The sequence below is a fragment of the Gopherus flavomarginatus genome, chromosome 3 (genome assembly GCF_025201925.1).
Source record: "Gopherus flavomarginatus isolate rGopFla2 chromosome 3, rGopFla2.mat.asm, whole genome shotgun sequence".
NCBI lineage: Eukaryota > Metazoa > Chordata > Testudines > Testudinidae > Gopherus > Gopherus flavomarginatus.
Genome location: NC_066619.1, coordinates 5,454,044 through 5,597,097, shown reverse-complemented (window position 1 = coordinate 5,597,097; position 143,054 = coordinate 5,454,044). Strand labels below are relative to the sequence as shown.

The 143,054-nt window shown below is 46.2% G+C and overlaps 4 protein-coding genes and 1 long non-coding RNA gene across 9 annotated transcripts in view; 3 read left to right on the top strand and 2 right to left on the bottom strand.

Annotated features, from left to right (window-relative positions):
* The window catches only part of UBAP1 (ubiquitin associated protein 1), a 65,826-nt gene extending 24,021 nt beyond the window's left edge, over positions 1-41,805 (top strand). For 2 of the 4 annotated variants that reach the window (XM_050943617.1, XM_050943618.1), the window contains 7 exons: positions 9,753-9,793; positions 24,582-24,706; positions 28,443-29,345; positions 34,645-34,680; positions 35,254-35,454; positions 38,432-38,533; positions 40,532-41,805. In XM_050943617.1, the coding sequence (XP_050799574.1) occupies positions 9,760-9,793; positions 24,582-24,706; positions 28,443-29,345; positions 34,645-34,680; positions 35,254-35,454; positions 38,432-38,533; positions 40,532-40,672 (1,542 nt within the window). In that variant the 5' untranslated portion in view covers positions 9,753-9,759 and the 3' untranslated portion in view covers positions 40,673-41,805. Of the gene's footprint in view, positions 1-9,752; positions 9,794-24,581; positions 24,707-28,442; positions 29,346-34,644; positions 34,681-35,253; positions 35,455-38,431; positions 38,534-38,909 lie in introns of all 4 variants that reach the window. The other 2 variants (XR_007773109.1, XM_050943619.1) reach the window with 2 other exon arrangements.
* A 12,667-nt stretch (positions 41,806-54,472) lies between these two features.
* KIF24 (kinesin family member 24) lies at positions 54,473-84,400 on the bottom strand. Its single transcript, XM_050943540.1, has 12 exons — positions 83,693-84,400; positions 76,869-77,058; positions 74,990-75,087; positions 73,315-73,530; positions 71,056-71,143; positions 68,467-68,588; positions 67,177-67,282; positions 64,488-64,559; positions 63,709-63,818; positions 60,383-62,866; positions 59,255-59,348; positions 54,473-55,708 (listed from the first exon to the last, which is right to left on the bottom strand). The coding sequence occupies exons 1-12, from the start codon at positions 84,316-84,318 to the stop codon at positions 55,568-55,570; spliced, it is 4,347 nt and encodes a 1,448-aa protein (XP_050799497.1). The 5' UTR covers positions 84,319-84,400; the 3' UTR covers positions 54,473-55,567.
* Positions 68,493-90,212, top strand: LOC127046560 (uncharacterized). The gene is made up of 3 exons (XR_007773116.1): positions 68,493-68,619; positions 70,281-70,357; positions 89,972-90,212. It is a non-coding gene; the product is annotated as an uncharacterized LOC127046560 (long non-coding RNA).
* Positions 90,213-92,447: 2,235 nt separating this feature from the next.
* On the top strand, positions 92,448-104,090 carry NUDT2 (nudix hydrolase 2). The gene is made up of 3 exons (XM_050943736.1): positions 92,448-92,506; positions 97,088-97,234; positions 102,469-104,090. Exons 2-3 carry the CDS (start codon positions 97,102-97,104, stop codon positions 102,780-102,782), a joined length of 447 nt encoding a protein of 148 aa, XP_050799693.1. The 5' UTR covers positions 92,448-92,506; positions 97,088-97,101; the 3' UTR covers positions 102,783-104,090.
* A 1,377-nt stretch (positions 104,091-105,467) lies between these two features.
* Positions 105,468-131,518, bottom strand: LOC127046515 (uncharacterized). Of its 2 annotated transcripts, XM_050943655.1 has the most exons (6): positions 131,099-131,518; positions 112,212-112,679; positions 107,719-107,859; positions 107,302-107,367; positions 106,569-106,659; positions 105,468-105,673 (listed from the first exon to the last, which is right to left on the bottom strand). In XM_050943655.1, exons 1-6 carry the CDS (start codon positions 131,247-131,249, stop codon positions 105,469-105,471), a joined length of 1,122 nt encoding a protein of 373 aa, XP_050799612.1. In that variant the 5' UTR covers positions 131,250-131,518; the 3' UTR covers position 105,468. The 2 variants fall into 2 exon arrangements, with proteins under 2 accessions (XP_050799612.1, XP_050799614.1); XM_050943657.1 differs by lacking the exon at positions 107,302-107,367.
* Positions 131,519-143,054: the final 11,536 nt, after the last annotated feature.

The window sequence follows — 143,054 nt, the reverse complement described above, 5'->3', positions numbered from 1 at the left end:
CAGGGCTGGAGGGACCTTGATAGCACAAGGGGCTCTATTTGATGACCTGAGGCAGGGCCAAGTAGTTAATTGATGCAATATAAATGACAAACAAATGACCCCTTATATAATTGAGGCCTCGACTGGCCACTTCCAGTGTTTGGGAAGGCTACTGAATCTGTTGACTTTAGTGGGACCTGCACCTATGTGTGTGTGTAGTAGGCCTAGCACACACTGTAAATTGCAGGATCAAGGACTTTATTTTAAGTGTCCTTATTGTTTGGAAATCAAAGAGGAGCTGGCTCTGAACTGGGTGTGGTGGATACCCATCACGCCTGAAAGTTTGTTGATTGCAACAGAAGAAATGAGGCAAGAAATATTTTCTTAGCAGGAGAGTCGCTTCAAAGGGCTCCTGTGGTCTGGAATCTAGACATCTGTAGCCCTTCTGCCAGGTGGTGAGTGGCAGCAAACATAGATCCAGGCTCCCTCTTGACATATAACTAAACTGGCTAAAGCCCACTCTGATACCCGAGAAAAGTAAATACTCCCTCCCTGGTGCCCTTAATGGGTAGAACTCCTGCACTCCCAAACACTCAGACTGTGTTCAAATAAGAGAGCTTTTGTTAGGGGACAGGGAACACAGTCATAAACTTGGGAAAATACAGTCACAGAATATGTATACAAATGAAGAGTAAACTCCCCCCATAACGTTAGCAGTAGTCTAATGCCCTTCTAACCCACTGGTGAGAATGTCTTAGTGTCCCTTGGCTGCACCTTCACACGCATCTACCTGGCCCCTTCTGTGCCATCTGACCCTCTGTCTGAGAGGGAGTGGGCCTAATGAAGCCTAAAGTTAGCAGAAGAGGCTGCTAATGTCTTTGCCTCTGTGGCTGTGCAGCGCTCTCCTTTCCAACCTTGATGGACCCTGGAGGAAGCAGCTTGAAAGCAGACTTCCTAGTTCTTATTTCAGAAGGCCTTTGGCTTGGCGTATTTACTTGCTTGCAGAGGGAACTTGGTGAATGAGCTACTAGTGATAGCTAAGCTGAAAGTAGGATAGAGAGGAACCGTACTTACCTAATGAGGAAAAGCTTGTAAGGGCTCAGCTCTTGCAGTGAGCTCCGGGCAGGTGGACAATAATGAGGGACTAACTTTTATTAGTTATTGAGACTGCTCCTGTGGTTGCAGGGTCTGCTTTTGTGAAGCTCATTGCAGGGTTGGGAACAGTGTTAATGTCAACAGCTATAAAGATGGCAGAGTATGGAGAGCTTCTCTGACTTAAAAAAAAGGCGTGACAAACTAGCTGCAGCCACCCAAAGCCTACCCTGGTAGAGGAGAACCAGCACACATGGAAATAGTCTGTGTACATACTGTCAGAGGATCACAGTTCAGGGCAAGCGCACACATATTTCCCCGTTGTGATCCGGCAAGGGCACCCACTCTAGACTTCTGGCTCCTTTAGCCGTCTCCTCACTTCTGACCGGGGTTTCTCAAGGCTGAGCAGTTCTCTGCCCTCTCTGTTATCCGCAGCAAAAGACAGACTGCCTAGACCAATGGTTCGCAAACTGGGGTTCATGAAATGTTAAAGGGGGTTCTTGGGGGGGGGGGGGAATTCCATAATGGTGGACAGAGCTCTCCCTAGGGACCCCGGGCAGCATGGGGCCAGTAGCCCAGAGCCCTTGGACTTCCAAGGGCTTAGCAGATCAAAGTGAGCCTCTCTATCACAGTGAGGAGATTTAAACTTCAAGACTCCTTATAAGAAATAGGAAGAGGTGGATATTTTTTGCTGTTTTTAAAATTAAATAGGCAGCTAGTAAAAGTACGAAGAACAAGTTTAAGCTTTGTTGTAACGTGTATTGTTTGCCTGACTGCTCAAGACCTGAATGCTGGCGTAGAAGGAACTCTTTGAGTTGGCTTCTTAAATACCTTAATGCTGTTTCATATCTGATACTCCTTGATGAAACATAGAAGCTTTGTCTTATAACAGACTTATTCAAAGTGATACAAGCTAGGACAGTGAGATCTTGGAAGAATGTTGCCATTTTCATAGTGCAATAAAAATACTGTAATGATGAATAATAGTGTGTAATAACAGCAAAGAATCCTGTGGCACCTTATAGACTAACAGACAGACTAACAGTCTGTTAGTCTATAAGGTGCCACAGGATTCTTTGCTGCTTTTACAGATCCAGACTAACACGGCTACCCCTCTGATAGTGTGTAATAAGCATGTCATAAAAACAAATTTTATATTTCCAAGATCACTGCTTTTATGATTTATCCTCTGGTAAAGGAGATAATCCCTGAAAATACTAATTTTTTAGGACAGAGTTTGTGAAACTTGATATTTTAGTGAAAGGGGTTCACAGGTGGTTGAAGTTTGGGAACCACTGGCCTAAACAGACCTGCTTGCTTTCTGTTCAGAGACTAAGGGCTTGGCTACACTGGAGAGTTGCAGCGCTGGTGGTGGGTTTACAGCGCTGCAACTTACTCACTGTCCACACTTGCAAGGCACATACAGCGCTGCATCTCCTTGGCTGCAGCGCTGGCTGTACTCCTGCTCTGCCTGGGGTATAACGATTGCAGCGCTGGTAATGCAGCACTGCTCCGCCAGTGTGGCCACCAAAAGCACTGTAATTGGCCTTCAGAGGTATTCGGAGGTATCCCAGAATGCCTGTTCAGCCACTCCCAACAGTGCTGCAAATGTGGCCACACTGCAGCGCTGGTAGCTGTCAGTGTGGCCACACTGCAGCGCTTTCCCTACACAGTTGTACGAAGACACCTGTAACTCCCAGCGCTGTACAGCTGCAAGTGTAGCCATACCCTAACAGTGTAACTGCCCACAGTTAAGCTACCACTCAGCTGTTTCTCTGCAAGTTTGTTTATTTTTAGGGTAAAAACATTATAGAGAAAACATATTAAAATACAGTGAAAGAACCTGCTAATAAACTTGCCAGAGGTCACCCTAACTCCAGCAAGGGCTCTGACTGGTGATCAGTCCTTCAGACCCCACAAAAGGGTCTCTTCTGTGGTCAAAAGTTCACAACAATCTCTGCTCAGAACTAGCACACTCATGGAAAGTTCAGTCCCTCCTTTTATATAGTTCAGAGGTCTTTGAACTTGAGTTTTCAGGAGCAGGTAGTCAGTAGATAATGAGTTTTTTTTCTTTCCAGGGCTTAGCTTCAAAAGGCCTCCCAAGTACCTCCTAGGAAACCCACTAAACACGTATTGTCCCAAACCGTTCTTTGAAGTTTCTAACATTTCTCCAAGGTTCACGTTAGTCAGTTTCCTGGAAAAGTTACATATAATTGTATTTTGAATATAATGGAACCAAAGATACTACATTTAGTTTGATAAAGTTTAATATAACTCAATAAGGTTTGTCCAGGACATTGTAGGAAATTGCCCTCTGCCACCATCTGATTGCAGAACGGTGGAAGAGGAGGTTTTCAAAATGAAACCTCTTTCGAAAAGGAGCCTGTAATATGCATGCTAATCCACAAACAGCCAAGCCCTCCTATGCAATAAGTTCCCTGTCCTGCATTCTCCTGCTATTCCAGTGTTTGCTGTATGCACTGCTAAGGGCTTGCAAATTCAGATTCACACCCTACCTTAATCTGAATGATCTTTTAAATGTAGACAAGCCCCAAAAGCAAACCAAGTGTGTGTTTACTGTGGGGTAACTATACTGCTGTAAAATCCCAATGGAGGCAAGGCATTGTAGTATTTACTGTGAGATTGCTAGAGGAGCTTGGGGTGGGGGCGAGTATAGTATTAACCTCCCTGAGAGCATGCAGCACACTGCAGCGCCCTGTGACTACTACGATTTTTCAGTGAGATGGGTAACATGCATTAATTATCCCATGGGAAGAACATACCTTTTTGGGCAGTGAAGACAGCCTAAATTGTATTCTTCTGGCATGACTGTGATTCCTGGTTGATACTTATTAGTATCATGGAAGTCTTTTGGTGTTGGGCTTTCACATCTTTATTTTGTAAGATATATCCAACTAACCTTTGGTGTTCCTGGACCAAGTTCAAGAGTCCTATTCACTGGCAGTGCTTAGCTAGTGCAGATTCCTGTGTATAACACTAACGCATAGCCTGTTCTTTGCACAGTCTGATCGGGTTCATAAGGATTATAGTGATATAATAATCTACAATCTCTTCCGTTTCAGGGCCAAACCTTTGCAATCTGTCTTTCTGCTGCAGCAGGAAAGATTAAGCTGCTTCTGGTACTCTGATATGCAGCCAATAGCGTAGGGTGCGAGTTTACTCTAGATAATTCCTGTTGGAGTCGCAGAGCAATCCCTCCCCTTTGCTCACTGAAGTTTGAAAATGGTTTTTTTCTCCTCCCATTTAAGGTATCTTTTTAAAACTTTATTTCTGACAGATCTCCAGTGTTAGCTGGTAAATAGAGACATGATCATAGTAAGGAATGTAGGATTTGTAATAACCCATGGTAGTGTCCAAAGGTTCTTGTTTTGAGTTGGACCTCATTGGGCTGGGTGCCGAAATTAGAGGTACACACAGTGCTTGTCCCAGAGATCTTACAATCAAGGCTAGTGACATATGAAGGGTGAGGACAATGGAATCAGATATGGTCTCTACCTACATGTGAACTCATGTTGGCTTTTTCTTGTAATAAATATCAAGTTGACTTTCCCCAAATCTTCCTTTGCTTAGTCATTGCATGTTAATTATATCTTCAGTTATTGCCCAGCCCTATGATTGAGGGCTGGTCTACACTCCAGGGGATGATTGATCTAAGTTGCACAACTTCAGCTACATGAAAAACGTAGCTGAAGTCGACGTACTTAGATCTGCCTACCACGGTGTCTTCATTGCGGTGTGTTGACTGGAGATGCTCTCCCATCGATTCCCCTTGTGCTTCTCATTGAGGTGGAGTAATGGAGTCAACGCTAGGGCAATCAGTGATCGATTTATCGTGTCTATACTAGATGCGATAAATTGACCCCCATTGGATCGATTACTGCCCATCGATCTGGCCAGTAGTGTAGACAAGCCCTTAGTGTCTAAAAGGCATAGTCTCTTTAATAGAGTGTGTGATCTACTATCTAATTCCTTTCTTTGTTGAATTGGGGCCGGTTTAAGTCCCTTTTACGCTGGCAGTTAAACAGTGCAATGGTGCCAGGTAATCCATAGGTTGCTTGGTCCTTGACTCCCTTTCTTTGCATTATTTGGGCTGCAGACTTAGTGCCTGTGATCGTGTACTCTTTTCTCTGCATCCCTTGAGAAGCTAAAGTACTTTCTTTGTTCCCTCTTCAGGGGTATCCCCTATCCCAAAGCCAGTAGTGTTTAGTTTAGTGTTTTTTGGAAATCATACAGAAATTGTGAACTAAACAAGCCTAGAGGTGTATTACAGAAAGCATCAGCAGAATGACACCTGGTTGAGTTAAAAATAGATTCTGAGTTACCTCACATGACTCATTGCTCACGGCCTACATTCAGCCCATAGTGCTCTGGGAAGGCTTGCTAGACTCTGGACAGTTGTTTTGTTATGCTTATAAGAAGCACATGGGATTTTTTTCAGGGGAAAAGGCAATACACTGCGTTTATTGAAGATACAACAATTAGCATATGCCTTCAGTCACACCACACCCACGCTGTCCTGCCAGTTGATGTTAGAGTTACCAGTCCAGAGTCCGGATCAATCTAGTGGGCTGCTAGAATGATCACCAGTGGGGAGGAGCCGGGTTCCGTCAGTCATGACGCAATGCTCTGGAGAAGTCTTGGCAGGACGAACCCGAAGTTTCATAGCAAGGCAGCGTGTTTATATAGTGATTTTTCCTTCATTGGGACCAATGAGTTTTGCACCCGTCATGCTGTTATCAATTGTGGTTTGACTAAGTGCTTGTTTTCTTAAATTGTCTTTCTCCTTCTTTATTACAGCTATCTTGTCCCTATTGATAGGTGCCTGTCTCATCTTTAGTCGTCAGTCTGCCCTCCTCTTACATTTCAATAGGGGCGTGTTGCAGTCTCCTGGCGCCCTTGTGTCTGTCTCCAGTTCCTCCCTTGTACATCTGGCTCAGCAAATGGCCTTCACAGTTTTCTTTACACGTACATTTCTCATTCATGCACACAACAGAATTAACTTACACAGAACATTTTAAACAGAAACATCAAATTGCAATGCACAAGAAAACAATCATGGCATTCTTTTACTTATTTTAAAATGCTTAACGTACCACAAAGTAATGATCTTAATGTCTGTTACTGCCTTGAAATTAGCTCAGACACAGATTCCGGCTGATGCATCTTTACCAAATGGCCCATTAGGCCATTCTGCTATTCAAAAAGGGTAGCTGGCAGGATACGGTCAAATCATACACCAGTACATTCAATACATGCTACGTTATCTCCTTATTCTTTATCCTTCATTCTAAATCATACAAAATACAAACATAAAATCCTGCTACTACAGTTTCATGTTGGGACATGATGCACAGACAGATCTGGGGGTGGTGATGGGGGACCTTAAGAGCACAGAATAAAGTCTCACATTCATTCAGTCGCTACTGGATCTCTCTGCCTTTATCATTGTCAATGATTGTATACTGGCGACCTGCATACAAGACCTGGCAGGTGAGGCTGCTAAAATCATCCCAGTCCTTTCCCCTTGGACAGATTCCAGAGAGTCATAAAGGGCACTGCTCCTTCCCAAAAACTCTTGCATATGGAATCAGGAAGGAATGGGGGATAGAGGACTGTCAAGCAGTGCTAAAGACAGATCTTGAAGAATCCTTTGCCCATGGTAAGTAGGAAACTTGCCCAGCGTGTGCATTACATTTCTAGCCCTTATAACTGCAAAGGAAACATTCCAAATGAGAATTGAATGTAAACTGAGGCACTGCTCCCTTCCTGAGTCTGCAGATGGCTCAAACGCAGTACTTTGCAGGCCGGAGCATGCTCAAAACTGCTGTTCAAAGCCCTCTGGCTTGCAATGAAATAGACTGTAGTTCAGCTGCTGACTGTCAGAGCTCGTAGTAGTAGTAGCAGAGGACATCCCTGGAGCTATTCACAGAGGAGGAACACCCAAAAAGGAGGTTGGGGGTGGAGGGGGAGGGGAAGAGTAGCAGCCGGTGGAAGGTAAAGTTGTAGAAACTCCTAACTTGCTTGTGGGCAGTTGATGTGTCTGTAGGCTGGGGTGCAGAGGGACTAGCATGTTCTTTCTTCCATTCAGCAAAGAGAGGAGTTTGTGGGCGATCAGACTCATCTAAGCTGGATGTGGCTATGAAAGCTGGTAATCCTGAACCTGGTCCAGGGGCAGTAGGTTGGGGTAGATTGGTTTCTTACCTGGGTATGTCCCCTGGACAGTGCCAGGAGTGGGGTGGGGGTGGTACCTATATTTCATCCCTTCGGCTACTAGGTTTAGTCCTGTGTTCTGGGTGTGAGGGGATGGTATGGGAGGAGGGGAAGGAGAAGGAAATGCAGGAAGAGCTGCACCAGGACTTAGTAGAGAAATGAAAAGCAAGAGAAAGTGGAGTAAAGTTTGGAGGGAAAGTGTAATAGCAGAAAGAGAGGTGCTAAAGTTACACTTAGAACATTCACTACATTGAATTCGCAGTAAACAGTGCTCAGCTGTCTTGTTACTTTCAATGGCAAGGAACACTGCAGCGCAATTGTAGCTTTTTTAGGGGGAGGGTGCAAGCTCGGAGACTTACTCCATGGACTAGTAGGCAATGCTTTCTGTTCCCCTCCCTCAACCCCCAAAACCCCACCAGAAACCTGTAGTTGTTTTCATGTGCATTACTTGTGGATCAGGGTAGGTGGCTGTTTTCCTTTCTCTGGTTCAGGTGATGTTACACCTAAAATGCTCTGTTCAAATGTAGTCCTCTCATTGATAGGAGATAGACATATTGGAGGGAATCCGAGGAGATTGGTTTGAAGAAGGACCGAATAAGAGTGAGCTTGGTCAATCAATGCCATTATGGGGTGATTGGGGGGTGGGAGAGGCAGCGGGAGAATGTTACTATGCATAGATAAGAAGGGTGTAGGCATTAAGGAAGGAGAAGAATCCTTGGGTGCCATAAATGTGGTCTGACCAGGAATAGTAGGATTAAATTAAGAAAAGGAACATTTTTAGGGGGGAACTTCCTAATGATGTAGTCTGTTAGGCTCGTTCTCCTAGGAAGATGGCCTGTGTGAAGTGGGTGTCAACAATAGGTCTGCCCTAGTGAGGGTGAGATTTCTTCGCTACTAATGTAGGTGGGGCCAGACTATGTTAAGAAGAATGCATGCTGACCTTGATTCATGCATAATCTGAGACTCTAGGATCTAAATCCTGTCTGCATTAGGTGTTTAGTGCTGTTTAAAATCATATTAATTAAAATATGAGCGCGATTATATTGTTTGAAACCATCATCTACTTTTCCTACACCGGGCTAGCTGGGCACTCATTCAGGCTTTTTAATGCTGAGAGTTATCAGGGCAGGAAGTGTTCTAGGTAAACTGCGAGCTGCATTTGAGAAACAAAGCTTTAATTAGGATGGGTAGTGCTGAGCTGCCTGCTGCTTTGCTGAAAGTGGCCTTTCTTGGCCACCAGTGTTAAGATACAAATCTAGTCAGAGAGCAAGTCATTGGCAAAGCTAATAAAATCTGGGAGTTCTGAATCCATCCTCTTCCTCTGGTCACCAGAGCAGACTCCTTCCCTTCCCTCTGTAATCATCAAAATAAAGACCTTCCTGATGAAACCACAGCCAAAGGCCTCTAGGTCTAATAACCTTGACGCTGTAAACTTAATAATTAGAGAAAACAGAGGCATATTGTGCTTGTTTAGTCAGTTACAGACTCTGTTGTGCTTGTCCACAGGTGATATGGTCCAGGGACTGCTAGTAGATCTGTGCATATCTTAGGCACATTGTATTCACTTTGACTTGTGTCCCAACTTCTGCAGAGGTTTTCTTAACATTTACTAAAGAGAGTTGGTCTGTTAAAATGTTCTGAGTTACCAGATAATACATGATGTTTATGGAATCTACACTATGTTGTTTTCTGCCTGCTGGGTAGTGAGAAGTACACATGGACAAATGTCAGTTTCACTGCTGGCTTCTGCATAATTCTCTGCATCTCTTGACTCGGTTCCTACAAGGGGCTCTTACTTTCTGAGTGTATCAGTGAAAATAGGGTTTTGGACACAAATGAGCTAAAACCGCTTCGAGGTCCCCCCCCCCGCCCCCCCCATAGGCTAAACATGTTTAATATCAGCTGGAGAGGAAGGATGCTCTTGTGCTTCAAACACAGAGTCAGGGTACCTAGATTCTTTCTGATTGTGTGACTTTGGGCAGGTTTTACTTAACAGTTTGCCAGCCTGCTTTTGACCTGCCCCATCGCCAGTGGTCCCTGTTGAACATGTTCCGGACTGGGTGAGGTCTCTGTGCAGCCAACCAGTACCGCTGGGGCCTTTGTGACAGCCCTTTGTGCAGCTGCAGCACAACACAGATGACACACATTGTCGATGAATGCCTGCCGACTAGGTTCAGCGATGGCCTAGAAGAACTGCATCATGCCACTGAAGATGCCATCGGTTGGCTAGACGACTGTGCACACGCTAAATAAATACTTAACAATCCGGATCTGTTTCCCAGACTATAAAATGGGTTTGCTTACTCACATCTCGGGGGCATTAGGCTAAATTTGAACAAATGTTTGCAAAGTGTCCTGAGATCCTTGGGTGGGAGGCAAAATAGAAGCTCATAGTATTATACAATTTAACATACGTGAAAGATTATTAATGCTTCTAAACTGTCTTTCAGATTCTAAATGGCTTCTAAGAAGTCGGGATCCGACTTTCACGGTAAGTGAAGTGCAGTATTTTTGTATTGGGAAGATATTAATATGAGGAAACTCCCCGTAAAACATTGTGTTGCCTCTGATACAGATTTTTATTTCATCTAATAAAATGGGATTGGGTGGCTCTTGGTATTAATAGGAGACTCTAGAGCCTTTCACCGTCCTGCTACTGACCAAAAGTAGCCATTTTCTGTTGGCTGTTCATTGACCTATGTGAAGTGAGCCTGGTCTCAATCCAGGTTTTCAGTGGCCGTGTGCACTTCAGAAACCTCCACTCTTGGCATTGACTGGCAGTCAGCACAAAGGCTGTGGCTTGAGTGCTCAATGGAGATTAGTCTACTGTGTCTCTGCTGGAGCTGGTCCTTCCGTGTCAGGCCTGGACAGAGCGTTGGTGGGGCAGTGATGAGGAAACTTACACTGCTCTTGCTTATGCCTGTGCCTGTTCTCTCTCTAAACAGAGGACTTCAGTCTGGTATCTTTCACTCATGGCATTAAGAACACTTCAAACATGCAACGAGAAAATCCCTAGCTTGGTGTATTCATGTGCATATGAAATTAAACCAGTAGTAGGCCAGCGGAATAACGTTTGCACAAGCGAACTCTATATAGTGAAGGTTGCAACTTCACTTTAATTTTAAACTGTTTTTCCTCATTTATAACTTCATAAAGTCTCCTTATGACTGAAACTGCTCATGCTTGGTGTCTGCCCTGTGATTAATTAATTTCAAATAATGTTTGAACTAAATCCATTTAAGTAACTTACATTCAGGTAAGTGGAGGAGGAGAAGAAACACATTTTCTGTAAGGTCCTGATCATGCACACATTTAAGTATGTGCTTAATTTTATACACGAGTAATTTCACTGAAGTCCATTTGTGTAAAGCTAAGTTTGCTGGAGTTGGGCCTAAAGTTGTGGAACGGGAGGGTGAGAAACTCAAATATTGCAATTATATGTGTAGTCAAGAATGTGAAATTACCAGTACCAGCCTGAGCTAAAGCGAGTGTCCATGCAGACTTCTTCCTTTTCATAGAGTGCAGAGTCCCTTCTCTTTCCAGATAGTGCATCAGGTGAGCAAGATGACACTAGAGCACTCCACCGTGGGGGAGATGAAGGCTTGGAAACATCTGTACCATTAATTTGACCTTTACGCTTTCTCATTGTCTTAGTATAAAGAAACCAGAAGGTGACATTAGCAGGGAAAGGACTATAAAGTCAGACTGACTAGCCTAGGAACTGGAAAATGAAAACATAATAAATACTGAAACTAGACTGTAAAATGACAAGTTTTGGAGTAGAAGCCGTGTTAGTCTGTATCCGCAAAAAGAACAGGAGTACTTGTGGCACCTTAGCCCTCGTCCAGACTAACCCGCGGCATCGGCGGGTTAAAATCGATTGCTCGGGGATCGATATATCGCGTCTAGTCTGGACGCGGTGTATCGATCCCCGAGCGCGCTTACATCGATTCCGGAACTCCATCAATCCGAACGGAGTTCCGGAATCGACGCGGAGAGCCGCGGACATCGATGCCGCGCCGTCCAGACTGGTGAGTACCTCGATTTTAGAAATTCGACTTCAGCTACGTTATTCACGTAGCTGAAGTTGCGTATCTAAAATCGATTTTAATTCCTAGTCTGGACGTGGCCTTAGAGACTAACAAATTTGAGCATAAGCTTTCGTGGGCTACGGCCCACTTCTTCGGATGCATTTAAAAGCTTATGCTCAAATAAATGTATTAGTCTCTAAGCCCTCGTCCAGACTAACCCGCGGCATCGGCGGGTTAAAATCGATTGCTCGGGGATCGATATATCGCGTCTAGTCTGGACGCGGTGTATCGATCCCCGAGCGCGCTTACATCGATTCCGGAACTCCATCAATCCGAACGGAGTTCCGGAATCGACGCGGAGAGCCGCGGACATCGATGCCGCGCCGTCCAGACTGGTGAGTACCTCGATTTTAGAAATTCGACTTCAGCTACGTTATTCCCGTAGCTGAAGTTGCGTATCTAAAATCGATTTTAATTCCTAGTCTGGACGTGGCCTAAGGTGCCACAAGTACTCCTGTTCTTTTAAACTGTAAAATTGTCTTTAATCGAAAGTGTGAAAATAGGTAAGAAATGGTATTTAATTTTTAATATGTCTTGTCCGAGTTCCAGGAGCAAAGTTAGCTGGACCATGTTCTGTTTAATTGCTGTTACTGTTGAATGTGAGCTAAGATGTGAAAAAATTATCTAAGTGTGTGTGCAGCGCAGAATTAATATTGCATTTGGAGTCATAGGTCTTAAAGTTCTGGGCTCTAATTGTTACAGTCTGGGGCGGGACACCCCATGTATTCAAAATAACAAGAACAAAAGAAATGGCTCTGCAACATCGGTAGTGAATTGAAATATCCTGTTCTGAGGCCCTCTGTGTTTCTGCTGATATTGGCCATTCTAACACTAAGTTTATTGCTGTGCCAACTTAAACTCCCTGGGGAGGGATGGGCACAACTTTTCTTTTGTCATCTCTTGGGGAATTAGTGGGGAAAATTCTTTTCAGTCACCTCCCAGCGTCCAAGAGAACAAATAGGTGACACTGGCCCTATAATTGCCGCTTACTACAAAACATCTACCCAGCAAGTAGTTGCAGCTTAGCATGTACAGCAGGCTTCTGGAACTGTACAGAGTTGACACTTCAAGTGAACACACTCCCCATGCTCACTGTTTCTGGGAATTTACATGAGGCTATTACGAAAGGTGTATGGCAATGGGGCCTGGGTTATAACTGGAGCTTGGAGGAAGCCGCCGTCTGAATTCATCCTTCAGAAAGAGAATGCTCCAGCAGGTTTCTCTGAGCACATAACTCGGTGCACTATGGTGGTTGAAGAGCTAGAGGCTAGAGACTTGCAAGCTGAGTGGATGGCAGTGCTGGAAATGTAGCGTTCTGCAGGTGTGTTGAAAGGGTGAAGTGAAGTTTCCCAAGGGCAGTGTGTGATGTTCTGCTAATGCCGTGCTAATCGTTGCCACCAGGTTGAAAGTTGCTGCTGCCACTTCCTCAGGTGATGTCTGAAAACTACTCTAATTATTTCTCGTGTTTATAAGGGTAGTGCAAAGGGCCAGCCAAGAATGGGGCCCCATCATGCCAGGTGCTGTGTAGAGTACCAGGCAGTCCCTTCTCAGAAGACCTAACAATCTAAATAGACCGACACTTGATCGGGGAAAGGGTGTCACATGCAAACAGGGTGAACAGTGTGGTGGCAGCAAGGAGGGGATCAGCTAAGAAAAGGGAAGGGGGTGAGGGGGGATGGACAGGAGTGAAGCTAGGGTGAAGACACTGATAGAGAGAAAGGGTTGGAGAAAACAGTCAATCAGCCAGTGACAGTCAGAGAACATTCTGCAGTTTTGACTAGACTATTCATAGGTCCCTGCCGGTTCCTACCAGCTGGAGTCTCTGGCTGGCTGTTCTCTGCACGTTTTCCCCCAAGGCTACATGAGGGGGAGAGGAGACACCACCTAGATCCTAGTGCCCAGAGAGAGAGAGAGTGAGCGAGTGTGTGTGTGTGTGTATGGGGGTCTTCACTGCACAGTTCTGGTTCCAGGGAGTGCTGGGTGAGGGGTAGTTCTGGTCAGACCCCATTTTACCCCCTCCACCCAGTGTGACTGCTAAAGTTACCTTCCTTACTGTTTTGAACTGATTCCAGACATCAGTGGTGACCTCTTTACACCTTCACTAATCAAGCTGCCAGACTGTGGAGGCCAGTGTCTCCTGGCGATGTGCCTGAGGCATATGGGTATCAGGCCAGATCATAAACAGCAATAGTCAGTGATAGTGGCTCTTTCATTGGTCTTGGCCGAGGCAGAAAGGATGGTTTGAATAAAGCAGGTGGGTGCATGTTTTTCTGCACTTCCTGGGTCTGCTATAATAATTGCTTAAAGACAGTCCAAATTCCAAGTATCCACGTATTAAATCTCATCTTGTTACTTAGTGTGAGTTGTAACAAACTCATGTGTGCATGCTGCTGTGGGTGAACGCTGAGCAACAGCCACGCCTACGTCTGTATCAAAATCCAATTTCTTTTTGCTCTCTGCTTTGAAGAATCTGCTTTTTAAAATCGTTTCCGGGGAATGGGCATGTTCAGCCCTCTGGAAAAAAAAGCCATTTTCTTAAATCACATTCTGGGCAGGACTCTAACCATATTCTGATACAAAGGAAAATCCTTGACCCAGGTAAAACAAATCAAATGTACCTTTGGGGTTTTTCTCTTCTTTGTCCCTCACAAAAAGAAATCTATAAACCCATCATGAACTGTCCTGGAAAGGCTACCCCGAGAGAGAGAATACATTTCCCATGTCTGTGGCAGACTCTCGGTAAATGCAAGGTTACAGTGGTCGTCACAGAGTCAAAAAATCGGTATACTGGGAAGAAACTAAAAATCATTTCCCAGTAATATTTGTAACATATCACACGCTGACTGCTAAGGTGAAACTAGCAGTGAGCAAGTTCCTGAGTTGAACAGCCAGTCTTTGACTGTACCATCCCTTTGCCTTAGTGCTGTATGTGATGTCTTTAGCTCAAGATTATTTTTAATGCCATGTAACTCGTACTCTCTCCCTAGCTGGTGTTGAGATAAGACAAGGCAGAGAGGACTAATCACACTCCTGCTCATGCCTGTCACCACATGTGGTGTAGCACAGGCTATAGCCACTGGCTTTTTTCTTTTGCCTGGGGGTGCTCAATACCTGCTCAGGCCTCGCCCCCACTCCACCTCTTCCGCCAAGCCTGCACCTCATCCTGTCTGTTCCTGCCCCCACTCCGCCCAGGCCCCACCCCACTCCACTGCATCCCGCCTCTGCCCATCCCCGCTCTGTCCCCTCCCTTGAGTGCACCTCGTCCCTGCTCTTTCCACCTCCCCCGAGAAGCTCCTGCACTCTATGTAACAGCTGATCCATGGTGGACAGGAGGCGCTGGGAGGGAGGAGGAGGAGTTGATTGGCAGGGCCACCGGCGGACAGGAAATGCTGGGGAAGAGGGGGGAGCTGGCTGTCAGTGGATGCTAAGCACCTGTTAATTTTTTTCCGTGGGTGCTCGAGCCTTGGAACACCCAGAGTCAGTGCCTATGGCACAGACAGTGCACTAAATGCTCCAATTGCAACTATGCGGGTGAAACCAGACAATTGCTCTGCTCGCGAATGAACTCTCACAGGAAAATAAGACAAAAACAGCCTGTCGCCTGTAGGTGACCACTTTTCACAATGAGATCAGGTATAGTGATCCATCAGTCATCAGCCTCAAAGGAAACCCGCACAACGCTTTCAAAAAATGACCCTGGGAACTTAAATTTATAACTTTGCTAGATACTAAAACTCATGGACTGAACAGAGATTCTGGATTTATGGCTTATTAGAGCAATTGATAACCCACTAAAAACAACCTCCCTCTCTCATCCTGTCCCACCCCCACCTGCTGCCTCTGCTCCCCGTCCCTTTTTCCCCCCTGTGATTGGAGTCCACTTCACCTTGACTGGTCCCTTGAAATATGTTAACTACTTATACTAAACAATCTGTTCCACCTTGTATTTAGCTGTGATGCTGAGTACAGGCAAGTCTACACTACAAAATTAAGTTGACCTGAGTTTCATCGACATACAGCCAGCACAGTGATTAAATTGTCCACACTATGCTCCTTGTGTTGGCAGTGCACGTCCTCACCAGGAGCGCTTGCACCAACTGCACTGTCAGTGTGGGGCACAGTGGGATGGTTTCTGAAAGGCAGCAGCAGTCGATATCAGCAGTGCAGTGACTACACTGACACTGCATTGACCTAACTACATCAGCCTAAGCACTCCACTTCCACGAGAGGCGTAGCGATTATCGGGGTAGTGGATGACTTACATCAGTGGGAGCTGATGTAAGTGTAGACACTTAGAGTTAGGTCGCTGTAAGCTGCCTTACGTCAATGTAGACCAGGTTTATGTTTCCCAGACCCCAAGAAGTGCTCTGCGAAAGCTTGTCTCTCTCACCAACAGAAGTTGGTCCAATAAAAGATACCACCTCACCCACTGTGTCTCTCCCATACAATCAAAGGGAGTCTAGTCTAGTTCAGATGGGTTGTGATTCCCGTTCCCATTAGTGGGCACTCTATGGTCACTATCTCTGCATAAACTTAACACTTTGGAGTTGTTAGTTTCCCAGTTCAAATACACAAATCCTGAAGCTAGATGCCTTGTTGCAGAAATGGCCACAGTCCCCTCCACTGAAATTGCAGTGCTGTTCAACAGTCACGGAATATGTTGCTATCTCTGCTGGGGGCTCAACGAATAAAAATACTGTTAAATTCTCTGAGAGACTTCTTCAGTTCATGGTCATGGTGAGAAACAAGATCAGCTCTAGAATAGTCAGTGCCAGGGATTCAAAGCTGAAAGGACACACTCTTTCTAGCACGAGTCTGAGAGCAGGCTGATGTACCACATACTGCACTGCTGTCATCACTTGGGCTGGCGGAAAGTCTTCGGCCCCCAGGTGATAGGGTGTTTCCTGTTTTTGAAAATCTGCCCTTCATTAAAGTGCCTGGCTGCATTCTTGTAGATGATTCAGTAATAGAGGGGCACAAGAGGTATTTATGAATAGCCATTTAAGTTTGAAATTTGGTCAGAGGGAGATTGCTCAGGCTGTGAAAAGAGGTTAATTACTGAACTCGACCTCTCCTGGAAGGTGATGGCGTGCTCTGTAGCTGCATTTTCTATAATATTCCAACCTCAACAGTGAACGTGCAGATGAACTGATCATTGAACACTGGTATAGGAGTGAGGTTAATATCACTTTCAAACAAAGTGCCACTTAGGTAGCTTTTGGCCCTCCCAGCTGGGGGTGCTGTCAGAAAACTGCGGATGGTTGTTGGTGTTTATTACTTGTATTCTGGTAGCCCAGCTCCGCCGAGCACTGTACAGACATAGAACACGTAGATGGGCCCTGCCCCAAATAGTCTAGAATCCAAGTATAAGACTAGATCACAGATGGATAAAACAGACAGATTGTGGGGGGACGAGGGGGACACGGTAACACTGAGATGTGCGTGATGAGCGTGATAAGCAGAGGTCACAGTATACCAGCTGATTGACCCAGGAAGTGAAATTAGATTGGTACAGAAGCTGGGCTCCCTAAACTAAAGTTGAGTCACTGTAGACTCTCACTAAGGAAAAGTGACGTGTATAAGAGGTTCAGTGTAGTTCTTCTGGGCTATTGTACTTTTTGTTTTAAGGGCATCACACTACAAACCTAACGCTGGACATGTTTTTAGACAAGATTTGCTCCCGCCCCTTCCTTCAGCCACAGATTGAGTTTTATTTAACTACAGCCACCCTCACCCTGAGGCTGTTCGTTAAATCTTTCTTGAATAATGACTTGCAATTAAGGTTCTTCTTCGAGTGATTGCTCACATCCATTCCAGGTAGGTGTGCGCGCTGCGCGTGCACGTTCGTCGGAAACTTTTTACCCTAGCAACTCCAGTGGGCCGGCAGGTCGCCCCATGGAGTGGCGCCGCCATGGCGCTCGATATATACCCCTGCCGGCCCACCCGCTCCTCAGTTCCTTCTTACCGCCGTGTCGGTCGTTGGAACTGTGGAGCGCGGCATAGCTGTCCTCCACGTCCCTAGCTCTCCTTGTTAACTACCGTTATTATTACAGTTGTTAGTTAGATCGTTAAGTATAGTTAGTTAATTAGTTGTAGTGTAAATAGTATTGTATATAGTTGTTCGCCGGTCTGGGCTGTAGCCCTTCCCGGCACCCGGCACCGGGCTCATGCCTGGTTCGCCGGGCTTTAAGCAGTGTGCGGCCTGTAAAAAGCCTATGCCAACCAGCGACCCCCACGACGCATGTCTGAAGTGCCTGGGGGAATCGCACAGATCGGACAAGTGTCGCATTTGCAAGGCTTTTAAGCCCAGGACAAAGAAGGAGAGAGACCAGAGACTCAGGACTCTCCTAATGGAGGCGGCACTTGACCCAGCAGCTTCGCAGGCCGTGATCTCGGCGCCGGCACCGGATCGCACCGGCACCGGGAAGACTCCCCGGCACCGACCTTCCCCGGCACCGGGTGCAGAGGCGAGACCGTCAACGTCTGCTACTCCAGCCAGGCAGACCCGAATGGAGCGCCCGGCATCGACATCGGCCGCGGCACTACCGGCACCGTCGACTCCGGGCCCGGTGGGTCCGTCGAGTCCGGTGCCGCCAAGCTCCCCCATAAGATCTGGGGTTGAGCTGTTGGTCCCATCCACTCCGGAGACCTTTGCCTCGGCACGGGACCTTATCGCCCTAACTGAGTCTACTCAGCCGCCACCCCCGGTACCTCCGGTGCGGGTAGCATCTAGGGGCAAGCCCATGATGACGGCACCGTCTCGGGACTCGCGCTCGCGATCCAGGTCCCGACACCACGGTCGCTCGAGATCCCGCCGCCGCTCGCAGTCCCGGCACCGCTCCCCTCGGCGGTACCGGTCGCACTCGCGGCACCGATCGACCTCCAGACGGTCGCGGTCTGACTCCAGCCGTCGATACCGGCACCGTGACTCTAGGAGCCAGTCTCGCCATCACTCACCGCGCCGGTCGACCTCCCGGCACCGAGCTGGTGGCAGGTCCCGGTCCCGGTCGACCTCCCGGCACCGCGTCGGTGGCAGGTCCCGGTCCCGATCCCGGCACCGAAGCAGCGGCCGTTACCGTTCCAGATCCCGGCACCGAGACAGAACCCGGTCCCGATCCCGGCGCCGCTATGACTCCCGGTATCGATCCCCGGCACCGAGAAGATCTTCGGTGCCGACCCGCGCAGACCCTTATCAGCCGGGGTCGGCCCCGCCATGGCCTTCTAGGCAGCCGTCGGTGTCGTCTCAAGCAGACAGCGTGTATGCGCTGGGCACCGACAGGCAGGCAGCATTGTTTCAGGACCCTCCGCAACAGGACCAGGGTCCGCAGCAGTGGGGGTTTTGGACCCCCTGGGCATACCATCAAGCCCAGGGCCCCCAACAGCTTCCGGCTAGGCCTGCAATGGCGGAGCACAGGGTGCCGGAGGCTTCGTTGTCTCGCCCCCCCTCCCTCCCCGGATGGAGAGGAAGGATCAAAGCAGCAAGACCCTGCTCTTGCTCCTGAGACATAGGCGAAGGCTGAGGGGGACCCCCCACTGGACACTTTCTTGCCGGGAGTCTCCTCATCCTCCTCCCCCAACGAAGCGGTGGCTGGCACCTCCTCCAGTAGCCCTCCTCCGCTGGATCTCAGGGCACACCAAGACCTCCTTAGGCGAGTAGCTCAGAATCTGAGCCTGCAAGCCGAGGAGGTCTCTGAGATCGAGGACCTTATCGTCACCATCCTCTCATCTGATGCTCCCACCAGGGTCGCCCTACCCTTCATTAGGACGATCCAGGCCAATGCCAATACAATCTGGCAGTCACCGGCCTCCATCCCCCCTACGGCGAGGGGCGTCGAGAGGAAGTACATGGCCCCCTCCAAGGGCTACGAGTACCTCCACGTCCACCCGACACCGTGTTCCCTGGTGGTGCAGTCGGTGAACGAGAGGGAGCGCCACGGACAGGAAGCTCCAGCCCCCAAATCCAAGGAGGCCAGGCGTATGGACCTCCTCGGCCGCAAGGTCTATTCGGCTGGGGCCCTTCAGCTCAGGGTTTCAAATCAACAAGCCCTGCTCAGCAGATATGCTTTTAACTCGTGGGTGGCAGCGGACAAATTCAAAGAGCTGCTGCCACAGGAGGCCCGCCAAGAATTTGCGGCCATTCTGGACGAGGGCAAGAAGGTTGCACGAACCTCGTTGCAAGCTTCTTTGGACGCTGCAGACTCGGCTGCCCGCACCCTCGCCTCGGGGGTAATGATGCGCCGTATCTCCTGGCTTCAGGTCTCTGGCCTTCCACCGGAGCTCCAATACACCATCCAGGACCTCCCGTTCGAAGGCCAGGGCCTGTTTTCAGAAAAGACAGACCCCAGACTTAAAAGTCTCAAAGACAATCGGGTCATTATGCGCTCCCTTGGGATGCACACGCCAGGAACGCAGCGCAGACCCTTCCGGCCACAGCAGCAACAGCAGCGCAGGCCATACCCCCAGTTCCGCCAACGGCAGGACCTCAATAGGCGCCGTGGCAGGAACGGAAGGCGTAGACATTCGGGGAACCGGGGGGGCAGAATCAAAGCTCCTCTAAGCCCCCGCCTGGGCCCAAGCCTTCGTTTTGAAGGTGCGCCCGAGGGCGCAGTAACAGTTTTCCCCACGGATCCTTCCCCCCTGTTTTCCAACCGCCTTTCATTTTTCCTCCCGGCGTGGACCCAAGTAACATCGGACCGCTGAGTCTTACGCACGGTGCAGACGGGATACCGCCTGCAGTTTATATCATTTCCTCCTTCCCGCCCCCCTTCCTCGTCCCTCTTCAGGGACCCCTCTCACGAGCAATTCCTTTGACAGGAGGTACAGACGCTCCTCAACAAAGGAGCTATAGAGGCGGTTCCGGAAAACGAGAAAGGCAAGGGGTTTTATTCCCGCTACTTTCTGATCCCCAAGGCCAAGGGAGGCCTCAGGCCTATCCTCGACCTGCGAGAGCTCAACAAATACCTAGTGAAGTTGAAGTTCCGCATGGTATCCCTGGGGACCATTATCCCATCCCTGGATCCGGGAGACTGGTACGCCGCCCTCAACATGCAGGACGCTTATTTTCACATTGCCATTTGGCCACACCACAGACGTTTCCTTCGATTCGTGGTGGGCCGCCTTCACTACCAATTTGCAGTCCTCCCGTTTGGCCTTTCTACGGCCCCGAGGGTATTCACAAAATGCATGGCAGTCGTTGTGGCACATCTTCGGCACAGTCGTGTCCACGTGTTCCCTTACCTAGACGATTGGTTAATTCGGGGCACGTCGGAACTACAGGTTTGCAGCCACGTCCGCAGGATCACCGGCCTGTTTGCCACCTTGGGCCTCATGATCAACATAGACAAGTCCACCCTGCTCCCCACGCAGAGGGTGGAGTTCATCGGGGCCGTCCTGGACTCCACCGTAGCCAGGGCTCTTCTGCCGTTACCGAGGTTCCAGGCGTTGTCGGTGATCGTTCAGCGATTGCGGGCAGCCCCCTTGACATCAATATGGACATGCCTAACCCTGTTAGGCCACATGGCAGCATGCACATTTGTGACCGGTTACGCTCGGCTCCGCATGAGGCCCCTCCAGTTGTGGCTCATCGCACATTACCGGCCGGCAAGGCAACCGCTAGACATGCTGATCACAATCCCCCAGGGGGTGTTAGATTCTCTCGGCTGGTGGCTAGACCAGTCCGTAGTGTGTGCGGGGCTCCCTTTCCACCCACCTCAGCCTTCGGTGTCCTTAACAACGGATGCCTCAGATCTCGGCTGGGGGGCCCACTTGGGAACCCTGAGAACACAGGGCCTGTGGTCCCCGCAGGAGGTGAAGCTGCACATCAACATGCGGGAGTTGAGAGCGGTCCGCCTTGCTTGTCAAACGTTCTGTCACCAGCTTCGAGGTCGTTGTGTCGCGGTGTTTACCGACAACACGACGACCATGTACTATATCAACAAGCAGGGCGGCACCAGATCCTCTCCCCTATGTCACGAGGCGATGCGACTCTGGGACTTTTGTGTAGCCCACTCCATTCACCTCACGGCTTCCTTCCTCCCCGGAGTACGGAACACGCTAGCGGATCGCCTGAGCAGATCCTTCCTATCACACGAGTGGTCCCTTCGCCCGGACGTCGCCCTCTCAATCTTCCAGAGGTGGGGTTATCCCCGTGTGGACCTCTTCGCGTCCGGGGGGAACAAGAAATGCCAGGCGTTCTGCTCCTTTCAGGGCAGGGAGCCCGGGTCTATAGCAGATGCCTTCCTTATTCCGTGGTCGACCCATTTGTACTACGCGTTTCCCCCGTTCCCACTGGTCCACAGGGTCCTTCTGAAGGTGCGCAGGGACAGGGCTCGCGTGATCATGGTAGCCCCGGCGTGGCCCAGGCAACATTGGTACTCCATGCTGCTGGACCTGGCCATAGCCGATCCAGTTCCCCTGCCCCTTCACCCGGACCTGATCACCCAGGAACACGGGACTCTCTGTCACCCGGACCTGCAGTCGCTGCACCTAGCGGCGTGGTTCCTGCGTGGTTGACCGGTTCTGAACTGCGCTGCTCCACCCCGGTACGGGAGGTACTTTTGGGCAGCAGGAAGCCTTCCACTAGAGCGACATACTCGGCCAAGTGGAAGCGTTTCTCCTGTTGGTGCGTGGAGAAAGGTCTCCGCCCTATGGAAGTTTCGGTGGCCAATATCTTAGACTATATTTGGTCCCTCAAACAACAGGGCCTGGCGATATCGTCTTTGCGGGTTCACCTGGCAGCTATCTCCACCTTTCACCCGGGTGGGGATGGCCGCTCCGTTTTTTCTCACCCTACGGTGACTAGATTCCTGAAGGGGCTGGAACGTTTATCCCTAACGTCCGACTCCCTGCTCCAACCTGGGATCTTAACCTGGTGTTGTCTCGGCTCATGGGGCCCCCCTTTGAGCCGTTAGCTACTTGCTCCCTACTCTATCTCTCTTGGAAGACTGCCTTTCTAGTAGCTATCACCTCAGCTAGACGGGTGTCGGAACTCCGGGCTCTCGTGGTAGACCCCCCGTATACAGTCTTCCACAAAGATAAGGTGCAGCTGAGGCCACACCCTGCCTTTCTCCCCAAGGTGGTCTCGACCTTCCACATCAACCAAGAGATATTCCTCCCGGTTTTTTTCCCGAAACCTCACTCTTCAGGCAGGGAGCAACAGCTCCACTCGCTTGATGTCCGTAGGGCTCTCGCGTTCTATGTGGAGAGGACCAAACCGTTCCGCAAATCCCCCCAGCTTTTCGTGGCAGTAGCGGACCGCATGAAGGGGCTTCCTATCTCCTCGCAGAGGTTATCCTCATGGGTAACGTCCTGTATCAGGACCTGCTATGACTTGGCCCACGTCCCTACGGGCCGTGTGACTGCGCATTGTACCAGGGCGCAGGCGTCGTCGCTGGCTTTCCTCGCCCATGTGCCCATCCAGGAAATCTGTCGGGCAGCGACCTGGTCATCGGTCCACACCTTTGCTTCCCACTACGCCCTGGTCCAGCAGTCAAGAGAGGATGCGGCCTTCGGATCTGCAGTGCTCCATGCCGCTACTTCTCACTCCGACCCCTCCGCCTAGGTATGGCTTGGGATTCACCTACCTGGAATGGATGTGAGCAATCACTCGAAGAAGAAAAGACAGTTACTCACCTTTGTAACTGTTGTTCTTCGAGATGTGTTGCTCACATCCATTCCACACCCGCCCTCCTTCCCCACTGTCGGAGTAGCCGGCAAGAAGGAACTGAGGAGCGGGTGGGCCGGCAAGGGTATATATCGAGCGCCATGGCGGCGCCACTCCAGGGGGCGACCTGCCGGCCCACTGGAGTTGCTAGGGTAAAAAGTTTCCGACGAACGTGCACGCGCGGCGCGCACACCTACCTGGAATGGATGTGAGCAACACATCTCGAAGAACAACAGTTACAAAGGTGAGTAACCGTCTTTTTTTATTTTATCAAAATATCACACATGTTCAACTGGAAATAAGGATTTGTGTGTAGACACATCTTTAAAGGTATGTCTGCCCTGCGGAGGCTATGCCAGCATCGTCCCCGAGTATAGACACAACTAACACCAACAGAAGTTTTTCTGTTAGTATAGGAACACCCCTTGCACAAATGTTAGCTGTGTCAACATAGCAGTATCTACACTGGGGTTTTGTTGGTATAGCTGTATTGGTCAGGAGTGTGATTGTTTCACACCACCGGCTGACATAACTATGTCATCGTAACTTTTAAGTGTACTGTAAACGTGCGAGACTCACCCCTGCGGCGCCTTCTGCTGGTCGTCTCAGGGAATTAGCTCTTTTCCAGCCTGGGTGCCCTCTGCAGGCCGGTGTCCTGCTTGTAGCTGGCCCCTATGTCCCTCCCAGACCCCAGGAGTTGCCCCTTTACCCAGGAGCTGCCCCCGGCAATACCCCCACCAGTCTCTATGAGTCTCCCCTCTCTGGGATACCCCCAACCCTCTAATCCCCACCTTGCCTCAGTCTGGGCTACTGCCAGTCATCACCAAGCCCTTGCTCCCTGGGGCAGACTGCAGTGTAAAAGCCATTCATCATAGGCAAGGGAGTTCAGACTTGCTGCCATTCTCTGCCTATCCAGTACCTCTGTGGGCCTTGGACCAGGCCCTGCAGCTTGTGGAGTTGCCAGTCTGGAGCTCCCTTGGACCCCCCCCAGCCCCGCTCCGCTCCCCTCCCCGTACCCTTTTTGCAGGCAGCCAGGACCTGCTCTCTCCCAGCCTGCAGAGAGACTTCTTCAGCCCCTGGCTCACAGCCCTTTTATAAGGGCCAGCTGTGCTCTGTTTGGGGCATGGCCCCAGCTGCGGCTGCTCTGCCAGTCAGCCCAGTTTTTCCTCTTCCTCAGGCCTGTTTTAAGCCCTTCCAGGTAGGAGTGGGTGATCACCCCATTATATGTACACATGGCTAAAGGCAAAAGAAACTAGTGCAGGGAAACTTACTTGATGATCTGACCAGAAATCTGATACCAAATCCACGCAATTTTCAAATGGCTAAAAGGTTGAACAAAATATTTTGGATAAAAGTGGGGCAGCAAACTCAAGCATGCTGTGTGTGTGTGTGCTTTTTCTGGCTATTTTCATTTTTGTGCAGGCAGGTTAGCAAAGATCAAATAGCTTTCAAATATGGAAATGTAAATCTAACAGGAATGCATAATACAGTCAAGTCTCTGGTGTAACTTCTCCTTTTGATCTTAGGGCCTTTCAGTTACCTTGATGACATCCCATTTAAGATTGGAGACAAATTCAAAACACCAGCCAAGGTTGGCTTACCCATTGGTTTCTGCTTGCCTGACTCTCCCCAGCTTGTCAGAGAAGTCCAGGTGAGTGGGTGGTTTGTTTGTTCTCTTTGTTGTTAATTTTTGTCATACATTTAAAATATCCAGATTTAGGTCTTACATAAATGTTTGCTAGAGCTATCCTAGTTGTTCTACAATGGCCCATTTTCCTGCACCCTGTTCCGAAAGATCTGGTTCCAGTCACTGTCCTACACAGGATTCTAGGCTGTACAGACACATATGCCAATTTTTATGTTCCTGCTGTAATTGCAAGTTTTACAGTGCTGATCACGAATGCTTTACATGTCATCATTTATCAAAAAGGACTAAAAGTCCAGGAAATTCTGAAGGAGCGCTTTGATACAGTTCAAGTTGTAAACATATACTTAAATAGAACTCTTTAGTGGGAAAGTCGGGAAATCCAGAGTCCAGATTTCAATGACAACCTCAGCTCTGCTCCTTTTATCCCTGACTATCCTACGCTTCGGCAGTTTTCACTTACAGGTCTGGATTTTTTTGTTTTAACAAGAGTGGAAAATTCAAATATAGGCGCTATAGCACTCTAACAAAATCCTTGTTGTTTGGACTTAGTGGATTTATTTTTTTGCTGCCAAATGCATTTAATTTTTTTTTATAATTGTGTCTAAAAAGTAGCACAAAATCATTGGTGCATATTTATCATGTTATATGGCTTCTGACTTTCCCTGTCCTGCTTTTTATTGGGTGGAGAGTTACACTTCTAGCTCTTGTCACTGAGAAGTACAAAGGAAAACAATTTATTTACCCAGCCATATGGCCAGGTTATGTAACTTGGCAAATAAATATCTCCACACTTTTCCAGGCACGTGGTCTTAAGTTGCCTTAATTTTTTGATTAGTTTGAAATCGATGGATTAAACGGACTAACTTTTAAAAAATCCTTGCATGCTTATCATTTGAAAATTGGTACTAGGAATCCAACCATGCTAACTTAATAGAAGTTTAAATTAGGAGCCAAGGTCCTGTTTACTGCCAATCCTTATGCAGAGAGAATGGCAGGTCTCAATAAAGTGGCTTGGTGTTCTTTATGCCATGTGATGTTTCCACAGAGTTCCCTGGAATATGGATTTTGGGTCATGGCCACAGAGCCAATCAAATCAATAGTTAAGTCTTTTGATTTCATAGTTTACTTTCTATAAGGAATTGATCTGATGTGTTCGAGGTCTATTTTAACACTAAATGGCTAACGTGGGACATAGCGTAACTCTCCTTTTCCTTCCCCTCCAAGCCAGTGACACACACAGTGAAGTCAAGGAGCTGCTCGTGTATCATGGCACACTGCCTCCTTTGAGATCTGCAGCAGAAGACAGTCCAGCTTGCTGGTGCCAGGCTTGTCTGCTTTCAGCATGTCAAATGTTGTAGCGCGGTGTAAGGGCCAAGGCCGCTTTGTGAAGTGTCTGCCCTTTGCCTGCGTTCTCAGAACATACCGCTGTCTGCTCTTATAAAGCGTTAGCATGTTAATTTGGCTGTGGTCTGTTCTGTCACTTGTGCAACGGTAAATTCTCTTGTCCTGCAAACTGGCTATAGGCAGGTCTTGTATTCTGGGATGCAGTCCAGACCGGTGAGGGGTTTTGTTACAACCCATCCTGCAGCCTTGGGTGCTGCTGTAACTCCCAAGCTGGGCCTCTGACAAACAGCATGCAGGTCACATGCTGAGTGTCTGCATATAGCCACAGCCCTGGTCCACCAACTCTGACCCCAGCAGCCTGTCAGGTACACACCAGCCCCGCTCTGGCTTCCAGACCTGCAGGGTGACCCCAACACACTCGCAGTCCTGGATTTTCCCCAGAAAGGTGTGTTCCGCACTGCCCAGCACTCTCTTGCAGAGTTGGGATATTAGAGGTCCACTGACACTGCAAGGGGTCAGTGTACAACAGTTTGCGACTTTTAATTGGAGTTACCCAACAGTTCAGTTGAAACACAACACTGGATTGGTTTTGACTGAGTAAAACAAGTTTATTTAATTACAAAGAGATTTTAAGTGAGTACAATTATAAGGCATTAAAGTCAGAAATGGGTACACGAGAAGCAGAGAAAAATGCTTTTTAGTAAGTAAACTTAACAAACTAGACTTGGTTCAAGGTAAAATCCTTACCACAGGTTCACAGCAATATTACTGATCAAATTTTCAAGTCAAGATCTCACACGAAGTCCAAAAGCTGGTTCCTTTATCTTCCTGGTTGGAATGGGGCAAGGAGGGGAAAGAGTCTGGGGTGTTTTTTGTCCCTCAATTTATAGTCCAGCCACCCTTTGAAATGCATTTTCCTGAGGGTTATCCCAGTTAAAGTTCCTTTCAGGTATGAGGTTGGAGGCATGGAGTTTCAATCTGTTCCAGCCCCCCTTCACTGCCAAAGAATGGCTGCTTGACCGGTGATTGCCAGTCAACTTTGACACTTGGCTAGAGGTGCCAGCTTGTCTTTTGTCTTTGAGAAACAGGTTTGCCCTCTCCTCAGACTTGCCTGGTAAACACATTTCAGTCATCATTTCAGCTTGTGTTCATAACTTTACAGATCACGTTGCTACGTACATTTCAGCATGACATTGACCAGCAAGCTTATTAGTTTTCAAATGATACCTCACAAGGTATCCCTTGCAGAAAAATTATTACAGTGCTATGTGGTGTGTGAATATGAGGAGGGACATTCGGCCACAGTGGGTTATGTAAGAGTTGATCCTTATGCTTGCACTTCCTTGGAAGAGCTCATATTAAAATGTGAAAAAGCTCAGGGGCCCCTGTCGTGCTGGTAATAGCGACACAGATCTGCTTCTAAGCTAGAGGCTAATATCTCAGTTTTATGACTCCTTTGCTAGGTTCTTGCATGGGCAGTACTTAAGTTAGTGCCTCTTCTTTCTATTGGGTACTAAACTCTGGTTGGGCTTTAACCTCTTCTGAAGAGAGGTAAAAAATTTCATCATCTTTCCAGTGCTGCAGTAACCCAGAATCTACTCTATTCTTGTGTGACTTGTGACCAGTTCATCAATAGGGAAAATTACAGCCTAGCAGCAAATCCTGAAGCTAGATCATAGCAGAGGTCTACCATTGAGTAGTGTGCTTGATTTCTATGCTACGCACGCTCTCTTCTGTGGGAGATGGATGCTGTGGTATGTTGTTAATCTTCATAACAGTTTTTTAAGCAAAATCATGTGGAAAGGAGGAATACAATAGATCCCTTGGCATATAGCCAAGGTTCGCTTCTAGAACAGCGGTTCTCAAACTGTGGATGGGAACCCCAAAGTGGATCAAGACCCCTTTTTAACGGAGTCACCAGGGCTGGTGTTAGACTTGCTAGGGCCCGAGCCCCAGGGCCAGGGCCAAAGCCCCACTGCCCAGCGCCAAAGCCTAAGCCTGAGAACTTCAGCCCTTGTGGTGGGGCTCAGGGTTACAGACCCCCCACTTGGGTCTGAAGCCCTTGTGCTAAGGCTTTGGCCCACCCACCTGGCGTGGTGGGGTCTGGGCTTTGGCGCTGGACCCCTTCCCAGGGCGGGCTCAGGCTCTGGTCCCCCTTCCTGGGGTCATGTAGTAATTTTTTTTGTCAGAAAGAAGTCATTTCTAGAGGCACAAAGAACATCATCATCTTGTCAGTAGGTGAGCAACAGAGATATTAATTAAGAGAAATCATCCCCACCCCGTGGGCAATATATATAAGTTGTTACTCCACGTTCCTTGCTACGTATAGGATGATGTTGCCGTCACAAAGTAGTGGACTATGCTCCTTACCCTTGAATCTCATTTCTTCTTACAGTATGACTTCTCCCTGGAAAAAAGAACTATCGAGTGGGCGGAAGACATCAAAAAAATCCAAGCAGCTCAGAGAGAATCAGAGCGAAAGGCTGCACAAGCAATAGCTAATTCCAGGGCTGCTTCAGATGACAACAGCAAAATGGGCTTCTCGGAGGCTGTGCCACTTCCCATTAACCCTATTCTCGCTAGTCTACAGCACAATAACATTCTTACTCCCACCCCTGCCAACAGCAGTGCCATAAAGCAAAAGGTCCTTAGTCCACCTTACCCGAAGGCAGACTTCAACCCAGCAGATTTTGAATGTGAAGAAGACCCATTTGACAATCTGGAGTTAAAAACTATTGATGAAAAAGAAGAACTGAAAAATATTCTTGGTACGACTGGGCCAATTGTCACCCAACTGTTGGAGAATAACTTGCCCAAAGTAGGGCCGGAGTCTGTGTTACAAGATCAGGAAGTTCTGGCATCCATAGAAAGGGCTACCTTGGACTTCAAGCCCCTTCACAAACCCAATGGCTTTATCACTTTACCACAGTTGGAAAACTGTGAAAAGATGTCCCTGTCTTCCAGAGTGTCCCTCTCCCCCATCACGTCAGTGAGCAATATCAAATCTCTCTCCTTTCCCAAACTTGACTCGGATGAGAGCGATCAGAAAATGTCAAAGCTCACAAGCACTTTTCATAGCGCTACCTGTCTCCACAACGGCACTTTCCTCAGCTCTTCACAGGTCTGCTCTCTGAGTAAGGCTAGCGAACTCAACGGACACCATGTTGTTGGACTTTCTGCTTTACATGTGGACAGTGGAATGGAGACGTCGACATTATCCTCTTCATCCAGGCTGCCTTCCCTATCTGTGTCAACACCTTGTACAGAAGAACAATCATCTCAAAACACAGCAACGAAGGTAAGGATTCAACAGGTTAAAATAGGTTTGAGGTGTTCAAGGAGAAGGTGAATGTGACTCTTATTTCTAAAATGTATCCTGTAGCTTCCTTTGATTTACTACTCGGATGTGGGCTGCTGACAATACGTGTCCCCTCGTGCATTGCTCCATCTTGATCTAAATGGAAAACTGATCAGCTAAAGATGAAACATTGGATGCTGGGAGTTAGTCTCAGAGGATCACATATCGCTGGGTTGGATGTAGACAGCTGTAGTCTAATTCACTTTAGACCATGAGGTGTTCTCTGGCTCCTGGCAAGTTGCTAGAGGTATTTGTGGTAAGAGATCTTGGACACGTTGGGTTTCAGGCTCTGGTAAGATTTTTTTCGCTGCTATACTCTCATACATTCTGGCTGTTCACCCCAAACTGAGACATTCATTTCTAAACTACCCTGATGGATTTAATCAAATGCTTTATGCAAACATTCCATTGAAATGCTTGTGTTAGGAATGTCCGAGGATGGTCAGTAGTGAGACATGGCATCTGCACGCAGGACACTTTGAGATGACTTTATTAAGCCGCAAAAAGTGATACGGCTTATAACTCAAGAGACTGATGCAGACCGTAGTAGTGCAAATATCCCCACTTCCCTTGTAGAGCTGTGTGCTTCAGTTCTGACCTGTACAATAAACTGTGCACTGGCAGCTACTCCTTTTAATTCTCTTCCCTCCAGCATCCCCGCCAAACGCATAAGGGGGCTTTTATTTGAGTGAAAATGACCCTTGTCTGAAATCTGGTACCTGCTTTTCTCAGGCCTGAACCTGGGCCGAAAGTGCCTTGCTGCTCTGAGGTCCTTTTGACAGTTCTACAGATCAGTCTCAAACCACCAGGACTGTAAAATCGGCTGCTGTACAGTTTATAAAAATGGTCTGAAAAGGTGCTTGGAATAAGTTAGATGTTTTCTGTGCTCTGAGTTCTAGATCAACTTTGTCATGACTAGTAAATGCTTCTAAACATGTGGCTCTGGCCTAGAGATCAGAGACCATTTCAGTCCAGCATAGCTTGAAGGGAAGAAGCAAACTTTGCTTATCCATCTGTTCCTTTTCCCTTCAAAACATAGGCTGAACTTCTCTCAAAGAACCGACGGGATTTGAACATCCCGTTCCCATTGAAACGAATGGAAATTGGACATTCAGACCCCATACTTGGCTCTGAAAATCTCAACCCTAGCTATTGCAGGGAAGGGTTTGAAGGTAGGGTGCGGGGAGACCCCTCGTGTTCCATATAAAACGTTACATCTTGGTGCTGTGGTAACACTGGAATACATTCTCCACTCAAAGGCTTTGTAGATTGCTACGTGACACTGGAGTTCAGAAAGCAAATGACCTAGCACACGTCCAAACAAAGGGGTAGAGAGCCCTTGAGGAATACCTGCCTTTTGGTGATCATTCTACCACAGTCAGTTCATACAGCCTAGAAACCAAAGTCCATCAATAAGTTAGCAGGCATAGGCACACATAGTGCTAATACGGAAACCCAGCATTTTGGAAAATTCGCTAGTCATTGGAGCAGAGCAAAAGTGATGAGTTTTATCTTTAGCAATAAAAATAGCATTGTGCAGAGGATTAGCACTGTTAATCCAGAACGCAGCAGGAAAAGAAAATATGTCCAACCCATCAGTGAGCAGTCATTGCTCTGAAAATTGTTTCTTATTAGAGAGCATCATTCATCAAATCGGGTGGCTGTGATAGCTTTATCTTCACACATGTCTCAGGCAGAATATCCTGTGGCTCTAAAGAGCTTGAGAAGAGAGAGATGAAAATCTAAATAGCTCTGCTGAGCAACTAGAGTTGGTGAGATGTGACCGTCGCTGGGCCCATCTACACTAGAGAAACCCTTGCAAGCCCCAAGGAGGCAGGCATTCTTTGGGATGCTTCAGGGAGGATAAGGACTTGTGGACGCACATGAAGGAAATTGCTCAACAATTAGATTGAATTGCAAGAAAGCTTCCTGCACTTGAGATGTGTTTCCCGAGGAAGGGGATGGACGTCTCCTTAGTTGAGACACTTAATGCTAGACTGGACAAAGTTGTAGGGAAAAATGCTGTTGGAACAATATTTTAGAGCTAAGAAATAGGTACACTGACATAACTGGGCTCTCCTGTCTCGAATTTCTAGGAGTCTTAACAATAAGCTTGAGGGTTTTTTGGATTCCCATGTTATAGTCTTAAGGACTTGGGAAATATACTCTTGTTCAGAAGATCATGGTTGTACAGATGAAAGCCGGGATCATCTGAGGTAGTTTTGAAGGTTTAGTCTATTAAGAGCAGCTCTTGACATCTGGGGTAAAATGTCCATACAGAGCCTCTTCCTGTCCGTCCTCAGATGGGCTGTCTGCCCCATTTGGGAAGTGTCATGATCATCCACGTGTGTCTTGGTGTCCCATTACAACTTCTTTTCCTGTAGTTGAGAGAGGCTTTGGTGATTTGGTTTTTGAGTTACTTGTTAATGTGTTAATAACTGCCGATACAGACTAGATTTTTGTGGTGGTTGCGTAAGAATACTGGTCATTTTAAACTGGGACTTACCTGAAACTACACAAGTTGCCTTTTGTTGTAAAAGTGGCTTCCTCTTCCTCTTCTGAGTTTAGATCTTTAGGTGCTGAACTTCTTGGCCTCTGCCATGCTGTATGTCATACACAGTGTCTGGCAACTGGTGATCTTCACAATTCAGTTTACACAAAGTAGGCAAGAAGACAAATAAAAAAACTGCCTCTGAGAACTAATGGATTGAAATTAAATGGATCTGGGTGTAGTGTTGACAAATGAACTGCAGGCGTCATTTTGCGGTGGGTGCTGTTTCTACCTGGTGCTGCTTAGGATGAGTATTGACAGTTGGGCTATTGTTACAATTATATACTGAATTTTTGATGTCACTCGACACTTTCAGTGGACTTTCTATCTGATCTTTGTTGTGGTTTCTGGCCTGTCCGGTATAAGGCAACAGTATTGTCAAAGCATGCACAAGGCAGGTGCTGAGCCACAATCTTATATGTACATTCAACAGAGGCTTGTGGTTTATAGAAGTGCAGGTTGGTGAGCGTGGTGAATGGTTTTCGCTTTGCGAAGAAACGAGTTCACTTGTTCCTTTCTCACTAGTTTCCTCTGGAGTTTTAATTTCCTCCTTTGGTTGGGAATATTTTTGGGGAGGCGGATGATGAGGAGCAACTGGCCTCTTATGTCTCCTGCCTCCCCCAAAGATTAAGCAGCTCTGGGATGTACCATTTAATTAACTTAACCTACTGTTGCCCCACAGAAATCAGACATCCTGGGACAAATCAGTATCCGAATACGTGAGCCTTCTGTAACAAGTGTCTGCTCCCAGAAGAGAATCCACTTACTGTCCCGCCAGCACTGAATTGATATCAACTATGAATAACTGTAAAGTCACATTTGCTTGGGGCGAGGCTGGAATAGCTGATATGGAACAAGTGAAGTGAAATGAAACAGAACTATCTCAATGAGTTAGGTGCTGCTCATTGGCTTTCTTATCTAAATGCTTTTAGGTAAGCCAGATCTGGCTGGCGTGTGGACCATATGCAGTCCAGGACCATCAGTGGTTTCAGCACAGTAGTAAGGGCTATGGAGAATGCGGTATGCTAGTATACAACACTTTCCCTAGCCAAGCAAATCTCTATACTTACATTTCTCCAGATGGCTCTTAGCCATCTGTTCAGGAGAAGCTGTGGGGAGAAAGGTTTCTGAAGAAGGAACTCAGATGATGACTTCCTCTTAGCTCCAGTTATAACCCATGTCCTGCTCTCACACCCACAAAAAAACCCCACGTAAATAGGCAACTTATGTTTTTGTAAGATTCAAAATGGTGCTGGTGAGTTTTGAGAGCGTGCTTACTTCATACATCAAGCCTGTAAAGTTCTGGCAACCAACTTTTGAGCTATTGTATTGCGATGAAGCATTGCATGCTGGGATGTGTAGTCTGAAGGCTTCTCTCCATGGATAAGTGCAGCCTGCACCTTTCTGTTCAAATAGATGGGGCCCTCAGGCTCCTGGCAAGTTTCCATGGTTGGGCAAAGTTGGTCCAGCCTGGAATAAATCTGAGTGGGCCCGAATTCCAGTTAGCTGGATGGTGGCCTGTGCTGATTTAGTAGTGGGTAAGCAACACCTTTCTGCTGCACATGTGAAGGGGAGCAAATCTTTAACTGGGCTAGAGATACGCAGCTGATCAGCTTCCAGTATTTGATACACGTATGCGCCTGAACTTAGAATTTTAATCTAGATAACAGGTAAAATCAAGATCCAGTGGGCATTTTAAACAGTCACGGGAGAACCCAAAGCTGCTTTCTGGAGCCTGGGATGGGAGGATTAGAAACTGCTCAGAGACAAAACAGAGTAGGAATAAATGGCCAATTTTCAATATGGTAAAAGGTTAACAGTGAGCCCTTCCCACCTCCCAGCTTCTAGACAAAGTGTATGTCGATCAGTGAAAGGGTAGTGAAAAAAGCAGGCCTTGTTTGGATGTATCAAGAATGCGATAGGTAGAAAATACTGAAATTCTGTCATGTAAATATCAATGTTATGCTCGCACCTGGAATACTGTAGTCAGTTGTAGACACCTCAGAAAAGAATATAGCAGAAGGGATACTAAAATGGGCCACGGAAGTAGCTAGAGGCCTAGAGAGTAGAAATAATGGGCTAGTTTAGTTTGAGAAGACCAGTAAGTGGGGGGATGAAAGAGACACAGAGTGCTGAATGGGTGAGAGGAGGTAAATTGCTGGGTGTCCATTTTACTTTGTTCATAGTACAAACTCAAAGGGACATTCAGTGAAATCTTTTGGCCTAAAACTGATAAAGGGAAATACTTTTACCTAGCACAAAATCAGCTTGTGGAACTCTGTTGCACGCCATCACTCAGGTCAAGAGTTTAGTAGGCTTCAGCAATCTATTGGACATTTACATGGATAATTAGCATCCACAATTACATTAGATTAAAATGTTTTAGAATTATTCCTAGAAGGGCTATAAATCCTTCCTCTTTGGGCCATCTGCTGACTGACAGGTTGGGAAGAAACCTCTTTTATAGGCAGGCTGTTCTGTAATTCTCTACTACAGGATGTCTTCATTTTGTTGTCAGTGGCAGGTGTGTACTAGATGGACCATTGGTCCGACCCAGTATGGCAATTGTTGCTCCTCTACCCATCTTTCCTGATTCTGTCTTTCCAGGCCCCCTCTCTCACTAGAAACTTTGTTTGCCAGTATAGTAGACATCTCTTCAATCTTCTCATTAATCTACTGTTTTTACAGGTACAGCCAGACTACAAGGAATCAGAGTTCCCTATGGTAAGTCCCCAAATACCTACGTAAAATAGCATGTTGCATAGTCCATTCTTAAATTACCCATACATTGGTAATGTTCTTTTGTGTGAAGGAAGCAATGAATGGCTCCTATGAGTGTACTGACAGTTAAAGTCGTCAGCACCTGGGTGTGGTCATCTGTACCTTCTGAGGGCCTGGAGTTGCGTCTGCTGCTTCCATAAATGCTCTTTTTGTTACCTAATCTCTCTAGCTGGCTGTCATCTCATGATGACAGAGCTCGGCTAAATTAGCGAACGTAGTTCTAGTACCTTTCAAAGTAGAAGGGGCTATCAAGTGAGGAACTGCCTAGGGTGATCCTTGAAGAGATCATTGGGAGTGGAGGGAATGTTTTTGTACGCCACTGCTCAGTTTCATCCCAACAGTGATTGGTCTCCCAAAGGAAGTGTGGGAAGCCCTGCTTCATGAATTTCAAACGAGATCAGATAACTCCTTCAGAGTCCTGTAAGGAGTAGTCCCACACTAGCCACGGAGGGGAAAGACCTGGTGCTGGGATAGAGATGTATCACCACTCATTTCTGCTTGGCTTCCCATTCCTAGGTAATGCACCAAAACTTCGCAGTGTCTAAAGTGCCCAGTAATACCAGCTGCACTAAATGGTCAAGCGGCCCCACGTACTCAGACGTGCTGCAGGCCCTGTCTGCCAGTGAGAGGCAGTGTGTGGAAACAGTCGTCAACATGGGATACTCTTACGAAGACGTCATGACAGCCATGAAGAAGAAAGGACAGAATATAGAACAGGTAAAAGCTCTTGCAAAGGAGTGGGAGCTCCAAAGGTGCAGCCATCTCTGTCAGTAGTGTGAAACCATGGCCTTACAAAAACCAAAACACTTAGGACCTAATGGAGGTCTGGAGTTTTCCGTAATTTGCAGACTAACAGGGAATGAATTTTGGAGGTGAAGTGTGGGTGTCACTAGTACCAGGTGAACTGGTTACAAGGAAAGTGCGTCCATTGGCTGCGGCCAGTGGCAGCTTCAGGTGTGAAACATTCCTTTGGTCAGCACCAGCCTAGAAATGCTTCCTGCCCACTGTTACGAGATTGGAGAACCTCAGCCACTCGTGGCCTTTCCTCCTTTGGGGGGAGAGATGCTGGGCTTGGAGATCTAGACTTCAGGTGAGGAACTTCAGCATGGACCTTCGTCTTGCTCAGATACAACGGTGGTGAAAGCCACACAACTGGGCCAACTGCAGTTACAGGTGCTTGAGGGCTTTTTTGCAGGCTCACTATTTGGGAGATCTGGGCCCAATATTCCCTCTAATTTTTCCCACGCATGTGCGGAATGAATTTTGTTACGTGCCCCAATATGGAGGTGTGTGACAGCCTGTGTGTGCGACCCTGTGTGACACATCATCTCCATATTGGTGCACATAACAAAATTCATGTGGCAGGGTTGGGGCGGAAGTTTGGGGTACAGGGGGGTGCAGGCTCAAGGGTGGGGCTGGGGATGAGGGGTTTGGGGCGCAGGCTGCCCTTGGGCTATGGTGGAGAGAGAGTGCTTCTCTTCTTTCCCCCCCCGGCTCCTCCCCCGCAGCCGCACCTGGGATGTGGGGGGTAGGTGCCTCTCCCCACCTCAGGAACTCTGGAGCTGGGGTCACGGGATAAGCACCTCTTTCCCAGGTGTGGCAGGTCCAGGCTGGGGCTGGGGCCGCATTATAGGCACCTCTTCCCCTGCCGCAGCAGGTCCAGGTCTGGGTTGGAGCTGATGGGGAGAGGCAAATCTCCCTGCTGCAGCCCTGAGCACCTGCACGGCGCTTAGTAGGCTGCTATGCGGCTGTGTGGCCGTGCAGCTTAGAGGGAACTTAGCCTTGGCCCCAAAGGGTTTGATAGGGTGCAGATGACACATGCTAGCTTTAGCAGCGATGCAGCAGCTGGCTCTTTTGAGAGTGTGGCATTCTTCAGTCACTGCCGCATATGGCCTCAGAAAGGTCAGGTCACAGAGCTCACTTTATTGCATAGTGAAGTGGCAGTTATGAGTCTGTTGGATCAGCTTCAGACCCAGAAAATGTTTCTGCCCAAACAAATAGGGGAAGAATGTTGCTAAATTTTCCTTATTCTTACAGTTACTCTGTGCCCTCTTCAGAGCATCCCCTGGCCACCAGGAGCACAGAGGGGGATGGGTTTAGTGCCCCATCAGTTAGTAGAAAGGATACTTTGTCTTGGCTGCTTGAGTGATTCCTCATCTTTCCAGCCAATAGCAAATGTAAAGCCTCTTTGTACTCTAGAGCCGTGATTCTCAACCAGGGGCAGGCATTCCCCTAGGGGTACGCATGAATTTTCCAGGGGGTGCAGCAACTCGTACAGGTATTCGCCTAGTTTTACAACAGGCTACATAAAAAGCACCAGCGAAGTCAGGACCAATTAAAATTTCATACAGTGCCTGGTTTCTACTGCTCCGTATACTGAAGTAGAGAAGTACAGCATTTATATTCCAAATGGCTTGTTTTATAATTATATGGTAAAAATGAGAGTCAGCAATTTCCCAGAATAACGTGCTGTGACACGTCTGTGTTTTTATGGCTGATTTTTGTATGCAAGTGGTTTCTAAATGAGGTGGAACTTGGGGGTGTGCAGGACAGAGCAGACTCCTGAATCGGGTGCAGGCATCTGGAAACGTTGAGAGCCGCTAGTCTGGAGGAGCAGCACAGAGCTGGCAGTCGTGGTGTGTGTGACTTCTGGAGACTCTGCATAAGGTGCCAAGTTATGAAAAGTCCAACTTCAGAGCTGGGCGGCTGGAGAGTGGCGGTGGCTGGCCGAGGGCCCAGCTGTGCAGGCAGCAGCACAGAAGGAAGGGTGGCAATACCATAAAACGGCCACACTGGGTCAGACCAATGGTCCATCCAGCCCAGTATCCTGTCCTCTGACAGTGGCCAATGGCAGGTGCCCCGAAGGGAATGAGCAGACAGGTTATCATCAAGTGATCCATCCCCTGTCATCCTTCCTTCTGTGCTGCTGCTGGCAGCGGCTCTGCCTTAGAACTGGGCCCCTGGCCAGCAGTCGCTGCCCTCTGGCTGCCCAGCTCTGAAGGCAGCGCCACCACCAGCAGCAGCATAGAAGTAAGGGTAGCAGTACCATGATCCCCTCCTCTCTACAATTACCTCCCCCACAACTCCCTATTGGGTCAGGACCCCTACAGTTAACAATGTCCTGAAATTTCAGATTTAAAGAGCTGAAATAATGAAATTTACTATTTTTAAAATCCTATGCTCGTGAAATTGACCAAAATGGGCCGTGAATTTGGCTCTATCTCAGCAGAGCATCCAGTAAGCTGAACTGATCTCAAAAGGTGCGACAGCTTTCAGACTGGATCAGCTCCCTGAAATCTGTGGGGAAGCCAGGGTTCAAGAGACTTTTCATCTTGATCATTGAACCCTCAGCAGGGTGTTAAAAATGGTTGCTGTGTAGGAGTACTAGCCACTTCTGAAAAAATGCCTTGATGGCAGAGCTTTCATCAGTATTGAAGAGCAAAAGAATGGCCTGCCTTCATTGATAGACTGCTTCTGGCTGAAAGTGAAAACCAAAGCTCATGGAGGGAGAGAAGGAAAGGCCAAAAGAGTTTAGTTCAACTTCTCTGAGCGAGTTCCCGTGCTGAGAACCTGTTAGTCGCGACAAGAAGGACTTTCTCTAAGCAATTAGTGAAGCCTTGTCAATGGGCTGTGGGGCAAGTGGGGTGAGTAGCCGAGTGGTGAGTTACTTTCCTATCTAATTTTCCCCCCACAGGTTCTTGATTATCTGTTTGCACACAGCCAGCTTTGTGAGAAGGGCTTCGATCCTCTCCTTGTCGAAGCAGCTCTGGAAATGTACCAGTGTTCAGAGGAGAAGGTGAGGCTGTCCTGGTTACATGCCAAGGGGAGGTGCTTTGCTGTGTTGTTTCACTGACTTTCAGAGAGCATCTCTCGCGGTGGAAGTCGAGCAAATGCCTGTTCGGCCATTGAGAAACCACTTACTTGGGAGCGGTTCTGCTCCGATTACAGAATTGTTTCCTCCACTTCCAAATATCAGCCACTTTCAGTAGTTTTGCCACTACAACATTTGCATGAAAACGGGAGACCTGCCTTGAGGTCTCATCTGCTCCAGCTGCCTTGCTTGAAGTCCTGCATCCATTTGCGGCACCAACTGCTTGCTGCAGCCGATGTCACAAAGGACTGATTTCAGCAGCAGTAAATTATTTTAAACTCTGATTTTGTTTTAATGCCAGAGCCTTGGCTCCTGTGAGGCTGGGAAGCTGACTGTAAGAAGGGTTGGTGTTTAATCTCCCGGACACTAAGGATCATTGCATTCACTCTCCAAACACTGCACTGAGGTCCTGGGGCTCGTGTCCTGAACACTTCAAGGGTGAGGCTGTGCCCTCAGCTTGTGCCCTGTGCCTCCTTTACTCTACCATTCCCTCTTTAAAATGAGCCATCTCCTGACTTACGGCTTTGACAGCAAGACTAGATAGCCAGCCTCACCCCACCCATCTGTTCCACATAGTCGCTGCTCCTTCAGCTTTAGCTTGTGCTGCTGGTACATGCCAACTCCCCTGCTCTTTCCTGGGCTCAGGATGGGAATGGGACTTGGCAGAGGGAGGGTCAGGTAAGCACAAGGGGCAGCTCCTGGCATGACAGAGGTGGAGTGACGTGGGCTTGGCTGCAGGAAGGAATCTGCACCCAGCCCCTCCTGTAAACCTGGCAACAGAACCAGCCTCACCCAAACCCAGGAAATAGCCTGTCCTTAGGTGACACCCACTTTGGGAAAAGCTACACAAGTTTAATGGGAGAGGGGGAAGCCAGGGGACTTGTTAGGGACGTGAGTTGCAAATGAAATAGCTTTCTGTGAATTCACAATTCCGATGTCTCCTCCTTCTGTCAGCCCTGAGGGTGTCTCCTGAGACTCAGGGCTCCCAGTTCTCGTGCTGTTGGTGGACACCTGTCTTCTGGAAACTGGGTTGATCCCACCAAGAACCATGTGATAGCAAGGGCACTTGTACAGTTCCCAGACTCAGCCTCGGGAGCCTTTAGCTTCTAACAAGCATGGTCACGACTTCAAATTGATACAACTTTGAGATGCAGCAGAAACTGAAAGGGCAGGTTTTGGCCTACATGGCCAGTGCAGAGTTCAGACTGGTTCTGTCCCATCCTTGGGAAAGGCCCACGAAACCATCAGGCTCTGGGTGGCCTCAGTGAAGAGCATGTTGGGGACTGATCCCTAACTCTCAATGGAGACTGTGTAGGCCCCAGTGATGGTCTTTAGCCTAGAATGGTTAATTCACGCAACAGAAGCTAATGATGCATAAGAGACACACTGCAGCCCAAGCTTCATTGCCTGCCGGTTTTCTTAGTAGTAATAGGACCACCACAGTGCCTAGGAGCCCTCATCCTAGATTGCCCCCCCCCCCCCCTTTGTGTTAGATGTTGTATGAACACAGGCCTGGCTGAAAGAGCTAGCAGTCTGAGTGTGAGTCGAGACTGATGCAGGAGTACAAGGAAACAATGAGCAGCGTAGGTCAACATGCGGGCAGTGGTCTCTGACACCAGCCGTCTAACCATGGTGCAGCTTCTTGTAGGGATTGCAAAGGAGGGTTTTGAAGGTGAATAATGAGCACAGCCAAATGGCGGCCATGCCGCTAAGTGTGCGTCCGTTAAACAAGTGCGGTTGAACTGGTTTGTCTCCGGCATCTGGGAGTTTTGGCCATTAACTGAGCAGCCCCCATTCTGGCCAGTGGCAAGAGACTAGCCCTGCATTGCCTTCCCAGCCCCCTGTCAGCATCCCCTGAATCAAAGCTGAGCCTTCCCTGGAACCTTCCCCTTCTCAAACCCTGAATGTGTCTCTCTCTTCTAGACAACAGAACTTCTCCAGCTCATGAGTAAATTTAAGGAAATGGGCTTTGAACTGAAAGACATTAAGGAGGTCTTATTATTACATAACAATGACCAGGACAATGCTTTGGAAGATCTAATGGCCCGTGCTGGAGCCAGCTGAAGATGCAGGGGTTCTTGGAGTATAATGGAGAGTGCCTCCAGGGGAAGGCAGCCTGCCTGTGTGACCAGACCTCTGCCACCTTCACAGCCGAAGAGTGTGACGTGCTCTCTCTTTGGGAAGAAGCCCTGCGTTTTGTGTACATTGGAGAAGGCGACTGAGTGAGCCCATCTGCGTGCGTCACTCCAGCACGCTCTTCCCATTGAGAGGAGGTAACTTCCTTCCTTAAATTAAATTTTGAAAGTGCCCTTTCCTAGGTTCCCTTTTCTGGTTTGGCCACGAAGAATTTAGACTGCCCGACCTCTACTGGAATTGTACATAAACAAAGCTGGAAGTATTTTTTTTTTTTTTTCCTCACTGTTGCACTGGACTTGGACAGAGGAATGCAAAGTTGGTTTTGAAACAAGAATGCTCTGGTCCTTTGAAGCTGCTTTCATGGTGTCAGCTTCTACTGAAACACTGGCTGTATCACAGTTCAGAGTAACTGAAGTTGACGTTTAGTGCAATGGATTTTAATTTTTATTGGGTTGAGAATTAGTCTGTAACTTAGTGGAACACTGGTTTCTAACCTGTCGCTATGCATAAAGAGAGAAGCCGTTCCTTTCCCTCTTGTTTTTGGCCCTTCTGCCACACACTTCTGCCGGGCATAGGTGTCCAGTGCTTGAGTGGTGTGTAAACAGAGTCTTTTCACAACAGGTAAGCTCTGAACTCTAGCTGGACTCACAGCCAGTGGCTGGTCCTTGAACCGAAGAGGTCAGAGCTGGGCCTCTGCAATCTCACCCCTCCAGGTTTACAGGTTATTTAAACAAATGCCCTCTTAGGAAATCAGTTGATGGTCTGTTTTAAATGATATTCAGTGTGAAGCAGGGGGGTTCTCTTTCAAGCACTTTCTTTAAATGCAAACAATATACTCACTGCATTAGTTCCATTTCCCCCCACACTGCTTTAGTTACATATTCAATAACATCTAGTAATGGACATCAGTTTTTTTGTTTGGTTTTGATAATTCAAGGTGTATTATGTTGTACATTGTTAAAGATCTAAATGCATAAAATACAAGCAGTTTCTTGATGAATCTTTAATTTGCTAAATATTTTGATTCTGTAGAAAACAACTAATAAAACTCTAAAATGGAATTCCCAGTGTCCCGTTTCTCTCTTGCGCTCTGGTTTCAGTAGAGAAGGAGAACTCCTGTTTCAATTGGGAGGAGAGGTTTAATCATAATCAGGCCCATCTAGTAGGTCCTCCAAACCCAGGCAGTTCCTGCCATGCTGATGCTCCATGCTTGTATTGTGTCTATTTGACAGAGCTGGACACAACTTGCAAGGAACTATCAGAACAGTTTTTAAAATGTCACTGTTACAGAGACTCTCACTTGTGTGTGTTATTTGCTCCTTCCTTCTGAAAGTTGAATTTTTCCCCATGAAAAATCTCTGTCTAGGAAGGAACCCCCCTCAGAAAGGGCATGAAATGCATTGCCAGAGATGCATAGCCTACTTTAATCACACCTCCTTTTATGCAAATTCACCTCCTTATGGTTCTGTCTGAGCACATTTTTTTTTTTTAAGTCTTCTTGGAGAGCAAATATGTCAGCACTTGTTTGAGTATCCAAGCACAAACTAACCTGCTGTGGCTCCGATTTATCCTGGAGCTGATAGCTGCTTCATGCTAACTCACACAGCCGTTTCAATATCACTTTCCAGCTGGTGAGACAAGCTATGGAGACACTTACCAGTGGGCATATACAGAGCCAGCCTGCTTCAGGTTGTTAAACAAAAATTGTCACGGAAGACCCCAACCAATGTCTTCCCCAGCCAGCTGGTCCTAAATTACGTAGCAGGGTCTCTGAATTCTGTAGTACTTGGTGCAGCAGGGTGGAAATTCTCTGGCATCTTCACTTTTACCTTAAGGGTGGACTGTATTTATACAAGTTAATACAGTCAGTGCAATAGGCCAGTACTTATTGCTCATCTCAGGAAGTTTGGGACTGGCATAAGCACATCTGGGGGATTTTTTTTCTAAAACAATCAGCAGCAAAATGATCAATGTGACACACTTCAGTTGACATCTTTAGATTTCAGAATTAACCCGTTTAAATTAATGGGGCAGTTTGCAGCCTACAGAGATATTGTCTGAGGCAGAGAACAATGAAAACATGGAAGCAACCCAACTGCGAGGGCTAGAAACAGTAACTTTAAAAAACAAAAAAAACATTCAGGTTTTGAAGCACAACTCTGAGGCAAGAAACAGAGTCCACAGCCCAGAAATTCACAGGGCCCTGGCTGTCTCCCCCTGCTGGTAGAGAATGAGAAACCAATGGTAGGTGAACAACATGCCACACTTACATCTACACACCTTTTCCCTGGGTTGTATTTTTCTCAACTAATATTGGTATGAAAGGTCCCCGAGGAATATTTGCCCATTGTCGTGTCCAGGTGAATATCCTCCGAAAGCAGATCTGTTTCAGAGAGGCCAGTGTAGGACAGTTCAAAGCAGCAGTTTGGCCCTAAGAGGGGTCTGTTGCCTGTTCTCTGTGTAGTAGGGACCAATCTCCTTGGGAATAGGTTGGCTACAGTATTCAGCAGGGGGTTAAACTAATAACTGAAGAGGAGGATAAAAAGAGGGAAGATATGAGCACTCATTTAGCACAAAATGGAGATGCTGAGAACAAAATTAGTCAAGAAACCAAAGGCCCTGAAGAGATGAAATTCCTGAATTGCCTGCACACGAATGCTAGGAGCCTGGGTAACAGGAATAGGAAGTGCTTGTTTATGAGCATAAATGAGATTAGACATAAAGCTACTGGGATGATTTACACAACTGGAATATTAGTGGTTAACCTATTTAGGAAGGACCAAATGGGCAAAAGGGAAGGGATCACTTTGTCCAAAAGGGATGTACCTGTTTCCGAGTCACTGATAACTCAAGAAAATGATCTTGAATGTCTATGGATCAATGTGCTAACAGCTAAAGCACAAGCTGGGGTAGTAGTTGTTTCCTACAGACTACAACTCACACTAGGGAATAAGATGGCTGCTTCCTTAGCCAATGTGTAGGGGAAAAAAAAACCTGTGAGTTCTTCGAGTACTTGCTCATATCGATTCCAATTAGGTGTGCGCACGCTGCGTGCACGTTCGTCGGAAGATTTTTACCCTAGCAACACTCAGTGGGTCGGCTTGGTCGCCCCCTGGAGTGGCACCATTATGGCGCCTGATATATACCCCTGCCGACCCAACGGCCCTTCAGTTCCTTCTTACCGCCCGTGACGGTCGTTGGAACTGTGGAGCGCGGCTTTGCTGATCTCCACGTCCCTAGCGACTCGTAGTTCTTTGCTGTTTATTGTGTGTATAGTTCGAGTTCTTGTAGTTATAGTTAGTATTAGTTAGTTAGTGTATATAGTTTAAGGGGGAATCGGGGATTAGCCCCTTTCCTCCACCTCGGTATGGGCCCATGGCCAAGGCACCAGGATTCAAACCATGCTCAGCGTGCCAAAAGCCGATGCCAATAGGGGATCCCCACGACTCCTGCCTCAAGTGCCTAGGGGAATCCCACCTTACCGATAAGTGCCGCATCTGCAAGTCGTTTAAACCAAGGAGCGGGACGTGCAATTGAAACAGCTCCTCATGGAGTCGGCACTTAGTCCTGCAGTGTCGGTACCGAGCGCCCAACAGACTGCTTCTGTAAGGAGCGCCCCCTTGGCCCCGGACCGCTCCAGTACCGAGGAGCCCCGGCACCGACCCTTACCAGCACCGACATCTGCTCGGCACCGCTCCCTGTCCCCAAGACCCAGGAAGCAACATGGCGCTCCAGCTGCGTCAGCCCCACAGAAGGAGTGCTCTTCGAAGACGGTTTATCCGGCACCATCATCTGCCGTAGCACCATCGACTGTGGCACCGCCGACTGCGGCTCCACCGAGCGCGGCACCGTCGATTCCGGTCCCATAAGGGCCATTGAGTCCGGTGCCTGACAGCTCCCTGGCTCATGCTGTGGTTGAGCTTGCCCTCCCTTCTACACCAGAGACCTTCTCCACGGCAAGGGAGCTCATCGCCATGACGGAGTCGACACAGCCTCAACCCCCGGCACTGCCGGTGTGAGTCATACAATCCATCGGGAAACTGGCCCTAGTAAGGCCACCTTCCGTTGGTCCAGTGGACGTTGTTCAAGATCACGGTCTCACAGATGCTCTCGATCACGCCGTTCCAGCTCCTGGCGCTGCTCGCAGTCCCGGCACCGCTCTCCATCGTGGTAATGATCGCACTCGCGGCACCGTTTGACATCTCATTCACCGGCCAGATACTCCCAGTACCGATCTGACTCACGGCACCGCTCTCGGCATCGTGTATCCCGCTGTCGCTCCAGACGAAGGGACTCGAGATCCCGGTCGACCTCTCGGCACCGCTGCGGTAGAAAGTCCCGGTCTCACTCACGGTACCGTTCTAGCTCCTGGTACCACTCCCCGGTACCGCCCCGGGATCGAGCATCCAGAACAGTGGCGCCCTCCCAGGGTCTATCGGCATCGCCGTGGCCATCGAGACACACATCAGTGTCATCGCAGGCTGGTAGCGCTTCCTATCCTCAGGAGCTTGACTCTGACGTCCCCAGCCATATATTTCCAGAGAGCCAGAGCCACGAGCAAGGGCCTCATCACTGGTCCTTTTGGACACTGTGGGCATACCACCAAGCCCAAGGTGCTCCATCAGTGGCTCCACGGTCAGCCCCATCAGAACACCAGGTACCAGAGGCGACAGTAAGCCACCCCCGCCCCTATGGGCACGGATGAGGCTCCGATACCATCTGCAGACACCTAGGTTCCACCTGACGCAGATGACACTCCTCAAGTACAGGAGCCCCCACAGGACCCCCTGGTCCCGGGCCTCTCCTCCTCGCCTGACGAGGCTGTGGCGGGAACATCCTCCTCAGGCCCTCCACCAATTGATCTCAGGGCCCATCAAGACCTTTTGAGACAAGTGGCTCAGAATATGAACTTACGGGTGGAGGAGGTCCCTGAAATAGAGGACCCTGTCGTGGACATCCTATCGGCTGATGCACCTGCTAGAGTGGCTCTTCCGTTTATCTGCACTATACAGGCTAATGCAGACACCATTTGGCAATCCCCAGCCTCGATTCCACCTACAGCAAGGAGAGTAGAGAGAAAATATATGTCCCCTCAAAGGGGTATGAATATCTCTACATTCACCCACCTCCTTGCTCTTTAGTGGTGCCATCGGTGAACGAAAGGGAGCGTCATGGCCAGCAAGCCCCGGCTCCTAAGTCAAAGGAGGCTAGGCGCACGGACCTCCTAGGCCGCAAAATATACTCGGCCGGGGGCCTCCAACTTAGGGTGGCAAACCAACAAGCCCTCCTAAGTAGATATAACTTTAACACGTGGGTGTCCTTGGGGAAGTTTACAGAGCCTCTTCCCCAGGAGTCCCGTCAAGAATTTACCCTCCTACCTGAGCAGGGTAGAAAGGTAGCAAGAACCTCCCTGCAAGCCTCTCTGGATGCAGCACACTCTGCAGCCAGAACTCTGACGTCAGGAGTGACGATGAGGCGTGTCTCCTGGCTCCAGATATCAGGCCTTCCCCCGAATTACAACAAACTATTCAGGATTTGCCCTTCGAAGGCCAGGGCCTCTTCTCAAATAAGACTGATCCCAGATTGCAAAGTCTGAAGGACAATCGCGTTATGCGCTCGCTGGGTATGCACAAGCCAGTGACCCAATGCAGGACCTTTCGGCCCCAGCCACACCGTCCTTATGCCCCGCCTAGGCCGCGACAGGACTTTAGCAGAAGACGTGGTAGAGGGAATTGTTGGAGGCAGTCTAGCCCTCAAGGAGGCCAAAATCAGGTGCCCCCTAAACCACCAGCGGGGCCCAAGCAGAACTTTTGATGGGACGCCCGAAGGCGGCCTACCAGTTGCTCTACCAGATCCTTCTCCTCCCTTTTTCAACTGCTTCTCCCAATTCCTCCCTGCCTGGTCCCAGCTAACTTCAGATCGTTGGGTCCTGCGCACGGTGGAAGTGAGAAACCACCTCTAGTTCGTTTCAACCCCGCCTTCCCGCCTTCCCACCTTCCCTCTCCGTTCCTCTTCAGGGACCCCTCTCACAAGCAATTCCTCTTACAAGAGGTCCAGTCACTCCTAGCCATGGGAGCCATAGAGGAGGTGCCAAAAGACATGAGGGGCAAGGGGTTTTATTCTCGCTACTTCCTAATCCCCAAGGCAAAGGGAGGTCTACAACCGATCCTAGACCTGCGAGAACTCAACAAATTCATGATAAAGCTGAAGTTCCGCATGGTAACTCTGGGGACCATTATCCCGTCCCTGGATCCGGGAGACTGGTATGCCGCCCTCGATGTGAAGGACGCATATTTCCACATCGCAATTTACCCACCACAGAGATGGTACCTCCGTTTTGTGGTCAACCATCAACACTTTCAGTTCACTGTACTTCCGTCTGGCCTTTCTATGGCGCTGCGTGTGTTCACAAAATGCGTGGCTGTAGTCGCCGCCTTCCTCCGGCGTCGTCGGGTACACGTCTTCCCGTATCTCGACGATTGGCTCATTCGAGGGACTTCCCAGTTACAAGTGTCGCAGCACCTGCGCATCATCAAAGACCTCTGCGGGAGCCTAGGCCTGATGATCAACACAGAGAAGTCTACTCTGACACCTACGCAGAGAATAGACTTCATCGGAGTGGTTCTGGACTCCAATCTGGCCAGAGCCTGCCTCCCGCAGTCGCGTTTTCAAGCAATGGCTTCAATTATTCGAGGCCTTCAAACCTTCCCGACGACGTCGGTGCGCACCTGCCTCAGCCTAGTAGGTCACATGGCCTCCTGCACCTTCATGACCAAGCACGCGAGGCCACGCCTCCATCCCTTCCAAGCCTGTCGTGCTTCAATATACCAACCCTGCAGAGACAGCCTGGACTTGGTGCTCACTATTCCCTGGAAGGTTCTGGGCTCCCTAACCTGGTGGCTAAACCCCACTCTAGTCTGTGCAGGGATGCCATTCCACCCACTGCAACCCTCGATGGCCCTAACCACGGACGTGTCATCTCTGGGTTGGGGTGCCCACCTCGAGGGCCTTCGCACTCAAGGCCTCTGGTCGCCCCAAGAACTGGCCTTACACATCAATGTGCAGGAGCTGAGAGCAGTCCGTCTAGCGTGCCAGGTGTTTCGAGACTATCTCCAAGGCCGTTGTGTATCAGTGTTCGTGGACAACATAATGGCCATGTTTTACATAAACAAGCAGGGCGGAGCACGCTCCTCCCTCCTTTGTCAAGAAGCTGTCCACCTCTGGGACTTTTGCATAGCCCACTCCATCGATTTGGTAGCGTCTTTTCTCCCAGGAGTCCAGAACACTCTGGCGGATCACCTCAGCAGATCCTTCTTGTCTCGCGAGTGGTCAATTCATCCAGACAGCATCCATTCTGTTTTCCAGAAGTGGGGGTTTCCCCACATAGACCTTTTTGCCTCCCGAGAGAATAGGAAATGCCATGTGTTCTGCTCCTTCCAGGGATGCTCCACAGGCTCCCTCTCAGACGCATTCCTGATCCCGTGGAAGAGGCACCTACTATATGCCTTCCCACCGTTTCCGCTCATTCACAGAGTCCTACTCAAGCTCCGCAGAGACAGCGCCCACCTGATCCTGATTGCTCCAGCGTGGCCGAGGCAGCCCTGGTACACCATGTTGTTCAACCTCTCAGTGGCAGACCTGATTCCCCTGCCACTCTGGCCAGATCTCATAACACAAGACTTCAGCAGGCTTCACCATCCGGACCTGCAGTCTCTTCATCTTGCAGCATGGTTGCTGCATGGTTGAGCCAGTCTGAGTTGCGTTGCTCTGCCTTGGTCCAACAGGTGCTCTTGGGCAGTAGGAAGCCTTCCACTAGGATGACATGTCTGGCCAAATGGAAGCGTTTCTGCTGCTGGTGCACTCAGCGTAACTCAGTCCCCGGGCAGGTGTCCGATCCTACTGTCCTAGACTACCTCTGGTCCCTGAAAGAACAGGGCCTAGCGGTCTCTTCCATAAAGGTGCATCTGGCAGCCATCTCTGCCTTCCACCCAGGAGGAAATGGCCGATCAATCTTCTCTCACTCCATAGTTTCAAGGTTCCTCAAGGGATTGGAACGTTTGTACTCTCAAGTCAGACGCCCAACCCCTACCTGGGATCTCAACCTGGTGCTAGCCAAGCTTATCTGTGCTCCTTTCGAACCACTGGCCATCTGCTCGCTGCTGTACCTTTCCTGGAAGACAGCCTTCCTCGTCGCTGTTACTTTGGCAAGACAAGTATCTGAGCTTTGGGCCTTGACAGCGGACCCCCCGTATACGGTATTTCATAAGGACAAGATACAGCTGCGACCACACCCCTCCTTCCTCCCTAAGGTGGTGTCCGCCTTTCATGTCAAGCAAGACATCTTCCTCCCAGTCTTTTTCCCAAAGCCGCACTCATCGCGTCGGGAACAACAGCTGCACACCCTAGACGTTCGCAGGGCTCTCGCCTTTTGTATCGAGAGAACAAAACCCTTCCGAAGGTCACCTCAGCTCTTCATAGCTGTGGCAGACCGGATGAAAGGCCTACCGGTTTCATCCCAACAAATTTCATCTTGGGTAACATCCTGCATCCATACATGCTATGATTTGGCTCACGTTCTGGCTAGCCACCTCACTGCCCATTCTACTCGAGCTCAAGCTTCATTTGCCGCCTTCCTGGCCCATGTTCCCATCCAGGAAATATGTCAGGCAGCTACCTGGTCATCGATTCCCACCTTTGCCTCACATTACGCATTGGTTCAAGAGTCCAGAGATGATGTAGCCTTTGGCTCAGCAGTTTTGCATTCTGCACCATCTCACTCCGACCCCACCGCCTAGGTAAGGCTTGGGAATCACCTAACTGGAATGGATATGAGCAAGCATTTGAAGAAGAAAAGATGGTTACTCACCTTTGTAACTGTTGTTCTTCGAGATGTGTTGCTCATATCTATTCCAAACCCGCCCTCCTTCCCCTCTGTCGGAGTAGCCAGCAGGAAGGAACTGAAGGGCTGTTGGGTCGGCAGGGGTATATATCCGGCGCCATAACGGCGCCACTCCAGGGGGCGACCCAGATGACCCACTGAGTGTTGCTAGGGTAAAAATCTTCCGACGAACGTGCACGCGCGACGCGCACCCCTAATTGGAATGGATATGAGCAACACATCTCAAAGAACAACAGTTACAAAGGTGAGTAACCATCTTATCATGAGGGGCTTCAGAGTGACATGCTGGAGTTCTCATACTGCCAGGCCTAAAGCAGCCTTGGAATTTCTAAACATTATATCAGTTTCCTAACTCAAAAAGTGTTACAGGCAACGCAGGGGAGTTATAGATTAGAGCTTGTCTAAACAGAGGCATAATCTCAGAAGTAAAGGTTAATGGTAGCTTAGGTACAAGTAATCATGATTTGATCACATTTATAATATTCAAGCAGAATAAAGTCCAGACTAGTAATTATACATACTTGATGCTTTAATCAGGCTAATTTCACAAAGATGAAAACAATTAGGAGCCAAATCAGCTGCCGGGAATAATTTAATCAGAAAAATGCAAATGATCATTGGGAATCATTTATTTATGAATGAGATGCCCCAAAAGCCATAATCTAGGGAAAAGGCAGTGGTGGTTAAATTATGTTATGTAAAACAAATGGTAGAAAGGGGAAGTGGAGAGCAATGAATATAAATCAGAAGTTAGGAACTGTAGCAAATTGATAAAGGAAGCTAAGGGACACAAGGAGAAATGTATGGCCAGCAGCGGTAAGAACAATGAGCTTTTAAAATACATTAGGAACAAAAAATACTGAGTGGTATTTAGTCAATTACTAGATGGAAATGGTAGAATTATCAATAATAAGGCAGAGGTGTTCAATAAATATTTCTGTTCTGTATTTGGGGAAAAAGACGATTCAGTCTCATATGGCGATAACTCTTTCCATTCCACTAGTATGTTAAACGGAAGCTATTAAAGTTAGATATTTTTCAATCAGCAGGTCCAGATAATTTACATCCAAGCGTGTTAAAAGAGGATGCTGGCTGGGGAGCTTGCTGAACAATTAATGTTGATTTTTCTGAGGAAGAACTGGGGAAGTTCCAGAAGACTAGAAGAAAACTAATGTTGTGCCAATTTTTAAAAAGGGAAAATGGGATGATGCAGGAATTATAGATCTGTCATGGATCCCTGGCAAGATAATGGAGTGGCTGATCTGGGATTTAATAATGAACTAAAGGAGGATATTGTAATTCATACAAATCAAGATGGGTTTATGGAAAACAGAGCCTGTCAAACTATCTTTTTTTGGTGAGCGTATACATTTGATTGACAAAAAGATCATGTTGATGTAATATACTTAGACTTCTGTAGGGCATTTGACATATTGCTCCAAGATATATACCTATCTCATAGAGCTGGAAGGGAACTTTCAAGATCATCAAGTCCAGCCCCCTGCCTTCATTAGCAGGACCAAGTACTGACTTTTGCCCCAGATCCCTAAGTGGCCCCCTCAAGGATTGAACTCACAACCCTGGGTTTAGCAGGCCAATGTTCAAACCACTGAGCTATCCCTCCTCCCAAGGATGTTTAGTGATATGTTTGCCATGGTACTAAGCAGGGGTGAGTTCTCTGTATACAAAACCCTGAACCATGTTTTTGAAGTTGTTTAATGTTGGACACTATGACAGAATACACTCCTGTATTTACACCTTACTCACTATTATTTTGATTAAAAACCAAAAATGATATAAAATGAACAGGGCACATATTAAACTGATAGCTCTCAACGTGCAGCTGTAAATGGGGAATTCTCTAGCGGATCTGCTCCAATGGGGTTCCACAGGGATTGGTTCTGGCGCCCACAATTCAAGAAGGGTGTTGATAAATTGCAGAGGGTTCAGAGAAGAGCCATGAGAATGATTAAAGGATTAGAAAACCTGCCTTACAGTGATTGAGATCTTTGGGTCTATCAGTTTAGCTTAACAAAGAGAAGGTTAAAGCGTGACTTGTTTATAGTCTAGAAGTATCTGCCTGGGGAACAAATATTTAATAACGAGCTCTTCAGTCTGGCAGAGAAAGGTCTAACACCAACCAATGGCTGGAAGTTGAAGCTAGACAAATTCAGATGGGAAATAAGGTGAACATTTTTAATAATTAACTAACTGACACTCACTCTGCCTCAGCGTCCTCCGTTTGTCCCCGGAGCGCACAGGCACCAGGCTGCCAGTGCCAGCCTATCCTGGCACTTGTTACACCAGGGTCCATTTTTAAACTTCAAAACCTGCTTCTATTCTTTTTTCTGCCACAGGTTTCTGGTGTGGTCAGTCATCTCTCCCTGTCACTGTGCTCATTGTAACAGTGCAAGACCCTCTGATGGGAGGTGCTGCAGGCTGCAACTTATTTTTAAAAAAATTAAAATGATCAGTCATGGCCAAGTTACTGGCATGATGCTTCTGAACCAAGATGTCAATGGAAGTGCTGGGCTTGTGTGTGGGGACGTGGTGTTTATACTTCTGCCCCGTTGAGTGGTATCTTTTACAATCTAACTTGGATTAGAGCTCAAAAATACATTTAATTGTGGACAAAGTGTACAAGAGCCTTTTGTGGTCAATAGAATTTTAATTTAAATACAGTAAGTTTAAGCAACACAAGAGTCGGCCATGCACACTAGCATCCACTCACTGCACTCAAATTCAAAAGTGAATTCATGTTAGTTCTTAGTTTACGTGATTTTACATGGTCAGGCTCTTCATACAACCAGGTTGGTTTATAAACAGTACACACCCCATTTATCAACCTGAAATGAAAACCATCTCGCTCAGACTTCACTGTAACAGATAGCAAGCGCATACCTGTAAAGGACGCCAACTTGCACACGAATTAAAGTAACAGACCTGAAAGACTGGAGGGGAGAAATATTGTTAGTGCATTCGACAGCAGCTTGTTTAGTCAATATTACTGTTTCCTCTCTATACTCAGAATCAAATTCTCCAAACAAGTGGGCCTGTAATACATGATTGCTGTGCTTAACGTTAATGCGTGCAAGTGTTTCCAGGCTTGGTGCCTTCGTTTCTTCTCCTGTATATGAGAGTCTCTTACACAGTAACAAGCGAGAAAACCATTAAGTAGAAAATTGGACTGTGCCACCACATCTCAAGGACACATGTAGTACCTGATAGGAGTTAACTCCTTTTTAAAAAGTGGCTAGATTTCAAGTTTTTGGGTGCCCTTTTAACTTAAAATGTACAGGGAGACTCACGCTCTGCTCAGTGAACTCTCCTTGTGAAATGGGTTTGCTAGGCTGAACTGTGTCAGTTCTAATCCCTTTCATACAGCACTGAAGATTGAGACAGAACATTTAAGGCTTCCATGGTGGTTCAGCTGAGGTGCAGCAACCCTGTATCCAAACTGACTCCCACCTCCTGGACGGATGGCTGGGTCGCTCATCCATATTGTCACTGGTACAGTCTGGAAAACTGGTGAGATAAGATCAATGGATTTGTCATGCAACCGGTGTCACAAATGGGTCTTCTCCAGCCACCCGCTTAGAAATGGCCATTTAAAATAACCCCGTAGGAATGTGTTTAACCCTTCTCCTGGTGAACTTTCAGGCTTTTGCTTTGCTGAACCTTTCTTTAAAATTCTTCTCCCTGGTATGTGGAGGCTTTATTACTCAACTGTGCCTGCCTGCGTGCCTTTGGGGCCCCGCTGCTACCCAAATTTAAAGACACCAAGTCCTGCCACTTGCTTCTAGTCTTCACCTTGGCAGGTGCTCATTTCCTGTTCCGTATATAAGCATCTGCCCAGAGGAACCCTCTCCTCTTCCTGTGACCGCTGCACACACTCCCCTCCCACTTCCTTTCCCCAGCTCCTGCCTAACCTCCGTGCTATCCACAGCACTCCACCACCAAGCTTTGTCTTCCGCAAACATGCTAAGAAATTGCTATGGACATTATTGTAAAATGTCAGTATCTACCTGCTTGCAGGCCTGGAACATTCCATGATTGACTGTCTGGTGTATCTTGGCCCCTCTCTGAGCACTCCGGACCCACAAGGGATGGAGGGGAGGGGAAGGGGCTTTCCAACAATCATGTATTTGAAAGGAAAATTCCCAAAGAAACTCAGTGTCACTTCTCCTCTTACCATTCAGTAATTAGAACCACCCACCCCGCCTAGGGACTAGTGTAACGACATCCATGTTCCTCCATGTTTTTCTTCTTGACTACTGACTATCAAACATGTCTGCCTTGGTACATTCCAAGGTGTCATGCTTAAAGGATATAAGACAGGTACTTTTTCTCTCCATGTCTGAATGCTTCATTTCCCTGAGGAGTGAAAGCTGCTTTCTAAGAAGCAAAGGCAACCTGGCTGGCTTCCTGGAGCTGCTGGTTTCAACTGTGACTTGATGCTGGCTTGTCATCTGAATACATGAAAAACCTTAACTCCTCACATCTTGGAATAAATCCTCTCTGTTTCCCAGAGATAAGCCAGTTGGTTGCAAGAGGCAGACCTGACAACAAAGGAAGTCAGAGAACTTTGAAAGATCACTTCTGAATGTAAGGTTGCTTTGCATATTTCTTGCCTTAGAAATCTGTTCCTGAGCATTTGTTTTATATGTAAAGTTTCTAGGAGCATTGGCACAGGGATGTTACCTTTGCAAGACCCCAAGCCACTGGCTAACACTGTAGGTCTGTCTAGCTGAAAGGTTACTTACTGCTGCCTGTCACAAGCCCAGGCTACAGTGCAGTTATGGTTGCAGACTGGAAATTCAGATTCTCAGAACAGATTTTAAAATGTGTTCAGTTTCTGGAGTACATGATCTGAGCTGCACATTCTTCAAGGTCACTTATGGCTTAAGCTGGTATACTCCTTTGTGGAGCAAACATGGGACATAAGAGACATGTCCAATGCATCTGTGGAGGGATCCAGTTGATGGCTCTGAGGTGTGAGATTCAGCAGCCAACTTCAGGAACTAGTGAGGCTAATGAGTGTCTAAACCCAAACACAACAAGCTGGTGATATTTTGCAGCTGGCTCTGAGGGGGAAAATCAGTTCTGCAGTTTGATCTGACTGGGAGAACTGTACTATTGCATACGCTGCAGCACTAGACAGACCCACAGCCATCCCACCTGCCACTAGGCCAAGATTCTCTGATTAACTGTCACCAATGTAAAATCAATACAGGCAGCAGCATATGAATTTTCAGTGCAAGTTCTCTTGCACATGAGCCTTCTAATAAGTCATTTATTGTCCACTTAAAGCATTCTATACTGGGTCTGCAATGTTAGTATAAGGCACAGAATGACTGTAGCTACCTCCTTGGTTCTTCTGAAAGTATACACCAGTCTGGCTCTAACTAGACTTGCATTAAACACCTGCCTGGTTATTTTATTCCAGCAAACAGCTGTTCCCCTCCATTTCCTCACTCGCTTTTTAAAACAGTTCTTGTAAGTCTGGAATATTTCTTTTCACAGACTTCTCTGGTTTCAGAGTGTTTTCTTGGCTGCGTCAGTTTCTCAGCAGCACACAAGTGCCTTTAACGAGAGGAGCGAGTACGAAAACCACAGCCGGGGACTCCTGCTGTTTGCATGGTGCATTTAAAGGCTACAGAATTATTGCTTCAGAGCATATGATTTCCTATTATAAAGGTGGACCTGGGACTAGAGCGCCCCTGGCTTCAAACCAGATCTATAAAGATTTCTCATTTACTTAAATTTCTCTCAGCCATTATCTAAAATATATGTTAATCGTAAACACCAAACTTTACACTAACCACCTCCCTTGCTGCAGGGGAACCTAACCCCCATAGGTGGGGAAATAGTGAGCATTTGTTGCCGTAACTAGTCTGTGAGGGATGAATGCAATCTGAAGCGGACTAAGGTGTTGTAGTTCTTTGCAGGGTAGCGTCAGTCTCGGGACAGGCTAAATAGAGCTGCAGTTGGGCTCGCATGCTTTGGATACACTTTGATTTCAGCATCAGGATTTCGTCCAGTCTGGTCACATAATTTTCAAAATCCTAGAGTGGAAGACAAATCAGTAAAATTAATGCTGGACGGTGGAGGATGGGGCGAAGGGGGAATAACTAGCACGCACAGCCTGAGGCATGAGGAAAAGAGCTGCTCTTCTGAAGCAGTAAATACAAGTACGTATTGCATTCTACTTCCATTGTCATCAGAGCACTCAATGTTCTCTTGTTAAAGGCCTGACCTTGAAAAACAGCACAGCTCTTTTTGCAAGAGTCTCGGGACCCCGGCTACTGGGGCTAACTGGTTTATTTACACTCTGCCTCCCTACCGATCCCCCTGTACTCTTGTCTTCCAGTGATGTTAGTGCTGGCAACGGGGGCTGGACCATACGTCAGGATGGTAACAGGCCTACATAACGATGGTATTTATTGGGTGCCAGATACAGTAGTAAGAAAAGCACGTTTGAAATGGGCTCTGCTCTTGCCATTCTCCAGTTCAGCTGTCCCACCCTCTTCTCTCCAATCTACAGGAAAGCTGCAGTGCAAGCCCCTTCCTGTCCATGCACCTCAGGCCTGACCTGGTGGGAATCAGCACTGGGACAGCCTCCACTTCCCATTCAAGTCCTAGGCCCCCCTCACTTGGGCCGGTCCATGTGATTTTTTGGGAGGGCAGGGAAGGTGGTGGGGATAGGCTGGTGCTATTGATACCTGTATACTAAGAACTGAACGGAGTCCGTTAGCTCTCACGGTAGGAATTTGTGGTTTTGGTAAGGAAGCTCTGATTCAATCCCAACATACATTTAAATGTAGGAACTGCCGTCAGCAATTGGTTACAGAGCACAATCACTAGAATCAGTCGAACTGTGTGTTATGCAGTTTGGATGCTCTGCAACGTGTTAGAAGGGGATTTGTGTTTCTAGATGATTATTGTATTAGGGATTATTAGTTGGTGTTTTATTATGGACAGAACACTGCCTGTGTCAATCTCTGTATTGGAAGGCTGTATCTGTGTCTTCCATGTACTTCCTAAGCTACCTTCAGGACCCAAGCCCAAGGGAAGAGAGATTAAGGGGGCAATAGGTGGGCTATTCTAGGAGCACCCCAAAGCCTGTTTTTCAGGGTAACATACCAATGCCACAGAAAGACTCTTTCCTGCCCATAGGGAGCAGGTGAATATATTTTCCAAGTCCTTTCCAGTGAATGATAGAAATTCAGGAGGAAAAACTGAACTATTCAAAAAAGGAGAGCAGCCTCTGGCTAAACAAATGGAGTACTGGGATGGCACTTGTCGAGCCCCTTACTGAACATCCCTGGTAGGTTATTCAGTAAAGAAGCACCAGTGCTGGCAGCTGGAAAGCTTGGTAGACTTGCCACATGGTGGTTCCCCTTCTGAATTTTCTGAGGCAAGAGTCCCTACAGCCACACTTGGAGTTTGAAGCTGTTCGGAATGAAAATGCCTTTGACCATAGATGATGCAGAAGGGGAGCTTAGCGTCAGTGATACAGACACTCAGCTGAAAAGGCAGCAAGACTGCGATCTGGGAAATGTGAAGTAAAACAATTCTGGGTTGAGAGGAGCAGAGGGCCTTGTTACAAAACCAGCTGAGAACCGTGTGCTTTTACAAGCAATAGAAGAGGATAACCCGAGAGCACTGGCTGGTAATGGTGCACATGGGGCTGTGCAGATGCCTGCACAAGGTAATGGGACTAAAACCCAAGGTGCGGATTGTGACAGTTATTCAATTTCCTGTGATACCCTGGACAAAACTGACTGAATTAAGTTAAACCGTATTGAAGTAAGTCTAAGTATTGTCGGAGTTCATTGTATTACAAATGCAAAGGAGTATGGATTATTGTGGGAGTGTATGGAACTTCTTCAGGAGGAAGACAAGATTCATGCAATCTCTGGGAAGTGCTGTGAGCTTCAAAAGACTATGATGAACAATGCAGCAGACAGGACTGATCTTTTGGGACAATCTTTGAGAAGTGGAATTCCTAGGAAGTACTAAGGAGAAGGGGATTGCAGACTTCCCCCTATGGACTCAAGCTTCGCAGGGATGGAGGGGGTGGGGGTTGCTGCTGCTCACCTGTTACATTAGGGAAGTTCAAAGACAAACTGTATAACTAATAAGTGTGCTTGTTCTGAGCGAAAGCTGTGATGAACCTGTGACCACAGAAAACCCCCTGGGTGGAGCTTGGAGGACTGATCACTACCTTGAATCCTGGTTGCAGGCGGGGTGATCTCTGGTAAGCTTATTAGCATACATGCAGGTTCTTTTATTGTTTTAATATCTTTTCTCTGTAATGCTTTTACCCTAAGGATCAATGTGTTTTTGTAGAATGAGCTGGGTGGTAACTTACCTGTGGTCAATTACACTGTTTACTCTCTCTGAGGAGAGAAGTGAAGCAGGCCTGCTTTGGGAGTCTGTCTTTTGCTGGGGATATCACACCATACTCTGGGAACTGTGCTGCCTGGAAATACCCTTATCTGGAGGAAGAGACACATGGGTCTCCACCCCAGAGAGGGGATAGGAGAGGAGCCCGGAGTGGGAACCCTGCCTGGACCCTAAAGGGGGATACAGGGGCAGTTGCCCTGAACTGTGACAAGGATATTCTAAGGCAGTGGCTCTCAGCCTTTCCAGACTACTGTATCCCTTTCAGGAGTCTGATCTGTCTTGCATTACCTCCAAGTTTCACCTCACTTAAAAGCTACCTGCTTACAAAATCAGACAAACATACCAAAGTGCCACAGCACAATATTACTGGAAAATTGCTGACTTCCTCATTTTTGCCACATAATTATAAATCAGTTGGAATATAAATATTGTATTTACATTTCAGTCTATAGTGCAGTATAAACAAATCATTGCCTGTATGAAATATTAGTTGGTACTGACTTCACTAATGCTTTTTATGTAGCCTGTTGTAAAACCAGGCAAATCTCTAGATGAGTTGCTGTGGCCCCTGGAAGACCTCTGCGTACCCCCAGGAGCACATGTGCTCTGGTTGAGAGCCACTGTCCTAAGAAATCCGCAGTGTGACTGAGGGAAGCAAGCCAGAGCTGCGGTGATGTAGCAGGGCACAGTAGAAAGAACTGAGAGAGCGAGGCCTTGCTGACTAGGAATCAGCAGATCTGTGGTGGGACAGGTAAGGGAATCCCAGGTGAGAGATTGATGTGTGAGGACATTTTATTAACGTCTATGTACAGGGAGACATCATGTTTCTGTACTACTGACTGTCATTTAACCCACACTGCAGTGACAAAAGCTTCCTGCGGGACGTGAATGCTGTGATATCCCTGGAGACTGGTGTGAGATAAGAAAAAGATGTTTTAAATTAAAGTGTTTGTAGTCAGCATGTCATTCTCAAATCTCTAGCCAAGTAACTGGCAGAGTGGAGGTCAGCCAAAGCACAAGAAGTCTTGGAACTGAGCAGTCTCCTATTAATCTAACTCGGGGCTCAGATAAAGGTAGGCTCCAAAAAAGGGGAGAGACTGAGAACAGGACTTGATGGTAGGATGTCACTAATTCAGATTAATGCTCTTTAGGATTCTTACAGAAGTTCAGTGAGCACTGAAGTCATCATTTGAAACACTTACTGCTGCCGACATCTGATTTATCAAGGTCTCTTCCTTAAAACACAGGGATGCCATTTCATCCAGCTGCTCTCGATGGGCTTGGATCACAACCTGCCTAATTAACATAACAAAAAAATAATGATGGTTACATAGCCCTCCGTTCCACCTGTAACGATTATTAGTGGGCTCTGACAAACTTCTAAGGAGAGGAAATTCCACAGATGGAGGGCTTCAGGTGGGAAGGCCCTGCCACTGAACATATTCCAGACAAGATCTTCATGTCGTGTACACTGATGTCACTCCACTGACTTCAGTGGCCTATGCCAATTTACATCAGCTGAAGAGCTGGCCTGGGGTATTTAAACGGGCTTTAACTGCAAGCACTTCTCAGCTGGTCTTTGCTGTGATGATGGGGTACAAGAAAAGAAAAGTCTTCAACACCTTGAACTGAGTCTAGAAGTAAACACGAAGCCAGTGCAGAGACCTTAGCACAGAAGCTATGTATTTATGCTGGACCACACCACACAGAAGGTTGACCAGCTACCTTCTGCACCCCAGCTACCACCTGAGCCCCAAGGACAATGGTCTAGCCATGGATGACTAAGTGGGGAATGGCCCACAGCTTCTTGGCTAGTCAGTGATGGCACAGTGGCCCATAATGCCTCTTACCAGCTGGAATCCCAGGTGCAAAAATGCTGCCCAATAGGACCTTGAGACTGTGAACCATGTTGGTGAAAGTCAGGCACACGACCTTCAATAGACAGTGCAGACACCTCTATTAATTCCTCTAGGTGCTTCTCTCTGCCAGCCAGCACTGCTTCTGTCTGAAATGGGTTGAGTCACAGCCAGGTCATCTGGATCCATGTCTGTTAGTAAAAGCTAGACATTGCCCTCCCATTATCTATCTTGAATGTAGGTGTCTGATTTCACTATCTGGTTAGCTGGACTGGCTGTTTCATATTTGTTTCTGAATGGATGCAGTAGTTATCTAACTACTTCTCTATATATTTGACTACAAAAAAGTGTGCTTGTGTGTGTGTTTGTATAGTACATATAGCACTACATAAAACATTGAAGCAAACGTACAATGTGTTTGTTCAGTGTTTCTAGTTCACACAACAGAAGATAGTGTAGTAGATACAAACTTACTGTGCCTTTCCCAGGGCTTCTCTGTGCCGGTTTGATGTTTCTGACGTATCAATCTGGGTGCTAATGATGGATGGATTTGGGTGAGTGTTTTGATTTGCTAATGATCTGATCTCTTTGGTAACGGATCTTGAATCCTGTTGTGCAGCATCAAAACAGTCTTGTGTAAAAATACTTTGTATCAGTTTATTCTTAAGCAGCCCTATTTCCTCACCACTGAATGACAACTTGAATGTATCTTCAGAATGGTTCAAGTCCTTGCTCCTGAATTCTGACCTGGGCTGCAGTGGGCTGCTTTCTCTAGAGGGGGATGAAGTTGTACCCTCCACTCTTCCTGCATTCAGAATGGATGGTGCACATGAAAAATAACCCTTTTCAGGCAAATCAACATGTACAGTCTGAGATGCGGGCCCCACATTGGGTCCTTTACCCAGGCTAGATTTTTCTGGGCCGCTCAGCAGGCTACCAGTGGTATTCTCAGTATCAGCATCATACTGCCTGCTGTTATCCAGGTATTCTCTGCACTTTAAGTTATGAAGAAACAATTCATCTTCATTCTCTCCACAAGGGTTTTTGACTCTGACAGATGCTGATGCTTTTGTCAAGTCTTCATCTCGGACAAATAAACCATTAATAGAACTTGGATGTGTGTTCCATGGAGATGAACCTCCAGAGCTACAAGAAGGCTTTGCATCACAAGAGGACTGTGAGAGCCACTTGTTCTCAGTTTGTGGGGAGTGCTGCAGAGTGGACTTCCTTTCACTGTGGTCCATTTGTTCACCCAGCTCTGGCATGCTGCCTGTTGGTGAGGCTTTATTTCTAAGAAACTGCCTGGCCTCTCCCTCTAACCTTTTGCTGGGGCTAGTGTTTTTTCTTTCCAACATCTGTTTCACTTGGAGAGCCTTTTCCTGATCAGAAAGGATGTTCTCTGGATCAGCTGCCTCCTCACTGTCAAGGAGAGACATTGTCAGAGGGGCCATCAGCTCAGAAGTGAATTCTGATGAAGTATTAAAAGCTCCACAGGGGCTAGTTCCATTTTTTAGTTTCTTCCCTTCTAAGTTTCCTGCAACTGGAGCTTGTCCGTCTTTGATGGATTCTTCCCTTTGTGCATGTGGAAGGCTGATCTTGTTGCATTTTGTAGTCCCTGAATCCAATGCGTGGGGAACATGTGGACTTTGTGTCCCCTTTTCTGGGAACGTGGAGCTTTCACCGGGATAAACTAGAGGTCTGTATTCAGATTTGTATTGTTTATGATCAGCTGGTAAATCCTTGCTGTTTTTCCAGTTACTGACAAGTTCTTCCCGCAAGCAATAAGGTTTTTCTGCAGTATTATTGTTCACAGAAGAATCAATAGTGAAGTCATCCTCTGTGCTCCAGTCAGACTGAGTCTTGCTGCTTTCTCCATCTCTAATGGGCTCCCCCGGTTCTGGAAATGCAAAGCCCTTCCCATAATCCCAGCTGTCAGTAAGTTCATGCTCGTGTGTGTGTGTTGCATGTTCAAAAAATAAACCCTGTCTCTCTTGGCCTTTCTCCTCCTCACTTTCTTGTTCTCTCCGATGAAGGAAAAATGAAAGTTGGCTGCTCTCACTGGTGTTTCTTTTAACTTTCCTTTGGTTGGATATAGGTGAGAAAGAGTCTTCACTAAAATCACTGTCGTCCAGGTCTTCCAGCAGCACCCCCTCTTTGCATTGTGAGTCCGTGGGAGGAAGGGTCCGGTCTTGTTTAACTCCAGTTTCCTGGGGCTTGTATTGGGCTAAAAACCTCTCAAGTGGTTGATAGTTCAACTTCTGCTGTAGAATAGGTGGCTGCTGAAACTGCTGGTGGTAAAGGCGCAAATGTTGTTCTCTTTCTTTCTGATGTGGAGGGAGATTTGCCCAGGTTTCAATGCACTGTTTGGTAAAAACATTTGCAGAGCACTGACTGCTGTCTGATGGGTGATTTCCATCTCCAAAGGAAAAGCCATTTCTGGAAATGAGCTGCTTTTGTACAGGTTGCACAGTCTGTACTTTCAGGCATCTGACAGGTTGTTTATCTTGAATACAATTATCTCCTTGCCCACTCTCTCTTGTCTCTGGGACTGCAGTTGTAGCGACAACAAAATCTTTTGCAGTATGATGCTTCTCAGACGGCAGTGTCAGATCATCAGTCTTTTTCTTCATGGGATGCCCTATCTTTAGCATTCCTTTAATGGGACTGGTGTGATTGAGCCATGGTGAGCTTGGATTTCCTTTGTGGGCATGACCCTTGGCTCCTTTTGGGGTAGAGGAAAAAGGGACATTGGTTGGATGGAACACTGACGGGGATGCCTTTATTCTCAAAGAACTTAAAGGATGATGAAGTCCTAGTTTTACTTTCTTTGGAGAGCTCTTATCTCCCATGTGCGTGGAAGGAGAGTTTTGGATCCGTTTTGGAGATACATTTCCAGCTATCCGATGTCTGTTTGTGACAGGGGTACAACATTTAATCCCTTTCTTCAGTTCTTTTACCCTGTAAATAAGGATTGTGCATTAGAAAAATTAAATGCTTTCAAATAATTTACAGTCTCATTAGAGCAAACTAATACTTTGGTACATTAAATATTGACTTCAATGTCACAGTTTGGATTTTAATCATTGGCTAATCCATGGAGGCATCAGATCACCTGCTGCAGAAATACAGTTACTTCTATGGAGGTTTGCAGCAGCTGTTTCAATGGGGAACAATACACAACAGTTTAAATTAGGAAGTGAACAATACCTCTGACCAATTTAAACTAAAGGAAATTGTATCTACTTCTCCCCTCCTCCAAATTCCTCCTGAAGACCCACATCCATCTTGATGTCTATAGGAAATTAACGAACTAACAACATGGCTTTTGGTCATGGCTGATATCAAGAACATTTTTGATTGTCTCTTTTATCTTTCTCCTCCACCCTTTTCTGTGTTGCTTGTGTTCTGAGTCCTTGCCCCGAAGAGTTCACAATCCATCTTCCTCTGGGTATGGACAGCATCTAACATATTCTGGGAAGTACCATAATACAAACAACACTAGAGTTTGTCAAGGATGTTGGGGTTATCAACCTTACTGTTACGAGGAGTACCATGAGGTTCTGAATCACTGCAAACTGTTAGGACCTAAATTACATATCATCTGAAAGAAGAATTTAAAAGACCCAGAGCATTAAGTGCCTCAATATAATAGTGCAGCAGATGAAGATTACATTTATGCGCTGTAAGTTGCATTTTTTGCTCTTTGCCCTGTGAACTCACCAGTTGATGCAATCTAAATTTTTTCATCCCAAACTATTACTCCTTTTTGACTCTCAACATGGAAAATTTAAGTCACCTACCTGTCAGCATATCTTAACGTGTTCAGGGTATGTTCTGTAGCTATGTGGCTAGGTGACACATTAGCTATCATACACGTCTTAGAATTTCCAATGAAAGAATCTTTTAGTACCTTGGAGGAGGAGGAAAAATATAGCTTAACATTCTTAGCAACTAATGTATTTCTTTTAAACAATCCAGTTAAACAGTTTAGAACTAAGTGTCCCTCTCTTCTCCCACCTAAACAACTTATCTCCGCGATTTTTTATGTAAAATTTAAAATGAATTCAAGTGTTGAATCTGTCCTTTAAACAAGCCCATTTTCTTACTGGGCACCCCAAAAGTGCTGGTGTGTTTGGGAGAATAAAGCATATGTTACAATTAGAGTAACCTAATACTGATTAAAGCTTGCCTGATAGTCTAGTGATTACATTCTTTGCGGTACTATCTCTTTAAGTGGTTGTCCACCATATGAATATCTCAGAACAATTGGTCTACAAGATTCTCCATATAGAACTTCACATAGGAGTAAAATAACTTTATCCTGAAGTTTAGTAAACTCTCCAACACACCATTCTCTGGGGACTAACTGTTTATAGCTTTTGCTGTCAGCTGGTATTAACCCTATGAATGCTGATGTTTCCTCTATGATCAGAATGCATGCTTGGGAAGCTATGCAAGTGTCCAGTCTCCAAAGGGTTAACAATATACAGTCACCAAATCATGGCTTATTTCATTTTATTACTATCATTTCGACTCTGTTCAGTGCAGTGTCAGTCACTGGCTTGGTTTTTGGTTTTACCTGAGTTAATTTGCTTTGCCGGAAAGGAGTATGAGCATGTTCCTGATCCAGAGCCCGAATACATTCCTTTAACTAAAAAGGAGAGCAAGAGAAAAAAATGTATCAGTCACACTAGAAAAAGGAGAGACACCTGCACCCAAAACTATGAGAGGTCACTATTTCCCCTATCACCCTTATATCCTTAGACTATGCTTCCTTACAAGGAGTGGGGAAGGCTATCAGCTTCCAGAGACCCACAGTTAAACATATGCACAATAACACTTGCAGTCTTAAAGCCTGACTATTTCACCATCCATAACAAAAGAATCTCTTTGGTAGATTAATAATGGACACACACAAAACATTAGGGCTTCACTTTCAACACGGAGAGTGGGATTTAGCTATAGAGCTCCCATTAAAATCAATGGGACTTGAGCAGTTAAATGGAAGTGAGCCTTCCTGAAAAAGATACCTATGATCTATTTTCTTGTTAATAATTATCAGCAAGAACAGCACGTCATCTTGGAGACACATCTGCCTCTTGATTTATTCGTTGCCTATTAAAAGACTGACATTTTCCAATGTCCCTCTCTTTTTACCATGTGTCTTCACCAGCACAAATAGAAGTGTGTCACAATCCATACCAGACTCTGATGCTTTCTACAACGGAGGAAATGGACTGTGGGCCCATTGAGGCAAGCCATTACTAGTGAGAGTACTAGCAGTGAGAGGAGAAAATATCTTGAGATAGATTACAGTACTGGGTAGTAACTCTAGCTTGAGACAGACATTGCATTCTTAATGAGACACCATCCACTTCAAATCACATTTTTTTCTGAATGTATTTTAATTATTGTTAGAAATTACACCTAAGGGGACTCTAACTGAAAGAGATTCTCTCTCCATTTTAGGGTTTTATACTGCTGATCATAAGTATCTGAGCACCTTCCACATGAAATCAATAGCAACAAAGTCTCTAGTGAATGTCATAAATTTTAAAGCCCAAAGTGACCATTATGATAGTCTAGTCTGAGCTACTAACAACATCGGCCAGAGAACCTCATCAATAATTTTTGCACTGAGCCCATAAACTTCTGTTTGAGCTATAGCAGATCTTTTAAAAATATATCCAGCCTTGATTTAAAGAGTTCAAGTGATGGAGAATCTGCCACAGCAGATTCCAATGTTGTTCCAATGGTGAATTACTCTTAAAATTCTATGGTATTTCTCCCTTTTTGGGGTAAAAACTCTGCTTGGGGTAGGGTTCAATGGTAGACCCCTGTGATTGCACCTTGAGGGGAGATTAGAGAAGAAAAAGTTTCTCTTTTCAATTTATTCACAAAGTACTTTGTAATGCACCTGTAGTCAGTTTCACTGTCTTGCATAGTCAATTTTGTGTGGGTTATTCACACAGCAAGAAGTGAAAAAAAATTCCAACTCTAAAACAACAGAAGTTGGTAGAGAGACTCATGGGCGGGCTTTACTCCTTTTAACAGGAAAATACTTTAAACTCTCAAACTCACTAATATCAAGTTGACTCTCTCTCTTTAAACACTTGTTTCAATGAGCTTATAAATGTCTTCATAATATTTCTTTTCAGCATGAAAAGTCTCATGCTTTTTCCCTGGCCTGAAGGAAAACTTTCTGGAAAGTATGATTAAAAATTCATCCAGATTTTTTGGAATTACAGTAGAACCTAAGAGTTACAAACACCTCGGGAATTGAGATTGTTTGTAACTCTGTACAAAACATTATGGTTGATCTTTCAAAAGTTTAGAACTGAACATGGACTTAACACAACTTTGAAACTTTATTATGGAGAAGAAAAATGCTGCTTTCTTTTTTTTTTTTAAGTAGTTTATGTTTAACACAGTACTATACTGTATTTGCCTTTTTTCTTTTGTCTCTGCTGCTGCCTGATTGGGTGCTTCTGGTTCCAAATGAGGTACATGGTTGACTGGTCAGTTCGTAACTCTGAAGTTCTACTGTATGAGAACAGAGACAATCGGGAATGGTTTTCCTCCCACTTTTCAGAGGCATAATTGTGCATTCCGATAACAAAATAAAAGGTGTTGTACACAAATATTACAATAGGTTCCACCACATAAAAATCACACAGCAGTGTGAAATTTAAACTATTTACCTGCATATATGACTTAAGTGGATGGAGATAAGGTTGTTGTAGGAAACTTGGATCTAAATTGCCGGATTTCTGTGTCCTGTAATAGTTTTTTGTGGTACACTAATGGACAACAATGGTTTCAACCATTTGTTCTGGGGTATTAGAATGTGTTTATATGCACAAAATTAGAGTTGAGATTATCACTATAATAATAATAAATACTCTCCAATTCTAGAGGGCCTTTCAGTAGTGGATCTTAGTGTTTTCACAAACTTGCATTAAGCCTCACAGATAGAGAGCCTGAATTTACTATAGAAAAGATGGCATAGACTTACTATAAAATATCTGACTTTTCAGTGCTCTGTTTATCTGGCTGTAGAAATATATTTAGAAAGTTGTTTTTCCTCACAAAGCCTTTTTCTTCTAATCTGATTCATGACTAGAGAGCAATTTAATTGTCAGCATTTAGCATTGTGTATTTTCCATTGGGATCCATCCACATGTTACTTCCTTTTTTACTGTCAGTCTAAGAACCAACCTAAAGAACAATAATTACAAAAATCTTCCCTACAAATGTGAGTAACCTACAGCTAAAAGGCTTTGGTTTATTTCTGCTCCTTCCATTTTTGTTTGTTTGTCTGAGTCTCTGGCATCAGCTGCCCTCTCGCTGCCAGCCAAGTCAATGAAAGAGATCCTAGAAAAAACAAAAGATGCTTTTACTTTAGCTTCTTTTTTAAAGCTGATAGCAGCAACGCACGATACCATCAGCAGAAAGATGAAACATTACTACCATAAAACAGGGTGAAATACCCACTGCAAGTGTCTCAGAGGCATCACAGTAATGAAATACCAGCAGCTACTGGAACAGAGTCAGAGCATTCTGGCACTGTAACAGACAGTCATAACAGGAAGTCTAATTACTTGTGATGAGTGCTCCATGGTTTAATGGAACAGCTATTTCAAGTGTAACACATTCCCATCTCTAGATGATCACAATGCCAGTAATTTGAGAGAGAACACAGATTACTTAAAAAAGAATAACTTTTTGGGTCTCCTTCCAGCTAAGACAGATGTTTCATTCCAGTGTTGTCTGTCCTAACCAAATAGAAATGCAGTGCAGTTTATAAAGCAAATTAAAGAGAAGTAACTGATGCACTGAATTTTCAGATGGTTTCAGAGCCACGTTCCTGCTGCTCTTTCTTCCCTCAAGATCTCCATTTGTTCTCATACTCTTCCCTAACTTTCCTCTTTGGCTGTTAGCTATTCTACCAATATGTAATTTCTCCCTCCCTCTTCCTCTTTTTCCACAATATCCCCAACCTCTCCAATCACCTGCATCCCTCCCAGCTTCATCAGTCCGTCAGTAACTAAAACCTGGCACACCTACATAACCACATATCCTTCTTTCTGTAATCTTATGCACTCTTCCGCCCTCCTCCTTCCCCCACCCTCCCAATTAGTTGTTGCTCAGACTTGCTCTCTTGTCTTACATTTAGAATAAGCTCTTTGGGATAAAGATTGTATCTTACTTGTTTGGAAGGTGCCTATCACATTTTTAGACATGCAAAATAATAATAAGCAGGTGACCATCTTTTCTCTGACTAGGTGGGAAGGATATCCAGTTACTGCTGCAACCAATGGCCATTCAGTAAGGGCCTCTGGTACTGGGTCACTGTTCCACACAGCCCAGGAGCTCAGCAAACGCACCTTCAAATCACAGCTTCCATCCTGACTGTCCTTGCACTTGACTTCTTCACTACCACTCACTAACCATCTATGGCTGTTCTGCCATTGCAGATGTGCATAGTCTCATTTAAAACCAACAGGATGAAATTGAAATATCTCTATCAAATTCAATAAGTCAGCTTCTAACCTCACCTCCCAAATGTTCTGTTTGCAGAGTCTTTAATCTGAATCTGGATGATAGCATGAGAACGGGAGGAATCTGAGTTGACTCCAGTTGCCCCAGTGCTACGCTCCTTTCCACCCTTCAAAATTACCTGGAAAACAAACAAACAGGACAAAACAAAGGTAAATTGTACATACAAAACATGCACACTATTCATATCGCATATTGATTGAGAGCCCTACGTATTGGTATTCAGTGCAGCTGACAAAGGGTTTATAAAGTGAGACCATCCATAAGAATGTCAGTGTATTGAACTTCCATTCCTATTTGTTAAATTACTACAATACAAAATCACGTGGAATAAATGTCTGATGGAAGTGAAAACAAAATGAGGCTTCAGAGGTTACCGTTGAGAACTCATGAGCAGGATGATTTTTTTAAACATGCATGTTCTAATCTCATCAAAAGATTTAGTCAGCCAGAAATCTAAGAAGCATGTAATGTAGTGTGACGCCAAGAGCCAATCCACTCATCCATCTCTGTACCCAGGAGGAAATGAAACATTGCCAAAACAAGCAGCAAGGCTGACGTGATCAATTACACTCAGACTTAACTATCAAGAACAGAACAAGGCATGAGGTGGAAGATTGGGACCTTCAGGGCTACAACTCTGGTCAAGTCTCTGTCCCAAATCTCTGAAGAGTCACAAGATTGCTTGATGAAACTGGTTTTCAAAGCCTTTATGCTTCTATATGTCTGTTAGTCTATAAGGTGCCACAGGACTCTTTGCTGCTTTTAAAGATTGCTTCAGCGAGTCCACCAACCATGGGCATCACAAGGAAACAAAACAGAGTCTATTACAGTTTCTGAAACAATAAGAATACAATAAAATGTTAACCTAGCAAAATCAAGATACTCTTTAGATACAAATATACAGTATTCATGCCTTCTACTGGATGTCCACTCTTGATCAGCAATAATAACGAATAATCATGAGGCATGCATTGAAGACTCTTAATACATTTGGTAGCATGCTATTCAAGAGCATCAAATCAGTCTAAAGGATCTTCCTGTATTCAAAAGAGCCCATGAACAATATGATATGAGCTGTTTTGCCAAGATATCTATGAGAACAAAACCATGTAACGTATCAGAGGGGTAGCCGTGTTAGTCTGGATCTATAAAAAGCAACAGAGAGTCACCCACGAAAGCTTATGCTCCAATACACCTGTTAGTCTTTAAGGTGCCACAAGACACTCCGTTGCTTTTTACAAACCATGTAATAACTCTTTTGTGGGCAGGATATGATAATCTAGAGGACTGTATTAATCTACTGTATAGCAGATCTGCACTCAAATTTGCAGAAATGTCTCCAGCATATCCTGTGTTCAGAGTTAATGGAAAAACAAAACCTCAGAAGACAGTGTCCGTTGAGTGGTATATACATGAACAATATTGTCCCAAGTCTTAAAAAATAAGTCAACTACACTATCAGGTAATAGTTTAATTCCTTAAGGAGCAAAAATTAAACTACACAAAATCCAAATCTGATGGCAGTTGGACTCAGGACCAGCTTACTCAGTACAGGACACAGTAGAGAACTAGACTGTGCCCATGTCTTACTCAGCTAAGTAAGGGAGTAAGAAGACTGAAGTGCTGCTTGTGCTGAGTATCAGCTGTTTATCAAAAGAAAAAAGTTAACTTTAAAAAGCAGCTGCCAGCCAGCAGTTTGTTACTCCACGTGTTATTTCCATCATAATTCTGCCGAATCCAAAGTATTTTATAATTTCTAATTCAACTTTATTTACTTTCAAATTTACACAAAAACCATCAAACTACCCAGAAGACAGAAGGAAGAGATAAAACGAAAACTGTAGGAGCCAGAGAAGGCTCTTTGGAGAAAAACCTGGAACCATGAAGGTAAGTGAAAAATAAACTAAGCAGCCACATGATCTTATTGATGTAATCCTGTCCCTCGCTCCTCACTATTTCTGACATTTTGTTGCCTTCACTTGTTGTGCCCTGTCCAACTTAGACTGTAAACTTTTCAGATCAGCCATCCATGTCTTGACTTGTTTGTCAAATGCAGTGCATGCCCGTTTGTAAAGTTTACTTACATTTTTCTTTTGGAACTCTCTTTAGTGATGTAAAGTTACTGCAAAAATATTTCATACCTCTCTTCTGCAAATATGGACATAGCCTTTTTTTATATTCTAAGATATTTCACGGTTTGTTTTGCTGAGATATTGTCATTTCTTGGGTGGTTCATTCAACCTCTTGGCAAAGATCCCACCTAACGTGTGGCTGTAGCAGTGACAGCTTCAAGTCAGCTTTTGATGTGTGTCATCATAACTTGTCTGAGTGGCACAAGAGCTCATTCATTAAAGGCAGTTTTGAAAGTGTCCCTTCATGCTCTGCTGTGGCCACCAAGCTGTTCAAAGTTGTTCTGAGGCTCTTTTGGAGCCCCATAATGGAATTCACATGTGTACATTATACAACCTGGAGCAGGAACACCTGCGTATACCAGAAATGACATTCTCCACTCCATTGTAACCTATTTGCTGAGTTAGTGCAACAGGGGCTTTAGAAGATAAAATAAACATTGACAATCAAATTACCTCTAACAGTAGGTCTACGGTATCCACTTGAACCTCACGCAGGCCAACTATTTGTACAACATGCTTACTATCTTCTCTTGCAAAAAGTCTGCAGAGGAAACAACAGGGCTTAGTAGAAAAGGGTCATTCTGAAGGAAGTCTTATATAGTAGTAATGATTCTGTCTACATCTCAGTGCTATAGAGTAGTGGTGCTCAAACTTTTTCAGTCATGCCCCCACCTTACTAGTAATAGAATCTGTCCGTGCTGGCCCCCCGCCCCCCCGCCCATGACTACATAGCCAAGGCTTTCTCAGCAGTGAAGCTTGGGCTGAAGGTGGAGGTGGGACACAGAAGTGGGAATGGGAGAGGTGCTGCGGCTGGTGTCAGACCTGGTCTGGGGGCAGAGAGGAAATGGGGGCAGAGCTGGGCTGGGGCCAGAGCAGGGGGTGGAATGGACTTGTGGCTGGAGCTGGGAGCAGACAGGAAGTGAGGGCAGAGCTGGGTCTGGAGGCAGAGAAGGACTGGGGGCTGAACAGGATTGGGGTCAGTGCTGGACTGGGGGCGCAGCAGCTCTGAAAGTGTGGCACTCCCTCTCTGCCCGCCATGGGGGCTGGTCCCGGCCCTGATGCGTGCCTCCCTGAAAGTTACTCCGGGAGGCGCGCCCCACAGTTTGAAAACCACTGCTATAGAGAAGTACTGCAAGGAGTGAGTAACAAGGCTACAAATCAGGTTGTCATTAATATATCACTTGTCATGTATAATATGTACTTTTCAAATTTCACTGTTAAAGGGACACTGGAAGTATTTATTAGCTGGATGTTCCTGCTGAGATGATCAGCACTCAAATAGTTAATAATGGCACTTAAATTGTCATCTTTAGATTTCAGAGTTCACACCTCTGACAGCTTTTGTTTCAGGCTGTCTCCAGGCTCACATTGCATCACTTATACTCAATTCATGTTTTCAAGGTTATCTTCACAACCACAAAGGCTCAAAAATCCGTTTAATGACAGCTTAGGCTCTGGAACATAGTTCTGAGGCAACAGGTGGATTCTGCAGCAGATCTGACGTGCAGAATCAGAGTACACGAGTGACTCTCTGCTACAAATTACAGAGAAGCGAATGTTACAGTATAGTTGGTAATACTAACTGATTGGCTTATGTCCAAGGAAAAGGAACTTCCACAGCCCTATGGACTATAGCTCAACATCAAGAAGGCCTTTAAAAAGGGCTGCAGGAGAGACAACACAGAGAAACATGCTTGCCTCATGATAAGGCATGGACTCTCCTAAGCACAAGAAAGCCTCTTTGCTAAGCATTGCAACATGCTCTCAAAGTGCGCTCCCCTCAAGAGCCCCACTGGTTCCAGAGGAAAGTAAAAAGCCTGGCAGGATGGTTTTATTGATCAGCAGGATTTAGACTGAATGTTATCTTGCTTTGTTGTGTTTAGATATTTTCGGTCAGGTAAGTTTTTTAATCTGAGGAACATCTTGAGTTCTTTGGTTTTCCTTGGGTTTAGTGCCACTGTACTGACCTAGATACTTTTGCTACAGAGTTATTAATGTCCGCACTCCAAGTCACACCCTCTTCAGAAAAGTGATTAGTAAACTGCCATCTTAGGGGAGTCAGGGGCCCCACTGCACTGCCAGGGTTGAGAGAGGATTGAGGAGCAGGTTGCATTTTTTCCTTATAATAATAATAATAATAATTAATAAGAGATATAGTTATCTCCTAGAACTGGAAGGGACCTTGAAAGGTCATTGAGTCCAGCCCCCTGCCTTCACTAGCAGGACCAAGTGCTGATTTTGCCCCAGATCCCTCTAAGTGGCCCCCTCAAGGATTGAACTCACAACCCTGCGTTTAGCAGGCCAATGCTCAAACCACTGAGCTATCCCTACTCAACTGTTCCTAGAGCATGTAAAATTCCAGTTCAATCTCAGGTTACCTTGCTAAAGAAAGGTAAAAAGCTAATGTGACTGTGCCATATGATCCTGTCTTTTCGCTATTCATCACAAGGGGTGAAGCCTGGCAGAGCGTATCTAATACAGAGCTCAAATCTCAGACTTTAGTCTTTGCTTTATTTTATTCCTGGAGAAATAACACAAAGGGGGAGTGTCTATAGATGATACAAAATTTAGGGCCAGATTCTACTATGTTTACTCACATTGAGCAATACCTTACTCCATAAATAGCTCCATTTAAATCAGTTTCACTTATTAGAAACTAATAAACTAATGTATCATCCTTTTTTCACAGCAACACATCTCTTATTTAAATACCTTCTCCTTCCATTTAGCAGGTCATAAAGCTGTCCACAGTAGATCTCATAAAAACTGATCCATACACAGAGCTCTCTCCTTGACTGGGATGACTCTAGTTGTCTAAAGATGTCTTTAGCAGCCAGTGCATAGAGTCCTGGGTTCTGGTGACTCCCTATCATAGTGTAAGTCTTGCCAGCACCAGTCTGTCCATATGCAAAGCAAGTGGCGTTGCCGCTGTAAAGATAATTTTTATTTTTAGTACTACATCTGATCCATTGAGGTCTATTAAAAGAGATTCTGCAATATTAATATCTACACACACTGCTGACCCTCAGCGATGGGGTTTTATCCTACATAGCCATTCATAGCCATCTGAGATCCTGAAAAATACAATCTGTTATATTAGAGATTCTCAAACTGTGTTCTGTGGATGGCGGGGTAGAGGCACAGTGCATTAAAAGAAGCTAAAAATGCATTAACTACTTTTGCGGTATTACTTTTCTACATAAAAAACTGTAGCTACCACAGGGATGTTATGTGCTCATGAGTGAGGGAAAGGACTGATTGTGAATTGAAGGAGAGCAAGTCTGCATGATTATGAAAGCAAGGAGTAGAGTGTCCATGAAGCCACTTCCATATTAACAAATGGTCCATTCAGTGAAAAAAGTGTAACAACCCCAGCACTACACTTTGCACGTTGAAGTTCGCTTACCTCAGTTTACTCTCAGTTGCTGTATTTTTGTCTGTGGGTGTCACTTTAACCTTACATGAACAAAGTCCATAAAATGCAAACTAATTCTCAGTGACTACACAGCAAGTTATCCTGCCCTCTTAGATTTCCCTTCCCTTTCCCCAAGGGCCTGATTCCTGTAAACCCAACAATGAACACTGGTGATAAAATTTCTGGCCCAGCTGATGACACTTGGAGCTTCTTGATAACAGAAAGCTTCATCTTGTTCATTCTCCAGTATAGACATGTAATTCCTTTCCATCAAGAGGTCAAAATGAAATTATGACCTATTCAAGATTGCTGTTCTCTGTACTCAAATACAATTATACATGTAAAATCACGCTGATTTTTCCATTAACCAAAAGATATTATAATTCTCTCTAAACAGAAATAAGTAAATAAAATAAAGATTAACCACAGTTTTATTGATAAAGTGTATAATTCCTTTATACTACTGTGAACTATATACATATCTCAAAGTGCTTTACAAACATTCTCACAACAGTCCCATGAAGGTGTTTTATTTCTCTTTTACAGATGGGTAAACTGAGCAACTGAGCTCTAAATCACAAGAAAATCTGTTAGAGCAGAGAATTAGGATCCTGGAATCCTGACACCGAATCTCTTGTTCTAGCTAGACCAAACTGCCTCCCCAGTAATCCTTGGTGTCTGATTGTGCATTCCTTCTGCAGACAAATTTTCCACTGACTACAAGGGGAGTTTTGCCTGGATATGGATTGCAGGGTCAGGCCTTTAGTTTGTCAAAATTGTATACACAGACATTTTTCTATATTTTGTGTACACACACACACACACACACACACACACACACCCTCCCTTAAAAAAACAGGGTAAGCTAAAAAGGTGAAATTAATGTTTTTTAGAGAAAACTTAAAAGTTACACCAAAGTCGTACATGAAAAATGAAAACTAAAAGGAATAAATGCAAGCAATGGCTCCCTACCCGTTAAAAATGTGCTGAATGAGGGGGTGCGCAGTCTTCATATACACATCCTGATTGGTACATGCCTCCCCAAAGACTTCATCAAAATAAAAAACATGCTGAAAAATAAATGTGATTTTTTTTACACGAAAATAAATTTCTCTCAGTTCTCCTTTACCCCATAATGTGTAGCACATGCTATGGGCCTGATCCAAAGCTAACTAAAGACAACCGAAGTCTTTCCATTGACTTCAGGAGGCTTTGGAACTGGTCCTAAGGGACCAAGTAAAACTCACTTTTCAGCAGCATGCAGCCACGACCCAATAAGAAATAGAATACGTGAGTAGAAAATTAAGATTCTGTGTCAGTCTGCCCCATCATCTTCAAGCAGAATGTACAGCAGCCAAGAAACAAAAGCACGAGAGTAACTTAAAAAGAAAATTAATCTATTCCTGAAATGAACCAACCCACAGCAACACAATATGGTTATATAGTAGAGAGGATCAAAATCAGGTCATGAACCATTGTCATCTATTCCACACACTTAAAATGCTTTGTGCTGGAGAGGATCAAACCATTCACATGCAAAGCTCGATTTTACTAGCTGAGAAGCAGAAGAACTCCTGCATTTAGGGCCGGATCCAAAGCCCACTTAAGTCCATAAAAAGATATTTGTTGATTTAATGGACTTTGGATCAGCCCCTTACAGATTTTAAAATTTGCATATTGGGGTAGCTTTATAAGATACACATCTCACTTCAGTGAGAGCCCAGTAGGACAGCGTCTATAACATTATACTTTAGTATAGTACAAACAAAACAGCACTGGCCAATCTAGAATAGAAGAGTTGCAGAACTGATGACTACATGAATTATGCATAAATGATCCACACTAACATATATGCAAATCTAAATCAGTTTCAGTAAGGCTATGGCATATTTCTGCTTGCACTACAGTGCTTTATAGCAAGATTTGTTTTGACAGTATTGCCAGAATATAATTTAGTTGGGGAGATTTATTTCAACATTTAGATGCCAAGGTGATAGGCATTTATATAGCACCTAAGATAGCTAGCTACGTGGCGACTGAGGGACTGGAATTACAGCATGTATCGGACTGCAAAAGGTGTTATATGAACGGGTGCCTGAGAGAGTTAGCAAACTTAATTTTACTACCCTGTCCAGTTGTTGCCAGTCCTCGGATTATAAAAATAACACACACTCGGTCAGGATAGCTTACTGCTCTCTAGAAATCAGTTCTGTTCCTGGTGCTGTCAGTCAGAATGAGAATTTGAACTATGGCAGCAGAAGGTACTCAGGATTTAGAAACAAAGACCAAATGAGAACTGCGCTTTGAAAAGCATTTGACTCTGGCGTGAGGGAAAACTAGGAAAGAAGCAGAAGACGTGTGTGACTCATTACAATAGAACTACTGCACTGAAGCCCTGTGGAAAGGAGCTATAGGGAACTCAGCATGCAACTGCATTCTAACCCTGCTTTTGGCAGAGGGTCCTCTTTCTGCACCCAGGGAGCAGAAAAAGCATGTTCATTTTTTGAGGAGCAAGGCAGACAGGGAGCGAATGATAGTTTTTAGAGAAAAAAGGTGTTTATTGGAGATTACAATTCTGGGCTCACTTCTCCTCTCACACATTGGTGTAAATCAAGAGTAATTCCAATGGATTTACATGGGGTAAGTGAGAGAAGAACCCAGACTTTTGTGTTTAATATGAAAAAAAAAAAGGTCTTTTTTTATTTCCATTATTGAAATCCGAAGCCTGTTTTCATCTCTCACTTGACTGCTAATGCATTACACTGTCGCTCCACCACTCAGGCAGCTAGCACACTACTCCTATGTATTATAAATGGAAAGGGGTTTTACGAGCAAAACAAGCTCACATTACCTGCAAAATGTATTGGGTAAGATCAACTGCCTCCTTCTTCTCATGGAGAAGAAGAGTTTCTTTATCTTCCACTCTGATGATATTAACTTCCCCCCGCCGCTCCTCTCTCAGGCCCAGCGGACGTTTTCTGACACACACTCGGATTTTGTCAGTCTCTGTCCACGGCATCTCCTTCTCAGAGGTACTAGATCTAGAACACAGGATCACAAATTTGTGTTTAAAAAAGAGGATGCTAGACAATTCAAATTATCCATTGGCTTGGCCATAAACTCAACTTTTAGCGGTTACTGTTTAGTGAAGCTAGCCCTGTTCCTGTCATTTTGAAAGATATCCAAGAATTGGATATTATATATGTCCCCAACCTTTCTGTGGCCAGTAGCATGTTCATGTTTTCAGAAGAGTGTGGCGGGCACCAACAATTACTCACATACAGGGCCAGCTCTAGGCACCAGCTGAACAAGCACGTGCCTGGGGCAGCACATGCTACGGGGTGGCATTTTGTCCATTCTGCAGCGTCGGAGTGGTTTTTTTGTGTTTGTTTTTTTGGTGCCAGTTCTGGGCAGTGCGGAGAGAAGCTGGAGAGAAGCTGGGAGGACAGAGAACACTGGTGCTCGCAGCCTGCAGCCTCGGAGTAATCTGTCCCCAGCAGGCATGGGGCCCCGGCTTCTCTCCCTTGCTGGGCACTAGCTGGGCCCTGCACCTGCCGGGGACAGAGAACACCGGCACCTGCAGCCTCGGAGAAGCCGGAGAGAAGCCGCAGCCCCGCGCCTGCCAGGGACCGCGAACACCGGCGCCCGCAGCCCCGGAGTTCTCTGTCCCTGGCAGGTGCGGGGCCACGGCTTCTCTCTGGCTTAAGCTGTGGCCCCATCCCTGCCAGGGACCAAGAACACCGGTGCCCACAGCCCCGGAGTTCTCTGTCCCCAACAGGCACAGGGCTGCAGCTTCTCTCCCCTGCTGGGCACTAGGTGGGTGCACATAAATGCCCCGGCGGGGGCCCTGGCGCCTGCGGGCACCGCATTGGGGACCACTGATATATGTGAAAGCGTCTGTTGTTTCTCTTAAAAGCGGGGATGCAATTCTTGTGGGTACTTTTGTTAAAGTGACAGCACTGATTTTTTTTATATCTATTTTCCTTGTAATTCTGAGCCTATTGCTGACTCAGCATAACTTTGGGCGTCCACAAACTGATGATCCAAAATAATGCAAGATCCCATTTTCTGGAGATTGTTCTGACCAGGAAATTCTTTGGACTTTTTCATAATAAGATTGCCCTGCCCCAGGTGATGACATATTCTTTGCCTCTCATAATGGACCCAGCTCTCTTAATAGATCTCCACACAGCTTTCATGAATATCGGTCTCTCTTTGTCCTTCTTGAGTACTTTCATTAAGAAACCTGTGGCTCTTGCAGTCTCTTCTCCTGGCCTGAATCCTGTTCTTCTAATCATTCCTTTTCATTTTGGGTAGAGGCTTACACCTTCCCACTACCCCCTTCTCTGTGGAACACCACAAGCTTCTTCCTTTAGCACTCTTTCTTGTCTCACTGCCAGTTTCAGCTGTGGACACAACTTTTGTGTGGTTGGCATCCAACATTATATATCTTTCAACATACCTACTAATCCTTCTCTTTTCCATTGGCCTGCGTCTCTACTTCTTCGGCTTGTGGCTACACCATAACTTTCTATTACTCAGTGCTTCAGAGATTGAAGTCTAATTAGTTGGTAAGAAGCTCCTTCTCCCACATCTGTCTCACTCCATAATCCAGGTATAACCTAGATTTCATAGATTCTAGGACTGGAAGGGACCTCGAGAGGTCATTGAGCCCAGTCCCCTGCCCTCATGGCAGGACCAAATACTGTCTAGACCATCCCTGATAGACATTTATCTAACCTACTCTTAAATATCTCCAGAGATGGAGATTCCACAACCTCCCTAGGCAATTTATTCCAGTGTTTAACCTCCCTGACAGGAACTTTTTCCTAATGTCCAACCTAAACTTCTTGTTCTATCCTTAGAGGCTAAGATGAACAAAATTTCTCCCTCCTCCTTATGACACCCTTTTAGATACCTGAAAACTGCTATCATCTCCCCTCTCAGTCTTCTCTTTTCCAAACTAAACAAACCCAATTCTTTCAGCCTTCCTTCATAGGTCATGTTGTCTAGACCTTTAATCATTCTTGTTGCTCTTCTCCGGACCCTCTCCAATTTCTCCATCATGGCTTTCCTGGTACCAAAAATCAGTGAACCCTGTGACCAGCCGAGCAACTTGTTAAATGGCGCATTGCCAAGCTTAAGCATGGCTAAAGCGTACATTTCACTTCTACCACCTTAGTGACCCCAAAGGTGGGTGACACTGGCAAAGCCATGGTGGAGCAGAGGTTCAAAATAGGTCTCTGCTGCTCTTCTGGAAACTAACTTTTCAATGGCGAAAGCTTTCGCTTCAAGAGACAAAGATGGTCTTTTAAAATTGGGGGGGAGGAGGAGGGGGGAAGGGAAGAAACACCAAGAGTTGCTCAAATTCTAAACTTAAAAAAAAAAATGATTCTGATGGATAATGTTTGTAGGCATCACATCTAACTTAAATCATTCCCCTCCCTTTAATCCAGTTCATCAAAACCTCCAAATCCATGATGAGGCTTTGTTCACATGAGCTGAGCCACCGCCACATTCAGACAGTTTGTTCTAGCACAAACTGTCTGAATGTGGTGGTGACTCAGCTCTGTTCCAAGGCCATAAATCTCAGTCAAACTTGATTCTGAATGATCTTTTCCTCCCACATTTCCCTTGGCTGTAAATCTGCCCATTACCATACCTATGTTGTTGCTAGAATTCATATCTCTTTGATCCGTACATTCTTATCACATAATAATTAATTGTAGTAGGACAGTAGCACCCACAAAGTGCAAGGTGCTGTATAACCTGATCATGAGATATTGTCTGTAACCTGAAACGCTCAGTCTAAGAAGAGCTAAGACGGAGAGGGGTATGATCTATAATCAGAACAGCTGTGTTGCCTGCCAAGTCTACTTCAACTCTCTTCCCGCCACCCTAAGAGACATTAAGGGTATGGCTACACTACCCACCAGATTGGTGGGCAGCGATCGATCCAGCTAGGGTCAACCTCCGAGTGCTCTCCCCTTGACTCCTGTACTCCAGCTCGGCAAGAGGCGCAGGCAGAGTCGAAGGGTGAGCAACAGCAGTCAACTCACCGCGGTGAAGACACCACGGTAAGTTGATCTAAGTACGTCGACTTCAGCTACATTATTCACGTAGCTGAAGTTGCATAACTTAGATCGATCCCCCCCAGTGTAGATCAGCCCTAAGTAATTTCTTCTCTAGCTGATTAACCCACTATGTAAAGTACCTTGATCATATGATGTATGGAAGATGCTGTAATTAAAATAAAGTGTGTCATTTCCAATTTTCCATTTTTCAAGCACTCTTCAGCCAAATGAAAAATGATTTTCCACCTGGCTCTGAATGTGAATTACTGTCAGTAATTATCATTTTAATCGAACCCTTGCCTTACCCAAAAGTAAAATTTCTGTCTTGATGTCTAAAGGCTCTTTCTAAATCTTTTAATGCACAACTTTAAAGCAAACATGCACTAGACTTCCATTATATTAAAAACAACAGTATAACAAGGGTATTTGTACCAGGTCTTCCACTTTTATTGGGACTATAGGCTTGTGATTTCAATGCTATTGTATTGCCAGTTTTGATTAATCTGAAAGTACACTGCTCAGAAATAAATGTTAAGAGCTGTTCTCTTAAGGGGAAAAGAGGTTTCTGTTCAAATACAGGGCTTGATCCTATAGCTCTTAGTCAAACGTGTATTCCCATCAATTTTCCTCAGTAGAACTTCACATGAAGAAGGATTACAGTCTCTATATTTGAATGGAAACCTCTTCACCCTTGAGAGAACATTACAGTTGAGATCATCTGACATGCTTGAGATAAAAGTCCGTTCCTGATACAGGGGGTCCCTGGTATATGTTTGGGTTGCAATTCTGAAAAAGGTGATGGATACTGAAACAATGGATACCGGGGAATTTTTCTCCATAAGAAACAATGGTCTGCCCCGCTTCTTCCCACGGAGTTCTGCCCCCTTCTTTGAGCGCACCCTGTCCCCGCTCCTCCCCGTCCCTCCCAGCCTCTCCTGAGCGCCAGGGGAAACACCAAAAGAAAAGCCACGCAAAAGGTGAAGCGACGGATATGCAGATCGGAACTGATGTGGGATCGGAACATGTTCCCCTATTGATGAGCAACAGATATGTGAAAGGACGGATAAGGAGGAGACATATACCGGGAACCCCCTGTATAACCAGGATGATGCCAGGGGCCAGATGTTCTCAGTGAAGGATCACTGGTTTTGGAACTTACTTCCCAGCTCAGTTCACCAGAGCCTGGATTTGGTTACTTTCAGGACACAATGAATGAGTCACCTCTTCTCCCAGGCTTTTTCTGGATGTTGAGGAAGCAGGGAAAATTAGTGAGGGATTGATGAAAAGGAATGCTCAAAGCCTTAATGGAGGCCTTATTGATGTTAGAGATGGGATTTTTAGAAGTTCTGTCTTGTTGAGAGAGACGTTTTATTACATATACTTTGTACTGGATGAAAGTATCTGTTTTAATTCCATGTACTGCACTTGGCATTTAAGACAGATTTATAGGAAATCTAAACAATAATGATTCTGTTCTCAGGTGGCATTGAGATGTATTTTATATTATTTTCAAAAGAAGAAAGGCAATTGGGAGCCTGGCAGAGGCAATAAGGGAAGAAGAAACTTACAAGTGACCGTCTGCTAACATTAACATTAAATCATTTGCTATGAGCAAGAGAAAAACATTGAAAAACATTAACAAGAGCTATTTATGTATGCTTAGTTTTATGACATCATTCTACAGTGTTCCTGATAGTTGAGAATGTAGTAATATTTGCCTTTTAGTACCTAGCCCCATTCAACCTATTCTCTCTCATTTGCTACTGAAATGTAAACTCCCACTTCTGATTGGCCCAAGATGCCAGCCTCCATTACCCATTATTAGATTTTCAAACAAGTACCTTTATGTTTTCTCCAGTGATGCCCCTCACCTTTTGGAGGAACTCCTCATAAATATTCACAAAGCCACCTCATTATCTACCTTCATTCCCTCCTTAAAACTCTCCAACAATTTAAGCTGCTGGTGTGCCCACCATGCTGGCCTAGACTGTCTCATTGTTTCCTTGGACTCCTCTATCTATAGCCATCTGTTGTCTCTTGTCTTAGACTATAAACTCTTTGAGGCAGGGACTGTCTTTTTGTTCTGTGTTTGTATAACACCTAGTACAATGTGGTCCTGATCCTTGACTAGGGCTTCTAAATATTACAGTAATACAAATGGCAATAATAATAAATATTACTTAATTTTATCATAAATCCATTTATAAGTAGGAAAAAATAGATTTAAATATGATGTGGATTAAAAATTCTCCATGCCAAAGTATGTTTCACATCATTTTCCAGCAGTACAGCTGTAAAACTAGCTTTTGACAAGTATCAGAGGGTAGCCGTGTTAGTCTGGATCTGTAAAAGCAGCAAAGAATCCTGTGGCACCTTATAGACTAACAGACATTTTGGAGCATGAGCTTTCATGGGTGAATACCCACTTCCTCAGATGCATCTGAGGAAGTGGGTATTCACCCACGAAAGCTCATGCTCCAAAACGTCTGTTAGTCTATAAAGTGCCACAGGATTCTTTACTGCTTTAGCTTTTGACAGCGACTCAGTCTTGGGCAGTTTATACACATCATGTCGTTGTAGACTCTGCCAAGCCCATAAAGGTATTTTCAGAAACATTCTGTATAATGTAGTGCTTTTGGTTTTGATTTGGATGTGTGTGCATGGAAATATTACAAGCAAATTAAGAGAAAATGCTAACAGATTTTCAAATGTATTTCCAGTAAAGTGTAATGCTCTTTGAGAAACACAGGGGCATTATACACACTAAATTTTTACCTCTAGAGACTCTGGTTCAAATTCTGATTTAGTTCACAAATGAAAATGACTTTGTTGGTTTCCTCTAGTCTCATCTATGCACATCATAAAATACCCAAGACTTAAGAAATGCTCTATATTGGAACAGCATGGAGGTAGTCAGTAACTCTGTACGGAGGTGTACTGGCAGAGCAGCATGGGCGTTCCATGACTGGATTAACCTGGGAGTGCTGCAGCTCAGCAAGGAAGTTCATCAGCTGGTCTCCATGCGGGTGATGTTTATACAGTACTTGCCTGCACCCTGCCCAGTCTAAGCCAATACTCTTAGTTCTTAATTTTCATAAACATTAAATTTATCCAGATTCTATTTTAAAGTGATACCTTGGGAGTTCCCTTAAAAAACTATATCCACTGTAATGTGTATCACTTTTACTGGGAAAAACTTGTGACAGTTTGCGTTCAGCTTGGAGTGCAGTGTTTTCTGAAAACAGTTTTAATTATGCAAGATGGCTATACTGAAAAATGAGAGAAACTGACCAGAACAAAGGCAAAATGAAAGCATAAGCACTGCAAGATCCTAAAGCTTATTCTTAGTCAATTCTGGTAAATAGCAGTTGGTGAATTCAACTGAATCTGTTTTATCAGTGTTGGAAAGTCCCAAGTGCTAATTAATGTTTCCCTCCCCACAGGATTTTCCATCACCCTTCTAGACGTTATGCATTGTTTGATTCTAGTTACACATAATGTTAATTTAGAGTCTATGAAGAAAGATCTTCCTTTTTAAGCTCCTAAAGAAGTGATTAACTGTGCCAGTTAACTCCAAACATAGTGAAATAAAAGTTATTACCTGATACAAGAATGAGGTAGTCCATAATTATACCCAGAAATATGAGTCACTCTCTGTATGATGGGAGCTTCAGAATCCCCCAACAGATGGGCAATATTATTTGATGAATATATTGTAGGACAGTCCAGTTCATTTTGCGTGCATGTTCCAGGAACATTCAGGATGTCTCTTCTGGTTATTTTATTGTCCTCTGAGTCCCCTGGTAGAACATGTCCTAACATTTCCACCAAACTTTCCTTCTCTTTGTTAGTACAGAAATCAGAGAAACTCTGCAATTCAAGTTCACAGTCTTTAACTGTTCCATCCTTTTTCTCAAAGAGGGACTCAAAATGTAGTTGTCTACGAGGACCTGACCTGGTCACCTGAGGTTGGATGTAGAGGTCACATGGTTGAAAATCTTGCTTGGTTGTGCCTGCTCCTTCTTCTTCTTCCTGCATAATTTTGATGATTCTAATGAGTTGAAAGAGGCGCTTGCGATCATTCATGTTATGGACCCCTAGTTTGGCATAATCTTTCATGGCAATCTTGGCTAGTTCATCTATCTTTTGAAGGCCAAGGGCAACAAACTGAGGATAATATTTTTCAAGTTCTGCCTCACAAAGGCATTCGTACAGACACGATGCCATCTTCAATTTAAGCTCTATTAGAAATCAAACAAAAGAAACATTAGATCCATACAAAACAGTCAGTCATAGCTGACAAAGGTAACAAAGAAAAAACATAGTAACATCTATAGATAGCTGGGGAAATGCTATCTTCAACTAGGCTAGGCACAAGTTAAAATCCAGGCTGCCATAGATTGAACTGTCTAACATTATGCAATGTAGTAACTGGAAAAAAATATACCAAATAAAGGGAAAGCAAATTATTTCTATGCATACAAAAATGTACACTAAAACATACACAGATATACACATATCTACAGTCACTTACTGCTGCAGACTCCCTGCACTTGAGATGTCTATTCAATGAATGCCACAGGCTACTGAAACCTAGTCCACCAGCTACAGAATGTAACATGCCTAATTTTAGATGCTCAACTTAATGTCCAGGCATGTGGTCCTACTGATATTTTTGTTAATTAATCATGGGTATAAGAAATGGATAAGAACAGATTCAAAGATCAAGCCTAAAAGACAAAGGATTATTATATGTATTATATCTAGAATACACACACTGCAGCATAGGCATAGTTACGTTTTCTTTTTTAAGTTAAGATTTCCTGTGTATACTGGGGACCAAGTGAATTTTCTCAGCCGTATCTGACAGAAACATATTATCCATAAACTGAAATGTATTGTAGCCTCTCCAAATCTGTATAAAGTTATTGGAACTCCATACTCAGGTTTTCTGGAAATATTTGAAAAATATCCAGCATTGTAATTAAATGTGAAAATTACTTTCAATTCTCAAACCTTTGTCTTCTTACCATGATGTATTTTGCAAATGTTTAAGAATTTTGGCAGATGTTAATCATGCTGGAAATACTTACTGTACAAGACAAACACATCCTAACACTACCTATATCCTTTGGCTACCGAATATATGAAAATATCTTTCTAGATGTTTGTACAGAACCTAAAACCAATGGGGCTTCACTCCTGACTGGAGACTTCTGACTGTTAACAAATAAGAAATTGTGTGTTACTAAAAGCTGTCCCCCCCAGTAATGCTGGTTACATTCATTTCCACAGCAATGTATTGTTTAAGAAAATAAACTTGCTGGAAAAAAAACCCAAATCTTCACCTGCTATCATTAAAATCTATGGCAAACTAAGTCTGTCTAGTGAAAATATACCTTCTGTCTAATAATATGCTGACTGAATAGGATATTACAGAAATTTAAAAGCTGCATTAGACTTAGGAGCAGGGGTCTGATTTATAAAGAAGGATAAACCAGAATAAAATTACCAGTGGTTGAACAATAAAACTTAACAAGTTTGAAGGCAAAACCACTGTTAAATAGGGAGTACTAATCAATGTTTCGGTGGGAAATTCCAAGTAAAGATAGAGCTGTGGCTGAGATTATTAATTCCTCAGGAAAAAAAGAACAGAGAATTAAAAGAGAAAGGTGTGAGAAATCCAATAGCTCCAGTAGTCTAGACACCACATACAGTATGGGTGAAATGTTTAAAAGCACTCAGCATTCTGCTAACTCTACTATTTTGGAAGTTAATGGGAGAAAAGTTAAGCCATCATTATCCCAGCCTATATGTTCAAACAGTAACTCTAGTTAGGATTCCACTCACTGGTACAGATGACCTTGTCTATGTGGTGGAAAGAGTAAATGGAACGCAAGGCTGACAAACTAATTTCAGATACCAAGAATCATAGATGTTCAAGATGGAAAAGATCTGTTAGATTCCATGTTGTCAATTTCTTGTTGGCTAGTGGAGGATTATGCCCTAGATTATATTTACCATGTTTATATTATATATAATATTAAACACAAACACATTAACAGCAGCACAAAAGCCAGTTACACTATTTACTCCCATATAACTGAATTGGGTTCAGCTTTGTGGAGAGTGAAAGAAGAAGGGAAAATAGGCAGACTTGCCTGGGTACAGAAATTATGAGGTTTTTTTTTAAAGTTCCAAGATTCTATAAGAAATTAAGTTTTTTATATATATTTCATGATGAAGTGTACAAAGAGTTGAATGAATTCTTTCCCCAAAAAGGATAATTTATGTAATTTTTTTAGGCATCAAGAAGAGTACAAATTTTGATTTTCAAACAAAATTCAATTCTTCAAGAAAATTGCTTTCTTGTTTCATTTCTTGAGAAAGGCTAGCCCAGTTATTTACATGTTTTCTAGAAACACATTAACTCCAGTGCCATCTGCTGGTGAAGGAGACTTCCCAGGTTCTCCTATCATTGAATAACCATCAGTCTTCTGAGTTTTCAGCAGGATGCAAGTACATTTATTTTGTACACATCAGGCAATGATATTCTCTCAAGCAAAAATCTAAAACAACATACTTCATTACAATATTTTAATATCAAAGCCTGGTCTTGCTCCCACTGAAGTCAATGGCACAACTTCCACCGGTTTCACTGGGAACAGGATTGAGTCCCAAACCTAGGATCTGTTAAAATACTTGATTATGAAATACATTTGGAAAAAGGGGAGCTGTTTCTGTGCAAGTAGAGTTTTCTATCAAAACATATTTATAAGGTCAAGCCACATCAGGTGTAGGGAGCAATTTGTCACTCAATTTGTTTTAGATTTCTGTTCTTCATAGAAACACAGGGCGCTTTGCAACTCTTTGCAATTCAGTGGCTGCCATTCACATCTTTGGATGGCACAAAGATTCAGCTTCATTTTGCAACGCTCACATTCTTCTCATGCAAAGTGACACAGTTGCTTTGACAGAAGATACTGAAGCAGGCCTGTCATATCAAAAATGAAATATATTGAGTCTGCTACCTACAGTACCCTAGTTATTAATATACATGCAACCTGACAGAGGGATAGTTATTGACTCATCTAAGTCTCAGATTTGAAACACCCAGGATCTCTGGTTTAGGGACAATTCAGCCCATTATCCTTACATGAAAGGTAAGCTGAGTTCCATACAATTTCCTTTATATATTTTGGGGTCTTTCAGACAAGATCTTAAAAAGTGAGAGCCTGTCTGCTGTGCATGGATATTAAAAATGCCATAGTATTTTGGTATAAGAGAGGCTTGCTGGAATGTCCTCAGCCAAAGTGTTATACACACACAGTGGAGTGCTGTGTGCCAAATTACCATTTGGGTCCATTTCAGTACCAATATATGTAAGTTGAAAAGCATTATGAGAATATATAACAATATCATCATAACCTATATCCAAAACTCAGAGTAAAGTGCTACATGTTTTCTTACACTATGAACTAATCTTCTGACAATCCTGTGGCTGTTATACTTGCTGGAACAGATGGCTAATATACATATAAGCAAAACAACAGAAAAATAGAGATGTAATGCAGTACTTAATTTTATATCATGGTGGCATCATAATCATAGAATCACACCATGAATGGTTTGTCATCAGAAAAGAATTCTAGTGCGTGGTATTAGATTTTTGCTTTTCTAAAAAAAGACATACAGATAGAGAAAAGCTGGGCAACAGGAGTGGATGCCAATGGAAACCTTGTTTTCAGAAGCCAGGGAATTTGTCTCTAAACAATCCTCCTCTTGCCACAAAATTGTGCTCTAGAATTAGAGCCATCGTTAAAAAATGTTTCTAAAAATAATAACCATAATCATAAATTAGCTCTTATAGACCTTCTCATCCACAGCTCTCAAAGTACTTCACAAACCAGAGTATCCTTATCCCCATTTCAGACATGGGGAAATGAAGCATAAAGTGGTGACAACCTTAAAAATGTGAACAAATGCAATGATGCCTTTCAAATCGACAGGTGTAAGGGAGGCTTGAAATGCCTGCCTTCAAGTCAGTGGGGTGTTAACTCTAAAACTAAATGTATGCAGTGTTGTTCTAGCCATGTTGGTCTCAGAATATTAGAAAGACAAGGTGGGTGAGGTAAACTTGAAAGCTTGTCTCTCTCACCAACAGCTATTGGTCAAATAAAAGATATTACATTACCCACCTTGTCTCTCTAAATCTTACTGACAGTTTAATTGTTAATGTTTTACTCATAGTGATTTTAGTTGATGTCAGACAGGTTAACTAATAGTTGGTGATCTATGTCCTTCAATGCATGAGTACCTTGTTTACCTATGTATTTGCATGGTGCCTATCACTGTAGTATCCCCGGCTTTTTAAACTACTTTTAAAAAACAAGTTAATGAAAGTGAGGAACTGGGAGACAGAATAGGCAAGTCCTATGCATGCTACCTCTCCAGCTCACAGTTCTACCAACACATCTCACTTATCATCTGCAACGGTACCACTCCAGCCCGGAACCAATCTTGAGCACAGACTGCCAAGTATGCCGAAGTGCTTGGTGGTTTTATGAAGTATATAAATCGGGGACTAGAATGAGACCAGTCTAGCCAGACAATTCTGCATTGGCCTTGGGTTCAAGGGTAGAGATAAACTACATGACCTCATGGAGTGAGATCTATCTCCACCTTCTTTGAATTCCAAACTGATTTTCAGCTGTAGCCCAAGGCTGAATCTGAACTCAGGACTCTAGAGGTGAAAGGCTAGTGCAGTGGTCCCCAAACTGTGGGGTTTGCCTAGGGGGGCACAAAGGAATGTTGAAGAGGGCATACGGCAGTGCCTGGCCCAGCCCCCACAAAGGTGAGGAGTGAGCACCATGCTTCCAGCCTCACTCTGCCACCAGACCATCTCCACTCCTGCCCTGTTCAGCCCCCAGTCCTGCTCTACTTCCAGGCCCAGCTCCGCCTTCACCCCAGACACGTCCCCAGTAATGGAGAGGAGGGTCAGGCGTGCAGAGATTCCATTAATGGTAAGGGGGAGCGTGACTGGAAAAGTTTGCGCACTTCTGGACAAGTGCACTATCCCATTACACTCTTCAAGGTATTTTACACTTCTCTGATCATTTGTAGCTCCCTATCATTTTATCAATTATTATGATCTGCATTACATCAGTGGCTAGAGGTGCCAGCCACAGCAAGGCTCCATTGTGCTAAGCACTGTACAAGACGTATAGTAAAGGACAGTCCCTCCAACAAAGAGCTCACAATTGTAGTGAACACAAAATGCAACAGTGGGGGTGGGAACCAAACAGGTGCAGAAGTGTGAGAAGGAATGGGGTAACAGTAATGTGAGCAAATTTTGCATAAATTAATTACGTGATTTGTGGATATAAAATATTATCAGAGCAGAGGGCACATTTATAAGGCCACAATATTATACCATGCTACTCACTATGTACTTATGCACATTGATATTCTATACTTCTGTCTGTTGCTGGAGCAAGAATTAGACAAGCCCATTTTGAAGAAATGGGGAAGAAAGCTGAACACTGGAAAAGGACAACTGTTTACAGATTCTAGTATGAGAAAAGCATTTGGAAGAGGAGCATATATCTTCCATGTTATTAAAATAAACATTTTGCATCTGGACAATGAAAAACTATTTCTATCCTCCCCATACACCAAGTTTCCTAATTCCTATGTTACTGACACATTAATGATCATGCCCCAATCTGGTAATCAGACTTGCACTAAATTTAAGTGTGATCTGAAACTGATTAAAAAGCCACAACCAAACACTAATTTTGTTCTTTTGAAATAAATTAGGGGTTTTTTAATTTACAAAAGCCTGCTAATTATTATAATCATTCTCTCTTATTAATTATAGGCTGATGACCTCAGCAGAAGAGACTCCATTCCACAGCTGATACTTGACAACTGCTTAAAACAACAGCTGAATGGAGATGGGAAATGTCTAATATTCAACCACATGCTAATGAAAAATCAGTGGGTTATATTAGGATGCTGATTATTTGAAAATTGTGCCTAGGCTCCTCCTGTGGGCAATGCTTCCAAATGGTTTAGAATGTTTGTTTCATTTTGTAACTACATAAAGGCAAGTTGCTGTATGTTTGTAGTTATCCTTTCACTCTGTGTATGTGTTTACTGAATCAGTTTCATAGCAACCAACTTCCTCTGTATTTATAGTTTCCCCAATTCAAAAGCCCCCACATTTCACCAATTGCTTAGATTTTCCAGTTCAGTGGAGAAGAAAAAATCAAAATCAATTTAGGGTCTGTCATGGAGACACTCTCAGTTGGACAGTTATGAGCAGTTCATCTCATTGCACAGTGCTCTTAAAGAGTGAATGGGTAAGAGGGCATATGGTTTTCAGAGAGGTACATGAATGTGATCCGGTCACTATAGCTAGTGCACACAAAGAGAAAATGCCAGGCACTCAGATGTGGGGGGCGGGGGAGTGGCATAAAAGTAGATACATTGGGTATGTCAGTGAACTCCTTCAGAGTACGTGAGAAGAAGCATAATTGTTATAAATATGCTGTCTAACTGAACAGCATCTATTTCAAACATCTATTAGGCTGTTCCCCTCAGCAGGCTGCATTTCAGTGATTCCTGGGTGTGTATCAGCATATCCATGTGCTGGATGCTTTGAGAGAAAAAGACTTAGCTCTACTATTATTCTTAATGATTTATATTATTGTGGCTCCTCACAGCCTGTCATGGCCCAGAACTCCATTGTGCCAGGCACTGTATAAACAGAAGGAAGAGAAAGAGACAGTCCCTACCCCAAATTGCTTACAATCTAAATAAACATACTGTCATAATCAGCTGAATATAAATCTGAGCAGGCAAATGACCAAGCAAGGAAGGAAGGAATCCATGGGCCTGACCTCATTTGCATAAAGTAGAGAAAATTGCAGCTAATCTGGTTTTCTTAATAGATATGGGGAGGTGGCAGCCCACAGGAGATTGCAGGAGCCACAATACAATGTCAGGGTAACCAAGAGGATCAAGGCAGAGCATTCCAAGCTGGGTCCAGTAGTCACATCCTTCGTGACACTCAAACTGAATCAGACAATGGGGAGCATCCACTAGGACTTATCACCTCCCTGGCAAAGCTCAGACTGAGATGGGGCAGTGCCCACTGGTACCCACCATCTCTGTGGTGAGGCTCAGATCCTGTCTCCACAAGGCAATATCCACAGTGAAATAAGGCACCAATGTTCACATGAGAATGAGGCAACGCGTGATGGGACTCGTCACCTTTTTGGCAGTGCTCAGATCAGTGCTAACTGATCATACGTTGGGAGGCAATTTTCCTCCAGGTCTGACTGGCAGTGACCTGGGGTTCCCCCCACCCCCCCACAAATCTTCCTCTGCAGCATGTAGGTGCAGGCACTTGCCGGGAGTATCTGAGCGTATCTCACTTCATCATGTCCCTGCTATTGTGCCTCAGTCCCTCCTCTACTCTGGTTTTCTGTATGCTATAATCCTTCGAGTGCCGGGAGCTGGGTGGCCTGTGCTAAGCAGGGGTCAGACAGGCTGATCTGGTGGTTGCTGCTGCTGCTGGCCTTGGACTCTGTGTCTCTCTGAGATGGGGCAGCACCTCCTGGTCTCCACGGCATCATCCGTTCTGGGCGAGGGCAGGGGCAGATCTGGGCCGCCTGGTCTCTGGGGCAGAGTGGGACCCGCTGGTGACATTCACCGGCTCAGGGGGACCCAGGACATGCCTGGCATCCGGACCCACCATCTCCATGGCCAGGGCTCTCCAGAGAAGGGGCCGCACCTGACCTGCTTGTTTGCGTCATGCTCGGGTGGAGGATGGGCAGCGCCCCCCGCCTCCCGCTGTCTCCATGGTAACGCCCAAGACCAGGACAGGTCAGGGCCCACTGGGCCCATCGTCTCTTTGGCATCTGCACCCTAACCTGCCCCCCACTTGGGGTGCCCTCGCCCTCTGACCCCGCTGCGCTCTGACCCCATGAACCCCCGTGCTACTTACCTGCGAGAAGCAGCGCGCCCGCCCTCCCCTCCCGGGGCTAGAGCCCGGCTGACTCGTGACTCCCGCCCCGCACAGGCTCTGGCAGCCGCGACTAGGCCGCGTCCCCATAGCAACGCCGCCTGCCCGGTTCGAACGCTCGCGCCCAGACTGGCGCCGCCCGGGCCCGGAACAAGCGAATGGGACGCAAAGGAAGGGGCGGAGTTTTCCCCGCTGACCAATCGAAAGCTAGAGATGTGTGACGGACCGCCCGAGCTGCCAAATCCCATCCAGAGCGTCCCAAAGCGAGCCGCCCATTGGCTCTTCTCTGCATGTGTGATTGGCGGAGGCTGGTGTCAGTGTGTATCAGCCCCGCCCCTTAGCGCTGATTCCTTTTGTCCCGGAAGAGCAGGAGCTGGCAGCCCGGTGAGACGGGAGTGGGGTAGGGCAGGCTCGGCTAGGCGAGAGGAACCCCTGCGAGTAACTGGGGGGGGGGGCCCTGGGGCTGATTGGGGGGGGAGAGGAGCCTTGGGGTTGATTACGGGAGGGGGGGCCCTGGGAGTGATTGGGACAGTGGGGGGGAGAGAGGGGGGGGCCTTGGGGTTGATTGGGGGGGAGAGAGAGGGGGCCCTGGGGTTGATTGGGGGGGGAGAGGAGGGGCCCTGGGGTTGATTAGGGGAGAGGGGGGCCCTGGGGTTGATTGGGACAGTGGGGGGGAGAGAGGGGGGCCTTGGGGTTGATTGGGGGGAGAGAGGAGGGGCCCTGGGGTTGATTAGGGGAGAGGGGGGCCCTGGGAGTGATTGGGATAGTGGAGGGGAGAGAGGGGGGCCTTGGGGTTGATTAGGGGAGAGGGGGGCCCTGGGAGTGATTGGGACAGTGGGGGGGAGAGAGGGGGGCCTTGGGGTTGATTGGGGGGGAGAGAGAGGGAGCTAACACTGTTGTGGGAGTGGGCGGACCCAGCCCCTCGATTCCCAGTTTACTGTCCCACCTCCACGGCAGATTCTCCGGCACATGCTTTGCACAGTGCGCTGCCCTGGTTCAGCCTGAAGGGCGCACACACGCCTTGTTTCCGAGTGTGCATGCGCTGCTCTCTCGACCCAGACCCCTCCTCTTCCCAGCATGTGCTGCTTTGCCCTCACCGAGGAGTTACAGACCCCATCCCATCCTACTACCCCCATGCATTACTAGTGTTACTGAAATATCGGGTCTGCCTAGCTGAGAGCCAATTAACAGCCTGACAGGGATAAGGAAAAATGCTTTATTCTGCAGAAAAAAGGAGAGCCTGTACCTTGGTACAAAAGACTCTGTCTTACACACATTTTACAAAGCTTTTATACACTTTCAGACAAAGACCCTTGCGTGTTAATACTTGATTGGTAAGTGTAAAATCTCATGCTCCTGTTATCTGGGTAGTACTGACTGGTTTGGAGCAGGATCATCCTGCTTTGAGGCAGAGGAAAAGAGAAAGTGCAAAAGTTCAGGCTACTGTTTCCATGAGCAGTACTCACTCCCCCTTCCCCCCACTGGCCGCTTGTAATCTATTAATGGGGGGGTCAGCCAGCTTTTACACTAGCATTGCAGCTCCACGTTTTCAAAAATCGAGTCAGGCCCCAGAAAATTATGGGATTGAAAATCATAACAAGATTTCTAACAACACAACACATCTGGGGTTCTTTTTACTTGCCTCCTGGGATTTGTGCCTCTAGGGGTCATGTTTTCAAGCTTTGCACCACTGTGAGGATTAGACACTTATTTTTTAGTTTTAAATGAAAATGGAGGGTCTCACGTTTCCACGTGGCTTAAAAAAACACGACACATAATACAAGAATTACAATAAGATCACGTTGACTGAGTTCTCTTCCCAGCTCTGCCACTGACCTGGCTGACCTTGGCGCTAGTTAAAGCACTTTAGAAGGGGTAGATATTATTACTCTGCTTTGATCTGCACAACCTGGATCTCCTCTTCCTTCTGCATCTGCTACTCAACCTCCAGCAGGCCAGCTCCTCCTTCTCTTCCCCATGTATGCTATTCCTCCCTGAATGGAGCGGCCTGGCCAAGTAGGCCAAGCCACTTCTCAGTGTGTGCTGCTCCACCTCTACCTAAATGTCTCACTGTTTCATACCCTGCCTCAACCCAAGTGGCCTTGAACTCTGTGTCTCCAACAAGCACTATAACCTCCTTGGTCCAAGTTAGAACACAGCATACTAGGAGCCAGCTGGCAGTTGGTGGTAGCAGAGGGTGAGGCTGCTCCCTGCCTAATTCTCCTGTGGGTTTTTGGGGACCCACAAATGATACAGCCAGCTCCACCAGAAAGAGTGATGTCTCTCTACTGTGCTTTGTTAAACAGGAATCAAAGCACTTACCTACCTCATGGATGGGGCCCTACCAAATTCATGGTCCAGTTTGGTTGATTTCATGGTCATAGGATTTTAAAAATTGTAAATTTTATGATTTTAGATATTTTAAATCTGAAATTTCACAGTGCTGTAATTGTCGGAGTTCTGACCTAAAAAGGAGTTGGGGGGAGGGTCGAAAGGTTATTGTAGGGAGGGTTGCGGTACTGCTACCCTTACTTCTGCACTGCTGCTGCATTCAGAGCTGGGCAGCCGGAGAGTGGCAGCTGGTGGCCAGGGGCCCAGCTCTGAAGGCAGAGACGCCGCCAGCAGCAGCACAGAAGTAAGAATAGTGTGGTAGCACTGCTGCTTTCAGAGCTGGGCCCTTGGTCAGCAGTCGCCACTCTCTTGCCGTCCAACACTGGAGGCAGCAGTGCAGAAGTAAGAGTGGCATGGTATGGTATTGCCACTCTTAGTTCTATGCTGCCGCTGGCAGGGCTCTGCCTTCAGAGATGGGTGTTCCACCAACAGCCACTGATCTTCGGCCGCCCAGCTCTGAAGGCGGTGTGACCCCTCACCTCCCCCAAATAACTTTGTAACCCCTCACAACTCCCTTTTGGTCAGGACTCCCAATTTGAGAAATGTTGGTCCCCCATGAATCTGTGTAATATAAGGTAAAAGCACACAAAAGACCAGATTTCATGGTCCATGATGCATTTTTCATGGCAGTGAATTTGATAGGGCCCTGCTCATGGAGGGTTGGAAGATCAATTAATATCTGTAGGTGATAAACTCTTGAAATGCCAAGTATTATTCGCTTCATGTGCTGACTGCTTTTTCTTGGCTCTATGAGAAATACAGGAATGAGAGGGAGGTTGAAGAGACCTAGTATTAAATTGTCATTGAAAAGTTTGGTGAGGGGACTTGAGAACCACGTGTGCTTGATGGAGAAATGGCTGGGTGAGATTATCTGGCCAGTGTTATACAGGAGGTCAGACTCACTAGATGATATAGTGGTTCCTTCTGGCCTTAAAAGCTATGAATATGTACATAGGGTGCAAAGAGCTAAGATCCTGAGTAGATATTTAGAATGAACCAGCTGGTGGTGGGGGACATGTTTGCAGGTTAATACACACCTGGACTAGTCCTGGTTTCACCTGTTTCCAGCAGGGCTGGTGTCTGCTATCTAGGCACAACTCACTGCTGGACGTGTTTGCTTGGACACAGATGTGCTTTGCAACTGAGAATTGTTGACAGGCTTCAGAGTGGAGGTTATTCCCGTGTCTAGCTTCCATACTCTTGAAGCTTGGAATTTCCAGGCATGTATAGGAGATAGTGCTAATATCTTACATAATTGGTTTGCATTGCTACAGACCTGAAGAGCAGGTAGAATCACTCCTAATGATTTCAGCTCCTCCAGAATGGATACATACAAATCTCAGAGCTTTGCTGCTTACCCTCCTGCCACAGGTGCCTTACCAATGGGTGGAAATAGTGGCATAGCTTGCAGCATATTGACAGCAACTAAACAGTGGGGGAGCAGCCTTGCTGCTGGTTAGTCAGGACAGCTTGATACTAACCTTGGACTGCCACAGCTTCCTGGACAAGTCACTTCCCCTCTCTGTGCCTTAATTTTTCCATCTGTAAAATGGAGGTAACAGTATCACCTCTGTATACAACTATGCCTTTTTACATTACAACCTAGTAGGTAGAGCCATGGAAACAGGGGTCCTGGGCCACTGGACTTCCCCTTTTCACTTCTATCATGGACTTGCTGGCCAGCCCCGTGCAAGCTGTATCACATCTGGAAAATAGCTTGTCTAATACTGTGCTACTTCCCATGAGTTTTAAGGTGTAAGCAGTCTCTGAGGATAGAAGACTTAGAAACGGAATATTTATCATTGATTTCCCTTTGTTTTATTCTCTTCTCTTCCAGTATTCTTTGCGGTTTGTAGTTAACAACTGCTAAGGTTTCATGCTCAAACAGCTGGAACCAGTTGAGCTTGTTTGATTTTTGTGTCAGGTTTTGTGTCGTTCGTGACATGGTGGTTTCAAGGCAAAGGAAAGAGAATATGCTCTCACCCTGATAAGCAGAGGTGTAACTATAACTACTGACATTGTTATGTGCATGTCTTCATGCATGCTGGAGATAAATATCATGGAAAAGTTTGGGGTGTCCATCTGAACTCTAGCAGAGCGCCATAGCAAGGTTGTCCAAACAAATCACCAGGGGCCAGTTCAGAGGAGTTTAACAAAAAGTAATAACAAAAATATATTTTAAATCAGAAAAAAACCCCAACAAGCAAAACACACCTTTCTATACTATATCAGTGCATTTACCCATCCAGAGTACTCCCAATTTCTTATAACAGGCCTAGCTTCCCCTAGATGACCAGTCCTAAAATTATGACTGTAGCTGAGATGGAGACAGGAGTTTTACAGAGGGCTTCCTTATCCAGAATCCTGCAGAGAAAGGAAGTCTTCCCCAGCACTGTCTGCCTGGGTGATTGTGTAGCAAATCAGCTCTCTCCCCCTCACTTCTGGTTCAGTAAGGGCTTTACCCATCCTATACTTCACTTCGAGTGCAGTTGCCTCCGTAGATGCTGCATTACAGAGCTGTTATTTCTGTTTGTAATGTTTCATCCTCTGCGGTCGTATTTGCTCTCATTACAGGTAGTAGAAGGGCTATGGCTCTAAGAGCATGTGGCTTGATAATCTACAGGAGGCTACAGGCAGGATCCCCTTCTAAAGTCGGTGACAACATCGAGTACCTTCTCCTGCAGACATCCTATGGCACGCATCACTGGACCCCGCCAAAAGGTGATGTTCGTTCCGATAACGCTAGCAGAGATCAGCACTAATGTTCCTTGTACCAAGAACCAGAGACATTGTAGAATGTAAAGACCTCTAAGGGCAAATAGTCTAATGGCTTCCAGTCTTTTTTGGCAATTGGGACAATTAACTGTATTAGCACCAGAGCTGTGTCCCTCACAGTTTATTCAGCTGCATGCACCTGATCCTGCATTGAAGCTTGGGCAGTGGCCAGACTTGGGTTTGCATTAGCCCAGGCTGTATGGCAAGTAGAATGTGCATAACTGAATGGGAGGCAGGCACTGGCAGTGCCCTGGGATGTAGCACAGAGGCTCATCACTAAGGTGAAGATTTTTGCCATGGACAGGTCACAGGCAATAAACAACATTTCACAGGAGCCCATAACCTGTTTGTGCTGTCACTAAAAATAACCGGGGGGCAGGGCTCGGTCGGGGGGAGGAATGACAGCTGGAGTCCTGTTGGGGGGTGTGAGGGAAAACTGCCAAGCCCCCCTGCCATAGCTGGGACACAGCCCATGCTCCAGCAGTTGCAGTCACATCGGGGACGTACAGCCCCCACTCCAGAGCTGGCCACAGTTGCAGGGCAGAGGAATACAGTCCCAGCTTCAGCCCCAGCCAGGGTGGGGGAGGAAGGGGGCACATGACCCTCACTGCAGCCCTGGCCTTGGTGCATGGGGGCGCAGCCCCTTCTGCAAGCCACAGGGCAGAGGCACATAGCCCCAACTCCAGCCCCAGCTGCAAGCTGGGGGCAGGAGCTCACGGCCCCAGATCTAGCCACAGCTGCAGGGCAGGGGTGCATAGTCCCGGCTCCAGCCTGGCTTCAACTGCTGACAGTTGAAGCCAAAAAAATCACAGAGGTCACGGAATCCATGGGTGCCCTGACCTCTGTGACTAAATCGCAGTCTTACTCATCACTCACGGTGAATGGCAGAGAAGGCATTTAGTTGAATCTCCCTCAGACTCTGGCAGTGGGGAGCATTCAACGCAGAAATCACTTTTAACTTTCAGATTTAGTCTCTCTTCCCCCACTTCCTCAACTCATCTTGATAGTTCCTGGATATCCCAGACACAATGTCGCACATGCTGATCACACCTAGATAAATATTTATTTTGTACAGTGCACTAACCAAAACAATCCTGTAGCATAAGCTCAGTGCAACTCTGCCCCATACAAAGAAAAAGGTAGGCAAAGCTCTCCCCGTAGCCTCTGAGCCAAAAACATGGGTAAGTAGAATTTGCAGTGTGCCGGAAAGCCAGCAAATCTGGACTGTGACCATCCACGGCGTAAAGAGAGTTCCGTGACTGAGCGTTCCTCGTCAAGAAAGTCCTGACGCTAGTCTCAAGTGTTCCAGCTGATCCTAGCTGCCACAGTATCCCAAAGGGATATAGAGGCACCTCAGATAGCCAGGAGGTACGCCATTTAGGACTTTTTAGGTCCATACCATTATGGCAACCTTTGATTTTTATCTGGAAACAAACTGGTACCCATTGCAGATCCTGGAATACTAAGTGAAGGAGCCATTGCGTTCTGCAGTATCTGCAGTTGCTGAGTGGGCTTCAGGCATAACTAGAGCACATTGGTATTGATAAAATCTGAAGGTGATGAAGTCATGGATAAACGTGGCAAGGTCCAGATTTGAAAGAAAAAGTCATAACCATCTTGCCAAGAGCACATGGGTGGAAAAGCCACTTTGAGCCACAACTGTTTTTTGATCTGTTAAAAGTAATTTATTCAGCCCCAAGCCCCATAGTATCACTTTGTACTTCCAAATACCAAAAGGCGGGCAGAGCTCTGCTTCATCGTCTCCGGATGCTTCCCTTAGCCTACCAGCATCCACTACCTCTCCTTTGATGTGAGTCCCAAATTCAGCTAAATACTTAGAAAACTGACACTGATGCCTGAACCTAATGAAAAGAGAGATGTAGAGCTAACTGACCTCCCACAGCCTAATAGCATGACAGCCTAACCCTTGAAATGGGTCAGGTTTCAGATGAGGAGTCATTGGAGAGCAGGGAGCCCCAGTGTCATGTACTCTCATTGGGCTTTCTTGCTCAGGCTACTGCATGTTGTACCATCTGAAGCTCACCCTCATGCTACCGCAGGACTGCATGGAGGTGATGCTTTCGATACCACATCCCCCATAGCCGCCTTGCATGCGTACCTAATGGGAGGGGTAGGAGTGCTGAACCTTGTAGTACACATGGCAGAGATCTTGGGACATAGGCAGAGTGACCCCTCTCGTGTCTCTGGTGCTCTCAGGGGAAAAAGAGCAGAGCCACTTGAGGGCAGTTCTGGGCTCTGCAGGTGTTGTGCACAACACCCTGTGATAAGTCACACTGAAGGCTGCAGATGGGGGGTGGGGGATCAAAACAGGCACTTTTGCCCAGATTCTCAAAGGTATTAGGCTCCTAACTTTCACTGATTTCCCTTTAAGGATCTGGGTCTTTGTGTTTTCCCATCATCAGGTATGGACCAAAAAAACCTATAGCTGTCTCTATAGCAGATCTAAAGGCATGTTCACTCCTGGTAATGCCACAGGGATCTTACCATTACTTTCACCATAACCGTCCTCTGTTGCCTTAGCTGGGGTGGTTGGTGTCATTGCCGATATGCCCCTGGTACTTAAGAAGGGTGGATAAAGAGCATCTGGCTTACTGACATGCCCATTAGCATGGTATCTAGGCTTCAACAAATTTATATAAGACAGTGTTTCAACTTAAATAAAATTGAGGTCGTGCTGATAGGGAGAGGGGAATGATTAGAGAAGCTGGTACGTCAACCTCTGTCTTTCTGGAGGATGTCTGCCATCAGATTATCAAGTTAATGCCCACTACTAGGAGCCTGTTTGAGCCCTTGCTGATCCTGGACTTGCAGTTATGAATAGCGGTATAAAATAAGTCTTTCCCTCTATAGGTGGCTGGGAGGCTGCACATCCCATTACAGCCCTCTATTGAAACCGATCGAGTTACACCATGAATGAACTGAGCCCTTTATATTGTTTTCCTTCTGAAAGTTACTTTGACTCCCAGTTGCATGTGCTTTTCTGAGCCTTTGCCTGGTTTGTTCTATTTATATCCCTGTCTAGAATTTTCATGAGAAAACTAAATCTGGCTTTTCTCAGGGAAAGTAAAAACAACTTGGGAATGATATATTTATCCCTGCTTGAAATGGTAATAGTGATCCTGAGGAATCCAGAGTGAATGGAGAGAACTAGAATAGTAACATGGCTGGCTAGAGGGACGGCTTGGAGAGGGAAAGAGAAATAACTTTACTCCAAGCTGCTGCATGCCACAGTACTGTCATCCCATTGCAGCGATATTGGTCTCTTTAATTTGATATTAGTCATACAGCTACCCAGCAGCTTCCATCCCAACCACTTCAGAAACATTACTAATTGTGTGTGTGTGGATAGTTTTCATAATCTCTTGATTCACCACTGAAACGCAGCCACATGTAGGGGAGGTGAACCACAACTCCTCCTTAACAGTGCAGAGCTACACTAATAATCATAGAATCATAGAATATCAGGGTTGGAAGGGACCTCAGGAGGGATCTAGTCCAACCCCCTGCTCAAAGCAGGACCAATCCCCAACTAAATCATCCCAGCCAGGCTTTGTCAAGCCGGGCCTTAAAAACCTCTAAGGAAGGAGATTCCACCACCTCCCTAGGTGACCCATCCCTGTGCTTCACCACCCTCCTAGTGAAGAAGGTTTTCCTAATATCCAACCTAAACCTCCCACAAAATAATAATTATTTTGTATCAACTCACAAAAAATGTTGGGACAAGAAGTGAAGAAGAATGCCAAATCTGATTCAAACTGCCTGGGGAAATGTAGATAGGCATAATCTACCAATGTTGGATCCAGGACACGGACTAGCACCTTTCTCTTATTAAAAATGCCAGGGGGTTGTTAATGATCAGGAACCTCCCTTTTATATTTTGGATGAAAGATGGCACTTCCTACGCACAGTGCCCTAGCAGGCCAATGGTTCACTACTGATTCAGAGGAAATAGCATGTCCTACTGACCCATGAAACCAGTGTTCCTTAGAGGTCTTTCACCCAAGTATTGACCTTGTCCAGATCAGCGTGGCTTGTGACATCTCATAAGATGATATAGCAGACTTCTTCCTTCATCAGTCTCCTTTTTGCCAGTCTCTGATGCAGCCTTGGTGGCTGACTGCTTAAATGCCCTGGGCAGGACGGGAAGCCAAGTTTTATTTATTTAGTCTGCAGAAGAGAAGAGTGGGGGGGGGATGTGATAGCTGCTTTCAACTACCTGAAGGGGGGTTCCAAAGAGGATGAACCTAGGCTGTTCTCAGTGGTAGAGGATGACAGAACAAGGAGTAATGGTCTCAAGTTGCGGTGGGGAGGTTTAGGTTGGATATTAGGAAAACTTTTTCACTAGGAGGGTGGTGAAGCACTAGAATGGGTTACCTAGAGAGGTTCCTTAGAGGTTTTTAAGGTCAGGCTTGACCAAGCCCTGGCTGGGATGATTTAGTTGGGGGTTGGTCCTGCTTTGAGCAGGGGGTTGGACTAGATGACCTCTTGAGGTCCCTTCCAACCCTGATATTCTGTGATTTACTACTCAGCAGTTTTCGTGTTTGGATATAAAACAATGATGAAAACTGATGATCAAGTGCTTCGTGCTGCCCTTCATGAGCATCAGGCTTGTTGACTTCCTCATTCTGGTTCCTGGGGGCCTGCTTATGCATCCCTTTTGTTGAGTAGTTTGTATTCATGTGGGACATCCCACTGACTTTGATGGGCTTGCTTGCTTGATTAAAAAGTGCACAGTCAGGCCCTAAGCCACTTAAGGCACAGCATTAATTAATCCTGTTCTCCTTAGTCAGAAATATAGTCTCTTCATCTGGGGCTTTGCAGGTGTGCAGGGCTCCAATAGGAACACAGAACCGGAAAGGAGGAGAATAACTGGGACCAGATTTCTGGCACGTATAGGGCACTGGGTGCTGATTGGCAGTGTCAGCATACGTGGGATGAACCCTAATCCTAAACCCTTGAGATGGACATAAATAGGTTTGAAATGCAATGTGTGTTCTCCAATCTTGAATGCAAATGGGTCTAAACAACAGGACACATGAGCTGTTCTTCACAGCAAATCAGATACTGCGTATGTGTTTTCTCTATTGCCAATTGAACGAACACAATCCAAACAGCCAGTTTTCTTCTCAGAGACTTATTTTTCTCTCCTCCCTGGGCAGGCCATGTGGATCCAGGTGAAGATGACCTGCAGACAGCACTGCGGGAGACACAGGAAGAGGCTGGACTCAATTCCAGTCAGTTCACCCTCATTGAAGGGTTTAAGAAGGAACTGCAATACACTGTCAGAAGCAAACCCAAAACTGTCATCTACTGGCTGGCAGAAATGAACGACTGTAACACGGAGATCAAGCTCTCAGATGAGCATCAGGCTTTTCGTTGGCTGAAGCTGGAAGAGGCCTGCAAATGCGCTGAGTATAAGGAGATGCAGGCAGCACTCAGAGCTGTGCATCAGTTTCTCTGTTCCAAAGCATAAATACTTTCATGGGGGAAAATGGGGATTTTTTAAAGAAACCTGGGCTGCTCTTATAACAAGAATAAAACGAGGGTTGTGCAGAAATGTAACATTTATACCAACCTGCTGTATGGGGTTAAGATACTCTGAGCTTCTGTGGAGCTTTACATTATGCTTTTACTCTCCTAGGTTACCCTAGCTCACATAAAGAAGCATAGTCTGATCTAAGCATTAATCAGAGAGCTCTGAGATCAAATCCCTGCACAGACTATCCCTCCCCTTCTTGCTTTTATCAGGTCACTTATGCCCTGTATGTCAGAAGTGTTGAGCAGCTGCAGGTCCTATTGAAAATCGAATCCTTGACCTCTCCTGACACCAGAAGGACGGTATGGAGAAAGGGAGCATACAGAGAATTTTAATAATAAAATATAATTACAAAAATTAGATTCTGAGTTTTGAACAGAAGAGCAGTAGCCAGAACTGCTGGGCTCTATTCCCAGCTTCACTGACTCCTTCTGGTAACTTGGGCAAGTTGTTTCATCTTTGCCAACTGTAACATGAGTTGTATTTCCTTACCTTGTATGTTTAATGTTTGCAAAGTGCTTTGAGAGCCTGGAATGGAAGTTGTTAGAGATGAACAAAATTTAACTGATAATTTCCAACCCCCTCTGCTATTTTTGTTGTTTCTTATTTTGGTCTTGTGTCTCACACGTTGAAGGTCAGCGGTATATTAGACACTCGGTCTTGGTGGTCTAATGAGTTTATGCCTACTTTTTGCTGAGGACCTTCTGCTCTAGAAATCTAAGCTAATGCTGAATCTCCAGTAGCTGTATTAATATTCCCTATGGGTTGCAGTCCCTCGTGGGCAATGCGGTCACTTGCCGTTGAGCGCGTCTGGCATTCCATGCAATAGCTAGCAGTGCTACGTGCGCAGGAGCTAGAACGTTAGAGGTGAGAGCTATAATTAATTCTTGTCTGTGGGCCTTATCTCCCAAGGTGCTAAGCCACCGAACGCCTTTAGCTCCCACTAACATCAGTAGGAACTGAGTGCTCTCAGCTCCTGGTAGGATTGGGACCATGTTATCTCTACAGAATGATTTGCACAGATGAAGCAGGGTATTGTGCCTTAGCAAGAGAAATGATTTCAACTCTCCTGATATTTTTTTAAACTCAACTTTATTATGAACAACGTTTCAAACCAAATGTCAGGGAGTAATGAATAGCATGGGGGGGAGGGAGTTATGTTAGTAACGGGCAGAACAATAAAAGAGCAAAGTTGTTTTTGTATTTTTTTAAGAAAATCAGTAAAGCAAGAGAAATGACTAATAATGTGTGCTGTTTCACAGTCATATTTTCATGGTTATTTTTCAGCTTCTGCTTAACCAACACCATGTAAACATTGCTTTGTTTAAGTGCAAGAATATATATTAAACAAGAATACAGAGCCGTTTTCAAGTAACCCATTCTACCCAGTGAACAGTAGTGAACAGCCATTGGCAGAACAAAAAGTGTTGTATTCGTTGAAGCCATGGTTGGTAGCTGCATTTTAATGGCACTCCATATGTAGCATTCATTAAGTACTCTGTGGTTTGGAGGAATGAAAAGTGCTATGGAATTGTAAATTAGTGTTGTGTACCAGGAATATAGAACTCTTGCTGAGTCAGCTCCTCTGCCATCAGCTGGTTAGCAATGGTTCAGGATGGAAAGGTGGCGTGCAATGTCGTTTATTTAGAGAAAAGAAACTGTTCTTCCTTAATATTTTAGGGGGGAAAACTTCAGCAAATGGCTGGAGAATGTCAGGGATGGTCATTTTGTTTTTGGCTGCTGAAGGCAGAGCTGATAAGTCACAAATTCTCTTATGGCCAAAGTCACTGAGCATTTTTTTGAGTGCGTAGCTGGCTAGGGGATCCAGTTTTCCACTTTGAAGTCAAATCAAACCCCACTAGGATTTGTGTATTCACCTTTCCATTTGACTTGGAGGAATAAACATTTCTTGTGTGATCAGTGGTGCTAGAATCCAAAGGAAAGCAAAAGGCAAGGAACATTAGGAACCAGCCAGGCACTCTGTGGTTACATATGGGTCTCCATACAGAATAAATCAGAACCCTTGAGAAAGTTTAAGCACTGTGCACCCAGGGCCGGCTCCAGGCATCAGCTGACCAAGCACATGCTTGGGGTGGCACCTTGGGGTGGGGTGGCACTCGGGTGGTGTTTTTTGTTTTTGTTTCGGCCCGGTGGCGCTGGAGGGGTTTTTTTTTGTTTGTTTTTGTTTTTGTTTCCACCGGGCGGCACTTGGGGGAGGGGGCGGGGGACTTGGGCGGCGCGGCGCTCAGGGGCGCAGGGACTTGGGCGGCGCGGCGCTCAGGGGGGCGGGGACTTGGGCGACCCAGCGCTTGGAGGGGGTTCGGCAACGCTCGCAGGGTGGGGGTTACGGCGGGGCGGTGCCTTTTTTTTTGCTTGGGGCAGCAAAAAAGTTAGAGCTGGCCCTGTGTGCACCTCAACAAACAGAACACAATCTGCCCTGTTTTCTATAACTTTGTGCTGCATCATGTGATCGTTCTCAAGTGTAAAACAGTGTTTGCTGGTTTCTGTCAAAACCATTAGGCTACTGAAGAAAATTCACTAAGGATAGATTGTTCCCAGTGGGAGTATTTTATCAGAGGGCACTATAGTATAGACGGGCTCAGTTAGTTGTGAGGTAGCCCATCTAAAAGTTAGCGTTATCAAAAAGGGGAGTGACGGTCCCATCCTTCCATTCAATCAGTATTTCCCCGTGCTGCAAGGAAGAGGAATGAGAGGCTGGCGTGCTGCTTTGCCAGCTGCCTGCCGTCACCGTTAATGGAGACTGCTCCTGTAAGGCAGCTCTGCTGCAGCTCTCTGGGTAGCTCTTCAGAGCAGAGAGCTTCTTCTTCCTAAGAGGACAGAAAAAAGTGGGACCAAAAAAATCAGTTATTTCATCTAAAATTTCATTTATATCCAAGGTGGGCAATGCCCTTCTCAACAGATTTAGTAATTGCATCTGCCTGTCGCTTGTTTTCCCATGTGAATTTAGAGCTGAATCAGCAGCCCTGGAGCCTGAATCCTTTATCCCCAGAACAGTATGCTGTGGGCGGCAGCAGCAAGCTTCCCACACAGACCGGCCCCTCTCTGGGTGTAATGTGATTGAAAGGGAAGAGGGAGAAGACTTTATCAGCTGCATTTTGGAGGGAAGGAGGGATGAAGCAGCAGGAGGCCAGAGAGGAGACGATTATACAGTAGAACCTCAGAGTTACGAACTGACCAGTCAATCACGCACGTCATTTGGAATCAGAAGTACGCAATCAGGCAGCAGCAGAGACGAGGAAAAAGCAAATGCAATACAGCACTGTGTTACACTTTCCCTTTAAAAAAAAGATTTGACAAGAGAAGGAAACTGTTTTTGTGCTTGTTTCATTTAATTTAAGATGGTTAAAAGCAGCATTTTTCTTCTGTGGAGTAAAGTTTCAACGCTACATTAAGTCAATTGTTCAGTTGTAAATTTGTCAAAGGACACCCATAACATTTTGTTCAGAGTTATGAACAACCTCCATTGCTGAGGTGTTTGTAACTCCGAGGTTCTACTATAGTCAAAGGGGAGAGATGACCAGAACATGGACAAAACTTTCAGAGATGGGGGTGGGAAGGGGTGGGGACATAGTAACAGGACTTGTGAGAGCCTGTATGTGGCCTGGAGGTTACATGTTCTAGTACATGTGTGGCTTTCAGGCCTTTAATTGCACAGCTGTGACAACAGGAAAGCAGCTAAGGGAGAAACTTCATCCCACTTACTTGTTGTAACGAACATTCAGTGTCAGTATAATCAGCCCCAGTATAAATGCGAAGGGGCTGAGGACTAGCATGGCTGTCTTCCACTTGGTGGCTGAAATGGAATCAAATTGCATAATTACACACATTTTCCTCACTTAACCGCTTTGCTGTGTTATTCTGTCATATTGCTCCAGACTAAAATGGACCGTTAGAGCCTCGTCAAGAGTAGCAGAGGATGTGGGTGGGGGAGATGACTTATGGGTGGTCTCCTTGTTCATAGGGTCATGGGTCAGCTTTGCCATATGCTCACGGCTGCATTTTTACAGCCTATCCCTGGCAAGTTCCCCCGCTTTCTCAGCGGGTAATGAATATTCAGAATTCTCTGCCCTGCAATCCAGAGTTCTGGGATGCAAAGGGTAGCAGGAGCAAGGGACAGCAACTGTTGGATATCAACAGTAAGCTCAGGGTGGAGTGGGATTCAGCACTCAATCACGGTAACTCTTACTCCCATGCTGGGGGTGCAACCGATCCCTAGGAGGAATTTCTCCCCCCAGGGCATACTGCAGGCAGTTGGATGAAGGGAGGTGCTTTAGTTCTTTCTGGAGCACTGAGCAGCATCAGCATCAGATAGCACCAAGTGGGGTAGGGGGCATATCCCACAGGATCAGTTTCCTATTTGCAGGGAGAGGAAGGGACATTGGTACCCACGCTCCACCCTGTCTTTTCCCTTTTCTCATTGGTTGTTTCAACATACCTGTAGGCCTGGCCCCAGCACCTTTCCCTCGGTGTCCAGGTTGATTTTTAAATTGGCCAGATACTTCTGTGGGGGTGGGGAAGGAGCAGAGATGCACACATTAGTGGGCTGTACTGCTGAACGGGGGGGAGCATTGCACTGCATTATCCTTTCTCTTTATGGCTACACGTTACTTGCAGGACCCCTTGCTATCAGGGTGGGAAGAGCTTGGGAGCCCGGCTGTAGCGCTAGGGTGCTACGAATGGCTGTGCGCCACTCTCGTTCTGACTCTAGCACATCTGGGGCAGCCAGAGCCCCACACCAGTACACTGCTTCCCACTGCCCAGACAAGCGTCACAGCGGTGTGACGTGACAGGGACCAAACTACAGCCTCTGCTGTGCTTCAGACACGTGCATTCAAGAGAGCAAAGCACCCACCCTCCTCCATTGCTAGAAGCATCTGGTCGCTCCGTGGTGCAGGAACTGTGCTGTTAAACTCAGCCAACGTGGAGGCAGGCAACTCCATCAGAGAGCCCCTGGAGCTGGTGTGCATCTTTGCAGAGGAACTGATGGTTTTAGCTTAGAAAACAAAGATGCAGACAGTTATTGTTTATTCACGATACAGCACCATGGGCTTGCATGTCCCTCAGCAAACCACACTGGGACAAAGCCTGCCCTGGCTTATTTCTCCTGCAGCCTCCCTGAGGTAGTTTAGACTGCGTGATTTGCAAGAGCCCGATCCAGTGGGGCCCTCAATTTTCATGAATTTCAAACTGAGAGCGCTCAGCAGCTTGCAAGATCAAACCGGTGGTCAGGGCAGAATTTGGCCTGGGGGGTTAGACAAGGTCCCTGTTCTGAGGAACATCCGGTCTAAGGAGGATGGGCACGATCCAAACAAACAGTTAAAAGCTGAAGCACAACGGAAGGTGCAGGCAGAGTCAGAGCTGAGATACACCCACATGCCTGCCTGACATGTTAAATGACTGGACATGGCCAAATGGATATTAAATGATAGGATATGTTGTTATGAGCATTACTGACAAATGAAGTAGGCACGAGCTTTTCAGTTATCAAATGCTGGTGATTAAGTATCTGAAAGCTCTAAGCCCCAAAGACTAGGGGAGTTATTTTGGATGGTCTAGGGGTACATGACTAGCATACTGACCTTGGCATTGCAAGGGTAGACCCTTTATGAGAGCGGCAAATCAGAGCCCCCATCCCCTGTTCTTGATCATCAGTCTAGATTGGGTAGCAGAAGGAGAGGAGGTCCCCTGCCTCTGAGATACAATCACTCCATTAGATGCTGCTATGGGAGCAGAGGTGTCATGCCAGCCTCTCTGGAGAATTCACAGTGTGTATAACCAGGAGTGATGCTATTACGCCAAACAGTGTAGGGAATAAAAGGAGACCTGCACTCCAGGGCAACAGCTTCAATGTCTGAATGAAGAGCTGTGGGGTCCAGCTGGTCTTAGTCTTGGAGAAAGTAAAGGGATTGTGGGGAGCAAGGGACTAATTTACCAAGCAACTCAACCCAAGAGAAGAGTGAAGCTTTAATATCAGGAAAAACCTTGTGACAGTGAAATAGTGTCCTCAAGGGATTGGATGGGGGGGAACCCCATTACATGGGTCGCTTACAGAAAGCACTGGACCGTTCACTGCATGTCCCAATCCTTTTGTGGTCCCTGGAGCTGAAGAGTAGAGAACGGATGTGATCTCCAGATGTTTAAGTCTGTAGACAACTTTGTAAGGGAAATGTTCTTGTCATGAACCCATCTCCCAGTTTATAACCCAAATGGGCTGAAAGGAAGGAGGAATCTGATTGGATGGTGAGCTGGCTAATTAACTAAAGGTCCTGGAAACGCTACCACCATTCGATATCTATTGCTGGGAGCTATCTTAGAGTTTAGACACTAGAACTAGTGAAAGCACCGACTCATAGAAACGTACGACTGGAAGGGACCTAGGCAGGTCATTTAGTCCAGTCCCCAGCACCGAGGCAGGACTAAGTATTAGCTCAACCACCCTGATAGGTGTTTGTCTAACCTTTCTAACTTTTATTATTAAGACGGCAACAGTCACTTAAAAGTGTTGCTCCCATTTTACAGATGAGGAAATTGAAGCACAGGGAAGCTGACTTGCCCAAAGGTACCAGAGCAGAGTCAGATTTAGAACCCAGGTGTTCCTGGCTCTCAGACCTGCGCTCAGGCCAGCAGACCATATCGTCTTCAGTCTCTAGTAAGAATGGTGATGCCAAAGGACCCAAAAAAATTTTCTAGCTCCTTGGCAGACTGGCTCTGTATTCTAGAGTAATTTTTCCTTCTTAGAAATTAACTGTGACTACCACATGAGCTGCACTGCCCAGCTCCCTGAGGTAGGACAAGGGACAGAGCTATGAACTCATAGCCAGTAGATTACACTTCATTTGAAATCAAAAAGAAAACTCTCCCGATACCATTTGCCAGCTCTTGTGATTTCGTCACAAATCTCTTGATTTCTGGTGTTTGTCTTAAAGTTCCATTATATGGAATCATGTAACCTCAGCCTTCATTTTTTTTTAACATAAAGTAAATTTCTCATGATTGAAGAAGGCTTGAAAATGTGACCTAAAGGCACCCTAAAGGCCCCAGAACTGGAAGGCAAATAAGGAGACCCTCAAAAAGATCAGTTTGAAATATCATTATTTCAAAGATGATCTCATTATTTTGGAGGGCCCAGCATGAGGTTTGAACATCTGGAGTTGGCAATACTGAAACAACCAACCTCCTCGCACTATTCTCACTTTCGAACATAAGTGACTTTTAATTGGTTACTTCCCAATTCTGGAATCACATGTGACCCTAAAAGCCCCTCAATGCCAGCTACTCTGTATCAGCAACTCTTGTCAGGCCTGAAAAATTCACTACATCTAACACACGCCTTCCATATTATTTATCCAAAAAGTGTCCTGTAAGGTATCAAATTAAAGCTGATGACACACCAGTCATTATTATTGCTTCTGAATGTATGTACTGACACTATATAAGGAGTTCTATGGGCCTACTAAAAATATGTTTTGAACTATGGAACAAGGCACAGTTGACAGACAGGTTTTTCTGCCAGACAAAGCATGTTCACTTATCCCTGTTTCCAAATTAAAATTAAGCATTGTAAGCCAAACACAATGGGAGCTATATCTGCATTCTCAGTTAACATAAGAATGTGATGTCAGCATGGGAAAACACTGAAGACAGAACTGCAGGCATTTGTCCTATCGCTGGGGTGCATGGTATGCCCACCCCTTGAATACTGCATGCAGATGTGGTTGCCCCATCTCAAAAAAGTTATATTGGAATTGGAAACAGTTCAGAAAAGGGCAACAAAAATGATTAGGGGTATAGAATGGCTTCCGTATGAGGAGAGATTAATAAGACTGGGACTTTTCAGCTTGGAAAAGAGGTCTATAAAATCATGAGTGGTATAGAGAAAGTAAATAAGGAAGTGTTATTTACTCCTTCTCATAATACAACAACAAGGGGCCCCCAAATGAAATTAATAGGTAGCAAGTTTAAAACAAACACAAGAAAGTATTTTTTTTCAAGCAACACACTATCAACCTCTGGAACTCCTTGCCAGAGACTGTTGTGAAGGCCAATACTCAGAAGGGAGCTAGATAGATTCATGGAGGATAGGTCCATCAGTGGCTATTAGCCAGGATGGGCAGGAATGGCATCCCTAGCCTCTCTTTGCCAGAAGCTGGGGATGGGCGATGGGATGGATCACTTGAGGATTACCTGCCTGTTCATTTCCTTTGAGGCACCTGTCAGAGGACAGGATACTGGGCTTGATGGACCTTTGGTCTGACCCACTATGGCCGTTCTTACGTTCTCCTGGTAAGTCCTTTGAGTGTCCAGTGATGGGCTGGATGCTACAGAGGGGGATGCCGATAGAAGGGACTGCTGTGTGTCTGTCACTAGCCTACACAGAGAGACCTGTGGAGACCTGGAAAGCAGGGCTTGTCGGTGGCCAAAGGCTGTTGGTTTTAGGGAACTGTGCCACAGCAGGCATGAGGCAGAACTGCTTCCGCTAAGGGCAGGTAGCGGTGAGGTGCCTCAGAACCCTGAGTACTCCCAAGAGCTTCACAATGAGCAATACCAACTTCTACTTCTTCCCCGTCCTTGCTGGGGTTAGGGTGTGGTGGTTTGCAATATAAGAAGATCAGATTAGATGATTGTGGTCAGCAGATCACAAGGGTGAGGAAAGATGGGCGATTTCATCAGGGATGAGTGAACTGGTTGGAACTGAACAGAGAAAGAATTCTCAGCAATCTACTGCTCTGAAAATTGAATCAAGCTTTCTTTTCCTTTCCTTTTTTGTAAACAGCCTCTCAATGCAGATAACTTAAAAAAAATGTTTTTCTGATCAATCCAGAGTAGGAGTGTGATGAAAGAGGAGGTAGTTAGTCTAAGATCTTAGGGCCCATCCAGTAGTAGGAAGTATCACAAATCCCATGAACGAAAGCCTGACTTTAATGAACCGGCCACCCCACTTTTAGCAAACCCCAAAGTTTCAGGCGATTCAGAGAATATTACAAACTATAACATGCTCATCCCCCAAATAGGTTTTAAACTATGTAGCAAGGCAGAGTTGACAAGCAGGGTTGTCGGAAACCTTTTGAGGTTTGCCCATCACTAGTTTTATATGTTGATATATAGGGACTCAAACCTGTGAAGTGCTGAGCACCTGTCATTTGCCGCTGGAATCAGTGGTAACTGAGGGAGTTTGAGATGTCCCTAAAGCTTCTCAGTATCTCACAAGACCAGGGCCAGAGCAATCATGCATGAGAATGATTTTACATGAACTACCAGCCTGTTAAGTCAGGTGTTAGATGGATTCTAGGTGATGAATCCCAAAGAGTAATTGGGTTGCTAATGGTTAAATCCACCTCTTCTTACTTTTGTGAACCCCCCCCAACGCAGCTACAGCTTCCTGCATTGGGTCACCAAGCCTCGTAGCCACTGTGGGGCTGACAGCACAGATGGTTTCATCTGACAGGGTCTTCCACTTGCTGAACTTGTCTTTCTCCCGGGACACAAAGACCCTGTGGCCTGGCTTCGTGTTGAGATGCAAGCCCAGGCCATGCAAGGTCAAGTGTCCCTTCTTGCTGCAAGCCCACGTTTGGCGCTCCCTGTCCCCACACGGCTCCAGGTAGGCTGATGCGAACTCCTGCGGCTTCTGGATGGTCAGGCACTGTTTGGTTTTAAGGCTGACGATGGACTTTGTTCTGGGGTCCCACCTCCATTGCTGCTGCTGGGCATGCAGCTTGCAATCAGCCAGGCTGATCTGGTCGCTATCCTGGTGAGCGACCTGCATGCACTTTTCCAGCCGGATGTTCTTTATGAGGAAGCTTTGCCCCTCTGATACTACGGTACAATCAAAGCACAGTTTAGAACTTTACATGCACAAGACAAACACTTCTGCAGAGCATCAGTCGTTAGCTAATGCCTAGGAAAAAAGAGACTCTTAGCCTACCACTTGTTGCTGCATTTTCATATTCTAGATATAAAAAAAAAATAGCAACCCTCTAAGTTTTAATTTCCTAGGGTTGCATTTCTTAGAGGAAGGCATGGTGCATTGGTACCAAGGAGCAAGGTTGGAAAGAAGTAATAATATTGCCATTAATGTGTAAAGCCAATAGAAAAAAAGTTACAAATTTCACAGCCATTTTTTTGAATTTCTATGAAATTTTTTAAAAAACTGGAAAATTTCAGTCAGCTATAGAACCAGTGAGAAACCTCCCAAAATCTGATGATTTTTTTCCTAGCAGAATTAAGTTTTTCCTATGAAAAAATTCATTGAAATTCAAAAAATGTTGACAAGCTCAGTTAATCTCACTTAGTACTTCACTGTGGATCACTATGCTGGGCTCTGTGGCTACTTCCTATGGCAACAATGGAAATAAAATGGCGAGCCTTAAAAACACTGGAAATGATTAGATAAGGTGACTCACAACTTTTCAATCGACAATACAATTATTGCGTCCAATATCACTGCCCAGATGTCAGGGTTCCAGATCCGAGAAGGCCCAGGCAACTGAGTTACCGACCTAGTGATGGTTCATAGACCTGCTCTATAATTCTCTCACAACTGTAGGAAGACAGCCCAGGTCACAGTAGTTAGCTTTTGAATTTCTGTATTGATCATTTTTTGCAATGAGCAACAAAGGTTCCGGGGCCTTTAAGGGGTAGATCCCAGCCAGTCAACCGAAAAGATTGCATCTGTATTCATTCCAAAATCAACCATAAATCTGACCCACGAGCATTCTGAATTACCCTTTAAACACTCTACCATACATCTCTAATAGATGCGTCTCTTCTGCTGCACAAAACATGTTATGTCCCTACCAAATCTTGAATGATAATTTGGTTTTGAAGAAAGAAGCATGGAAAAAAATGTTTCAGATTCTCACCACATTTCCCCTAGGTCATTAAAAAAATCTTTATAACTTTAAGGATTTGATCATTTATTCCCCCAGCGGTGAAAAATTCTCACATTCACCCCGAGAGTCAAAACCTGCAAAGCCACTAGCTCAGTATGTGAAGGGACTGAGTGACAAAGCAAACAAAACTTAGGGCACAGCAGGGTGCGAAGGAAACAATAGATTAAAGACCTGTTAGCTTTGCTTGTAGGAAACTCCAGTCTCCTGCTAGACTACATGCCTAATATTGTTCGTTAATTCAGGAAAAAATACGAAGGGACTTTCTGGCTGTTTCTGAATCTACTGGGAAGAGAATGGGCAGAGTTTGCTTTTCAGCTTCTAAAATGTTATTTCATTGAAATATGAATACATTAAATGCTTAATGCTGGTGAACAAGGAGAGAGGCCTAGACAGTGAAATGCTCTGTTTATCCATAGACAGGTTACAGTATGGTCCACAGCAGAGTGAGTATCTCTAGAGCCTTGCGCAGATACAAAATTTATATCCACATCCGATCCGTGATCCACAATTTTTTTGGGGGGGGGAAATGTAAGTGTATCCAGTGAACGGCACTTGATATCAGTTTGTTTTCTCAGAGATGCAACCTTCCTCCCTGGTTATGAGAAAGGAAAATGAATGAATAGGTTTCCCCAGTCACTTACCTCTCCTCTCAGTGGTACATGTACCCCCGGGACCTGGGCCTTTTTGTAAAGCAGGGAGGGAAATAATTGCAGCAGCCCCTTCCTAAAGTACTGGCAGCAGCAAAGACCCAGTGACCAACAATCCCAGTTTGGCTGAGATAGTATCAGGCTTGTACAAGTGGCCCCAGTAACCAGGGCTGGCCTTAGGATTTATGGTGCCCTAGGCGAGATTATTAAACTGGTGCCTCTGTGCCTGATCTGCTCTTAGCAACACAAACATAAGCTTATAGTATTGGAAAACTTGCCACATTCACATTATTAAAACCAGTTTAACTTAATTAAGCACACTGTAATGCTGATGGACTAGCACTAAAGAAGCAGCACTATAGAAAAAATTCTGATATGACAGAATGATGCAAATAATATTTTTTTTTAATTTATCAAAATTTTATTGGAAATTTATATGAAGAGGTATTGAAACAAAGATTTATTTTTAATTAAAAGCAATCTTTCTGGCTTTTTTGGCTGCAAAATCAGTAATAATGTCATCATATGACAAAGACAAAGTCGTGTCTTGTTCGATCGCAAGAATGGCAAGACCAGTCAAGCGTTCCTGACTCATTGTAGAGCGGAGATAGTTTTTAATGAGCTTTAGTTTTGAGAAACTCCGTTCTTCTGATGCTACTGTTACAGGAATTGTCAGTAGAATACGAGTGGCAATGTACACATTAGGATATATGTCAACAAGTTTGCGGGTATGAATAAACTGTACAATGTCCATCACCGATTTTGCATGTGGCAACATTGATGACAGTGTACTCAATTCTTCGTACAATTCAAGTCCATTTAAATCAAAACCATCACCGTGCTTCAGGAGGCTCTCTAGGTTCTTGCACTTTGTCATTAGTTGCTCTTGTTTTCCTATTTCGTTGAATTTAGTTATGTCATGCAAAAATCCAAACTGTTCATGGTGTACTTGCAAGGTATTAAACCTTTCATCAACAGCAGATACTGCTTTATCCATCACAACATTAAAAAATTCAATCTCAAATTTCTTTTCTGGATCGTCTATGGGCATGATCTGCTGTACAGATTCTTCACAAAGAAGTGTCTCTGGCCTTTTTAACTCATATTAACTATGTATTTACTTTATGAAAGTTGGAGAAAACATTGTGAAAACGTAAAACATTGGCTGCCCAACTTCTGGGCTGGCAAAAGTTATACTGACTCACAGGGAAAAAAAAAAGCAGGTGAATCTTAGTACAACATATGGTCACTCTATACCAGGGGTGGGCAACCTTTCAGAAGTGGTGTGCCAAGTTCACTGTAATTTAAGGTTTCTTGTGCCAGTAATACATTTTAATGTTTGTAGAAGGTTTCTCTCTATGTCTATATTATATAAATAAACTATTGTTATTATCTGAGGTCTTGACCACCGGTCCTGCTCAGGCCACTGCCAGCTGAGTAAATGAAACCCCAAACCAGGAGCGGGCTGGTGGCTGGAACCCTAGACAAGGATCCCAGGCCCTGCTCAGCCCGCTGCTGGTCTGGGGTTCTGACCACCAACTCCTGCCAGCCAGGATCCCGGCCGCCAACCCCCCCTCAGCCCGCTACCAGCCTGGGATTCTGCTCACCCAGGCTGGCAGGAGGCAGAGTGGGGCTGGTGGCTGGGCTCCTGACTGGCAAGGGGCCGGCAGCCGGAACCCCGGAGTAGCAGTAGGCTGAGTGCTGCTGGCACCCCAGACTGGCAGCAGACTGAGCCACTCAACCCCCCACCGGCCCTGCTCAGCCCGCCACCAGCCCACTCAGCCCGCTGCCGGCTGAGTGAATGGAACCCCAGGCTGACAGCAGGTTGAGTGGTTCAACTGGCCTGCTCAGCCCACTGACAGCCTAGGGTTCCTTGGGGGTCCCCAGGCCAGCAGCAGGTGCTGAGTGGGGCCAATGGCTGGTATCCCAGCTGGCAATAGGGCAGCAGCCGGAACCCCAGAGCAGTGATGGGCTGAGCCACTCAGCCTGCCGCTGCATACCATCAAAAATCAGCTCACTTGCCACCTTTGACATGTGTGCCGTAGGTTGCCGACCCCTGCTTTATACACTAGTAAGGAGATGAGCATATTACAGTTGTTGGAGGGCTCTTATCAGGAGTAACAGGCTATAGGAAAGTCAGTCAACATTTTTTGTTTCTCTGATGAAAACTGACCCACTCCCTGCCTCAAACCAAACCTGTCACTAATAATTGTCAACAACTTAATTTTCTGTTTTTGGCTAAGATATTGATTTTTTTTAAAAAAAATATTGAAATTGGATTCAGGATTGTTAGCAAGAATTTTTGGCAAACAAAGTTGTTAAATGACAATCTAAATGGCAACACAGTACTGCTTTCATGCTTGGTTCACACCCCAGCCCGCTGGTTCAACAGCTGCAGTAGAGGAGGAGATAGGTGGAAAACTGCAGGACCCCAAAATCCACTTCTTGGGGTGCAGAGTGGCAACAGCAGCAGCAAACCCTCACGTCCAATCACACGCCAATGGGCACCGCCGCCAGCCCAACAGACCATGGTGAAGTTAGCACAGCATCTGATCTCAGGGACAGGGCACCCATGGAGCCACAGCAGCTCATCCTGCCCTGTGCAGCTCCCCCCGGATGAGATGGATCGCTGGCAGCTGCCAGCCCAGGGGAGAGGCGCTCCCCAGCTAGGGTGATAGATCCAGATGTCCTGATTTTATAGGGCCAGTCCCGATATTTGGGGCTTTGTCTTATATAGGCACCAATTACCCCCACCTAGAGTGACCAGACAGAAAGTGTGTAAAATCAGGACAGGGATGGGGGGGGGGGGTAAAAGGAGCCTATATAAGAAAAAGACCCCAAAATTGGGACTGTCCCTATAAAATAGGGATATCTGCTCACCCTACCCCAATCCCCTATCCTGATTTTTCACACATCTGACTAACCCCAGCCAAGACTTGTGTGACATTCCAATTCTGGCTGCCTGCCGAGGATGTGAGTTACTTTCACTTTCATTCCTCAGCAGGCAGCCAGCCTCCTCCCCCCCACTTACCCCCCAGCACCTCACCCAACCCAGCCCTGACGGAGGGGAGGGAGGAGAGAGAGAGGGGTGCTCCTGGGGAGGAGGGAGAAAGGGGCAGGGAGGAGAAGAATGGATGTTATGGGGGACAACGAAGGATACTGGTTCCAGAGCCGCAGAGCCTGCCTCACCTGACCTCAGCCGGGGGGAAAGAGTCACACTCACAGGTGAGCTCCTTCCCCACCCCTACCCCCTCCCCTTCCCAGAGACCCCAGCAGCCAATCCCCTCCCTCAGACTGTGCTGCATTCGGCTCTCTCTAGGACCCAGCAGCCCGGCTTCGACACTGTCTGGGCTGCCTGCAGAGTGGTGCCCCCAGGCAGAGTGAGGCCCTACGCGGCTGCCTATTCTGCCTATGACTAAGGACGGCCCTGCCAGTAACCTCATGACCAAGCCAGTGTTCCACCTTGAGAGACTCAGCTCAGGTGTCTGAGATCTAGCAGAGTTCAGGGGAACCCCTTTCTATAAAGACGTGTCTTGGGCTGACAGTAAGGCTGGTGCAAAGGTGGCATCAGGCAGGCATAGTTCAACCTGGGGAATATCCCTCAAGGCAGAAAGTTTCTATCCCTCCCAGGCACTTCACTGGCCCTCCACCGCCTTTGCTGCAAATCTGGGTGTTGTCATAATGTCAAGGGTAACTGCATCTGTATTGCACCTTCATGGTCCCTTGAGGGCACCCACTAAGGTTGCCAGTTCTGAGCTGTCACTTCTCTTGGGTTGGAGACCCATGTCTCTCTCCCTCCTGACGGGAGTTTTAAGGCTTCACAACTCCCTGCTTTACACTTCATAACTCCAGCGAGTCAGTCTGCCTAAAGGCCAGCACTAGTGCGTTGCTGTCTCTCCGAGGACCATGACCCGAGTATTGCCAGCAGTTACAAGTTACAACCAAGCTCTTTCTAAGCCAGCACCTTTATTCATAAGGTAAAAGCATTACAGAGAAAACATCAAAAGCAAACAGATGTAAACACACACTAAGCATAATAGGAATCACTCCACAGTCTTATGGGGCCCTAGTAGGCCAATGTTTCCCCAGTCCTTCTGCAAGATTGGGGGCCCCCTTGGACAGAAGGTCCTGTCCGTTTGCTGGCTCAGAAAGAAGGCCCTGAGTCAGTTTAATCCCAGCCTTTTTATAGCCAAAGCCCTCTCTTTGTCTGCTGGTCTTTTGAAAATCCAGTTTGAGCCAGTCTGTATGAGCCTCCTGGGGGGGTGGGGATGGAGGATGGAAGTGCCTCTCTTGGAGGTGTTTATCTGAATCACTCCTCACTGCTTCTGGTTCCTGGAGGAGCTGGGGTAACCCTCCCCCTGCAGTTGCACACAATCCCTGGCCCACAGTGATCCATACACTTTATACAATGCAATCCCCAAACATGCTGCATGGGATTGCAATATTCATCACAGGGGCGTTCCAAGGCAGAGTGGACTGGAGGAGGAAGGGAGGGGCATGGCTGCAATGGACCTGCACTCTTGCAAAGCCCCAAAGAGGCCAATGAAGCAAAGGCACCTCCTAGGGCAGCCCTTGGAGTTGCCTCAGTCTGCCCTGGGCCCCCTGTAGCTGCTGAATAGGGGCGTACAAACAGCATCTCCCCTGTCTCCGTGCTCAGACGTGAATCTACCCCTGTGTCTTTCTGCCTCTTCCATCACACCCGGTAATAGACATTGCAGCTGAAATGCCATGGCAATTTTATGGCTGATGCATGAGGCGGAATGAATCCAGCTCTCTCTCCTGGCGCTAGTAGGGGTACCCAAGATAGCAAGCAATTACTGGGCGAGAGCCTGGGTTGGTTTAAAGCAGCACTGCTCCGTGGGAGTCATGATGGGTTACATCAGCGAAGGACCAAGCCTCTGGCAATCAGCAATGAGCTCAGTAAGGACTCGAAGCAAGAAGAGCAGAGGGGTGAGAAGGTGGCAGTACTACAGGATGGCTCTTCTGGTAGCTGCTCTTTGGGCCTTCCCCAACCGTTGTGACACAGAGAAAACTCACAGCGAAGTCAAAGACAGTTTGCCAAGCGAGGAGGGTTTTGTTTGTTTTCAAAGTGCCTCCATTTGGAAGGCAGCAGGGGAAAGCCCTGTTGCAAATGGTTGTAAAAGCAAACACACATTCCTAAAGCTCAAAGCCTGAAGGTTAATAATATAGGGGAAATAGTTAAATATTAGCAATTGGAGAGCACAGAAATGTGGAGCCAGATTTCAAACCCTTTTAGGGCATAAGACAAGTGCTACATGGGCCTTGTGCAAGCTCTCTGAACAGGGGTGGATGTTACCCTTTAATGCTTAGTTATAAGGTGGCAGACAAAGAGGGGGAGAGAAGATATAGTAACATAGAGCACTAGCTTCCAAGTATCAGTCCCGAAGAAAAACTGTACGTTAGTGTAACCCTCCCCCGCAGCATATCAGCATTATCCAAAGCATAGGATGTGTCCTCTTGAAGGTGTGACGCTCTAGCTGCCAGGTGAGGCCCTGACAGACCTTTCAGCTGTTCTCCAGAATCTCAGCTTTTGTTTAAAAGAAAAAGTTAGTCTCTAACTATTATGGTTGCGGAGAAAAGCTTCAAAATGTGACCCAAGTGAACTCATCTGACTTTGCAGAGAGCCTGAAACAATAGCTGTGAAGTGTGAACTACCCCGTCCATTTCACTGGATGCAGATGCAGTGGTGAGACTTTAAGGGTCAGCGTGCCTATTTCACTGCTTGTCAAAACATGTAAGAAAGGAGAGGAAGGATCCTAGTGTCAAGAACTAAAATATGGGCACACCCTTAACAAGCCCTGCCAGAACTAAAGGAGTGGGTATGGTTGTTTCCTTTTCTGGAAGCTGGGCTGTAAACACCACAGTGTTTTAATACATGTGTTTGCCCATTCATGCTTTCAAGCCAAGAGAGAGAAACACACAATCACCGAGTATTTCTAAAGAAAAACCCAGCAGGCAGCTGGTTAAATACTCATAACCATCAAAGGCTTTTGTGGTTAATATCATCTCTGGAAAATGCTGCAAGGGCAGAGCTTCCATTCCCTGTTGACAGCTCCTTATGACAAGTGGGTCTGTGGCCATTTTTCTTACAGCTCCTCTACAGTGATTTTGCCCCTGTGCAAAGCCCAGCACAAGGTTTATGTGGGGATTAAGTCCTCTTCTGAGGATGTTAAGTAATGGATAAGCCCTGTACTGGTCCCCTGCACAGAGGTCAATTTCATCCCTCATGTGGATGCTCAAACAGCCTATAACTTGTAACCCTTCTTCCAGGGGGCGCCAGCAGCAACCGGGGCCGGGTTCAATACCTAGGGCTTCCTTTTCGACAATACAACACAAAACCGGCTCGAGCCCCCCACCCAGTAACTTGGGAAAATTACACGTCACCCCGGGCGCCTCTGAGAGGCAAAACTTCCCCTCTCGTAAGCACAGAGTCTGAGTGTAGAAAAGAATATTTTAATGAAAGGAGGGAAGTAACTCGGCGTTAATTAGGGAAAATGCCACAAGCAGGATTCACAAACCTAAAACTGTGAGCAGGACACCCACCCCAGAGTGCGTGGGGCACTGCCTCATGTTCTTGAGTTCTACAACCAAAAATTGCTTGTTCTGTGCCCTCCTCTGCTCCCCTTACCATATCCCACTCATAGTGGTTGTCCTGGGTCAGTGAGGCCCCAGGGTTCAAAGGTGCATCTGTATGAGTTCACTTCCCACCTGGGGAAGAAGGCACCTTGCTCACTCTGAGCACTTGTGCTGGCTGACCACCCCGCCGCTCGTCCCTCTCCTCTGGCCACCTCGCCAGCTGACTGTCCGTCACCTTCTGTTGCCACCTGCCTCTCTGCTGTGACCTCTGACCAAAAGGGTAATTCAGGCCTTGGGACAGAATGAGTCTGACATCCCTGCATTAGGTCCAGGGCCAGCTCCAGGCACAAGCATTCCAAGCAGGTGCTTCGGGCGGCAATCTGCAAGGGGCAGCAGTCCCTGTGTTTTTGGCCCCAAGCAGCGCGCCGAAGTGCCGACGCGGATGGCAGGGGCAGTCTGGGTGCCGTTAGGGCATCTCACGTGTTTCTGCGGCGGCAGCAATTCGGCGGCAGCTTCTATGTTCAGCTGTCTGCAGTGGCGCAACTTCTGTCTTCCGGCTGAAGACAGAAGCTGCTGCCGAATTGCCGCCACTGCAGAAACGCGCATGCAACCCTAACGGCACTGCCCCTGCCGTCAGCATCGGCAATTCGGTGCGCTGCTTGGAGCGGCAAAAACAGTAGAGCTGGCCCTGATTAGGTCCCCTCTTAAGGCTGGTTTACACGGCACAGCAACCCTCACACAGGAAGGTTCTAGAGAAGTGTGCATCACCGCGCTGCATAAACAAACCCTAAGGAGTGCATCTTCCAACGCACTGAACAGGAGGTTCAGGCAAGGTGCGTATTGCTCCATCTCTGAACTCCATAGCTCTAAGCTGCTGCCCCACATCCAAATATATCATTGGAGCTTGCATATGGCAGCGAGGCCACCCAACACCCCACTGAGGTAGGTAGGTAAGAAGAGTTTTTACCTGTTGGAGAGAGAGGTAAGTGAGGCATAGAGAGATTAAAGCTAGAGGTAGTGGACAAAAATTAGGAACCTAAGCCCATAGATAGATAGATAAATAAGTGGTGTGATTTTCAAAAGGGCTGAGCACTTACCATACCTGTGCAATGCTCAGTGGTTTGAGCATTGGCCTGCTAAACCCAGGGATTTGAGTTCAATCCTTGAGGGGACCATTTAGGGAACAGGGGTAAAAATCTGTCTGGGAATTGGTCTTGCTTTGAGCAGTGGGTTGGACTTGATGACCTCCTGTCAAAGTATTATTTCCACTTTGAACTTTAGCGTCCAGAAAGTGGGGACCTGCATGTACCCTTTTAAGCTTAATTTCTAGCTTAGATCTGATAACGCTGCCACCAACCAAAAATATAGTGTTTTGGTACATTTTCTGTCCCCCAAAAACCTTCCCTGGGGAACCCAAGACCCAGAGCCCTTGGGTCTTAAAACAAAGAGGAATAAACCATTCCCCCTCCTTCTTTCTCCCTCCCAGACTTTCCCTGAGAGATTACTGATCCAAACTCCTTGGATCCTAAAACAGAGAGGAATTAACCTTTCCCCCCTTCTCTCCCCCCACCACTCCCTGGTGAGTTCAGACTCAATCCCCTTGTCTTACACAAGGAAAAAAATCAACCAGATTCTTAAAAAAGGAAGCTTTTAATTAAAGAAAGAAAAAAGTTAAAATTATCTCTGTAAAATCAAGATGAAAAATGTTTACAGGGTCTAAGCTTTACATAGACTAGAGGGACTCCCTCCCCACTAGCTTGATACAAGTTACAGCAAACAGAGGTAAAATATCCTTCCAGCAAAATACACATTTGCAAATAAAAAAAACAAACATAAAGACTAATCCTCCTTCTATCTAGTACTTACTATTTTTGAACATGAGAGACTGTTTCAGAAAGATTGGAGAAATCTGGTTGCATGTCTGGCCCCTCTTAACTCCAAGAGAGAACAAAGAACAACCCACAAAGCACAAACAAAGACTTCCCTCCACCAAGATTTAAAAGTATCTTGTCCCCCCGATCGGTCCTTTGGTCAGGTGTCAGCCAGGTTCACTGAGCTTGTTAACCCTCTACAGGTAAAAGAGATATTAACCCTTAACTATCTGTTTATGACATGCCCCCCAATTAGTTCCTGAATCTGTAAGGATGTCGGAGGGCCAACCTACCCTAGCAAAAATGTCTGTTAAGGCCTGGCACACAGTGTTAGCCCTGGTGTTGCTTAGAGCTACTGCTTCCGGCCATCGGGTAGCAAAGTCCACGAAAGTCAGTATGTACTGCTTTCCTCTGGGCGTCTTTTTTTGGGAAAGGACCCAGAACATCCACAGCTACTCGCTGAAATGGGACCTCAGTTATGGGGAGCGGCTGGAGAGGGGTCTTGACCTGGTCTTGGGGCTTTCCCACTCTTTGGCACATCTCACAAGACCGGACATAATTGGCAACGTCCTTGCCCATCCCCTCCCAGTGGAAGGACTTCCCCAACCTGTCTTTGGTTCTGTTCATCCCAGCATGGCCACTGGGATGATCATGGGCTAAGCTTAAGCGCTTTCCCTGGTACTTAGTTGGAACCACCAACTGTTTTTGCGGCTGCCATTCTTCCCGGTGTCCACCAGAAAGAATCTCCTTGTATAAAAGTCCTTGTTCTACAACAAACTGGGATCAGTTAGAAGAGCTGAGAGGCGGTGGGGTGCTCTGTGCCGCTGCCCAAGCTTTCTGAAGGCTGTCATCTGCTTCCTGCTCAGTCTGGAACTGTTCCCTTGAGGCTGGAGACACCAGTTCTTCCTCAGACTGTGGACTTGGGCTTAGTCCCTCTGGAAGCGATGTAGGTGATGGGGTTGTTTTCATGGCTGGTGAACCGCTCTCCGCTGGTGCACCAGGGGGTATTTCAGGCTCTGGCTGAGCCTCTTGGGCAGGGTTGTCTGCTGCTTCTGCCAGTTTAGGCCCACTGGCGCCCTCTGGCGTTGGGGTTGGAGACGGGTTTGCAAGAGCTGGCATCAGTGCTGGCAACGGTTCTGGTGCTGGCTGCTTTTCCAGTTCCAGTTCTGGGACTGGAGGTGCTGTGGCTGTTGCAGTTGTTGGCAGGGGATCCGGATCCACTACCTCTGTCTGGGTCTCTGGTAACACAGACAGGGCCCCTGTGGATGGCTCAGGAACAGGGATGGGTCTGGAAGCTTGCCTGGCCTGGCTCTGTGTAACCATTCCCACCCTCTTGGCCCACTTTACCTGGTTGGCCAAGTCTTCCCCCAGTAGCATGGGGATGGGATAATTGTCATAGACTGCAAGAGTCCACATTCCTGACCAGCCTTTGTAGTGGACAGGCAGTTCAGCTGTAGGCAAGTTTACAGATTTTGACACGAAGGGGTAAATTGTCACTTGGGCCTCTGGGTTGATGAACTTGGGGTCCACTAAGGATTGGTGGATAGCTGACACTTGTGCCCCCATGTCTTTTCACGTGATAACCTTCTTTCCACCCACTCTCAAAGTTTCCCTTCACTCCGAGGGTATTTGAGAGGCATCTGGGCCTGGGGATCTTTGGTGTGATGGTGGTGTAATGAACTGCACTCGGTTGGGATTCTTGGGGCAGTTGGCCTTTATATGTCCCAGTTCATTACATTTAAAGCATCACCCCGCTGACTGGTCACTGGGCCGAGGTGTGTTGCTGGAGACTGGTGAGGTGGGAGAATAAAGAGGCTGAGGCTTTCCTTGGGTTGTAGGTGGGGTCTTGGGTTGCCCTCGGTGATAGGGTTTATTGTCTGTTTGCCCCCTGTGATATTTGCTCCCCTTGTTAGTAGCTTTTTTCTTTTCTGCCACTTCCACCCATCTGGCTCCAATCTCCCCCTCCTCAGTTACAGTTTTGGGCTTCCCATCTAGGATGTACCTTTCTATTTCCTCAGGAACACCCTCTAAGAACTGCTCCATTTGCATTAGGAGGGACAGCTCTGCCAGAGAGTTAGCATTTGCTCCTAATATCCAGGCATACTAATTCTTTCCAGTGTGGTAGGCGTGTCGGGTAAATGACACCTCTGGTTTCCACCTTAGGGCTCTGAACCGCTGACAGGCATGCTCAGGTGTTAGCCCCATTCTGATTCTGGCCTTGGTTTGAAAAAGTTTATAATTGTTCATGTGTTCCTTAGGCATTTCAACCGCCACCTCTGCTAAGGGTCCACTGAGCTGTGACCTCAGCTCTATCATGTACTGGTCTTCAGAGATATGTACCCATGGCAGGTCCTTTCAAAATTTTCTAAGAAGGCCTCAGTGTCATCACCTGCCTTGTAGGTGGGAAATTTCCTGGGATGGGGAACAGTACTTGGAGAAGAGTTGTTAGGGTTGGCTGGAACATCTGGCTTAGTCTTTGCTAAGTCCATGGCCCGCTGGTGGGCCTCCCTTGGGATCTCTATCTCTCTTCTGTGGGCCACCTCTTTGGCTTCTTGTTTTCTTTTGTGGGCCTCCTCTTTGGCTTCTTGTTCTCTTTTGTGGGCCGCCTCTTGGGCTTGTTTTTCTCTTTTTTTTATCTTTATCTTTTTTTTAATTTTTTTTTGTTTTGTTTTATCTCCATTTTTTTTATTTCTATTTCTTTTTGTTTTCTTTTCATGTCTTTTTTGTGGGCAGCTTCTTTGGCTTGTTTTTTTTGCATTCAGTCTTGCCCGTTCCTTGGAATTCATTGTTCCTGCTTTTTTGTGCTGGCTGTGCCCTCTGCAGCTTATTGCCTGGAATGCTGCAGCTCAGGGTTGCTTGGTTACAGAAACTTTTTAACTAACTATCTATGCCCGAAGGGTTAGAAAGAAAAAAAAATTCATTTGCAAATGCCTTTTGCTGGTGTCTGCTGGCTCAAAGCTTGCCGCTTTTATGACAAAGACCTTTGTTAAAGAACTTAACACCTATGCTCTCAGGCTGACTTCCTCAACCAGAAAGGAGAGAAAAAAAATTCACTCGCTTTAATTTTAAAAGCCCTCCTCTCAGCCTGTTTCAAGCAGCTAGCAGGAGAGAAGAAAAAAGAAATCATACTGGCTTTTGCTTTTAAAATCAACCCCCTCTCAGAGTGCTTTCCAAGCAGTTAGAAAGGAGAGAAAAAAAAACTCACTGGCTTTTGGGTCCTAGACATCCCACTTTTGCCACTATGTCAAGGTATTATTTCCACTTTGAACTTTAGCTTCCAGAAAGTGGGGACTGGCATGTACCCTTTTAAGCTTAATTTCTAGCTAGATCTGATAACGCTGCCACCAACAAAAAATATAGTAATAAACCATTCCCCCTCCTTCTTTCTCCCTCCTGGACTTTCCCTGAGAGATTACTGATCCAAACTCCTTGGATCCTAAAACAGAGAGGAATTAACCTTTCCCCCCCCCTTCTCTCCCCCCACCACTCCCTGGTGAGTTCAGACTCTATCACCTTGTCTTACACAAGGAAAAAAAATCAATCAGATTCTTAAAAAAGAAAGCTTTTAATTAAATAAAGACAAAAGTTAAAATTATCTCTGTAAAATCAAGATGGAAAATGTTTACAGGGTCTAAGCTTTACATAGACTAGAGGGACTCCCTCCCCACTAGCTTAAGATACAAGTTACAGCAAACAGAAGTAAAATATCCTTCCAGCAAAATACACATTTGCAAATTAAAAAAACAAACATAAAAACTAATCCTCCTTCTATCTAGTACTTACTATTTTTGAACATGAGAGACTGTTTCAGAAAGATTGGAGAAATCTGGTTGCTTGTCTGGCCGCTCTTAACTCCAAAAAAAACCAAAAAACAACCCAAAAAACACAAACAAAAACTTCCCTCCACCAAAATTTAAAAGTATCTTGTCCCCCGATTGGTCCTTTGGTCAGGTGTCAGCCAGGTTCACTAAGCTTGTTAACCCTTTACAGGTAAAAGAGACATTAACCCTTAACTATCTGTTTATAACACCTCCTGAGGCCCCCTCCAAACTTGACGTTTTATGATCCTATACCCAGGGTTCCAGGCAGACTTGTGCAGATAGTGCACAATGCCACACCACTGTATCTTCACACCCATGTTTAGATGAAAGCTAGCTCAGGCACGCTGCCCTGGGCGGCAGTCAGACCTTCGACTGCAGTGGTAACATACCCTAAGGAACAGCCTAGCTTGGCTAGGGTTATTTCAAGAGCACTATTTCGGCTATTCAATACAGTAAGTGCAATGGGAACTGTACTACTCATTTCATTAGGAGCAGAGTTAGGACACTGCGGAGCCCTTTTGAAAACTCCACCATAGATTCCTTCATGCCACAGGGAAGGGGGTCTCCTGTGGCACTTGTGAACCTTGTTAACAGCAGTGAGTTATCCACACAATTACAAACACAGGTTTGGTCATTTTAAGAAAAATTCTGCACACAAACCAGGAGGCTCAAATCCCCAGCTCTCCTGCAGGGGATTTCCAGTGAAAAACATTGACTCAAAATTCTCTGCTGGCATAATTCCATTGATTACACCCCAGCAGAGAATTTGAACACACTGAGTTCTGGTAAACAAAAGACACTTCCTCTGCTGCAGGCGGCAGCAGTGGCAGGGGGGATTTCAAGATGCCAGCAGGACAGGACTGTGTTAGGGGTAGGGGAGAAATAGGCTTCGGACAGGAGAATATCTGCAGTCTTAGGCCCTGTTTACACTACAGAACTGGCCCAGTTGTACTGAATGAGTTTAAGCATTCACCTAGATTGTTTTCAATTGCACAACCTTCTGGGTACCTATCCCATAATTCTTGACTCTCTCCCAGACACCATGCATTCTGGGAGATATTTTGGCATTGTCAGCCCTTAGAGAATTAACTAGGGTTACCACCTGGCCAATATCTGACCAGCCTGCCTGTTTTTTTATGGATTTGCCAGTTGCCAGAAAAAAAATTAATCTGCTGGGTTTTTTTTATGTGTGTTTAAAGATTGCATTATTATCTAATTACACTGGGGTATCTAATGTTCAAAGTTTGTGTCCAGAAAAGATGCTGCAGTGTTCCCATTTCCGCAGTTTAAGCGGTAGATCCACACTGTCAAAGTACAGCAGCTGTCGGCCCTCCAACAGTGAGAGAGGGTGTGAGTCACTGTAAGTGGCTGTTGAAGGGAGCGGGAGGATGCAGAGTTGCCTTGTGGTTGGGGTTGAAGTGGGCTTGTTTTGAAGATGGGGGAAGTGGCCATTTTTGTGTGTGTGTGTGTGTGTGTGTGCATTTCAAAGGCAGTAACCCTAGAACTAACTCGTCTGTTTCAGCTTGTCTGTGTCCACACTGGTGCTGAACTGGTTCAGAACGAACCTGTTAAGCTTTAGCTGGTGATTAAACCTGATGAAAGATCATCTGTTCAAGCTCATTAGACCATTTGGATGTGTGTCTGCAGAGTGTTTACAAACATTTGAGAGGCTTTAATCTGGGTAATTTGTCTGGTTTAGACCAGTTGTAATGCTCTGATATTCAAAATAGCGTGACGGTTTGAACTTTTGCTCATTCAAGCTGAACCTGTAGCCTGGTCGCTACGACCGTGATGCCTTTTGATTTCTTTGCCCTACATTCTTAAGGACTCGCTGTGCTCAGAGCTCATAGAATCAGCTGCTGGAGGCTACAGCCTAGGACAACATTGCTGTATGCGCTGTGCTCTCCCACAGAAACTTTACTTTTGTTCTCTACCGTGTTGGTTTCGGGTACCTAAAACCAGGGCCCGTTCAAGCAAATCTGGTGCCCACTGCAGAGCTCTTCAATGGGGGCTTGCTTTCTAAGTGATGACTTTCTTCCCAAATTGCTCTCCTGTCAGCTAGGAGTCAGGATAGCTCCTAGGGAGGCATAAGGATGTGTACTGTTTCTTAAAAAAGCTACAGCAGGAAGGAATTGGGGGTTAGGGAAAATCTCTATAGCAGTGGTTCTCAGCCAGGTGTCCAGGGCCCCCTGAGGAGCCATGAGCTGATTTCAGGGGGTCCACCAAACATGGCTGGCGTTAGACACACTAGAGCCCAGGGCAGAAAGCTGAAGCCCCACAATACAGGTCTGCAGCCCGGGGCCCTGAGCTCCAGCACCTAGGGCTGAAGCTGAAGCTTGAGCAACTTAGTTGTGTGATGCCCCTTGTGATGTGGGCCCCCAGGCAATTGCCCTGCTTCCTACCCCTTAACGCCCGCCATTTTATATGGAGAAAAACAATTGTTGTAGGACAGGTGGGCCATGGAGTTTTTATAGCCTTAAAAAGAAAAATGTTCAGAACCCCTGTTCTACAGTGAAATACCCAGACAGCGAGAGAGAGAGAGAGAGAGAGAGAGAGAAGCATTAGGAATCATGTTGTTTTTCTTTATTCCAATAAAGTTCCTTGGTCAGTGTTAGAAGAAAGCAAATACTCTCAGTGATTCTTCACTTTTGTCCCACCACAGGGCCTAGAGAGAATGTGTCTGGAACTGGGGCATGTGTGTTTATGGCTGGTGTTAGGGTAAAAGTGGATAGAGTTTTCTTGTTATTATGATGAAAATAGGAAGTGGTGAAAGCAGGAGGGGGTCGTTCTGAGGCTACCCAGCCCAGGCTGGGATAAATAGGAAAATGTCTTTTATCTCCAAATGATTCATGTTACTATCATTTCAGAGCTCTCAGTCATCACCAAGCACAGCGCACTTCACATCCCATGCTATTAAAGCATGAGCTGTAAATCAGCCGTCTTGGATTTTAGCCTGTCCCAGATGGAAGGGGAAATCCAGGTTGGGGTTATGCAGGACAAAAGGCATCAAAGTTTGACAGCTATGTGCACTACGCAAACCGCTGGAGAGGTTCATCCACCATCACCCAGAGCCCCTCAGTTGATCTATAGCAGTATCTGTCCCTGCTCATTTTACTAGTGACTGATTTTTGAGTGGGGACATGATGCTTAAGGTTCCCCCTAATTTTAACTCTTTACTGCTGCCCAACATCACACATCCTACATCACAGTGGTGGTCCTCTCTGACCTGGGGACAGGGCACCCTTTGGAGCTCATTGCTGCTGTTCTGAGTGACAGCTGGGAAGGATCTCAAAAGTACTGTGACATATTCCAGCCCTGACCATGCTAAGCAGATAGCTTTCCGTATGGCTTTCCTTGTTAGGCAGGCTACTGTAAAAGTGAAATGAATTATATTAAAGAAATAGAATGAATTAAAGAATGCTGTATGTGCCTTTAAGTAGAAATGAAAAGAATGCTGCGATCCAGGTGTCAGGAAAGCAGACATTAAGGTAGAACAATTGCTCCACTTAAGGGCGATTGGTGAAGTATTAGCCTTAGATCGATAGGAGTTAGTAAGGAAGTAGGATATGCATGCTGTGCCCCGGGGAAATTTTACAATTTTGCTCTCTTTGTCCCTTTGTTTAGTTCGCGCCCTTTTATCTGCATAAATAAGACTGTTTGGGTCTTGCATGGGGGCTCACATCATCTGGGTGTTATTAGCAGAGCGCTGTGCTAATAAAAGAGAATGGTCTGACAAACTGTGAGTCCTGAGTCTAACTTTGACACTGTGGTCCTGCAGACCAAAAGTCAGGCTGGCTTGGGTTGGAGTCTCGTTATGCCTGAGCTCCTCTAAGCTCTGGGGTGTATGGGTTTGGTTCGTCTCTGAAAACAGTTGTGATTTCTGTCTGCAGTTTCAAAAATAAATGAATTAAATGAAAGCATCCCTCATGAGCAATGAGAGCTGTAGTCCTTCAGGCTCTAGCAGCTAAGCATCTTCCCTAGCACACCCTGAACACTTGTACTAATTCATTGCATTCTGACAAACTTTTTCAGGCGGGGAAACTGAGGCACAAGACAGTTAAGTGAGTTACCCAAGATCAGAAGCAGAATTACAACCGAGCAGTTCTGACTGCAAACCACTAGCCAGCAATGCCTCTCAACACCCAGTGCAGCTGGGATGCCATCGTAAATGCTCTCTGGCCTCATGCTATGCATGTCTGCTTACAGCTAGAAATTGGTCACTCTGTATTTAAACCCAGCTGTGTTAAATGCTATGTGGAGGTGCACTGCAGAATAACACATTTCACTGCTACTGGATTTAGAGCTTTACAATAAAACAAATACAGACTCTACAGTAGCAGCAAACTGGACTCAGGTCTACAGGGCAAAGGGGTTCTTGTTTGGCAATCACCAAGGAGAAAAACTTACCCTGTAGCAAAGGAAGGAGGCACATCCATCTCAGGCTCCACTTGAAAAGCTCCATTGTTTCCCAGCAACAAAGGGGGAAGAGGAGTCCCCGAAAAGAATGATCAGGACTGGAGAGTGGGAGCTGGTTTGTTTTTCTCACTCTTGCTTTCATTCAAAATCAACGCGAAAGGGGAAGAAAGAAAGAAAAAAATCCCCACTTTCTGTTTTAGCGCTGTAGGACTGGCAAAGAACCAGCTTCCAGACACACTCTGCCCCGCTCTTGCTTTCCAGAGAATCCTGCTGCTCCAGTCAGGGGACTCCTGCTCCCACGCCCAGCTAGAATTTCAAATCCCTTATGGGAAGTTGTATAACAATCCGGACCAGGGGAAACACACCAGCAAAGCAGTCAGAGGCCATAAAGTTCAGCTCCTTAGTAGCTGCAGTTGCTTAGTGGGCAACAAGGCGAGAATACTAAAGAGGCTGGGCTGGCCAAGGATCCAGAGATAGGTTTTGGAGTAGAAAGGGAAAGTGCAGGCAAAGCTGCTGGTACTCAGGGAAGTTACTGAACGCTGCACACTGAGGTTACTGTGGCTCTGGCACTGGCTGCTTGAGTTTGCTGTCTCTAAGTCAGGGGTCGGCAACCTTTCAGAAGTGCTGTGCCGAATCTTCATAAATTCACTCTAATTTAAGGTTTCGCATGGCAGTAATACATTTTAACGTTTTTAGAAGGGATCTTTCTATAAGTCTATAATATAAACTATTGTTGTATGTAAAGTAAATAAAGTTTTTAAAATGTTTAAGAAGCTTCATTTAAATTTAAATTAAAATGCAGAGCCCCCTGGACTGGTGGCCAGGACCCGGGCAGTGTGAGTGCCACTGAAAATCAGCTTGAGTGCCGCCTTCGGCACACGTGCCATAGGCTGCCTACCCCTGCTCTAAAGAGACATGTTCCTGCAGAGCCTGGGGTGATCGATCGCAGGGGGCCTTTGTAAGTGCTAAGTTACAGCATTTTACAGAAGTGGTTGTTGGCAAATGGAACCACAGTAGATTTCCCATAAGTTTGGTCAGAGATAAACAGAAAGATGGTGGAGGTAGCAGGGCTCTGTTGCCAGATGCCACCTGTGTGGTGCTGTGCTCTATCCAATGTTGATAACAGTCGGCTGCATGTGTGTGTTTCCTCTGGGTGCTGCCCTGGCTCTGCACAGATCGCTGACACAGCAGACCCTGAGAGAACCCACAGTGACCACAGACTCTAATAAGATACGAAGGCACCTGGGCCAGGTTCTTTGTCAAACAAAGCACAGTCTCCAGCTCCCTGGATCAGATGTCTACAGTTGTGCTAGTACATATGTGCTCCCTGACAATTGACACAGCTCAGTCAGTGGCGGGACTTTCCACTGCCCCCTAGGTTGCACAAAGACAACTCCTCAGGTGTGCATTCTTATACACAAGTACAAACAAATTACACATCACTCCTGACGTATTGAGGTGCATAGGGCTGGCTTTAGGCCTATGCCACCAATTCCCCCGAATCGGGCCCCGTGCCAAGAGGGCCCCGCGCCCAGTGAGAATCCCTTCCCCGGCTAGAGGCGCCTTTTTAATTTTTACTCACATGGTGGCAATCCAGGTCTTTGGCGGCACTTCAGCAGTGGGTCCTTCGCTTGCTCTGGGACTTTGGCGGCACTTCGGCAGCACTGAAGGACAGGGCCACACAGAGGATTCAGGGGGCCTGGGGCAAAAGCAATTTTGAGGGCCCCTTCCATAAAAAAAAGTTGCAATACTATAGAATACTTTATTCTCGTGGGGGCCCTTGCAGGGCCCAGGGCTGGGGCAAATTGCCCCACTTGCCCCCCTTTCTGGGCGGCCCTGCTGAAGGACCTGGCGCCAAAGACCTGGAGCGAGTGAAGGACCCACTGCCGAAGTGCCGCCGAAGACTTGGAGCACCACCCGGTGAGTACAAGCCCGACAAGTTTTTTTATGTGTTTTTTTTTTTTTAGTCATCTCTGCCGGAGCCCATCTAAACTGTTCGAATTGGGCCTCGCACTTCCTAAAGCAGGCCCTGGCGGTGCAACTCCCTACATAGCAAGGTACAACCCTTCTGCATGTTGGAATGCTGCCTCGCTCCTGGTCAGGGGTGGCTCCAGGCCCCAGCACACCAAGCGCGTGCTTGGGGAGGCATGCCGCAGGGGGCTCTCTGCCAGTTGCCGGGGGGGTGGCAGGCAGGCCATTTTCGGCGGAGTGCCTGTGGAGGGTCCTCTGGTCCCGCGGCTCCACGGAAGTCGCGGGACCAGAGGACCCTCCTCAGGCATGCCTGTGGGAGGTCCACCGGAGCCGCAGGACCGGCGACCGGCAGAGCGTCCCCCACGGCATGATGCCATGCTTGGGATGGCGAAATGTCTAGAGCCGCCCCTGCTCCTGGTATATGTTAGTTTGAACAAACAAATCTATCCATCATAGTATCGTTTTGAGCCTGTCTTTTAGGATGATGTGATGATGCGGTTCTGGCGGGACCCAACCGAGAGTGCCAATTCAGGACCAATTGCTTAAACAGGGCAGTTACAGCCCTAGGCTGGGGTTTTTCCACCTCTAAGGCAAACCAAACCAGCCAGACAAAAATGACTTCGGTTTCACCCCACTGGCTAACCACAAGTCACACAAGCAATTTCCTTAGACACTTCAGTCTCCCAGTATCACCACCAGTGCCACTCGTCCTGGGGATGAATGGTTATGAAAACCAACACCTCAATAAAAGAAAAAGGTTCTCTCAATCCCAAAGGACCAAGCCCCAGACCCAGGTCAATATACACATCAGATCTTACCCACAAATCACGCTGTTGCCAATCCTTTAGAATCTAAAATCTAAAGGTTTATTCATAAAGGGAAAAAGGTAGAGATGAGAGCTAGAATTGGTTAAATGGAATCAATTACATACAGTGATGGCAAAGTTCTTAGTTCAGGCTTGTAGCAGTGATGGAGTAAACTGCAGGTTCAAATCCAGTCTCTGGAGAACATCCCCAGCTGGGATGGGTCATCAGTCCCTTGTGTGGAGCTTCAGCTTGTAGCAAAGTCCCTCCAGAGGTAGGAAGCAGGACTGAAGACAAGATGGAGATGAGGCATCAGCCTTATATAGGCTCTTCCAGGTGTAAGAACACTTCTTTGTTCTTACTGTGAAAAATTACAGCAAAATGGAGTTTGCAGTCACTTGGGCCAGTCCCTGCACACCCTGCTGAGTTACAAGGCGTATCTGCCTCCTCTCAATGGGTCAATTGTGTAGCTGATGGTCCTTAATGGGTCATCAAGCAGGCTAAGCAGAGCTAACACCAACTTGTCTGAGGTGTCACCCAGAACTACAGCATCAATTTGAAATACAGACAGTATACAGCCGATACTTATAACTTCAACTACAAAATGATACATACATATAGATAGCATAATCATAACCAGCAACTCATAACCTGGTCTTAGACACCCTATATGACCCCCTTTACATAAGATTTGGTGCCACTACAGGACCTTGGTTGCAAACCATGTTCTATATGGTCCCAGTTTATATCAATAACATCACAGATGGGTCAGCCTGTTCCGCATTATCTCTGTGGAATGTGTTTGTATCGGTCTGTTCTGGTGCCATCCTGGTCCATGTTTATCCTATTAGTGCTCAATACCCTGTAGATATGCGTATACGTCCAATTAGCAGCTGCCTTGCCAATTTTTGTGAGCAGGGCCTGCCTCTGGCTCACAGCTTAACCTTGCTTTATGTTAGCAAAGTCTTGACCATTACTTTGGTTCAGGCCTCAGGCCTCAGGCCTCATACTGGGCCTCTGATTCCAAGGGTTTATGTTTCAGGACCTCATCTTACTACATTCCCCCACTTTTTGTCTTTTTATGGGGAGGATGTTTAACCATCGTCCTGGAAAAGCATAATGCATGGACTAAAGATAACCCAGTGGGCTAAAGACTGTTATGTGGTTACTTTATTTTACCATCCATACACTCATGCCCCATCTGTCTTTAGTCTGCACATTCCCTCATATGACTGATGGACAGATTTTATTTTCTAATTGATTGTAGTCCCTTATAGTGGGCTTGGGAATGTTAGGTCCAGGACCATGACTGAGGAATGAATGTAGTATTATGATTGAACCTTAGAGGCACTCCCAAATAATTAATATATATGAATAATATGGATATGGTGTATATATTTGTAGTGTATATGGGTATATATGTTGTCGTCAGACGCTACTGGTGTAGAGTTCTGCTCTGTTCAATGTTGATATCAGTTGGCTGCGTGTTTGTTCCCTCTGTGTGTTGCCCCGGCTTTGCGCAGATCTCTGACACAGCAGACCCCGAGAGAACCCCCAAGGACACAGACTCTGATAAGGTACGAAGGCACTCGGGCCAGGCTGATTGGCAAACGAAGCACAGTAATAGTTTCCTATAGACTCTACAGGACATACTACGAGTTTGTGCCCCCGGCAATGGACACAGTTCAGTCAGTGGAGGGACTTTCCACTGCCCCCTAGGCCGGACAAAGACGTCCACTTAGGGATGTATTTTTATACACAGGTACAAACAGGTTACGCATCATTGAATGTACTGAGGTACAGCCCCTCTATTAGGGGGTTGCCTTTCTCTTGACACAGGTTGGTTTGAACAAACTATCCATCCATCATACTGTTTATCCATCATATTGTTCTTTCATATTGGCTATCTATCATACTGTCCTTAGGCTAGGTCTACCTGTTCTTTATCTGTGTGGGATGTGCAGGATGTGTTTGTACTCAGCTGTTCTGGTGCCGTCCTGGCCCGTGTTCATTTTATTAGTGATTAATACGTATTTCTAGCAGCCCTCTTCTTGTCAGCTTCTGTGAGTTTGCATCGCGGTTTGTTGCATGGATTAGTTCCTGAGATAGAGTTACATGCAACAAACCTCGATGCCAACCCTGCCCACATATCTATACCAGCGACACCATCACAGGGCCTAACCAGATCAGCCACGACATCCCTGGTTCATTCACCTGCACATCCACCAGTGTGATATATGCCATCATGTGCCAGCAATGCCCCTCTGCTATGTACATCGGCCAAGCTGGACAGGCCCTACGAAAAAGGATGCATTTTTACATGAATTTTTTGAAGGTTCCTTGCAGCTGTTTCCAATGTTTTATTCTATTCCTGTGCTGATTGATTGTCTCTGGGCTGCTTGCCACCTTACATCCAGGGTTGTATAGCTTCTTTTGATTCTTTTAACTCTTTCTTTGTTATTGTTATTTGCCCTGCCAATTTTGTGGCATGCCGTTTTAACCATTTAACAGCCATGGTTATAGTTTGCAATATTTTACATTTTAAAGCTACAGTCTCTGTCCTAGCCTTACAAATTACATTACATGTTTATTCCCCACTATATATTTTAAACTCTGTGGGGATTTGCAGGGAGGGGATAAGGGGGTTCCTTAGCTCGTGGTTTTCTGTCATGTTAGATTGCGATTCCTACTGTGGACAGCTCACTTACCCACCAGATCAGCGGTCGGGGTCATCAATGTTGTCAGATGCCACCAGTGTAGTGCTCTGCTCTATCCAATGTTGTTAACAGTCGGCTGGGTGCTCGTTCCCTCTGGGTACTGCCCTGGCTCTGCGCAGATCACTGACACAGCAGACCCCGAGAGAACCCCCAGTGACCACAGACTCTAATAAGATACGAAGGCACCTGGGCCAGGTTCATTGTCAAACGAAGCACAGTGTCCAGCTCCCCAGATCAGATGTCTACAGTTCTCCTAGTACATATGTGCTCCCTGACAATGGACACAACTCAGTCAGTGGCGGGACACTCCACTGCCCCCCAGGTTGCACAAAGACAGCTCCTCAGGTGTGCATTCTTATACACAGGTAGAAACAAATTACACATCACTCCTGACATATTGCGGTGCAACCCCTCTGCGTGTTGGAGTGCTGCCTCGCTCCTGGTACACGTTGGTTTGGACAAACAAGTCTATCCATCATGGTATCCTTTTGAGCCTGTCTTTTAGGATGGGTCAACTATTCTGCATTATCTCTGTGGAATGTGTTTGTACTGGCCTGTTCTGGTGCTATCCTGGTCCATGTTTATCCTATTAGTGCTCGATACCCTTTAGATATGTGTATACATCCAATTAGCAGCCTTCTTGCCAATTTTTGTGAGCAGGGCCTGCCTCTGGCTCACAGCTTAGCTTTGCTTTATGTTAGCAAAGTCGTAACCCTTACTTTAGTTCAGGCCTCAGGCCTCATACCAGGCCTCTGATACCAAGGGTTTATGTTTCAGGGCCTCCTCTTACTACGGGCTCATTCAGGGGAAGTCTGGTTCAGTGATTAGGGGACTAGCCACAGATCTGAGTTTAAATCTTTCTCTGCCACAGCTGTTTTGGGTCACCTTGGGGAAGTCAGTTTTTTGGTGCCTCCGTTTCCCATCTGTAAAAGCAAGTAGCATCACTTCCCTGCCTCAAAGGGTTGGAGCTGTGAGGATAAATGCATTAAAGATTGTGAGGTGTTCAGATGCGATGGTAACGGGATGGGTTTTGGGATATAAGTACTTTAGCTAGACCAGTGGTGTCCAACCTGTGGTCTGTGGGATCTGATTGTGTCTAAGGGGTGCGTGAAAGGTTGTTATTACTGTAGAACAGTGGTTTTCGACCTGGGGGTATGCAGACGAGATCTACGATTTCCAAAGGGGGTCCCACATTGCCATTCAAATATTTTAGCAAAATGCAAAGGCAAATGAAAAGAGGTTGAGAGCCACTGAGCTAGACAGATGCTCCCAGCCTTTCACAGGGCTATACAAGTATATCTGCCCCTTTCCCCCTACTGCTGGGGCCATTCTCAGCTGGGGCTATGGGACAATACACACGACAAAGGCCATAATACTGCTTTAGATCGGGGGCCACCAAGTGCCTAGTCTCAGCCCTGGTCTACACTACGAGTTTAGGTCGAATTTAGCAGTATTAGATTGATTTAACCCTGCACCCCTCCACATGCTGAAGCCATTTTTGTCGACTTAAAGGGCTCTTCAAATCGATTTCTGTACTTCTCCCCGACAAGGGGATTAGCGCTGAAATCAACCCTGCTTGGTTGAATTTGGGGTAATGTGGATGCAATTTGATGGTATTAGCCTCTGGGAGCTACCCCAGAGTGTTCCATTGTGAACGCTCTGGACAGCACTCTCAACACAGATGCACTGGCCAGGTAGACAGGAAAAGCCCCACAAACGTTTGAATTTCGTTTCCTGTTTGTCCAGCATGGCGAGCTGATCAGCACAGGTGGCCATGCAGAGCTCATCAGCACAGGTGACCATAGAGTCCCAGAATCACAAAAGAGCTCCGGCATGGACTGAAAAGGAGGTACTGGATCTGATCACTGTACGGGGAGATGAATCTGTGCTATCCAAACTCCGTTCTAAAAGGCTAAATGATTAAGCGCAGCCAGACACCAGGGCGGTGAGAAGAGTGCCCTGCGCATCAGAGAAGCTTTGAAAACCAGTTTCATGACTGGCCAGGCTACGGTGTGAAAGTTCTGTTTGTTTCTCCTTGATGAAAACCCGCCCCCTTGGTTCACTCTACTTCCTTGTAAGCCAACCGCCCTCTCCTCCCGCTTTGGATCTCCGCTTGCAGATGCAATTAAGTCATTGTTGTTTCAAATTCATGCATTCTTTATTAATTCATCACACAAATGGGAGGATAACTGCCAAGGTAACGCGGGACGGGTGGGGGAGGAGGGAAGCACAGGGGTGGGGTAGTTGTAGGGGCACCCCCTAGAATGGCATGCAGCTCATCATAGAAGCGGCATGTCTGGGGCTCTGACACAAAGCGGCCATTTGCCTCCCTGGTTCTTTGGTAGGCTTGCCTGATATTCCAGGCAGGACTGAATCTCCATTAGATGAAACTTAAAGAAGGGAATGACCTGGAGTCACTCCCATTTATGTCCATGCGCCCCCGACCAACCTCACCGAGGCCGGCCAGGAGCACCCATGTCTGCCCAGGCACCTCCGACCAACCTCACCGAGGCTGGCCAGGAGGAACCAGGAGACAGCAGCAGACGGTACAATACGGCTGCTAACCATCTTTGCTAACTTGCAGAGGCAAGGGGATGCTGCTGTGTAGCACTGCAGTACTGCGTCTACTAGCAGCACCTAGAAGACGTACAGTGACAGTGAGCTGAACGGGCTCCATGCTTACCGTGGTAACCCAGAAAAAAAAGTGAGAAACGATTTTTAGCCATTGCTTTTACGGAGGGAGGGAGGGACGGGGGCCTGATGACATATACCCAGGACTACCCACAACAATGTTTTTGCCCCATCAGCATAGGCCCAGCACCATTCTCAGAAGCGGCCAGCATGCGGCACCAGGACCCTGGGCCCCCGGGGCAGGGCATGACAGAGGGTTCCGTGCGTTGCTCCAGGCACCGCCCCCTGCAGCTCCCATTGGCTGCCAACAGGGAAATGTGGCCAATGGGAGCTTCGGGGGGGGTGTACCTGGAGGCGTGGCAAGGGCAGGCAGGGGTGGTGCAGGGACATGGTGAGCAGGGCGGCTTGGGGCCAGGGCAGGCAGGCAGGGAGCGCGCCACTGCAGGTAAGCAGTGCCGGGCTGGAGCCCAAATCCCTCCTGCACCCCGCCACTCCAACTCCCTACCCTGAGCCACCTACCTGCACCTCGCACCCCTCCTGCACCCTAACCCCCTGGCTTGAGCCCCCTGCCGGCACCTTGTACCCCTCCTGCACCCCAACTCCCTGTCCTGAGTCCTCTGCCACACCCCTCCTGCACCCCAACTCCCTGCCCTAAGCCCCCTGCCTGCACCCCGGACCCCTCCTGCACCCCAACCCCCTTCCCTGAGCCCCCTCATATGCCCTACACCCCTTCTCTTCCCCAATGCCTTGCCCTGAGCCCCTTCCTGCACACCGCACTCCTTCCCGCACCCCAACCTTTATGATGTTCGCCTTTAAAAAAGAATAAATAAAATTCCCTGGGTGCACACCCTAATGAAATGTGCTGTGCACGCCTATGCCCATCAGGCACTGGGAGCACAACTCAGAATTCCAATGGGCTGCGGAGACTGCGAGAATTGTGGGCTAGATACCCACAGTGCAACTCTCTGAAAGTCGATGCTAGTCGTGGTATTGTGGATGCACTCCGCCAACTTAATGGTCTTAAGTGGGGACACACACAATCGACTGTATTAAATCCATTTCTTAAAAAATCAACTTCTATTAAATCAACCTAATTTCATAGTGTAGACATACCCTCAGGCTGTAGGGCTATCTGCACCTATGTCTCATCTCTGAGTGCACGCTCTCAGGTGACAGGCCTTGTGCCTTTACCTCTCTTGTGGTGGAATCCACAATTCTCCCACTCTTAGGCCTGATCTACACTACGGGGTTAGGTTGAATTTAGCCACGTTAGGTCCCTTTTAAAATGAATGCGTCCACACAACCACCCGCGTTCCATTGACTTAAAAGGCTCTTAAAATCGACTTCTGTACTCCTCCCCCCGATGAGGGGATTAGAGCTAAAATCGACCTTGCTGGGTCAAATTTGGGGTAGTGCGGACGCAAATCAACAGTACTGGCCTCTGGGAGCTATCCCAGAGTGTTCCAATGTGACCGCTCTGGACAGCACTTTGAACTCTGATGCACTAGCCAGATACACAGGAAAAGCTCTGGGAACTTTTGAATTTAATTTCCTGTTTAGTCAGCGTGGAGAACTCAGCAGCACAGGTGACCATGCAGTCCCCCCACAGAATCATAAGAATGTAGAATGTTTCTACGCTCCCCCTATCATCTCCGTCCCTGAGGTTATCGCAGATTAGAAGGGGAAAAAAACACACTCACGATGACATGTTTTCCGAGGTCATGCAGTCCTCCTGCACTGATAGGGCACAGCTTAATGCATGGAGGCATTCAGTGGCAGAGGCCAGGAAAGAATTAAGTGAGTGCGAAGAGCGGAGGCAGGACGCGATGCTGAGGAAAGCCAGCAAGTGCACAGACCCCCACTGCATCCACCGTATAACCGCCTACCCTCCTCCTCTTGTTCCATAGCCTCCTCACCCAGATGCCCAAGAATGTGGGGGTGGGGAGGCTCTGGGCACCCAGCCACTCCATTCCAGAGGATGGCCCAAGCAACAGAAGGCTGTCATTCAAACAGTTTGATTTTTGGTGTGGCTAAAATAAGCAATGTGGCCTTGTCCTTCCCTCCTCTCCCACCTCACCCGGGCTGCCTTGTCCATAATCTCATTTTTTTTTAAATAATAAAGAAAGAATGCATGGTTTCGAAACAATAGTTACTTTATTTTGAAGAGGGGAGGGTGATTGGCCTACAGGGAATTAAAATCAACAAAGGGAGCAGGTTTGCATCAAGGAGAAACACACACAACTGTCACACCGTAGCCTGGCCAGTCATGAAACTGGTTTTCAAAGCCTCTCTGATGCGCAGCGCGCCCTGCTGTGCTCTTCTAATCGCCCTGGTGTCTGGCTGCTCAAAATTGGATGCCAGGTGTTTGCTTCAACCTCCTACCCCACCATAAACATCTCCTCCTTACTCTCAAATATTATGGAGTACACAGCAAGCAGCAATAACAATGGGAATGTTAGTTGCACTGAGGTCTGACCTAGTCAGCAAACAGCGCCCACGAGCTTTTAAAGTGCGTGACGGTGAGCTGAGCGGGCTCCCTGCTTGCCATGGTATGGCATCTGCATGGGTGACCCAGGAAAAAAGGTGCAAAACGATTGCCAGATGCATCTGACGAAGTGGGTATTCACCCACGAAAGCTCATGCTCCAAAACTTCGGTTAGTCTATAAGGTGCCACAGGATTCTTTGCTGCTTTTACAGATCCAGACTAACATGTTGCTTTCACGGAGGGAGGGGGGACTGATGACGTACCCAAAACCACCCGCAACAATGTTTTTGCCACATCAGGCATCAGGCTTAACTCAGAATTCCAATGGGCGGCGGAGACTGGGAACTGTGGGATAGCTACCCACAGTGCACCGCTCCGTCAGTCGATGCTAGCCACGGTAGTGAGGACGCACTCCGCTGACTTAATGCGCTTAGTGGGGACATACACAATCAACTGTATAAAATAGATTTCTAAAAATTGACTTTTATAAAATTGATTTAATTTCATAGTGTAGACATACCCTTAGAGTGAGCCCTAGGAGAGAGTGCCCTCTGTATGAACTGTCTGATGGGGTTTGCACCTGGGGTTCCCCGCTCCCTGCTCTGTCTCAGTCCTGCTTCCTGGGTTCCTTTACTTTGGGCCTGTCTACCTGTTCTGCACTAGCTGCTCTGATTGTTTTCATCCTTTCCCTGGTAGGGTGACCAGACAGCAAGTGTGAAAAATTGGGACGGGGGTGGGAGGTGTTAGGAGCCTATATAAGAAAAAGACCCACAAATCGGGACTGTCCCTATAAAATTGGGACATCTGGTCACCCTATTCTCTGGACAGTTCAGCTGCCCTTGCTATCTGGAGACATTTCTCTAGTCTAGGGGTTAGACGGTTGAGAAAAACAGCTCTTTGCTGTCAGCTGGAATCATATGTCTCACAAATGATCTTGTTTTTAATTAGGGAATCTTTAGTAGCACCAAAGTTATATGTGGATGCCAGAGTTCTCAGCTCTGTAACATGAGTATCTACTCCCTGTCCTGCTTCTTGGGTTTAGGTAAAAAAACCCAAAGTGTTTCTCTACAGTCTCATTTTGTCTGGAGTCACAGTATTGATCACACTCCTTTATCTGCTGTTCCAATGTTTGGGGCATTAATCCTGGCAACAGTGTCTCACTCACTCCTCTCCTCCCTTCAAGTTCCATGCAGGTTGCTACTGCATGCTATGCAATTTTTCCTGTGCATCTTACTTGGGAATCAAATGTAACCTAGTGATCAAGGACAAAGGTTCTTGGCAATCCTGCTTACCCATGGGATCATGGGAGTTAGTATCACCAGAATGGATTATTTATCCC

Bases quoted from the DNA above. Each gene is read 5' to 3' on its own strand.
- LOC127046515 (XM_050943655.1), bottom strand. From the start codon at position 131,249: ATGAAAGCAAGAGTGAGAAAAACAAACCAGCTCCCACTCTCCAGTCCT. The intron at 112,680-131,098 runs GTAAGTTTTTCT...ATTGTACCGTAG, and splicing joins CCTCCTTCCTTTGCTACAGG to TATCAGAGGGGCAAAGCTTC. The intron at 107,860-112,211 runs GTAAGAAGAGGT...TTGTTTTCTAAG, and splicing joins GTTGGGGGGGGTTCACAAAA to CTAAAACCATCAGTTCCTCT.
- NUDT2 (XM_050943736.1), top strand. From the start codon at position 97,102: ATGGCTCTAAGAGCATGTGGCTTGATAATCTACAGGAGGCTACAGGCA. The intron at 97,235-102,468 runs GTGATGTTCGTT...CTCCCTGGGCAG, and splicing joins TCACTGGACCCCGCCAAAAG to GCCATGTGGATCCAGGTGAA.
- KIF24 (XM_050943540.1), bottom strand. From the start codon at position 84,318: ATGGCATCGTGTCTGTACGAATGCCTTTGTGAGGCAGAACTTGAAAAA. The intron at 68,589-71,055 runs GTAATTTGATTG...TTTGTTTTCCAG, and splicing joins CCGTAGACCTACTGTTAGAG to GTAATTTTGAAGGGTGGAAA. The intron at 64,560-67,176 runs GTAGGTTACTCA...TCTCCTTTTTAG, and splicing joins TAAACCAAAGCCTTTTAGCT to TTAAAGGAATGTATTCGGGC.